A 131,896-nucleotide genomic window follows, 5' to 3' on the forward strand; every position below is an offset into this window, starting at 1 on the left:
AGAGAGCAACGGGAAAAACACCTGCTTTTATGATGTTTGGTCGCGAGTTACGCTGCAAAATAGATCTATTACTACCAGATGTTAATGACAGAGTAGACGAAGAGTTAGTTAGACAAGGGAACAGCAAGCCGAGAGTCAACGCAAAGGTGTTCGGAGAGGGCGATGGCGTATGGGTACTAGACAGATCAGGCAAAGGCTACAAAAAAGGAAAAATCGTTAAAGTAAATGGACCATACTCATACCTAGTGGATGTTGAGGAAACGATGAGAAGATGCCACGCAGATCAACTGCAATATGCAGATTGAACTTAAGAAGAAAGTGGGAAGATGTAGTATACCAGAAACCAGATGTTATGCAAAACAGATGACATAAATCAGTTATAATATTTAATAGTTTGTTGATTGGAATTCACTCGATCCTACATGTTTTGATAGAGATTACACACGTTGAGTATTAATCTTTGAGACTTATTTATTTCTAATATTCCACATAAACCTTAGAAAATGTCAAGTTTAATGCATTGATGACTTTATTTGCAAGTCTAGAAAGTAATAGAGCAGCACATAATTCTAGCTTTGGTACAGATAAAGCCTTAAGAGGGGCTACACGAGATTTTGAACATAACAATTGAGTTTGTATACCGTTTTTAGAAATAGAACGTACATAGATGCAAGCACCATGAGCGCTGAGACTGGCATCTGAAAAGTCATGAAGCTCAATAGTAATATTATCTTTACTGATAACACAACGCGGTATCGTTATTTCTGAGATAGTAGGCAATTGTTGAAGTATTTCTAGCCATCTATTTAAAATTTTACAGGGCAATGAATCATCCAAATTGATTTTAGATAACCACAATTTTTGAAATAGAATTTTACAAGAGATGACTACAGGTGCACTTAAACCAAGTGGATCAAAGATTGAAGATATACAAGACAGGAACTCTCTTTTTGTGAAAGAACTTTTGTGAACAATTTCATTTATATTAGAAGAGATAGACAAATTATCAGATTTAGAATTCCAGATAAGCCCAAGTGCTTTGGTTGCATTATCATTGGCTTCTGAAACTGGCTTAACCACAGAGGTTGCAACAAATTCAGGTGGGAAAAGATCTAATACTTCAGTGGAGCTGCTTAACCATTTTCTTAATTGAAAACCACCTTTTTCAAGAGTAATTAATGAATTTTGAGATAGATTTTTAGCTTCTTCGATTGAATTAGCACCACTAAGTAGATCATCCACGTAAAAATCACATTTTATTGCACGGGATAGTTGAGGGTCATGATTTGCTTCCAAATCAGCAAGTTCAATAAGACATCTGGTAGATAAAAATGCTGCAGGAGCAGTTCCATAAGTGACTGTTTTTAACTGATATTATAACAATGGTTTAGAGGGGCCATCACGCCATAAAATGCGATGAAAATCACGATCAGCTGGATCAAGCAAAATCTGCCTATACATTTTTGAAACGTCGGCAATGAATGCTATAGGATGAGTTCTGAATCTCAAGACTATTTCAATCAATTCAGATTGAACCGTGAGTCCAACATGCAAGACATCGTTCAGAGACAAACCGCTACTTGTTTTAGCTGAAGCATCGAATACAACTTGTAATTTCGTGGAGGAGGATTCGGGTTTAAGAACACAATGATGTGGTAAGTAATATGATTTTTGATCTGTGGCAAGTTCAGGTGCTTTGGCCATGTGATCTAATTGCTCATATTCTTTCATGAATGCTACATACTGCGATTTTAAATCAGCATTGCTAGCTAATCTCTTCTCAATAGAATTAAATCGTTTGATAGCTTGAAATTTTGAATTACCTAGTAAATGAAAATTATCCTTATGTGGAAGTGAGACCATGAAACGTCCATCATCTTGCCGAATTGTATGAGATTGATAATGATCTTCAACAAATTTGTTCTCCTTCGAAATTGGGGCAATGCTAGAAACTTCTAATTTCCAAAATTTTTCTAGTTGATTTGATATGTCATTGTTGGCCATCAAGAAATTTGAAACAAGTTCAGGATCAGATTTGACAATAGTTGAATCTTTGAATGATCCAAATACTAACCATCCAAGCTTACTATTCTGAAAAATTGGTGTGCTGTCAGACATGCTAATTTGTCCAGGTATTAATACTGAAGCATAGACACTAGCTCCTAATAATAAATCAATCTGCTTCGTTTCTGAAAATTTAGGGTCAGCAAGAAGAATATTTTTAGGAATGTTGATTTTATTTAAATCAATGGAGACACTAGGCAAAGGCTGTGAAATTTGCTCTACAACTATACAATGTTGTTGAGTTGCCCAAGAGAAGTCAGTTGACTTTATATTGAGGAGATGAGCAACTGATGATTGAGTTTGACCGTAACCAATGCTACTGATTGTTGTGTCCAATGATATGGGAGGTAGTTTCAGACGGGTAGCTAATTCTTTACCTAATAGTTGACAATTTGAACCAGTGTCAAGAAGCGCGGTACATTTGATAGGCTTATTTTCAGAATCATATACAATAACTCCGGTTGTAGGAAGTATTGAGATACTATTTTGATTCAAATCAGCCAAAGTGGAACTTGAGGAAAGAGAAGTTACACTGGACTGACGTTCAATTGATTGTTCAGAGTTAATTTTTTCTGGTACTGATTTATCAGCAGTTAGATTTTTACATTGACATGAATTTTTGGTAGAGCCAGAAGTGACTTCAGTCGATTTTTCTTTGAAATTTGAGGAAGTATTAGAGTTGATCCTTCCACTAGTGGAACTGATTACATTAGAAGTTGCAGAAATTTTCAATTTATTCTGATGATTAGAAAAATATTCATGTAATATGGTATTGTGCCTTTTCCCACATTGTAGACAAGTTCCAGATGAACAACCATGTGAAACAGTATAATGTTCTAGACAATTAAAGCATAGACGCTTTTCTTTCAATGCCTCATAGCGAGCAGAAGGCTGCAATTTGAGAATTGAATAACACTTAAAAGTGTTATGTGTATTCTCATGGCAAAAGTTGCACATCATCGATTGATTCGAAGTAATTGCTTGAGGATCTGAAAATGAATGCTTATTAGTATGCTGATTATTATTAGGATATTGATTGTATGACTTCTTTTGGGACTGATTGTTATATTGATTAGATACATTGAAATTGGGTTTTTGATTGATTTTCTGAGGTGCTTGTTGTGAATTATTTGAGCCTACTGCATCATAGACTTTACACTGAGCTTCAAGAAATTCAAACAATTCATCTAGAGTGGGAATTTGATCAATGGTACAACGAGATTCCCATGCACGCAAGCATGATTGATCCAATTGTGCGAGAATTTTATGCAAAAATAATAAATCTTTCAATTCAATGCCTAACCTCAACGCCTCCAATGCATTGATGTTAGATTTGGTGTGATCAATGAATGCTCTGAGTGACTGTGAATCATTACAAATAATTTTAGGTGGGTTCTCAAGTGCCAGTATGTGGCTAGAAGCTATAAGACGAGGATTGTGATATCTCTGGGTTAATGAGTCCCATGCAAGTTTGAAATCACCCTTACCTAGAGGGATGTTCTGTATTCTAGCAAGAGCTTGACCATGCAATGCTTGTTTCAGGTAGTAAAATTCCAGATGTTCTGAGACTGATTCATTATCAATGATAATATTGGTAAAGATACTACTGAAATCCAACCATTGACTAAATTCCCCCCCAAAAGTTGGTAAAGGAATTTCTGGTAGACGGAAATTTAGTTGAGGTGCGGTGGCAACAGACGATGCAGCTACAGGTGGTATGTTGGGGGATTGACCCTGCTCTCTCTCTCTCTCTCTGCACTGTTGCTTTTCAAACATTCGTAGTTTACTATTAATATTTCCCTGAAATTTTATAAATAATTGCATTGCCTCAAAATGTGAAGTTTCATCAAGGTGTTCGGCTGACAACTGAGAGTTTAGCTCTTTATAGTTGTTCTTAAGTTCAATAATTTCTGATTTGATTACAGAAAGATATTCATAAGTGCTCTGATCTATAATAATAAATTCAGAGTATTGCTTTTGGTGAAGGGAAAACTCTTTTAGTAAGCTTTCCATGCGTGTTTGCACTTCCATGGTCTGCTTTTCACTTAAAGGCTTTGGAGGCATGATAAGTTTTGACAATTAATTGCATACAACCTTCAGTCTTGATGTTCAGAGGACGCTTACAAGTTCGAGATGAATGCTGCTCTTCTATGACTGCTGAATAGTTTGCCAGTGATTGGTAATGAAGCTTTGGCTGGATCAGATAGCTTGCGATTGAACCAGGTGAATTGTCATAGGTCGGCATTGGCACGAGCAGCACACATCCGAGTGACACAGTTTATCAGTAATTCTCGACATGAAATAAAACAATACATAGTGTGTTATTGTCTGATAATGATTATAGTTATACAATAGAAAAATGGTTTCAACAATATCATCAATAATAATATAATGAATATTTGAAATTTCAATACAATTTAAGACAATATGGCTGAAATTACGATCTAAGTACATTGAGACATATGTTTGGATTGAATGTTGAATGCACATAAGTATCCATAGGTGTCACGAAGAGATGAAGGATCTCAGGTTGAAAAATTGCTAATGGACTGGTGAAAACATTGTGAGATCACAACATCACTTTTCCTGTGATAGCTAAAATAAACCCTACAGGGACCACTTGCATTTAAAGAAATGCGAGAACCTATTAGATATGTGGACAGGATTAAACCTAGATGTAACAAAGCTAAGTAAAAATAAAGAATTGATGAACTCTATCAAGTATATTGAATTCACCTATATTGACCGAATGATGATAATTGGATGAAATAGAAATATTGATAATCGAATGAGTATAATGCATGAAAAATTTAGTTTCAAAGATACAAATTATATGAATTATTTCACATATGCTGAGACATTTAAAATATCTGAAATTACTGAAAATATTGATAACATGTTATAAATTGATACAGGTATTCATTGCAAGAAATGTAATTATGCTTAGTAAAATTGGTGCTTACAATAATAATTAATAGTGAAAATCATATAAACTTAGATTATAAGTAAAATACCTAGATTGATAATATAAATTGAATGGATATAGTATGCTGATGATTTCAGACATATAGGAAACAGCCGCTAATTGAATAAGCCAGGCCTGTTATGTTATGATTACTCTAAAGGGAAATATTGTGCTGCAGTTGGCAAACTGTGGCGCGGACAATTTGAATATGATGCGAGATGCAACAAGTAGTTCTGTGAACAGTAGAGCTCGTACAGTATTTATAAACCGATCTCATTGTCAATATGTCACCCCAATTAGCCCTTAGGACATCAGAAAAAAGAAACCAGTACTGTGACAAGAAATCGGAATTGTTGAGATGGCCAATGACTGATTGGCATGTATTGACAATGACAATATTACCTGTTATAAATAAAACCTAGAGCAGTGCCAAGCTGTAATCATCAAAAGCTAATTTACAAACATGCCAACGTACATATACAGACAAAAGCAAATCCCATCGTTGAAACGTAGAAAAATCAATCATCAAAATATTATCATGAAAAAATAACATTTTCCCGCTATTTTGGGAAATGATAACTGTATATCTTCCAGTATTGAAAATGAAATTCAAAATGAAAAACAATACTGAAAAAATTTAGTATATTCAAAATTCTCAATGTTCAAGTAATTAACCCTCCAGTAGGCCTAGACTACATTCAACATCAACACAGTAGAACCTCTATAATTTGTAGCTTATGGGACCAAGCATTTAATACGAATTTTGGAGGGTGACAAATTATTTATCAAGCTCTGCAATATCGAGGCTGATAAAATAAAATATGAAAAAATATATCATGGATACTGATCCCATAATTACCCATAATTAATTCATAATATCTAATAGCCTCTATGATTGGATACTAGAAAATATTGTTAAATATTAATTTGACATATTTGTAAAAGATTTCAGAGTTCAATACAACTGTTTATGAGCAAGTTCTTCAACCAGGGGTGTCTCTAGTTTTATTATTATATGTGAATCCATAGAACTTTAAAGTTCACTCCATATGGGTAAATAATTCACAATCAGAATTCAAAATCCCTAAACTAATAATACCAAATACTATAATGTTAAAGGTATTGCTATCACAAGTTGTATTATCTAATACATGTAGGCAATGTTGAAAACAAACAATAGACAGGCAGACAGACATTAACGAAAGCGAGTTGATGTGAAATTTGTATATTAATCAGCTTAATTTGGGGCATTAAGGACAGTATATGTGATAATTATTCTTAAATAGCATTTTAGCTGTTATGAATGAATGGGTAAATTGTGGTAATTGCATGCAATTAATATTTCAGCTTACTAATGATAAATCACAACACCCTTTTTTCCAATTCACTTCATCAGTTGATGTGATTTTCTGTCTCCTCATCACTGGAGTTATTATTTACTGTAGCACAATTTTCGATGAACTCATTACTGGAGTTATCAGTTACTATGGCATATCAGTGTATTTATCTTTATGGGAATACTAATTACAGTGTTTTTTGATGGCAAAACTACGAATTATAGAGAAGTTTCAGTGTACTCACTGAACATCTTGACAATTATTGAACTATTAAGTGAAGTTATTTTTGTTTTGTGTCAAGAAATTTACTAATAGTTCTATTATTTAAGCTCCAAATAACTGCAGAAAAGAGAGACAACTGCACAAAATAGGAATGATATATAATAAATTATACAGTTACAAGATAAGTCATCACCTGATATTACTACGAAGAGGGATAGAAAAGAGTGATAGGTTTCAGAAATAAATTGTCAATGGTCTTGTCAAGAATAGCCTAAATGTGGGGATTCATAAGAACAATGACCATTGTTTGACAACCAGACAGCTTTGCGTAGTACAGTCCGTTCAAGAAGTATAACCTGACCATCTTGTTTTGGAAGTGTCAGAGATTTGAAGTGTCTGACTTTGTCATTTCTGTACGGATGTAAAAATGTCCGGTTTTGGCGCCTAACACACACGCCAATTCGAGACTCTTTCAAAACAGTCTTTCCATGTCGCTGGTGTATGGTGTCAATGGATGAGATAATCGGTGTCGATGGATGAGATAGTCGCTGTCCACTCCTGTCAGGTTCTGGGTGTGTTGGAAGACTAAGGTGGCGCGTACCCCAAACTACTACTGCAGTGCTATAAGAGAAGGCCCAATTTGAATCTAGCGCCTATTTTTCCTTTTGCAAGATGGCGTCAAACTGGCTTCAAGCTCTCTGCAAGAGAGAGATGCTGGCTTCCACCCCCTACCAGTGAACTCTATACTAACTGGAACGGGCTGTCTAATGCTAAGCTACAACACAAAGCCTCTTCTCTGTGGCTACAACAGAAAGTGTGTAAGGCAGAGTGAGTGAGACAGGCATACCGTGTGGGATTCCCTTATCTCTCGTACTCATACATTTAAGCAGGTTGTTGCAGCTCTTGAGTACGATTTTTCATTTTTGAAGTTGAAAAACGGATTTGAATGAGTATAGGGCTATCAGTATCAGATCACAACCTTTTCTCTTAAATATTGTGATGTATTTGTCATAGAATGCGTGGAATTGAATAAAAATATGACTGAAAAATGGTGATATATTGTATTGCATTTGAATGCAAGAATGGGCATGTTAAAGGAAATGAAATACCATTTCACAGGTAAGTCAAACATTTTTATTCTATTAATTAATTTGAAGAAACCTTTTTGTTTTACATACATTACCAATACTTCTTTTTATATTGATCAGTTTATTTGACCAAAAATAAAACAACAAATTGGGTTATATTCCTAGTATACTGTGATAGTTTCTATGTTAATTGAAAATTTAGGCCTACTTTATAGCATCTAAAATGAAGAAACATAGTTGAAGAGCAAATAAATCCTTATTCAAAAAAGAATAAATAATATCTGATGCAGAAATTGTGAATGTTTCCCTACAAAAACCAGAAACGTAAATTAATTGTTTTGGGTAAGTTACAGTACATATTGATTTACGGTACTTAAGTGCGGCACATCTGGTATTTTTCAAGATAATATATACTCACCCTATTCCTTTTAGAACCTTAAGGTTGATCATCTGACAATATTTTTTTTAATTAGTAATGTTGAACTGAATTTTAAATACATTAATGGATTTGGTATTTATTTGATAGGGGCACATCAGGTACCATATTAGGTTTGGTTAGGTTAGGGATGTGCATGCTGAAAATACCAAAAAGTCTTCTCAGACGTCTGGTAACTAACTTTTCAAAATACCAAAACATAGGTACCATTCACAAACGTTTACAATATTTTTTATTTTGTTTCAGTTTTCCCTTCAAAAGACCAAAACTACTTAAGCTTTGGATTGAAGCTATTAAAAGAAAGAATTGGAAACCATCAAAAAGTAGTAGAATTTGTGGTGCTCATTTTCTATCTACTGATTATTTACAAAAGCCAGGATCGACTCAGAAACTTCTGAAACCAGATGCTATACCTAGCATGTTCTCATTTCCATCTCATCTATTGAAGAAGGTGTCCCAGCGAAGAAGGAGAATTATGAAAGAAGTAAGATCAATATTCCACTTTCATGCTATTTGCTTTTGTATAGTATATTATTGAGTGGCATTAGTTGAGTGGATTATTTTCTGACTTCTTAATATTCAGAGGAATTTAATCTCGTCCTAAACAAGATATTTTTTCTGGCCAATCTCGTGTGATTCAAACATTTTAAGACATTGGTTCCAACTGTCTAAAATTCAGCAGCCTGGTATTTGTCTTTTTGCTGAAACGTTTTTTTTCTTCAGGGCCACTTTTGGTATAAATAAAATATTAATCTGAGTATTAAATCTAAAAGTATTAATCTTGAAAATGGCATTAATAGCCAAAGCATATAGTGACAAAATAATTTATAAGTGTGCTCAGATTAATATTTTTATTTATAGGCCTACCATATTCAATCATTTATGACTTATAAGAAAATGTAAATATACAGACAACAATAATATGCTGCAGTCCTGCAGAGTTGGCTTAATATTCATATCTTCTATAAATTTTGCTCATTCAGTATTAAATCTTCAATTAACTTTCATTTTATGTCCAATATCCTTGTTTATTCCAGGAAGCGCCACCATCAACTTCTATCAAAGAAGAGATTTCTATAGATCTGCCTTCATGTTCAAGCCAGCAAATAATGAATATTGATCTGCTATCAACATCAAGGCAGGAAATGATGGATACAGATCAAGGAACATCAAGTCAACAAAATAAGAACGATTCTTTGACACAGACACCTTCTTATTTTGATAGAACATATTATTTAATGAATCGAAAAGTTAAAACTTTGAGGCAAAAAATTAGGAGAAGGGACACCAAGATCTCGTCAATGGAAGATGCCATACGAAGAATCAAATCGTTCAATTTACAATTATTATAATAATTATTTAGCATATTTTACTGTTCGCTTATCACATGGTCATAATTATAATACAATCAATATAAATGTTTCTTCATAGATTTCTTTTCATAATTTCTGAAACTCCCACACTAATTTGAAATGTTATCAGAATACCTATAGTGAGGTCCACGTTATAATGGCAGTGGATTAAGATAGAGGAACAGCATTGCCTATTCTCTGTATCAATCAATTATATTTCTACATTGTGTAACATATTAAAATTCGATAAGCAAGCAAAATCGCTAATTGGAAGAATTTTATAGGTCTGGAGCAAAACAGCTATTCTATTATCGCCAAATGCGATAACAACAAGTGAAAGATTAGATAATAACAGGTACCATGGCTAAAATTAGAACAGCCGAATAGAAAATAATTTTATTTGCTATTTATTATATTATATAAAGTATTGGAAATTTTGAGGTTAGGCTTTAATACCTACTGATTGGCAACCTAATAATCGATCAAGCCGTATAATGTGAAATCCAGCCAGACACCTTGGCAAAAATTTGTTGTAAACAAATAGTATTCAACTAGAGGTTTTGAAAAGCACATGGCTAATTGTTGTAGAGGGAAAAACAACTTATAAATTCCAAAATTATTTATTACCTGTAATGAGCATGAACAAATACACCAAAAAAAAATAAATTAGAATATTAAGGAAGTAGGATACTCATAGGCGCATGGATACATTAGTGAATTAGCATGAACCAATCAAATTACAGTAATCGATGGGCAGCAATAGAGAGCCGATTCAAATTAATCTATAAATATTTTTATAAATGATAAGAATTTATAAATTATCACTACTCAGTTTATGTATCGGATATGGTCCGAGTAATTATAAAATGTAATACCTGGGATATAGATAATAATTTAGTAGATTAGCACGGACCATTTGATCCTTTTAAATGGTGTAGTAGTGAAATATTTAAATGTATGCAAATGTGTAAGTCAGAAATAGGATTCTAGAAAAATAAGGCCAGACGCCACCATGGAATGACACTAAATTTTATAGAGCACAAGTCCCTTTGTTAAATTTTATGTTTGAAAGTCTTTAAGTCATTAGATATTTATTTATTCCCTTGGAGAGGACGACTTTGGCCACCAAAAATCCAGGATGACCAGGAAATTCGGATCGCCACCATCGTCTTGTGAAAATTCAGCATGTGAGTGATAAATTATCGAAATATATAAAATTAGGGCGCCCTCAGTGCTTCGAGTGAAACAAATATAAAAAGCTAGCTTGTCGAAAGGTTATAAATATTGAAATTATTGTGAAACTTGCGCAAGTCTTAAAAAGGTACAAAAACATATTTTATTGGATAGGAGTTGTATCAAATTTATATATCTAAAGATGCACAGATTAGAGGAGTATTTAAATTTAATATTATAATGTACATATGCTCACTCAATCATTATTTTATTAGCAAATTATAAGATAAATATGTAGCTCTTGTTCACTGGATAAATTAATCTATCTGATTCCACCAGAGGCCGAACCTCAAGCCCTGAACCTAGCACCGCAGTGCAGGATGGTTTCTTACAGCTTGGCATTGTTGTCATTCGAGATGAGTGTCTGGCTTGGAAGTGTTTCGGCCGCATTGCAGGATGACTGTTAACGGTTGCTGAAAGATCAACAGCTGGATTTTTTTCGTTATTTTTTGTGATACAGAAATTCTGATTGCAGATTCGTTCACAGCGACCCCAAGTTTAGCCTGAAGACTCAGAATGTTAACAATGTTTTTAAATAATTTAAAATCATCATGAAAAGTCATTAATATGGTAGTACATCACGTTTCTGGGGACTTTTTACTGGTGACTGGAGTTATTATTGACACACAGAAATCAAAATAATCGTGAGAAAGAAAACTGCTGATGAACACGAATAAGACCGCCACTCCATTGTTCTATTGTCTCGGCTGCTTGGCTGAGCCTGGCTGGAGGGATCAAATAACCGACTGGTTTGATCTTTTGTCTGTCCGCTAGGCGGAACTACGCCGACCATTGCTGGGTGGAAGATGTTACTGTGGCCGCTCGCATTGCCACCAACACTGCTATTATTTGCTGTCTCAGCGCCTAGTCCAATTCAGCCAAGCAACCAGCCTGCACTGCGGAGCTAGGTTGAGAGATATATATATTGAGAAATATACTGAGGTCTATACATATTATTATATTTGAGATTTATGATTTATCAGTTAATTATTTTATTATTTTTGGAAAGAATTGATTGATTGATTAGCTGCCTTTATTAAAAACCTAGGAGGGCGAAGTTAGGGCGCAGCTGGCCCTCTCTTACACTTAACCCTCCAATACAATTCTAAGTAAAACTAAAACACTGAAAGAAGATATATATTGGGATTTTTAAATCGACAAGCAGCAGCAAGTCGATACCTGAGCTGCATGAAAATAAATGCATACGATTAATGATTCAAAAGCACATGGCAACGTTTCATGCTAAAGAACTGAAAACTAGTGAGCTAATCTGTGATATTTTACTTTTGATATATTTGTTCTTATTTTTATTATTTTCGCTTGTTGCTCTATATACTTCTACATTTACTTGTTTGTTGATATTTCTTGTACAATATATGTATCAAATTTTTTTTGGTGTATCCTTTATTTATTTCTCCACTTCCATGCATGACCAATCTCATATTTATTTATTGAGTTATCAGTATTGAAATATTAAGAAAATTACCATCCGACTTTGTTCTTCACCGAATAAGTTGGTTTAGTCAGCAATATTTAGCATTGATAATCAAATCTTTGGAAATAATACGTTCCAGAGATTTATATAAATTGTACAAGAGCAGTGAACTGCGGGAGCACCTGGGCGAGCCTATAAGAATTTTGTCTAAGTTGTATTCTAAGAACCACAACCAAAGTTGTATAATTTTTTACTCATGCTTTACCGACTGCAGCCAAGCCAGGCAAGCCGTTATTCACAAAAATAACGTCAGCAGAAACATTTGCGCCCAACGTGAGGCTGGTGATGCGCCATTGACATAAACATGTTGCATTCAACGTGGGACTGGTGATGAGAACAGAGCTCATAAAATCATTATTGAGAGTAAATCAAGACTATATATCACTGATAATAATTATAGACAAGTCAATGCATAATGAGATTTGTTGTGAATGGATGATAGATAGTAAGAACTTACTGGGGAATGCAAGCAAGTATGAAAAACTATTTTTTGAGAATCAACAGCTTTAAGCAAAGAGAGAATTATTTTATAAGATTTTATTATTATTGGAAATTGTATTTTAATGTTTTATGGGCCTAAACTGCTGAATTTTGTCTAGTCACTAATAATTTAAATATAAGCCAGTTTGAGAATATCATAGGCTACAATAAGTAAGCAATGGAGAAAATTCAAATTAATAAATACCTGTCATATGAGATTGAGATACTCCTTATTAGGAAAACTTTGTGAACATTTCACTTTTATACAGTCCTATCTTGTGGTCTGCACTTAGAGGCTTTGTTAGCCAAAACTTTCACTTTTTTTAAAATCTTTGACACTTTATCCTTTTTAAAATGAGTCTCTCTTCGTCCGCGCAAAGTGAGGTAGCAGACACACTGCCGATGGCGGAAGTAGCGGTAGTAGCGGTTGTCGACGCTGAGGGGGGTGCGATGGAGTCCACCGCCCAGATATCTCCAATCACCGTCATGAATCCTGGGATCAGTGATAGATCATTAGAAATCTCCCAAGAAACAAGAAAGAAGATTATATTAGAGGGGTTACTCAAGTCATTTTCTAACAGTTTAGAAAAAACAATGGCAATAGTAAAGAAGGATATAAAGGCGGAAATGAAGGAATTGCAGGAATCATTGGAGGATACATCGGTAAGGATGAGTAGAGATATGAAAGGGGTCATACAAGCGGTAGACAGTAAATTGGGCACTATTGACAGCAAGGCAGAAAGTTATAGGGGAGAATTAAAAGTTATGATAGATTTGAAAATGGAAATCAGGAAATAATTACAACCGGCATAGCAGCAAAAATAGATACAGTTACTTGTGAGTTAAATGAAAGAATAGATAACCTAACAGTACAAAACACCTCGCAAATTCAAGAAATAGCAACAAACATTAAAGCCGATTGTCAAAAAGAAATTCAAGAGCAAGTAGTAATTAAAACACAGGACATAGCCTCGACAGTAGATTGGAACAATAGTCAACTTATTTCCATAAATCAACGACAGAATAGTAACTCTACACAAATAACTCATCTAAATACTGGTATCAATCAAAGCAAAGTACTACTTAATTCATTGGAGACAGCCAATTTAATTTACTTAATTTACTTAATTCATTGGTTACAATTGTCAAAAACAAATTTGGCATTGTTGCGGAGCTAGAATAGGATAGTACTACCTGCTTTGTCAAATGATAGACAAGGATAGCAACATCAAAGTTAATCAAATACTGTCATTATAACGTGGGTCTCACTATAGTATATTGCTATCATTACATACCCTATTTAATAATCCTGTATTATTGAATCATCATGGGTCAACATAATTTATTTTAATTACCTACTTTTATTGTGAAAAATATGAGATCAGCTGAATTGTAATTAATTTTTGAAACCTTTCAATTTCAAATTATTCATTTCACTCTGGTAATTATGTAGCATATTTTACTGTTTGCTTATCATAGTCATATAATAAAATATTTCTTCGTTATTTGCTTCATTTCTGAAACTCCCACTCTTACATGATTTGAAATTACACCAATGCACACCTACATAATTCTAAATTCGTAGCCTGCTGCATGTAAGTAGGCCTTTATTATTAAATTGAGATCTTTCCTTAAACAATAAATCATAAATCTTTCCTTTAACATAACAATAAATCATATAATCCAAAAAACAATACTATATCCTATCAAAATAAACATAAGACAGTGTTTAATAGTTTCAATTAAACACAGCCCTCCTTTGGACTGTGTATGAACAAAATTCGGGATTGGAATAATAAGTACTATGAGCCTATTTCTTCATTCCCAATCATTTCATGACAGTTTATATTTGTCCTTCTTGAATACCTAAAAATAAATAAATAATACGCTTCTCTGAAATCTGGCCCACAAGTTATTCCCATGCTTGTAAAAAGTTGACAATACTAAAACTACTGCAGTCACAAATAAAAAAAAAATCTTTTCTTTACTCATATTCATCCTATTTCATTATTTTTTCTCTCAAAAAATTAACAATGAACTGCTCAATAAAGGAAAAATAATGCTTTCATGGAATAAGACATACAATATAGAAATAAAATAGAAATTAAAACTGTGCAATGCATTGTAAAAACTCGGTCTTTGCATTCTGGCGTCAAGCTCCTTTAGTTCGTAAGTTGTCCGCTCTGAGGCTATTTGCTTATTAGTGCTAGTTGTCGGTCACACACTTTGTCTACTTCTTTATTGTAGATTTTAAGATGTGATTTTCTGATGTATTTTATTCATTCCATTGTTCTAGTAATTTATATTGCAGTTTCCGTCATATTCTGCAATTATTCGAGCCATTTTGCATTTGTTCTGTGTCATTTTTATTTTCAATATTTCAATCTTACATCGGTTGGCTACAATCGAAACATCCGGTCCTGTCGACACACAAGAAAGTTGCCTAGGCTAGGTTCAAGGCTTCTCTTTCATTTCTTCAAATATGTAGTAATTTTATCTTTTCACCTGAAATTAATGTTCTAAAGTGTTCTTCAACTTCTCCTATTCATTATGTGCAAATAAGTTTCTCTGTGGGAATTTTTCTCTCCACAATATCTTCGTCGTTCCTAAAGCTAACCTGTCAGTGCTACTTCACCTCATGTTCAACTTTAAAAATGCAGAACTAATTTTCCACAAACTCTATCTTCAAAGTTCAAATGTTTCCTGCCATCATAAATTACTATGAACACTAAAAAATTGTTTTCATGAGTATTTAAATGTAAGTTCAATTTTTGCTCTCTTGGCACTTTGTCTGATTGGTTCGGTTACAAGTCACAGTGACTTGTAGGCCACAATACTTCTCTCTGCATCAGGACACCGTGTCCGCTGCATTCAGCATCAGGATCATATTCTAATTCCGTTTTAAATTGCTACTTATTTGTTACATTGAAATTTCTACTTACCCCTTTTTTATGAGTCTCTTTCTCCTTTTATCACAACATTGGAAGTCTGTTGTGCAACAATTTTGCCACTTCAAGTATTTGAAGTCACATTTAGTAATTCTGTATATGTATAATTCTAGGAACTTTCAATGTTTTCACTTTAAATATCAATCATTTCAATTCAGACATTATAGCTGTCTTTGCTCTGTTCTACACATTAGCCAAGTTGCTTCTGGTGTTCTCTCACATCATACGAAGTACTGTTATGATTTGTTGAGATTTATTCTGAATTTATTGATGATCCATGGTTGATTCTAATCATGAATACTGTGTAATATTTCTAGCATTTTTTTGTCATTCATTTTTTCAGGAACAATAATTTTAAGAACAGTGAAAGTGAATTCACAGACAATTGCTTATCTATTGAATTATTTGATTTCATTAATTTATTAATTCAGGACTATTTAAATTTCTCAACTCAGTTATTGTTAGAAGTCAAACTGTTCAAGATACATTCTTCTGTATTTAAATTATACTAACTTACATTGGAAACTTATCCATAATCATTTGTTTTATTGTATCAGCCCTTTTTATATCTCCATCATCAGTAAACATTTTGTCATTTGTGAACTATTCTAAGCCTATGAAAAAAAGGCAAAATAAAATCAGTCATTGTTTCTGTACAACTTTGTCTTTATTTGGAAAAATCATTATCACAGGTATCAACTTGGAACTATTACATTTTTCAGGTTTACAGTTTAATTTCTTTTTAAACATTCTAGCTTCCAGAGTTAATTACAATTTGTATAACAGTTGTAATTTCAATTTGGCACTTTGTTGGGTCTGTGGTGCAAGAACTAGACAAGTGTTAGTTCTTTTATTAAATTCTGTTTCTCACACCATACAGTCCACTCAAGTTAGGTTGGCTTTACAACCCAACCTGCCACGAGACTCATCAGCATTTTCTCATAAGAGCCAATGTGTTACAAAATGACAAATCCCACAGCAATGTGGGTTGCCTATCTTTACCAGCTGCCTCACTTTCTTTGTGTTGCTAGTCCATTCCAGTTAGTATAGAGTTCACTGCCCCCTCCAGTCAAATGGTTGTTTTCAAGGAAACAGTCCCGAAATAATATTTCTCAACGGTTCTATACATATTTTGAGTTGCCGAATTCGTATCTGGAATTAGCTGATCTGCCAGTGAACACGCCAGAGGGCGGTTTCACCCCCAAAACCTCCCAAAATTTCGAACTTTTTCAATTTTTCCATTAATCTCGAGAACCTTGAGTTTTTTGAGAAAAAGCATTCTCTACAAAATTAAAGATAAGATTTCCAATAAATTGAGTGGTCACGCAGGATTCTACCATTTTTGGTTCCAGAGCTATAAGTTTTCAAAAAAGGGGTATTATTTTAATGTTTTTTTTTTTAAATTATTCAATTCTACAACTTCTACCCTTTACAACTTGGACATTTTCCTGGCAATGATTAAAAAATCACACATCACGTGAAAGAAAAATCACATAAGTGTGGCAATGTAACTCACTCTTCATCTCTAGCACCATCATCATCATCCAGCTCATACTAGACTCTAAATACCTATGTTAAATAAGTTGTCTGGAATAAATCGAAATTTGATAAAAAAGTAGAAAATTCCACCTTAAGTGTAGTTCAACCCATATTCCCATACAAAAGGAAATGCCCAGTTTATATATTGAAAACTGTGTATCTCAGTAACCCTAAATGATAAAAGATGGTAATTGGTCTTGATTTGAAGAACAGAATCTCCTCTTTCATGTGAGGTAAATGACTTTTGTAAAAATATAGACGTGAAGTAAGATACGTTTGTTTGAAAAAATCGAGGAATTTGGGATATTTTTTTCATTCTCAGTCTCAACAGATTTTCGATGATAAACAGTGATGCAAGATGGATTCTAACTCAATTTATAAAGCATGAAATTCTCTTCTATTTGAGACCAATCGCAAGTTTCTATCATGTATTGTACTCGTTTTAGAGACTCTTGAATAACAGTAAAATCGCAAGAAAAATGAGAAAATAAAAATCATCATTTTTTCAATTGGCTGTAACTTTTGAACGGTATTGAAATCAGAAGTATGATTCATGGGAGTGGAAAGAGGAGAAAATTCTCTACAACCTCGACTCCTTTTCGGATTTTTATCTGAAGTGTTGCACAAGATACGCAACTATGAATAAGCAAGTCTGTGAAGATAGGGAAGATATCACAAATTTCTTACAAATTCAAAGTTGAAAAACGACCATTTGATTGGATTACTCTTTAAAGTAGGAAATGGCTCGTTGGTGAAAAGTCGTTTGTGGAATGGATCTTCGCCAGCATAGGCTGGTTTGGAGCTGAAGCTAATTCATTCACCTTACACCTGAAGAAGAGTAAATTCATTGAGGGATAACTTTGTACATTAATTTTCGAAAGGTTCAATTCATTTATATATCCATCCATACCTCACTTACATATATTTAGAATTTCAAAATATAATACAGGCTTATAAGATAATGCATTATCGCCGGTTTTCGGTGCTCTTGCTCTTCCATTTGGAATATTGCGGTACACCCTACTTATTATGTTATAACTTATTCACCTACTGTTATATCTTTCTTATTTTGTAATTTGGATTACTCATATTGTAATTTATAATGAATATCACCATGTGAATATAATACCATGTGACTACTTATTGAATATTACTGCTTGCTGGAACTGTCCTCCAAACTCAGACGCATAATCTTATTGGGGGAATTCCACTTAATCAATTTTCTTATTTTGTACTGTTTTATGTAAAATGTAATTCTTAATTTGTTAAAAATCAAATATATTTACATGTATTGTTATGCAAAGTGAAGATAAACGAAATTGAAATTAAAATAAAAATTCAATTGAAAAGCTCAAATATGAATAGATTAATATAATCTTGTCTTAAACCTTAATTGAAAAAAAGTTATTATCCTACCTATACTACAAAACTTATGAATAAATTATATATATATATATATATGTGTGTGTGTGTGGTGTGTGTGTGTGTAATCCAAATTACAAAATAAGAAAGAGATAACAGTAGGTGAATAAGTTATAACATAATAAGTAGGGTGTACCGCGATATTATATATATATATATGAATATTCAAAATAAATTAATCTAACCTTATATTAATCCTTAATTGGAAAAAAAACGTTATTATCCTACAAAACTTAGCCTACATTGTAAGAGTGGTCATTTTCTGTGTGGATATTTATAACATTACTACCACTCGACTATAGTCAAAAGTTTCGTTAATTCAAGTATGGCAACTTGAATAATAACAATTTCATGAAAAAAGAACGCCAATTAGTAGGTAATGTCATAGAGTAAAGGTATTTAATTAGATTATTTTGTCACTGGTAATGTTTTACAGGGAGTACGAGATAAGAAATTCAAGTGAAAGGTTGTGTTCTGTGAGCTCTGTGTTTAACAGTAAATTTCGGAAGTTTTAAGTGTAGTGAGATACTATCTCTGTGCATGTAACGGAACCTTACTAGACACTGTGTTTCACGAGCCTATATACTGTCTATATATAAGAAAACTCTGTATGTTTTTCTCGATTCGAAAAGAATAGTTAATAAGTGAGGTTAGAATTTACAGATGAATTGCAATTGGGTAGGGGCTGAGCGGAAGATAAAGACTTGGACTTTGGACTTCCTACCTAGCCAGGCGAATTCATTCAACCAGCAAATGTCTTTGTAGCCTGAAAAAATTTTATCTTTTTTTATCTATTGCTGAAAAATTCCTCTCGACTGTGTCTTATCAAAGAATGTTGCAGTTTCGTAGTTGAAATATCTTTCTGTTTAATAGATCTGGAAAATCAAGAATCGAGCAATTAAAGTAATAGGGAAAAGTATATAAGGGCGACAATTTTCAAATACCATCAACATTTATCGTACCGGTAATATTCAAGTAGAATGGATAATAAACTAGACGAGATACTGAAAAAATTGGAAAAGCTAGATAGTCTAGAGACGAAGATTGATGGAATCACCGGTAGCTTCAGTAAGGAACTTGAAACTTTGAGAAAAAAGGTGGAAGGTCTGGAAAATGATATTCAAACGGAAAAAGAGAGGAAACAAGAAGAGTACAGAAAGAGAAATTTAATAATCAAAGAAAATAATCCAGAAAAGGAAGGTACATCAAAACAACAGTAGTAACCGCGGATCGTAACGGCAATTGTAACTAAGGAAAATGAAAGGGAACAAACGGGAAACTATTTTGGGGGAAACAAACAAAATAGAGATGCGAACAAGAAAGATAATATAAGAATAATCACATACAACTGTAGGTCTCTAAGCGCTAATTGGAGGATAGAGCAGCTGCTACAGGAGCTAGAAAACATTGAGTGGAATATAGTAAGACTCCCAGAAGTAAGAAGAGATGGGGAGCAGTGTGTCATCATGGAAGACGATAAAATGCTTTATCTTAATTTTTTTTTGTTACTATTGCACAGAAGAGCATAAAAACCGCCCAGAAATTTTGGATTAAGAAGGAGATCAGTCACTGGTATAAAATAAGGGATAGCTTATCTTTCTACATTTATATTCTCCACATACAACTGGCAAGCAAACTACACAAGGCTGAGTGGGATTTCCTAGAGAACAAATGTAGGGAACAACTTTTTAGGAGATTGAGTGAGAAAACAGTCACTCAAAACAAAAAAACTGCAGAAACTTCTCAAATATCATCATCCGACACTAAATAATAGGCCTATCATTCAACATCAACACAATTTTGCTGATAGGGTAGCTAATTTCTCACAAGTCCAATTTTCATCCTCAGAGACAGAGTTACTAGGACGAGGTAACAAATACAGTAGTCATAGCTATTTGGATAACCAACAACTTGAACGACTAGCAATTAGGAAGCCTCAAAGAACAAAATACTATAACTAACAGATGTGCTGACATAATTCTTCAAGAAAAGACAAGGGAACTTCGACCAGAGATCACAAAAACGGCAGACATCATGAAGAATTTAAAGAAGAAGATGAAAACCAATGACCTGATGATTTTGAAAGCTGACAAAGGATGCACTACAGTAATAATGGATAAGGACGAATATCTAAGTAAGGTAAACCATTTCATTGCAGATAACAATTTTATTGAGATTAACTCCAATCCCACCATCAAAATCAATAGCTTGATTAGAAATAAGTTGACCACCACCACCAAATTATTTAACAAGAAAGAAACTAAGTATCTAACAGTTATGAATCCATATCCACCTAGACTTTTCGGTCAACCTAAATTATACACAAAATCAATGTTCCTATAAGACCAGTGGTATCTTTTGTTAATTCCCCCTGCTCTAAATTAGCTCACAAACTGAATAGCACCTTTCGGTCATTAACAGGTTTTCAACCAAAGTTTGGTATTAAAAATTCATTGGAGTTGGTCAACAATATAAAGCATATTCCTGTTCTATCATCTTATAAACTTGTGTCATTTGATGTTACTAATTTATTCACTAACATTCCGGTGGGAGAAAGTCTTGAAAGAGCTGAGGAAATAATGAAAGCCTCTATAAATGATCATACACTTAGAGAAGAACTGATAGGATTGATGAAGTTATGCACTCAGCATAATTATTTCAAATTTAACAATAGATTTTTTGAACAAAGAGAGGGGTTGGCAATGGGGTCACCCCTCTCACCACTCCTAGCTGAATTATTTGTGGATAAGTTAGAAAGTAGAATCATTGAAAATAGTCATTTCAAAGATAAAATTGTTTACTGGTTTCGATATGTTGATGATATTATTTGCTTATGTAAAGGAAGTAACAGACAACTAGACAATTTTCTTTCCTATCTGAATGGATTACATCAGAGTATAAAATTCACTGTAGAGGTAGAACAGGATTGTGTATTGAATTTTCTAGAATTAAGAATAGATCATAGCACTGGTTTTCACAAGTTTTCTATTTTCAGAAAACCAACCCATACTGATGTTATCATTCCTCTTCATTCGTGTCATCCTATTTCTCACAAACTTGCTGCTTCCAATAGCATGGACTATAGAGCACTAACAATACCTATGAGCCATCATGATTTTGATATTGAGATCACTAAAATTAAACAGATAGCTGTCACAAATGGGTATGAAGAAAGTATGGTGGACAGATTATTGAGTAAAATTAATAGACAAATTTCAATCAATTCTAGCTTTGTAGGCTCAAACTGTGAGGAGAGAAGACTTGGATAACAATCCCATATTTAGGCCTTGTATCTGATAAGATAGGTAGGGAATTGAAGAGAAATGGATTTCATGTTGCTTTCAAGACCAAGCCGATTTTAAATAGTCTATTTAGCTGGAGTAAAGACAAAATTGATATTTGGGATAAAAGCGGGGTGTACAAACTTAAATGTGATGATTGTAATGCTTGTTATGTGGGTCAGACTGGTAGAAGTTTCAAAAGTAGAATTAAAGAACACATCAGAGATTGAAATAAACAAAATGGGGAATCTAACTTTGCAGAACATTTGATAACAAATAATCACAAGTTCATAGTTAAGGAGAATGTTGAGTTTCTGCATGTTAATAACAAAGGCAGATCTTTGAATATTCTAGAGACTTTAGAAATAACAAGAGTAATTAAGGAAAATTCCCAGTATAGTTTAAATGACCAGATTCATTTCAACCAATACAACACTACGAATTTAGTTTTATCATAAAATTGTAAGCATACGTTAGTCAATAGTTTTTCCATTTACATATTTGTTTTATTATCTTTCACACTTGTTTTCTTGGTTCTTATTTTGTACTAAAAGAGAATTTTTTATCATGGCGATTCTGTTGCTTAAGCCGCCATTTTGTCACACCGTTGAGGGGGAGGATTCTGTCTAGCTAGGCCAATGGCAGGCGTTCATGCCCTTAACCAATAGCAGTACTCGCCTACTAGTATAAATTCTGCTGCTCTTGTATTTAGTTTTAGTTTATCAGAGATTGACAATGGTGTAATAACCGAAACCGGTCTTTCTAATTATTAATAAATCAGTGGTTTTTTGACAATTTCTTAGTCTTTTTCATTCTTTATCTTAATGGAAACGGCGCAACAGGAGAAACAGGATTCTTAATAAACAAGACATCAGAGAAGAAAATTGTGAGTTTCAAGCAGTACACACACCGAATCTCTGTCTTAATTTGGGAAGTGCATGGACGTGTAAAGGGGAGAACTAAACAGATACAAGTTTATGCACCAACTTCAGCGTCATCAGACGAGAAAATTGAAGACTTCTATGAAGAACTGGAAGAAGCTCTTGAGAATGATTCATGCAAATTCAACATCATTATGGGAGATATGAATCCAAAAATTAGTAAGAACAGAGGCAAAAGATGTGTGGGGAGGTATGGATACGGTGAAAGGAATGAGCGAGGCGGACGACTATTCAATGGATATGCCATGGATGGATTTCCATGGATATGTATTAATGTGTATTCGAATTTGTGGAAGGTAAAAACATGTATTTGATGAACTCATTCTTCCTGAAACATGAGACAAGAAAATGGACTTGGCTGAGCCCCGATGGAGAGACCAGAAACGAAATCTACTACTTCGCCCTAGTGGAAGTGATCAATAGAGATCAATAAAAAAAATGTATTGATATCAATAGGTATTTGGGCCAATACACATCAATACATTTCCATGGATATGTATTGATGTGTATTGGCCCAAATACCTATTGATATCAATACAAATCAATACATATCCATGGATATCAATACATAACCAGCTGTATTGATGTCAATACAGATCAATAGCCATCTATAAGCACAGTTTTACATTACAACGACATATTCTGGTGGAAAAGTCGAGAAAACACCATTTTTTTCATGTGAAAAAAAAGGTTGAAATGTTCCAACTTTTCATGTGAAAAGTACATGAAACTGAAACTTGAAAATAACGTTTTTTGTTTGTTTTTACATTCTTATGTTATACTGAACATGTAAAAACTCTCAGAAAAGAACATGAATAAAACGTTTTTTCTACATTTCTTGTCTCACATTTGGTCATTTCTTTCACATGAAAATTTCCAAAAATTCACATGAAAATAACGTTTTTTAAAGTACATTTTTACAATATTTTATTGTGAAAAGATAGAGAAGGATTACCTTTATAATTCTAAATAAATAACCTTCTCAATTCTTTATTTTTTACATTAAAAATCTATAAATCTTATAAAACTTTTGAATAACCACAATATAATGAGGAGTAAATTCTCTACCCTAACTTTACAATAATTTTACACAAAACAGAATAAAAATTAAATTGAACCATCAAGTCCTATTCAGACAAATGGATTTTTCCTAGTAGGTGATATATGGAATCTAACAGCTGGACATTATAATTACAAAAAGAAAGCTCATTTTGATTTGTAATCATTCAACAACTGACAAATTTCAAATATTTTTCATGTAAGCTTCTTTTTTCAGCTTTTTGACTTTGTATCAGCCATTTGCTTGTATTATAGTGAGGTCCACGTTATAATGGCAGTGTGTGATTTGCAATGGTGTTGCTATCCTTGTCTATCGTTCAACAAAGCAGATGGCTCTTTCACACATTGCGATGCTGCCACATCGTTTATCAACAATGTAGAAATTCAACTAATTGACAAATATTTAATCTCAATCATGAAAATTTATTATCACATCTTTAAAAAATATATTTTCTGACAAATAAAATATGATTAACTATTTTCAACAATAATGAACAGTTAAATTCATCAGATATACCAGTATCAGCTGTTTGGGTGGCAAGGCTGAGATCTGGCAACCCTTTTTTCCTCTCTTCCTACACTGCCATTATAACATGGACTTCACTATAGCCTTGCATCACCCATTGGGAAAAAAACATAAATGTCTGGATGGCCAATAGGGAGATTTTTGCTTTAATAAAATGAAGAAACAACAATAATTTATATTAAAAATTAATTTAGTTTCGAAACATCACAGTCTTCAACCCTTCAATAAGTTGGAGACTGTTGTAGATATAATACTGTAACTTTTAGGATAAGTTATTGGTCGAATACTCCACCTTTTGACATACAACTGAATTTCAACCTCCCATAAGGGGGTGACTTGGGGGTTGTAACTCAAAAATGTTGAATGTAAATACCCATTATGTGATACATCATATCTTGAAAGCCTTCTCAAAACGAGAAAGATGACATCAATAAAAATCGTCTATGATACTTTTATCCAAAATGGCGGCTGATTGAAGTTTTAGTTTTTAAAGAAATAATTGATGAAATTCAATCAGCCACCATTTTGGATAAAAGTATCATAGAAGATTTTTATTGATGTCATATTTCTAGTTTTAAAAAGGCCTTTATAAGTATGTATCACACAATGGGTGTTTACATTAAAAATATTCGAATTACAACCCTTCATTTCTTTACAAACTATAACTTCAATCAGCCACAGTTTTGGATTCAATTTTCATAGTACATTTTAATTTATGTTATCTTTCTTGTTTTAAAAAGCCCTTTGAAATAATCTACCACAAAATGGGCGTTTACATTAAAAATATTCGAGTTACAACACTCTTAAGTCACCATATTATACATTCTGAACCTAGTCAACCCCTTATGAAGGGGTTGAAATTCAGTTGTATGTCAAAAGTTAGAGTATTTGACCAGTAACATATCCTGAAAGTTACAGTATTATATCTACAACAGTCTCTAATTTATTGAAAGGTTCCCATACATATGACTCATTCTGTTTTAAAATTATCAAAATTGAGACTTACTTAGATTTCTCTTTGCTGGTAAACCGAATTTTTGAAGACTTCAGCCAGTCTTTGATTACTGTTTCCATGTCTTTTTCTTTTGTGTTGGAAAATTTTATCACCACAGCTCCTATCAGAAATGGAACAAAAGTTTAGTTATAATTGAACATATTTCAAACAATATTTCTTGAATGGAAAATTGAAAAAACACACATGTTGCAAACACACAGTCTCTCTCTCTCTTATTATATAAAATATATATTGCTAAAATGAGAGGACTACAACTATAGTTTTTCTAAATTGGAATAAGAAATAGAGCTATAAATATAAATAGATGAATCACTTGCTTGTTGAAAAAGTCTAAATAAATCCTGCCGCACCAGCAAACAACTGAATAAATTCTAATAAGCAATTAAATGATATCTACTAGGTTACATCAATTCAAATGAACTATTCAACATTATTCGAAGTATAAAATAAAGATATTTTATAATAATGCTCACTATTCCATTAAAATTTATCTAGCCATTAGTCATCTAATCTATCTATCCACAGTCATATATTGCTATTGAGTTCATTAGGTATATTAAGATGAGTGTAGATTAGGTTAGTAGCCTACCTATGTGGTGACATGAATTATCTAGGCTAAAAAGATATTTTTGAAATTGATCTTGCTTTCCATGACGAGACACTATATTCTATACAAAAACTTTGTTGTAGTTTAGACACTGTGTTACTTATAATAATTGAAAAAAAAACACTTACTTTTCTTGGAGTATTGAGGAATGCATTTCACTCCTGAGGAGGAGCTTCATCAGGCGGATATTTTGCTCCTCAGGGGTAAAATTCATTCCCCAATACTCTAAGAAAAGTAAGTGTTTTTTTTCAAATATATACAATGATTCAGTGACTGAACTACAACAAAGTTAAGACATTTTTGTTACACATTTCAATTTATATGTGCTAGCATTCCCCTGGAATGTGTCTGCCTGGAATAATAAACATTCATTCCCAGCACTGATAGATTTAAGAGGCTTACTTTTATTATTATTAAAATTATGCCATAAATAATTCATTTAGGCTATGTTATGAGGCTTTGAGGTTATGTGCCTAGTCTTTCAATAAGTTTATCATTTAAATAAATATAGTCTAAGTATCTAGGACTATAATAAATGTATTCTTCCATTATACAGTACATCAATAAAAACCAAATCACTTGACTCACCTTAAACCTGATCTTTCACAAAAATCACAAAACAACAGACACCAAAAAAACCGTTACGATCTAAATGTTACAATGCCGAACCCAAAGCCATTTGGCCCATTCCCTCGGCATTGACCAACAACCGCCTTCCCATTAACAATAAACCCACTATCGATAAACCTACTATGAAAATATCGATATATCATTGATACTCAATTATTTATAATTATATATTTTCAAACTTGTTTGGGAATGCATTATTCAAATTACATATTTTAAATAAGTAAGAGTGGAATACTGTCCTAATTTCTACATTGTTTGATGCAATAAAACCAGTTTGCCCCAGAAAAATGTTGGAATTTGTTTGCTTGATATATCGATTGTTGAAACTTCGATACGTTTATCTCATAGTATAAAAATATATTGATATTTTAATTCGATACCATAGTAGACCTATGGATGGTGGGAATTTCAAAATTAATGATATTGACAATCTTATTAAAAAAAATGATATTTCAGGTGCGGGTTAATGATTTAGAAGTAATGAGATAGTAGAAGTAATTATTATTTGAATTGAAATCATTCAAAGTTCAAGTGTGTATAGTTCAGATACTGCACGATTTTCCCCATAAACTTTGATATAATTTGAAAAAGTGGTATAACATTTCCAATTTTGAATAGAATAATTTGAAATTCTAGGATAAGATTGACAATATGAGCAGAATCGTACATGATTTTTTTTAGAATTTTCCATGATCAAATACAAATTTTCAAGAAATTTAAACGTCAGTAGCACGTTAACGGCACGTCTGACAGGATTTTCGCAAAGGACAAAATGTACTGGAAATTCACTTCTAACTTCGAAATTCACCCGAATCACTCATCAAAAATACATTGTTTCGAGAAAATTGAAAATCTGCCAAAATTATTCAGTTTTAAACTGCATTTAAAATTACCGCAAAATGTCTATATGTTGTTAACGGTGCATTGTAGATGATTTTTGCAAGAGACAAAAAGTGCTGGAAATTAACTTCTACACCCGAATCAGTCATCAAAAATACATTGTTTCGGGAAAATTGAAAATCTGCCTAAATTATTCAGTTTTAAACTGCATTTAAAATTACCGCAATCCATGGACTCTGTGATGTACCAATGATTGTACAGTCCTCAATATACACAATAAATTTGTCCATAGGCTAGTACGAGAACGGAATAATTTCTATCACCGTAGAAACAATACAATCTTATCTGAGGTAGATAGACGACTGTTATCTAACTTACAAAGCAAGAAATAAATAAATCTGTAATTATATACCTTCCAAAAAATTAGTCAATGGAAAAAACCGTATATGTTTATATGCCTATGGATTGGAACAGTAAAGTTATATTTGAAGGTTAGTTTTGAAACAAAAACATAACCCTAAAACAAACCAAGGCTAGCTCATTAACAAGTAGCAAATTGAGAAGGCAGTTCGACTAAAGATCGATCATAAAAATTATATTATTAGATTTTTCATTTTCATACTTTCATTTCTAGGCCAAATAAGCCCAAATATTTATTTATTTGAACTACCAAAAAAAATATACTTGTTAAAAATATATGAACAAATTAGCTTAGCCATATATAACGATTGAGGGTCGATATTCTAGCATATAAAAAAACAATATAAAAAAAAAAAAATAGGAAGAAATATTTATTTATTATGGTGTTCGTTATTGTTATAAGCATATATATTCTTATATTATGTCTACTTTATGTTATACAAGCATGTCTATGTTCTATAATCCTTAGCTGTTCATTGAAGCCAATTTGAATGCATATCATCATAGACAAATTCTATTATTTATTTATGTATTATAAAAAACTAAATGATAATTTGGAACAACTTAAAATCAGGAATTTCGCCCTATTTTAAAAGCTTTAAAGTTGGACACAGTGACACCACCCATTCGGCGTATTGGTTACGTCACAGAATCGGACCAATCCCGAATTAATATGTAAATTTGGCGAGATAAAATTTGAAGGAGAAATTGAAGTGAAAATTAGAAGAGGAAGACTCGAGGCCATTTTGCAAGGATCATCGGTAGGATGCAGACCTAGTCCACGTACCTAATTGTTCAAAAGCTTTAATTTCTGTTCAATGTAACTTAATCTTCGTTTTTCTGTTTTTTAAAAGTTGTTCCAAAGTTCCTATAATAATTGTGATATTAAGATTTTAAATTCCATTTAAATAAATCCCGAAATTATATCAGTGAAGTCTGTTCAACATTTTTTGCCACGTGGAAGGACCCAGCTGGAATGATATATTCTACGGCCGAATATATTTCGAAAAACCAAAAAACGGAAACAAAAGTCTATGTAAGTTATTCGAATATATAAAAGGGGATCCCCATAAATCTGTGAAAATTGTACAGCGTATAAATTCGTCCATTTGGAAAAGTCATGACTATAGTTTTAAGGGTACAAAATTTATCATAATTAAATTTTATAGTATTAAATAAGTTTAACTATCCACGCTGTACTTAGCCAAAAGGTCTATTTTCCTTAGGCGAAACCACACCCTGAGAGTAATTTTGATTATTAATTTGTTCTATTCTCTGAATCACCACTTCATATTAACTTATTTTTCCTTGTTTAACTAGTTCAGTTTATGACCCTTTCCTAAGGGCTATTATCTATTTTATTTTGTTTAATTGAAGAGTACCGAACTTTTTATATAATATTTATAATTTAAAGATTCAAATCTGTTGTCAACCAATCTTCATTCTGTATCTATTTGAAAGCTATTATTTACATAATCTGTTCATCAATTTATTCAATATTTGTTGTAAAAATACATCCTTCACAATATATCCATTTTACCGTTTTGTTAAACTGGGTTTACTTCATTATACCTCCAAATTCGTTCTTTCTCGACTGACACACATTGATCATTCAGGACACATCCCGTTTTGCAATAGTCAGACAGTAGCAAGTATAGTATCTATCATTAGATTATTATTTCTTCTGGTGGTAAATGGTGGTCGATTTTCTTATCAAGTAACAAATTCTGTCATTGAGGGTATCCCGCAGAATCAAATAATAAATCGACTTCTGCTAGCCTACCCCACCGAGGTGAAGTGAATCCTACATTATTAGCCGACCAACATCGCAAAGAGAGGTAGTAGATCGTTTAAACAGCATTAGAATTAAACTCGGTACTCGAAATATTTACTATTTTGGTTCAGCACTTTGCTCTCATACAACCTATAGTACTTATCAGAGACCTTGTTTGCATGGATTTGCCATTCTATCTGTTGTTTCATACGGTCTAACATCTTTCCAAACTATGGCACAGTTATTGGATTCTGGGTATACTAGTCATCACTTGGAGAAAAGGTTCACTCCAAAATTACTGTCTCTGTCTGATCGTAGTGACAGCAGAATTTATTTTCAGCAGGTTCAAGTTGAACTGCATTTTATTATTAAATTGAATTTAATTCCACCTCACCATATTATAACCACCTGCAACATTAAGTTAGAAATTCAGGTCCCTTACTTCGGCTACCTTTGTAGACCGCCAACCTCTTTATTGAGCAAGTTAACTTTTTCAATCTGTCCTATCCACACACCAGCCATTCTGCTTCAATACTCTGATTTAAGTGATATCGACAATCCGATTAAACAAAGGTTGGTCAACATAACCTACAACTACCCACCGTTAAATCATAACCTCAAGTACTATCATTGTTCAATTATTCTATTTAATCTGACTATTTTAACTATCAATTACTTTTTTATTGTACGTCCTCCCTTCTCTACGGAACAAAATAGGCTGCAACACTCGCCAACACAAGGTAAGACCTACTATACAAGGAAATCGTACTCATGGCTGAACAATCATAATCCTAATTATGATATCGTTCAAACTATATATTTCCGTGTCCCCCCCCTTGGAGTAAGATCATGAACCATGACGCTTCAACGGAGGCCGATATCTGACACATGGCGCCCAACGTGAGGCCTCTGATGAGACCCCTAGGCATGTACAGCTTCACTATTAGACTACATAATTATTTCACTAGTACCCAGAAATTTTTTCAAACTTTGGATCAATCCCAACTTGTCAAACATGGCTTGAATATTCATCATAACTATCCTAATCAAATTAGAGTGACACAGAACCCCAATTATTAATAAGCCGTGCCCTGCATGATCAATGTGGGTAAAAGATTTGTCAACTAGTGATGAATTTTTAGGGGAGAGAAAGAGCGAACTTGAGATTGAACAGATCAATTTTGTATGTGGACTGAACCACATGAAAATTATAAAACAAGAAGGTTTTGTATCCTACCTCACAGAAAATTGTTATGTGTTTAGTATTATATATTATATTTTTATTGTTAAATTTTACTGTTTATCTGTCTTACCTCGAACAATTGAAGGTCTACGTGCACTGAATTATCCTCTAGTCATCTCGTGGCACTAATCACTGTGATAAATATTTGTTGTTCACTCATCTCATCACTTACATCATTTTACACGAATCAGCATCGATTCACTTGTCTGCTCACATACTACTGAACTACTGCTTAAATTCCATACTATTATCCGCGGATTTATTGGTTCACGATGGACAACACCAATCCAAATTCGTCCGTTTCTCATCCAGACATACATCATTTGGAGCCAGTCACCAGTGATGCTGCGATCCCTGATGCGTCAGCCCCGCCGACCACCTCGTCTCCACATACCATATCGTCTCTGCCCATACCTAAAACAGAAGAAACATTAGTACGGGAGGACACCCATAGACCTGCAATGATGGCACAAGAATTCGCCATTCACAGGAGAATCGCGGAGAGGCTGTCTCGGATGATAGCACAGATGGAAAAGGACAGAGAAGAAAGGGAACGTAAGCGGCAAGAAGGAAGAAACAGGGACCAAGAAGAGAGGGACAGATATAGAGAAGAGCAGAGGGAGTGGGAGCGTAAGCAGCAGGAAGAGAGGGACAGATATAGAGAAGAGCAGAGGGAGTGGGAGCGTAAGCAGCAGGAAGAGAGGGACAGATTGCCGTGCTACCAATTTTTCCTTAATCGGTTGGAATAGCATTTAACACCTATTAACCTAAGGATAGTTGTCGGCTCCAATGAAATAGATTCTTGATAAATTGTGAATGGATCTATCGCCTATGAATGAGAAATCCAGTTTTCAGAGCAAATTAACTTATAATCTTCAGATGAATTTATACAAATACACAAAGAACTATATCTTAAGCCTAATTATTTAGAGTTACTACGAACTAAAATACTTATCTAGTTTACAGTTGAAAAACAGTGGCTATTGGCTTGAATACACAAATAGCTATATATTAACAAAATAGAACACAATAAACTGTTTAAAACGCAATTTAAAACATTAATAAACGAAAATGATTTAGAGCAAAATTTTACAACAACACACGTAGCCAGCCATTTTTCTAGAGAAGGCAGAACAGGAAAAACCTAAGTTACAAGTCACAAAGCCAATGCCTTGTTCGGTGTCGATTTTTACAGACATGTCACCAAAAAATTATAACTTACAAGTTTAGAATTCACATTCTACATCTGTTCTCAATAAAACTTTATTTTGAAACTGTTATTTTAAACTTTCATATATATTCTCTATTTAAATAAACTATTTATTCTGTTTCTCAGCCTCGGTGACACCATGGAACAATGCAACAATCATTTACGATAAAAAATTCTCCGTCGAAAAGTTTGTCTGTCTATTGATGACTCTGATATTTACTATAAAGTTCCATAGATCTCGAATTGAAGATTTGATTTCAATGTGAGAAGAAAATGTAATATTACAAATACTCCCCTCTTGACATAAAAAAAATTTTACTGTTTGAAAATTTAAGGAAAAAAAAATTACATTGACCCTAATGAAAATTGTTGAAAATTAAATTCGAGAACAGTAACAATTTTTTCTAGAAAAACATTACATGTCATCCAATAATATTGAAAATTATTATAAAAATTCATCAATAGCGTTTGTTATATGTTTCCAAACAATATTTCAAAATATAGAATATCAATATTACTTTTGATTTAGCTTTATAATTTAAAGGAAAATATCTCAACAGAAAGTTTAATATGTAAAGAATAGTTTTTTGAAATTGCACATAAATTTAATAGATAGAAAAATTCAATTTTTTATTGCATAAAAAAAATTAGTATTATTATTTATATTATTTATATATTATTTATATATATATTTTTTTTAAATGAATTGATGAATTGTTACATTTAATTTTCACATAAAATTTCAATAAATCAAAAAATGTTCATTTCTTTCACTATTTACGGGGTTGATTTTATTGATCCACATTTTGGAAAACAGTCCGTTAAGGCACTCAGTATGATTTTCAGTTAAGTGTGACTCCAATGTGATGACGTTAGTGTTGGGCTGATCTGGATGCACGTAGTGTTGGGCTGATACTTGTAGTCGACTGATGCATATCAAACTCGATACAGGTGACATCTCAGTTAGCATTGCCTCATGCTTGTAGTAGACGGCTGCATACCAAACTCGATACAGGTGACATCTCAGTTAGCATTGCTTCATGTTTGTAGTAGACGGCTGCATACCAAACTCGATACAGGTGACATCTCAGTTAGCATTGCCTCATGCTTGTAGTAGATGGCTGCATACCAAACTCGATACAGGTGACATCTCAGTTAGCATTGCTTCATGCTTGTAGTAGACGGCTGCATTCCAAACTCGATACAGAGTCACATAAATTTTGCATCATATAATTATACAATGTACATTTCAGGCTTGAAATGACAATGTAATTCGTTTTTTGGAAAAGAGATAGACGCTGCATACAGGATTAATTTAGGTGAGGATTAATTTAGGTAAGGTTTGGTTTTTTGATATTTTCAGCTTTCAAGGTTTAGAGTTCTGCATACAGGAATAATTTAGGAGAGGATTTTTTTTTGAATCAATTCTTTCATGATACTGTGACTGTTACTCTGAATTCAAAGTTGTGAATGTGAACATGGATGGCAATTACCTCCAGGTAATGTAGTAGTGTTGAAGTTTGAGATACAAAGTCAGCAATAAGCGTTGGCATTGTTATTGGCGTATGCTTTGGTGTCGGCATTGATTTTGGCATTGGCATCAGCATTGGCGCAGGCATTGGCATTGGTATCAGCATTGGCGCAGATATTGGCATTGGCGCAGGCATCGGCGTTGATTTTGGTGTTGGCATCAGCATTGGCGCAGGCATTGGCGTAGCTATTGGCATTGGCATCAGCATTGGCGCAGATTTTGGCATTTTGGCGTAGTTATTAGTGTTGATATTGGCGTAGTTATTAGTGTAGTTATTGGTGTTGACATTAGCATAGTTATTGGCCTTGGCATCAGCATTGGCGCAGGCATTGACATCAGCACAGGCATCGGCGTAGATTTTGGCATTTTAGCGTAGTTATTAGTGTAGGCATCAGCATTGATTTTGGCGTTGATATTGGTGTTGACATTGGCATAGTTATTGGCGTTGGCATCAGCATTGGCGCAGATTTTGGCATTGGCGCAGGCATTGGCGTAGCTATTGGCATTGGCGCAGGCATCAGCATAGATTTTGGCATTTTGGCGTAGTTATTGGTGTTGACATTGGCGTAGTTATTAGTGTAGGCATCAGCGTAGATTTTGGCGTAGTTATTGGTGTAGATATTGGCGTAGATATTGGCGTAGTTATGTCACACTAGTTCGAAAATCACCCAAATGTTCTTAACACTCTTCATGGCGTTCACTTGTTGCTGATTTCGAGATTCACATGATAACTATTTCAATGTTAATGTCTGTGCTGTACCTGTTATCTTAAAATGCTTATAAACTAAGAAGAAAATCTTGATTAGGCTATCAATACAATCTAATACACATGAAAATTATTTTTAAATATATATGAAATTGAAATTTGTTAACATCTTATAATACAGTCAGCAATACATAAATTGTGAAATATGGACATATCAATGATAAATTTAAAAAAAAATCATTTTCATCTATTCACTGTTCAAATATCAAAATTTAATCCATTCTTCAAAATAGAAATAGAATTTCATAACACCCTGTATCATTATCAAAATTGTAAAAAACATCAGATCATCACAACAAGAATTAATTTCAATATATATTTCAATAATTTCAGACAATTGATCTTCTATTCACAATCATTTCATAATATATCTGCATTTCATTATCATTTAATATAACATTTCATTTATAGCATTTATAGCAAGTTCATTTCACATTTATGATTTATCATTCAGGGTTTCAAAATTATTTAGTTTTAATTTTGTTCAAAAATTGTATAAAAAGAAAATTATTTAATATTGTTAATCATCGTTTGTTGGATACTATAGTTTATTTCGACTCTTCAATGTTCTAAACACAAACTACATTTCATGACAAAACTTTACTATCAATCATTAAACAAGAAACCATTCAAAACATCAATAATATTTTGCTTCAAAGGCAATCAATATTTATAAGTAATCTGCATCTATGGCAATCAACATTATTAATCATTATGTTTGCATCTATGGCAATCAACATAAGTAATCAACACAAAAAATATTATCTCATTACTGCCTCTCTAAGTCATAACCTCTGTTATTCCTTCTTTAGGCAATAATGGGTTTCCATCTCAAAAAACAATCACATACCAGCAAAATTCTAATCAACAAACCCCACTAAAAATTCTACATACACTCCAGCATCCATTTCAAACGATAATCAATCATATCAAAATTTATAGAACAAACAGTTTTAAAATTTAAAAAAAAAAATATATTACAAAACACTTTAGAAAAATTTTAGCCTTTAACTCATTTCAATTGATAATATAACACAACGTTTTTATTCAATGAAAACATTATTATTCAAGCTAACTTTCATTAATACATCACATATATATGTGGCTACAGAATTCATTAATACTTTCAAATTTTGAAGTTTATTTATTATAATAACATAATTTATAATTTAAAGACTGTATAATAAGTACAAACATTTCAAGATTATAATACAAAGATGATCAAGATGAATAATGGGTAAATAAGTTCCCTAAAAAATACAAAAAAGAGAAAAAGAAAACTGGGTAAATAAATTCCCTAAAACAATACAAAGAAGAGAAAGATTAATTAGAGCCTATCCTACATGTCAGTACTGAACTTTCATGAGGAAGTATATTTAATAAAATATACTACTATGGAATTTTGTAAATTCCAAGTATGACTCTAATTTGTTATAATTGTGAGCTATCACTCCCACAAAAACAACTGGTGAAGGAAAAAATGTTGACTATTGTGACTGGGTGGATAGTTCCTAGATGTCTGTAAGGCAATGTGATAGCAGACTCTAGTATCGGACCACAAAAACAAAAGTATGCAAAAGGTTTTACAAACATTTGATGTTGCAGTCTTAAGGTTTTTATATCGCAAACAAGTAGGTCAGATAATCGAGTCCAGCCATATGTGGTTCACGCCCACACCTCTAAAAGAATCACACCTACTTGTCTACCAAAAATCCAAAGTATTGGACAGCAAAGAAAAAAAATAAAATGCAAAATGGGTTAAAAGCCCAGAAGAAAACTATAACCTAATTACATATGGCTTATGGCACAATATGCAATGAAAGATGAGAACATGGGACATAATTGCTCTGAAAAACCTAATTACCTAATATAACACCTAAAAAAAAATAGACATGATTAAAATATGTAATACATGATGAAAAAATATACCGCAAGCAAACAATTATTTACACAACAATGGATAGATTTTAGAAAAGTTAAGTTTTATCAACAATTTAAAGATTAGGAAAATAAGCTACTATTTTAACTTCCAAAATTATTTCAGAAAAAAAATACAAATTTAAATGACTATGGACAAGATTGGTTAAGATATGCATCATAGAAGAAATTTACTGACACAAAGACAGGAAAGAATCGAAAATTGAAAAGATTAAGGGCCAAGAAAAATAGGCTACAGGAAAGAAAAAAGACACAATTATGGACTCTTACCATACACTGTGTAGCGATTATGCTATTCTGAATCCCGGCATAACACAGGATTCCTAATCATTGTGTGTTGGGGAATACCCTTTCATCATGTGATTCACTGTCATCATCTTGTAAGTAAGCAACTTGAAACAACCTTTGAATACTAACACATCAATGGTGACTTTGTGTTTTGTTTTCTTCAAGAACATAGTTTTATTCATGTGTTCATTTGTTTTAACAAAGCCGTTTTGCCTACAAAAGTTAGTCATGTTCACTTGAGAATGCATAGCATACACCTTTTCAATTCTCAGTTGAAAGTTGAACTCATCAACTTGACTCAAAGCAACATTCATTTTGTTTACATTATTCCTAACCTCTACAGAAATCTGTCTCATGTAATCATTCACTTTGTTTATAGTTTTCCTAACCTTCAATGTATCAATATTACTTTCATGATAGTTGACTTTCAGTGAAGACAACTCCCTACCTACTTCTTTACTCAATTCTACTGTCTCACTATGGTTGACTTTTTCAACAACAGTAACTAGGCCTACATTGTCAGAAACTTGAATGAGTTGATCTTGTAACTTAACAATACTATCATCCTGCTTCAATTTGTTTTCATCTTCATGATTATCTTTCAATGTTTCATGTGCATTTTTCAATAGAAGGTTTATACTAGCCTGCTCTAGTCTAATGCTAGCAAATTCTTGCTTCATCCCATCAAACCTAGCATTTAACTTAGCATTTTGATTTTTAAACATTTGGTCTAACTTAGCATCTTGCTTATCAAACAGTTGTGTTAAGGCAGCTATTAACTCATCATCATTTTTAATATTTTTCATATTGTATGCCATTTTGCTAGTCTGCACAGATAATACATTCATTAGGACTTGATCTCTCTTGAACCGATTTCCCACTCAGCAACAAACCATTCATAACCTATCAAGATATCTATCCTACCAATAATTTTTTATAACCAGGGATTTCATGGTGTATTATTTGGGACATATTTATTTTGTAATTCGGTCCCACCAGGGGTACCATTTGCCGTGCTACCAATTTTTCCTTAATCGGTTGGAATAGCATTTAACACCTATTAACCTAAGGATAGTTGTCGGCTCCAATGAAATAGATTCTTGATAAATTGTGAATGGATCTATCGCCTATGAATGAGAAATCCAGTTTTCAGAGCAAATTAACTTATAATCTTCAGATGAATTTATACAAATACACAAAGAACTATATCTTAAGCCTAATTATTTAGAGTTACTACGAACTAAAATACTTATCTAGTTTACAGTTGAAAAACAGTGGCTATTGGCTTGAATACACAAATAGCTATATATTAACAAAATAGAACACAATAAACTGTTTAAAACGCAATTTGAAACATTAATAAACGAAAATGATTCAGAGCAAAATTTTACAACAACACACGTAGCCAGCCATTTTTCTAGAGAAGGCAGAACAGGAAAAACCTTAGTTACAAGTCACAAAGCCAACGCCTTGTTCGGTGTCGATTTTTACAGACACGTCACCAAAAAATTATAACTTACAAGTTTAGAATTCACATTCTACATCTGTTCTCAATAAAACTTTATTTTGAAACTGTTATTTTAAACTTTCATATATATTCTCTATTTAAATAAACTCTTTATTCTGTTTCTCAGCCTCGGTGACACCATGGAACAATGCAACAATCATTTACGATAAAAAATTCTCCGTCGAAAAGTTTGTCCGTCTATTGATGACTCTGATATTTACTATAAAGTTCCATAGATCTCGAATTGAAGATTCGATTTCAATGTGAGAAGAAAATGTAATATTACAAGATATAGAGAAGAGCAGAAGGAAGAGAGAAAGCGAAATATAGAGGAGTGTAAACGACGTCTTATCGATGCCGACAACAAACTCTTAAAGGGGTTGGACGACATATTTGATAAAGTATGTGCTAACATAACCATTAAAGACCATAGATTAGAGGAGGGTATGACTACTAAAGTAGCCGAGCAGGTCAATGATGTAGAAGGACGCCTACAACAACACTCACAAGCAATCCTTAATACTCACTCTACCGATTGCAGAGACCCACAATCTGCAAGTGACATCATCCATTCTACCTGGTCTGAAGCCCTACCGGAAATAGCAGGCGCCTCACTTACAGAAGAAGTAAGCTGCCGCATGGACTCCCAGAATGACCTACAGGGGACCACGATAGAAAACACAAATAAATTACCACCTGCTTCAACTCACCTTGTATGCAACAATCCTGGATGGAGTGTATGCGCGACGACCCCTGGCCTCCTTGAAATCCAGGTCGAGCAGCAGCAGTTACCGCACACAATCCCAGATTCACCTGTAAGCAGAACCCCCCAAGTATTGAGAATGATAGTACACATTGCCACAAAACAACAGCAACAAAATCCAAACACATACAACTACCTTCAGAAATTAAATACATGCCTACAAAGTCAAAAGTGCCAACATCCAAACGCCAATCAAGAAGAATGATGTTTGGAAAAAGACAGAGGCACACCGGGCCTAAACAGCGACCAGCCGCCGAGAAGGAGTTTAGGACGTGGGACCACCCGTACGACTTCGGAAGGAATAGGAGGAGGAACCAGCATCGGAAGGCCAGGAGGCCGAAGAAGAGAGGGAAGAAACGCACACGCCGACGCCCCCATGCCCGTTTCAAACCGCACCGCCCGAAGGACGCACGGACACTGGACGAGAACCACTGTGAAGCAGCCCACCAGATGGACCACAATGACCGGCTCCAGGATGAGGGACAGAAAGCAACTGATGGCATGCATAGAAGGCACATTAGATTCAAGCAAGCCGCTTATCTATGTGACCACAAAAATTGGAAGGACAATTGGAATAAACCCGAAAATAAAAGAAAGGAAATCATGGATTATTGTTACTGGGAGGAAAATGATATGGAACTATTGGATATGGAAATGTGTTGTATGAAATCGAAAAGATTAATGAGATTTATGTGGGAAATGAAGGTACCCGATTATTGTTCGTTAACAAATTGTATTATGAAATGGAGAAGAAATGTTTTGATGTGCTGTATTATGTTTATTATCAGTGTGGCTGCGGTATTAATGAAAAGTTGTGATATTGATATGATGTTATTGTTAAAGATTGTGATGCTGTTATCGAGAAAATGTGTTGATAAAGTGAATATTAGTAATTTGATATTTTTTATTATTATTGTAAGCATGATGGGAAGATATAAATGGAAAGCTGGTATATGTTGGTGTAGTAAACATGATTGGAAAGCAGTGAGGGAATGCGATTGGAAAAAATCGATGAATGGTGGTAATAAAACAAACAAATTATATAATTACAGGAATAGAGTAAAAGGAACAAGGCAGATAAATATTTTGAACCGATACCTGAAATACAGGGGCTTCAAATTTATAAAAAGGAATTATCAGATAGGAACAAGCTTACCCAAATAATACCGAATGAGGGACAGCAGAACGGGAATTTAATTCAACTCCATTAAATAACAGAGAAGCTTCATATGTCAACAATATTATACACACTGGATTTCATCTTAGCGGTTGAGATTGTCTCCAATAGCAACAACAACATAGTAAACATAACCTGAACATGTCTCATTTCATCTCATATTGGAATATTTAAGAAGCCAGCACCTATTCAAAATTTATTTATCACCCTAATACTACATAAAAGATCTTCAATCAAGACAACTTTAAAGAATATTCAGCATTACTGAAGAATTTTATACCACACAATCAACAACAAAGATCCAGTCGCAGTATCAGCCTAGCTAACCCTGAGTAGAAAGTATGGCAATTACAGATGTCAACAAGCGCCACGAAAGGATAAACAAACATTAGTAGTTAGCAAGATAAGCAGGCATCGGTCTAACAAATGATGATAAAGAAAGTAAACAATTTTTTATACCTGTAATACTCACCGTGTAAATATTATGATAGTTTATCCACAATAAGGCGAGGTCGCGTTCCCACTCAAACCCAAAAAAACTTCCATGGGCATCTTGTTACAGACCTGGAAAAGGAAATTATTATTAAAAAAAAAAGAGGCCGGATAAATTTGTCCAACTAAAAATCAGTGTACAAATTGTGTACATATTATTAAATGTAATATTGATGATATTAAGTTATATATTTAGCCGGAAAATACAGGAAATTGCTTCGAGATTATAAAAATCGACAATCAGCTGTGAGCGAAAGAACGCATCAAGCAAAAGTGCCAACTTCACCAATATAGAAAAATTGTAAAATTGTTCGAGGTAATATTGTAATTATAAACATCTATTATGTGAAAAGCCAATGAAAAAAGACCAAAAATAATTTTATGTTTATTGTAATATGTCTATTTTATGTTGTTGCACGAAAAAAGAACTAGATATCGACCCATAACCTCAACGACATGAAGTAATAGGTCAAAAATTATGAAAAGAATCGATTCGTCTAGTCTGTACCAAATGTAAGCATATAATACTTACTAATTAATGTGAAGTTAGCCAAAATTTAAATGTTATAAACGTTCTATGTCTATTTTGTGTAAGGGTCATCCAGGACAGGCGGTATCTAATGAAAACATCAACTCAGTACACATGATTGCTCGAAAGAAGAGTAGCCAGAAGTTAGCTACCCGATGTCGACTAACTGTTGAAGTTGCATCTATGTTTTAAACATTGTATTGCATGGCGAAATGCCAAAAATCTATACTTTGAGGTTAATGTATCACTGTATCATTTACACTCACCTTTGTAAAGAGATCAACCTGAAAAAATCAGCTTGACTCTATATGATTTATAGGAGACTAGAGGGACAGACCTCACTCCTAAAGGTTACTACCAATGGCCTGCGTGCCATCAAGGGGTACCTTATCACCTTAAGTTGCACCGGATGAGTCTGCGCACCATCTAGGGCACTTTGAACCCGTTTTGTGTTCGTTGAACCAAAAATTTGCTCAGTTAATTGAGACCAGCTACGTAAGATAGCAGATACCGAGTCAATCATTTGGTACTTGAGTAAATCGAGCCTGCGCGCTCATAGATCCTGTTCCTGTATCATAAACCCACAGACTCGATTTAGAGGGACTTTTTTGTGATGTACCAATGATTGTACAGTCCTCAATATACACAATAAATTTGTCCATAGGCTAGTACGAGAACAGAATAATTTCTATCACCATAGAAACAATACAATCTTATCTGAGGTAGATAGACGACTGTTATCTAACTTACAAAGCAAGAAATAAATAAATCTGTAATTATATGCCTTCCGTAGAATTAGTCAATGGAAAAAACCGTATATGTTTATATGCCTATGGATTGGAACAGTAAAGTTATAATTGAAGGTTAGTTTTGAAACGAAAACATAACCCTAAAACAAACCAAGGCTAGCTCATTAACAAGTAGCAGATTGAGAAGGCAGTTCGACTAAAGATCGATCATAAACATTATATTACTAGATTTTTCATTTTTATACTTTCATTTCTAGGCCAAATAAGCCCGAATATTTATTTATTTGAACTACCAAAAAAAATATACTTGTTAAAAATATATGAACAAATTAGCTTAGCCATATATAACGATTGAGGGTCGATATTCTAGCATATAAAAAACAATATAAAAAAAAAATAGGAAGAAATATTTATTTATTATGGTGCTCGTTATTGTTATAAGCATATATATTCTTATATTATGTCTACTTTATGTTATACAAGCATGTCTATGTTCTATAATCATTAGCTGTTCATTGAAGCCAATTTGAATGCATATCATCATAGACGAATTCTATTATTTATTTATGTATTATAGAAAACTAAATGATAATTTGGAACAACTTAAAATCAGGAATTTCGCCCTATTTTAAAAGCTTTAAAGTTGGACACAGTGACACCACCCATTCGGCGTATTGGTTACGTCACAGAATCGGACCAATCCCGAATTAATATGTAAATTTGGCGAGATAAAATTTGAAGGAGAAATTGAAGTGAAAATTAGAAGAGGAAGACTCGAGGCCATTTTGCAAGGATCATCGGTAGGATGCAGACCTAGTCCACGTACCTAATTGTTCAAAAGCTTTAATTTCTGTTTAATGTAACTTAATCTTCGTTTTTCTGTTTTTTAAAAGTTGTTCCAAAGTTACTATAATAATTGTGATATTAAGATTTTAAATTTCATTTAAATAAATCCTGAAATTATATCAGTGAAGTCTGTTCAACATTTTTCGCCACGTGGAAGGACCCAGCCGAAACAATATATTCTACGGCCGAATATATTTCGAAAAACCAAAAAACGGAAACAAAAGTCTACATAAGTTATTTGAATATATAAAAGGGGATCCCCATAAATCTGCAAAAATTGTACAGTGTATAAATTCGTCCATTTGGAAAAGTCATGACTATAGTTTTAAGGGTACAAAATTTATCATAATTAAATTTTATAGTATTAAATAAGTTTAACTATCCACGCTGTACTCAGCCAAAAGGTCTATTTTCCTTAGGCGAAACCACACCCTGAGAGTAATTTTAATTATTAATTTGTTTTTTTCTCTGAATCACCACTTCATATTAACTTATTTTTCCTTGTTTAACTAGTTCAGTTTATGACCCTTTCCTAAGGGCTATTATCTATTTTATTTTGTTTAATTGAAGAGTACCGAACTTCTTATATAATATTTATAATTTAAAGATTCAAATCTGTTGTCAACCAATCTTCATTCTGTATCTATTTGAAAGCTATTATTTACATAATCTGTTCATCAATTTATTCAATATTTGTTGTAAAAATACATCCTTCAGAATATATCCATTTTACCGTTTTATTAAACTGGGTTTACTCCATTATACCTCCAAATTCGTTCTTTCTCGACTGACACACATTGATCATTCAGGACACATCCCGTTTTGCAATAGTCAGACAGTAGTGAGTATAGTATATATCATTAGATTATTATTTCTTCTGGTGGTAAATGGTGGTCGATTTTCTTATCAAGTAACAAATTCTGTCATTGAGGGTATCCCGCAGAATCAAATAATAAATCGACTTCCACTAGCCTACCCCACCGAGGTGAAGTGAATCCTACATTATTAGCTGACCAACATCGCAAAGAGAGGTAGTAGATCGTTTAAACAGCATTAGAATTAAACTCGGTACTCGAAATATTTACTATTTTGGTTCAGCACTTTGCTCTCATACAACCTATAGTACTTATCAGAGACCTGGTTCGCATGGATTTGCCATTCTATCTGTTGTTTCATACGGTCTAACATCTTTCCAAACTATGGCACAGTTATTGGATTCTGGGTATACTAGTCATCACTTGGAGAAAAGGTTCACTCCAAAATTACTGTCTCTGTCTGATCGTAGTGACAGCAGAATTTATTTTCAGCAGGTTCAAGTTGAACTGCATTTTATTATTAAATTGAATTTAATTCCACCTCACCATATTTTTAACCACCTGCAACATTGAGTTAGAAATTCAGGTCCTTTACTTCGGCTACCTTTGTAGACCGCCAACCTCTTTATTGAGCAAGTTAACTTTTTCAATCTGTCCTATCCACACACCAGCCATTCTGCTTCAATACTCTGATTTAAGTGATATCGACAATCCGATTAAACAAAGGTTGGTCAACGTAACCTACAACTACCCACCGTTAAATCATAACCTCAAGTACTATCATTGTTCAATTATTCTATTTAATCTGACTATTTTAACTATCAATTACTTTTTTATTGTACGTCCTCCCTTCTCTACAGAAGAAAATAGGCTGCAACACTTGCCAACACAAGGTAAGACCTACTATACAAGGAAATCGTACTCATGGCTGAACAATTATAATCCAAATTTATTGTCGTATAGTTCAAACTATATATTTCCGTGTCCCCCCCCTTGGAGTAAGATCATGAACCATGACGCTTCAACGGAGGCCGATATCTGACAACTCCTATTGATATCACTAAACTTGTAGTGATATCAATATAAGTTCATTGACTGTATTTACCGTGATTTCTATTGGTATCCATGGATTTCTATTGATATCTATGAGCTTCTATTGATATCACTAAACTTGCAGTGATATCAATATAAGTTAAATTGACTGTATTTACCAGGCCTGGCCCCAGGGGTGGGTGGACCGGGCGGCCGCTCAGGGCGGCAGGTTTTGGGGGCGGCAAATTTAAAGGAACGGAAAATATTAAAATACAAATAAATAATAAATTCATAATATCAAATGTGACTGGTAAAATTATATAAGAAGTTTTTCAACCTCGAACTAATGAAGACTTTTCTAAGATAAACAATATCCCAGGAACGTCTAGCGAACATAAAAATAGTTCAGTCCCCAGATATTGAAGAATTGGTGAAGGAATTGCAAAGGTCAGACGAGTTCTACTTAATTAAACAGGTGTGTTAAACAAACTTGTAGAAATTGTAGTTCTAATTACTTAGCAAGTTAAGTAGGCCTAATACTATGTTGCAGTCTATGTCTTAAGGCTGTGCAAAAGCTAAAAATAAACTTTCTTGTACTGGTGATATTTTTCAAAGTTTTTCGATTTGTACCGGTACATATCAAAATGAAGAAGTTTTCTTAGGAAAACATTCTCTTCCAATCATTACTTTTTGAGATATGAACGCCTAAAGTTTAAATTTTTGGGACAGGACATTTCAAATTCGGTAAGAGATAAATTCTTCATGGTATTGTTGATTGAATAAAACAAGAAAATTTTGAAACATTTTCTGAAAATATCAATTTTTGAAAAAGTTATTCAATTTACAAAAAAAAAACTCAACTTAACACTATTTTTGGTCATTTTTAGTAAATTGAAAAACTTACTCAAAAATTGATATTTTCAGAAAATTTTTGTTTTATTAAATCAAAAATACCATGAAGAATTTATCCTTTGAATTTTATGGATTCATCTCGTACCGAATTTGAAATGTTCTGTCCCAAAATTTTAAACTTTAGGCGCTCATGTCTCAGAAAGTAATGATTGAAAAAGGAAAACTTTTTCATTTTGATAGCTTGATCCTTAAACGATCCTTGATCGTGTCCTCGCGCGCCTCTCCACTAGGAAATACTGAAATGAAGTGCAACTAACGGTTGATTCTCATAGAACATGATCTCATGAGCTTATATCATTGTGCGAAATATCACTGTGAGGACAATATAGATGGTGATGATGGTTGAAGCTAAAAATGCCCAGAGGGATTTTGAATTTTACATCTAGATTGTAATCGGGATATATTGTTGATCAAATACTAAATATGATCAAAATTGATTTTTTTCCTTAAAATATCACTCATATTTGAAAAATCATAGCTCAGTACTCATTGGAGATAGAGAGTTCCGAATCCTAGAGAGTTCCCATTTCATTCAGAATTTTATGATCTTAAAAAAGGCAAGAGCAAATTTTTCTGTTTGATCACTGATTTTGCCGGAAATAGCTGAAAACTGGAAAATGAACCTAAAATACGAACTTTTTGGGCCACTCTGTATTAGCACAAGGGAATTTTACATGAAGAATTTGGTTCTGAACCTCTTTCATGTATGCAAATAAAATATTAAAAAATCAGAACTACGATATAAATTGCAAGCAAACCCCCATTTTTATGTCTATATTGACTGGACTTTACTGTTCCCTAATATTTATAATTGTCAAATATTTGTTTAAATGTCAATAGCTAGTGTTAAACATATTTTTTTAGAGTTTACTGAGACTCTGTGGTGTCGCATCACAGCGGAGACACAATAGTAATGCTGGTTACACACTGGGCGGTTTCTGCCGCGGCGGCGAAACTGCCGTCGCAGCCTTGATAAAAAGTCAAGCTTACACATTCAGCGGAAAAAATACCGCCAAACATCGAGCGGCAAAATTACCGCCACGTATGATCAGTAGCCAAAATAATTGTTGTAGTTCTTCATCGCAAATGTGTTGTGACTTCACTGTTTCATGAGTGTTCAGTTAATTGTATTTTGCACATTTTTCAAAAGTATTTATTATTGAGTGTTTAACTTAAAATGGAAAGGCAACAACTTTCACCACTTTTGTTGTGCCGTCGAAGGAAAAGAAGACAGCAGAGAAATCACCCTGCTTGGATTCATTGAAATGAACGTTTTTATTAAATCGACAGCGATATACAACATATTATAGTTTTTTTCTTATCATCCAGACTTTCAAAATCCCCCCTAATCACCATACACACTTCCTTCCACGCATTCCTTGTTGCATCTCTATCCTTAAATATGTCAAGGGTTTTGTCCCACAAAACTGGCCTCTGTTCTACAAATGATATTAACAACTCATTGTCTATTAACTTACTCATTTTCTCACACTCATCAACCACAAACACTCAGCCTAAAACAATAAATAAATGTTATAAACAACTTACAAACTTTACAACAAGACACAAATTAATAAAAGACTGATTTTCAAAGACCTCTGACTTGGAGCAACTGGGAAAGACGACTGATCAGCGGCAACGGTAGACATCCGCCAAATGTGTTAACACCCATTTGGTCACGTACGCCACTGCGTAGACAAGAGCAAGATTTAAAGATTTCAAGATTTGTTTTATTAACCATCAGGCTACAATTATAGCATTAGGCAAGTCATAATACATACTTTTAAAAGCAGCAAAACACTGCCAGCCGCAGTGGCAGTGGACGGCTGCACAGCTGCCGCCAACGGCAATATAGCCATGCGGCGTTTCTGCCACCTAGTATGTAAGCTTCCATTCAAATCCATAGACTACTGCTCGAACAGCGGCGACGGCAAAACTACCGCCCCGGCAGAAACCGCCCAATGTGTAACCGGCGTTAGGCGATCGCTCAAGGAGGGGTGGAACCTGGGATTAACAATTAAAGACGGGTTACTTGTGGGGGGGGTGGCAGTTGCCGATCTCGCCCAGGGCGGAAAAGTCCCTGGGGCCATGCCTGGTATTTACTGTGATTTCTATTGGTATCCATGAACTTCTATTGATATCACTGAACTTGTAGTGATATCAATATAAGTTCATTGACTGTATTTACCATGATTTCTATTGGTATCCATGGATTTCCACTGATATCCATGAGCACGTATTGATATCCATGACCATGTATTGATATCAATAGAGTTTATCCACATCTGTTGATGAAGGTATATATATATAGAGTTGAATACTGCATACCATACTAATACAATATTGTTTTGCATTGTTCCAGATGAGCAAAGATGTACGATGTCAGCAAACAGCAAACTTTGTGGATGAGTTTGTTGTCCTGGAGGAGGCATTCAAATCCCGACTCACGACTCTATACTACAATAATGCATACAAGGATGAGCCTGCCAAAGATTTCCACACCTTTCTGAGCAGTCTGAAGGATAAAATTGTTCACATCATCAGTCAGCAACTGCAGACACATGGAGCAATGAAGTTCAATCTAGTATTGGAGGCAACATATTTCCGCAGCACCCTTGATAAGACCTTTTTCGAACAAGAAGAGTTTCAGAATGTTTCCTTCAAACTCCAAACTACACCATCTTCAGTATCATCAATCTTCCAGACATCATCAACCAAGCGTGCATGACCCTGCTGGATGAGGAGTCAAAATTCGAAGGAAATTCCAGTGGATGGAGTTTGCTTATCATCGATGGATTGCTCATCAGGATTAGCAAACATACTCCCCTACTCGGATCATCCTACATCAGTCTTCTACCTCTTCTATCAGCGCGAAAGGCAATCGTCAATCCTATAAACATGGACCAGCAATGTCTCAAATGGGCCATCCTCGCCAAACATGTACAAGGCCATCCTGAACGAGTCAACGACCGATACCATCAATTGGAAGAGAGATACAACTTTTCAGGCATTGGATTTCCCACTACCATCAGTCAAATCGATATATTTGAGAAAGATAATCCAGGGGTATCAGTTAATATTTATGGTGTGGATGAGAAGAATGTTATATTTCCAAGAAGAGTTGGAAATGCAATGAAGGCAGAACACTTTGATCTTCTCCTCCTCTGTGAGAGTAAGGATGATGATGAAAACAGTACCCTTGAGGATGACAATGAACATAAATCAAACAGCCACTACTGCTACATTAAAAATTTTGAAAGACTTGTGAGATCCCAACTCACAAAATGTCAACATAAAATTATCATCTACAGATGATGTTTCACCCATTACACCCTCGACAGAGATGGAGAACGCAGGATGGCTGAGCATGAGGAGTATTGTGCTAGCAAGAATCATCATGCCACAGGTTGGAAAAGATGGTAAACCTCCAACCTTAAAGTTTGAGAAACATGTGCAAAAGTATAGAGTACCTATTGTAGCATACGCCGATTTTGAGTGCATCCTGGAGAAACCTGATGAAGACAATGAACAATGGATTGGTAAAGCTACCAAAGTTATCCAGTACCATCGGGCAATGAGTTACTGCTTATACTTTGTGCGGGACCCATATTTGGAAGATTCCTGGCTGACAATCACTAACCTAATCCCTCATGAGCCGATTGTCTACAGGGGTCCTGATGCCTCCAAACATTTCATGAAGACCCTCACCATGTATGCAAAAGATTTTGATGAGGCACTTGACTGCAGGAATATCGAGTTGCTCCCACTAACCAAAAGAGAGCAAGAACGACATAATGCAGCTGATTTCTGTGAGGCCTGCAATGAACGGTTCAATAAAGATAAGGTGTATGACCATTGTCATATAACTGGTATCTACCGGAATGCATTATGCCGTAAATGCAACCTGCAGCAAGAGCGACAATCATTCATACCAGTGTTTCTCCACAACTCTTCAAACTATGATACACACCTCATTATTCCAGAGCTGGGTAGAGATAAGGATCGGCTGTCTGTCATCCCAAACTCATCGGAAAAGTATATATCATTCACCAAACAAATATCTCCAAAAATGCACCTTCGATCCATCGATACATTCTGGTTTACGCCTGATAGTTTAGACAATCTGGTCACCAACCTAGTCAAATCAGCATTGAATCCGGAAGACTTGTCCAAAGTGCTGCCACATACTGCCAAGGTGTTTGGAAACAAATTGAGCCTTGTCTCAAGGAAAGGAGTGTATCCATACGACTACTGCGATTCATGGCAGAGACTCGAAGAAACATTGCTACCACCCAAAGAGGCATTTTTCAGCAAGCTGGTTGATAGGAGTGTTAGCAGTGATGATTATGAACATGCTCAAACTGTGTGGAACCAATTCAGTTGTAGAACTCTGGGAGAATACAGTGACCTATACTTGAAAACAGATGTTCTCCTGTTGGCTGATGTCTTTGAGAGCTTCCGCGATGTATGCATGAAGACTTATGATTTGGATTGTGCTCACTACTTTACATCTCCAGGCTTTTCCTTTGATGTCATGCTGAAATATACTAAAGTCGAGCTTGAGCTCCTTACTGACTATGACATATACATGTTTATCGAGCGAGGTATCAGAGGAGGAATAACAAATTGTATACACCATCATGCTGTAGCCAACAATGCCTACACAGGAGCGCCTATTGACCCCGAGAAGCCTACATCATATCTCCTGTACACAGATGCGAACAACCTGTACGGCTGGGCAATGTGCCAACCACTTCCATGCCGGAAATTCCAGTGGATGAAGAAAGATGAGTTGGAGGGGGTGAGCAGAGGTATTGAGGGTGTTGGAGATGTTCAAAAGATTGGCTACATCTTGGAGGTGGACATTGAGTACCCTTCCGAATTGCATGAGGAGCACAATGACTTCCCATTACTGGCAGAGAACAAAAAAACTCCTAAATTTAATCATGTACAACTCATGACAGCTCTAAGCAACCGTGAACGATATGTATGTCATCACCGCACCCTAAAACAAGCAGTACAAAATGGATTGAAAATCACTGAAGTTCATCGAGGTGTAAGGTTTGAGCAGGAGGACTTCCCAGCACCCTACATCATGCTAAACACCAGACTTCGACAGCAGTCGAAGAATAAGTTTGAATAGAACTTTTTCAAACTCATGAACAACGCAGTTTTTGGTAAGACGATGGAGAATGTGCAAAAAAGGATGAGTATGGAGCTAGTGAATGATGAGAAGCGATTGAAGAAACTGATTGCTTGACCAGTGTACAAGGACCGCATCATCTTTGGCGAGAATATCTGTGCTGTTACAATGCATAATGAGAAAGTGGAGCTCAATAAGCCCATCTATATAGGGTTATCAGTGCTTGACATCAGCAAAACCCTCATGTACGAATTCCATTATAACATCATGAAGCCCATCTACAAGGACCGTCTTCAACTCTTATATCAAGATACTGATAGCTTATTCTACCTTGTCAAGACAGAGGACATGTACAACGACATCATCAACAACCAGCAGCCTAGAGATACCTTTGACACCTCAGAGTACCCTACAGACCACCCATGCTACTCGGATGCAAACAAAATGGTGCTTGGAAAGTTCAAAGACGAATATGCTGGCCGAGCGCCACTTGAGTATGTAGGCCTGCGATCAAAGCTATATGCCTGTAGGTGTTACAATAGTGATCCAAATCAGCTGACAAGTGGATTGATAAAGAAAGCTAAAGGAGTGAGGAGACCAATACTTGGGCGAGAACTCTCAAAAATGCATCCAGATGCTGAACGTTATATAGGCTTCCATGACTATCTAGATTGTCTATATGGTGATGAGGATATCTATAGAGAACAAGTGATGTTTGGCACTAGGAAACATCAGATCATGACTCAAGTCATGAGAAAGAAGGCACTGAGCAAAGCTGATGAGAAGAGGTATATTCTAGATGATGGAATTACAACTCTTGCACATGGACATTACAAGATCCCCACTCTAGCAGACATTGATGAGGAGGCAGAGGAGGAGGAGGAAGAAGAGATGATTGACTCTCAAAAAATTCCCAAGGTTCAGGCAGCTAGCAGTACTACAACAGCTAAACGGCTACATTCCTCATCACATGATGAGCTCATTGATAAAGTCAATGAGTCAGGAAGCAGTACTATCCCTGCTAAACGGTCACGTCCCTTATCAAATGATGACTATAAAATAGATGGTGATGCATCCCAGTACAGCATTCTGAGAAAATTGCTTGAAAAGTGACGTCATACCTCATGCCAGGAAGTGTCAACAAATCCACTGCACACATGTCTTCGCCCTACATTCACATCACAAGACTTTTTGGAAGCGGTCATCAACAGTTGAGGTCTGTGCACCGTGCTGTAAAGAACTAGCATCAGCTACAACTAGAACTCCAGCTACTACTCCAGCTAGTACTCCTGCTGTTACCACTACCACTGCCAACATCAGCCTGCAGTGGAGCAAGCAGATATGTGTGAGTGCAGAGACTGTCTACTAGTAACCAGCAACCAATGGATTGTACAACCATTTCTGAAGTTTGGAGATAAGGACCTACCAGAACCGTTTGGAACAGCTCAAAACTTTCTAGAGACACTAACATTCATCTTTCATGATGCCGAAGTGTCAAGCTATACCGACCTATGCGAGGGAGCAGCCATCTTGAAATTCTCATTCAGCAGAGGATTCTGCGAAATAAGTGATAGATTGGGTGAATTATATCACTGGATAGTTCTCGATATATTGAACTGAATCTATTGAATTGTAATGTAAATAATCTTATTATTCATATGAATGCTCAGTTTATATATTATGCTATGTATCAATAAAAGAGAGAGTGTGTTATTTCAAGAGAAATATGTTGTACATCTTATTCCATACACCCTTCAACTTCTAGAGTAAGCACTCTCAGACATTTAAGGTATAGTAAATACAATAGGAAGCATCCTTCTATGATAAACTTGTCTTTATCATACCATTTAGGAAGTTCATGATGGTTGAGCTCAACAGCCTGATGCCTATATAAATGCTAATTAGCAAGTTCATATATCCAGTATGGATAAGACAGTATTAGCACAAGAGCTGCACAAGCAAGCTTGTTGGAACTTCCCAACAAGAAAGGTTACAGTCAAAGGTCTTTATGCCTCTATCAAGCTGACCTTGTTGAGATGATACCATATGCTCAACAGAACAAAGGTTATAGATACATAATTACTATTATCAATTGTCTTAGTAAGTTCGCCTTTGCTATACCAATTAAAAGCAAGTCAGCTGATGATGTGGTCAAGGCAATCAGATACAGAAAATAACTCTTTCCTTATTCCTACTGGTGTTATGCTCTAGAACATCTAGCTTGATTCTAATTTCATAATTCAAATCTATGTTGGGGTTCTCAACTTCTTCCTCTATCCAATAGTTTGACACATACAATGCTTCCAGGTTTTCAAACTGTAAAATATATCAACTATTGTTCCTACGGTATACATAGTATAGGAGTTATAAGAAGGGTAGAATTTGTCATTATTGTAATCAAACAGGTATATTGTAGGAACAATAGTTAAGAGTACAAGGCACATCCTGCACTATCAACTCCTATAGTAAATTTCTATTGGAAACATTTATGGATAGACATATAGTGCTAACAAAGTAAAGTATTAGTAAGTTATGATATTATATGATGTTATGAATCGAAATTTATAAATTTATTAGAATAAATGGTTTTCTTTCAATTCAGAACTGGGATGAATCTGAATTTCAGGTTCATGATTTGGGAATTTCTATCAGAATCGATGAATGGGAGAATACAAAAAAGGTACTTGGTAACTTCTATTCCATTTTAATAATTTCAGAAGCCGTACAGAGAACAGTGAGTATATTAAGTTAATATTGGATTATTCAATTTCATTTCAGTATAAGGTCGACGATTTTCATTCATGAATGGAGCTGATATGACAGACAATTCCACTTTAGTCAATATCTTTCAAGTTATATTACAACTTGAATTTCTACTTTTCTCATTCTATCACCCCGGCATCAAATTAATGCAATCGGTAGTTATTATAATGAAATCATATAGAGCTCTAATTTTATACAAAATTGGCATTTCCAATAATGTTTTACTATGTATGGATCTCTCAATTAAGCTTTCCGCATTCAATGCGTGAGTTGTAACAGTAATGCAGCCAAGGTTGCTGGTAATCCTTCCTACAACTTCATGTGACTTTGGAATTTGATACATGGAATGTGAGACTATCAGCAGTAGATTGCTTTTAGCGAAGTGAAGTAATAAGTTTTTATAGAACTAGATAATTTGCACCACATATCCTGTTTCAATATTGATAAGAGTGGAAGGAATAAACACTTCATAATAGAACAAATTCACACCTGGACTAAGAATAGAGTTCGCGGGAAATGATTCACACCGCATATATCCTGCTTTTATTTTTATTAGAGTGGAAGGAATAGAGGAAACATTGTTTTGTGTGAATGAGATAATAGGATGTTTTTCCTAATCATTGAATGGAAAGGATATGCGGTCAAGAAGTGGAGCAATTTTTAGAACAGGAAACCATAAACAGCTTTACTCGCAAACTTATTATTTATAAACTTTTCTCATTGGAAATATACATATTATCTCCTAACGATAAAGTCGGCTTATCCATAAGGAAATATCCCACACAATCCCGTTTTTTTTTTTTTTTTTTTGCATGTTGGGGAGATAAATCTTCTTCAATGTGTTAGAAGCTCTCACACACTCAGTAGTGATGTCACTATACTTAGAGTTGGAAGAACTCCTGAATTGGTTAACATTGATGATGAAGCGGTATGTACTCTATGAGAACTTTTCCTCTATCTATATTCACTTCATTATAAGTATTCAATATTTATGTATAAATATTCATATTTATTTATACATACTTCATTATTAGTAGATGAGAAGTATGGATTTGATACTCTCTCTCTCTCTCTAGTCATGCTCTAGTTAATATAGTCATACCTAATTACATTCAGTCATGCTCAATTACATTTAGTCACGGCCTATTTGATGTTGATTTATAGCAGAAAGAGAGATATGTGAGAGAGAGAGAGAGAGAGAGGCAATCTAGTGACAGATTTAAGTGAAACGAACTTCTGCTAGATTTAAGTGAAACGAACTTCTTACCATCATAAATTCTAGATGTACTTGACAACTAGGATGAGATTTTACCATTCTTTCAATACATATCCAGCAGTAATATTCAAATTCCATCTTTTCCTTTTAAAACTCTTTATGTTGTGTGTGTGTGTATTCAGCACAGTTGAATATTCTTTTAGAAGAATAATAATGAATTCAAAGTTGTCTTCTGAATATATATTTATATAAATTAAATCATTCTCACCAAATCTTACATTCTTAACATAGAACCAATCAAACTGAAAAACATTATGGTAATGCTTTAATAGGATATATCTCCAATGAAAGTTCATTGAAAATTGGTATATCAAAGTTTGTCATTTCTTGTCACAGTTTTCACTCATCTCACAGCACAATGTAGCAATGTTTATAGATAAGGATATACAAGCTTACTGTGAGACAACCTTGAACGTTATCATTACGCACCAATTCTCCTCTTGGTGGATGATTAACATGTTTTAAAATTTCACTTCAGAGACCTTACAAGGAGGAATGCGGTTCCGGTCTATATATTCAAGCCCACCCCACCATTTTGAAACCATATGCTAGTACTGAATATTAATTTGTCTTACCAACTCTACAAGGTTCAATTCATTTTTGCATACTTTGAAATGTAAAATTGGAATGTATTCTATTACTGTTTAATCCATAGTATTTTTCTTTCTTTACAGCTAGCTGAGATTAATAGTATTGGTTTGGAGGAGTGGTTGAGGCGACTGGATGCACCGGTCGCTTCTCCACCACCAGCATCCCCACCAGCAGCATCTCCACCGCCAGCCGTCCAACCACCGGCAGCATCTCCACCACCAGCCATCCAACCACTGGCATCATCCCCACCGGGACTTTATTTGCACTGTATTTTATTCTATATTCCATGTTTCATATCCAATTATTCTGTATGTCTATATCATTCTATATTCGCACTATATATTTTATTCTGTATTTCTATATTCCATGTTTCATATCCAATTATATGATTATTATTATCCAACATTTGTTTTTATTTCACCACCTGTTGATTTAGTATATATAAGAAACAGCTTTAACCAAGCACTAGTCTCAAGATGCATCTCACACCCTGCACTATATGACTATCCATAAATGTTTCTAATAGAAATTTACTATAGGAGTTGATAGTGCAGGATGTGCCTTGTACTCTTAACTATTGTTCCTACAAATACCTGTTTGATTGCAATAATGAGCAATTCTAGCCTTCTTCTAACTCCTATACTATGTATACTTTAACAACTATGTCTAAGCTCATTGCAGCTTGCTGTAAGTGAACAGTGACTGATCAGTGACTGATCAGTGACTGATCAGTGACTGAACAGTGACTGATCAGTTACTGATCAGACTGATCAGTGACTGAACAGTGACTGAACAGTGACTGATCAGACTGATCAGTGACTGTTCAGTGACTGATCAATAACTGAACAGTGACTGAACAGTGACTGATCAGTTACTGATCAGACTGATCAGTAATTGAACTGACTGACTGACCACTGAGTGGACGACCCAATTATGCTATACAGACATGTAACAGGAGGAGTGAGGGTCATTGAGAATATGTCATGTCTGAGCATGGAGTGGGAGTCATTGAAAATATCTATCTTCAATATCATTTTGATCTCTAGAGCAGCATGACCATGTTGATCTAGAGTCTCTCATGGACATCTTGATCCAGTAGGTCTACCATGTACATATTGATCTGGAGTGATAGGCCTCCATGACCATGTAGTGACAGGTCGTGCATGAGCATCTTGAGCTAGAGTCCTTAATGCTGGCGGCCATTGGTCATGTGACAGAGGGAGGTGGAGTGGGGTCGCTCAAAGTAAAGTAAGGTGATTTTTTACCTATATGAATTAATGAAACTCTCAATCAATGGTTAACACATAAAATGAGGTTTATTTCATACATGTTTACATCATTACATGAGAGTTGTTTTAGACAGTGGATCAGCCAATGATGGTTTATTTCTTTATTAAAATATTACAAATGGTAATACATTCGATATTAGCTGATTGGTGTGATGAGGGCTACTACAAAATTGAAGCCGTCTTGGCCTCGGCCGGTGGGATGCCTGGCGGCAGTGGGGCGACCGGTGGTGGTCAGCGGCGGCCGGCAGCGGCTGGCGGCGGCCGGGCGACTGGTGGCGGCCGGACGACAGGTGGGGCGACTGGTGGGGCGACCGGCGGCCGGGCGACTTATGGGGCGACCGGTGGGGCGACCGGTGGCGGCCGGGCGACTGGTGGGGCAACTGGTGGCGGCCGAGCGACAGGTGGGGCAACCAGCGGCAGCCGGACGACTGGCGGTGGGGTGACTGGTAGTGGTGGGCCTGTCTACCCACTACATACAGAAAAAAAAAAGAAAAAAAATATATATATATATCCTCTGGTTCTGTTGATACTGACCTTTAATACTTACCTTTACCGCCTTGGATTTGAGCTTGGAACCTCCAACTTGGGAAGCTGACTTGCTAACCACTACACCATAGAGGATTTATGTTTAAAGACTTCAACTATATAGAATATGATACTTCTTCCGACTTGTGACGATAGTGGGGCGACTGGTGGCGATAGTGGGACGACTGGCGGTGATAGTGGGGCGACTGGCGGCGATAGTGGGGCGACTGGTGGCGATGGTGAAACGACTGGTGGCGATAGTGGGACGACTGGTGGCGATGGTGGGGCGACTGGTGACGGTTGGATGACTGGTTGTGGTTGGATGACTGGTGTTATGGATTGAGGTCCACTTCTGATGAGCAATCCATCAATGATAAGCAAACTCCATCCACTGGAATTTCCTTCGAATTTTGACTCCTCATCCAGTAGGGTCATGCACGCTTGGTTGATGATGTCTGGAAGATTGATGATACTGAAGATGGTGTAGCTTGGAGTTTTGAAGGCAACATTCTGAAACTCTTCTTGTTCGAAGAAGGTCTTATCAAGGGTGCTGTGGAAATATGTTGCCTCCAATACTAGATTGAACTTCATTGCTCCATGTGTCTGCAGTTGCTGACTGATAATGTGGACAATTTTATCCTTCAGACTGCTCAGAAAGGTGTGGAAATCTTTGGCAGGCTCATCCTTGTATGCATTATTGTAGTATAGAGTCGTGAGTCGGGATTTGAATGCCTCCTCCAGGACAACAAACTCATCCACAAAGTTTTCTGTTTGCTGACATCGTACAGCTTTGCTCATCTGGAACAATGCAAAACAATATTGTATTAGTATGGTATGCAGTATTCAACTCTATATATATATATACCTTCATCAACAGATGTGGGGGATGAAGGTGGTGAATCAGTATCAATATCTAGGATCAAGGGTCGAGGATGGAGGGTCATAGATGTTTATGTTCTAGGGGATGATGGTCCAGAGCTGTATGGTGGGGTGGGGTGGGGTGGGGTGGGGATGGGGGAATGTGAATGGGGGTCTAGGATCTACTTTGTGATTATACGGTTTTTAGGTTAGGATGAATTACAACCATGTGAATGGGGTCTAGGATCTACTTTGTGATTATACATTTTTTAGGTTAGGATGAATTACAGCCATCAACTCAAAGAACCTAATTCACAATTAAACTCTTAACTTGTATGTATTGGAACCTAATTCATAATTACACTAGTCATTTTTGACTATGTCATTTACTCTATGTATTGGAACCTAATTCATAATTAAACTTGTCATTTTCGAATTTAATTATCAGTCTCAAACTATCTACTTCAAAATTCTACTCTTTTGAACTTAATTGTTGAATCATGAATATAATATAAATATATATATATATATATATATATATATAACTATAAAATGCATTGGTACTTACTCTTGATGTTGATAAAGATGAAAGTAATCCAAAACCAGTACACTGAAATCACACACACGTACTGGTGGCCCACACACGTACTGACGGCACGACTGCACAAGACACAATTTCCCACTCCTTGCAGAACAACTCCTTTTATACCCCAGTTCAGGATCTGGAGGGAATTTTTTTCCCCTTTTTTCCCTTTTTTCCCATTTATTCCCGATTTTATGTGTTTTTAATTTTTTTTTTTTTTTTTTTTAATTTTTTTTTTTTTTTATTTTTTAATTTTTTTTTTAATTTTTTTTTCAATTTTTTTTTCAATTTTTTTATTTATTTTTTTTTCTTATTTTAGCCTATTTTTTTTTAATTTTTTTTAATTTTTTTTTTTTGGATGACCTTGAGGTTAGGGTGGTTGACCTGGATGACCTTGAGGTTAGGGTGGTTGACCTGGATGACCTTGAGGTTGGGGTGGTTGACCTGGATGACCTTGAGGTTAGGGTGGTTGACCTGGATGACCTTGAGGTTGGGGTTGGTTGACCTGGATGACCTTGAGGTTAGGGTGGTTGACCTGGATGACCTTGAGGTTAGGGTGGTTGACCTGGATGACCTTGAGGTTGAGGTGGTTGACCTGGATGACCTTGAGGTTGGGGGTTGGTTGACCTGGATGACCTTGAGGTTGGGGGTTGGTTGACCTGGATGACCTTGAGGTTGGGGTTGGTTGACCTGGATGACCTTGAGGTTAGGGTGGTTGACCTGGATGACCTTGGGGTGAAGGGCGACTCTGGGACACTTGTGTCCCAGAGTCGTCCTTTTGTATCTACTTAAGTGCAATGGATTTGAGAAACTCCGGATTTGAACAGAAATTACAAGTCAATTTGTATAGAGAGAGAATTGATGAATGTGAAGACACGAATATTTTAACTGATAAGCTGACAAATACTATGAGAAAAACTAGAGAATTTCTAGGAAACGTAAGAGAAAACGAGAAAAGAAAGGTTCCAAGAGAGATTGTTAAGCTATTGGAGAAAAGAAGAAAGCTTAAAAGACTTGGCAGAGACAAAATAGAATTCAGTGAAATTTCGAAACTCATCAGAAAGAAATGGTATGAATGGATAACTGAATTAAAAACAAAGAAGTTAGAAGAGACCTTGGAAATAGCATTAAAGAGTTCAACAGAAAACAACTACTTGGAAAGAACACAATGATTTGTATGAAAGATGAGAGAGGAAATGAAGTGAGATAAATAGAAGGTATACTCGAGATAATTTGCGATTTCTATGAGAATCTGTATAAGAAAGATGAACCAGAAGAATGTAACTCAGAACAAGAAATTGGAGAACATGAATGTAGAAATAAAGAATGTCCACCGATATTGAAGAGTGAGGTAAAGCGCGCAATCGAGCATCTCAAGGAGGGGAAAGCAACAGGCTCTGATAGAATATCAAACGAGGAGTTAAAAGCAGGTGGCGAAAGAGTTATTGAAATAATAACAAAAATATTCAATTTATGCCTTATGAGTGGAAAGATTCCTGAAATATGGCTCAAAGCTAACTTGATATTACTCTTCAAGAAAGGTAATAGAAAGGAAATCAAGAAGTACCGACCAATAAGTCTCCTATCAAATATTTACAAGATATTTTTGGCAGTAATTTCCTACAGGATAGATGGATATTTGACGGCAGCAACTTCAATCAACCAGACCGGATTCAAGAAAAACTTCTCTACGCTGGATAACATCCTAGTCTTACAGGAACTGATAAGGAATACTAATGAATACAAATTTCCACTAGTGCTGCTATTCATTGATTTCGAGAAAGCATTCGATAAAATCAACACTTCTTCCATATTACGAACGCTTGAAGACTTGGGAATTGACAATAAATACCTGGAATTATTCAGATTCATTTACAGAAACATGGAAATTGAATTCAAATTGAGAGGAAAAGGTAGAGTGGTTAAAGTAAATATAGAGGCTTAAGGCAGGGAGATATACCATCAGAAAAAATATTTAATGCAGTTCTAGAAAAATCTCTAGACGAATTACAATGGCAGGAAAAAGGAATCAACATCAATGGGGTGAAATTGAATACATTGAAATTCGCCAATGATATTGTTATTATAGGAAATAGCACCGAAGAAGTATGTAGAATGATGAAGGAAATGATGGACAATGGGGAGAGTTTACTAGAAGAATGGCAATAGGTTGGTCAATGTTCAAGAAATACAGCTATCTCTTCAGATCTAATATTCCCATGGAAAGCAAGAGACGCCTACTTCAAACATGTATTCTACCAGCAATTCTATACGGCTGCGAAACGTGGACTCTCAATGAGAAAATAATCAAGAAACTCAGAACAAGTGTGAGATCGATGGAAAGAATAATGATAGGAGTGAAAAGAATAGATGGGAAAACCAAAATATGGATCAGAAATGAAACAAGAATTGAAGATGTAGGTAGAATGATAATGGAGAGAAAATGGAATTGGGCAGGCCATATCGCAAGGACAACGGATGGAAGATGGGCCAAAACAACACTCGGCTGGCACCCACGCACGCTGAGCAGAAGCAGAGGAAGGCCTCCGTACAGATGGGACGAAGAATTCAGGAGAGTATGCGGCGGAGCGACGTGGCAGAGAGTAGCAAGATAAAGGACGGAATGGGAGAGAATGAAAAACGTATTCAAACAAGTCTGGCTCTAAAAGGATTGAAATGAAGGAGATGAAAGAAATCTTTACTAAACGCACTCGTACAACACTTTATCCTTCTATGGAAAGAGGATAATTATACCCCAGCATCTGCTGATTATTGCCTTTTGAATTGTATATAGCTTTTGATTTTGAAATTTTTTGTAATTGTTTAAGAAAGCAATAAACGGATTATTTATTTATTTATTTATTTTACCACTCGCCAAACCTTTAATAATATTAGCAGTCTCATTAAAGGTTGGCTTCTGTAGACTATTTGAAGTAGTACCTGCCTCTCTCTTTAAAGAGAAAAGCCTGATTTGAGGCTCGATTTTACTTCTGGCATCTATCCTCCTCCCAAATTCGGCATCCTTTTGCTTAGGATGTTGCAGGCTGTTCAGCAAACTAAGCAAACTATCAACTTTACTTTCCACAAGCCTGAATTTTTCATGATTAAATTTATTGTGCTCAGTACATCTTGAGCTCTACCAAGTTTGAGTGAAATCTTTTCATTATTCCCTACATTCCCTCCCATTAAGACCTTTGTCTGTTCAATGAGAGGAAGGAGTGCATTTGTTGTATCTTCTACATTGTGACTACCGGACGAGCTACTTGGATTAAAAATTGTACAGCAGGCATGAATATGTTTACAAATATTCATTTTTATAACGTTATCAGTGCAGCATGTGCACTTATAGCAATGAATGCAAATGCTGGCCACTTCAAGCAGGCCTCTTGGCGAGAATCCTGACATTTACTCACGACATAGGTCCCTCTGCCAGTAGATGATGCAACCATCCACTCTTCTCCCTCTTTGACTACTGTGCAATCAGTAGGAGGTACACCTTCACTAGCTTTGTGGGAGGCGTTCACTTGCAGTGATCTTGTCGTAGGGGAATGTTTGGCGAGCTTGATCAAACGTTTGAACAAATGATCTCGAGCTTTTTTCATCACAGCATCGATCGTTTTGTCCAAACGTTTGACCTTCTTCCCTTCAAGATAAACATGTTTCAGTGTTCTGTGGAATGATTCCAAATACATGTTTGTATTTATACCTATGCCAGCTCGATAACAATAGGCCCACTGATGTGGTCGGCTGGCATAGTATTTTAGGAAGTACTCCCCAAACTCTGTAGTGTCTTTGGTCGGTCATAAGATCTGTCACAGTTTGTTCAAGCAGAGTTTGGAATTGAGTTTCGTCCAAAATCTGCATGATCACTTTCAAAGTTTTGTAAACTATTGATTTCTTATTTGCCCCCCCCCTTTTACCTTTGATACATTCCTCTGCCAACTTCTATCCACGTGCCATAAACATAGCAGTTTATGTTCAGGAGCACCCATCACCTGACACCAGGCATTATAAAATGCTGGAGCGTCATCAGACATGAACGTGTTGCATGATATTGTCCCTACCCTATCTTTTATTTTTTGAAAAACAATGTCATTTGTTCTCATCATCCTTGTTTGAGAAACAAAATGCTACGGGGCATCCAGCTCCATTCTAGAGGAGCATTCCTACAGCGAGCCTCGCGTCCCCTGCTTTAAGGCTCGATGCACATTTGCGACGCTAGCTAGTTACGTTTTTACGAGTGGAGCGACTCTCTGCCGGCAGCCGATTTCAGTTCAGTGCACACTTGTGCGTATCGACAGTGTGTCTCACTGTCGAGCGACGTCAATTTGTACTCAACAATTTTCGCGGCTTGGGCAACTTGGTCATTAATCGTGATATAAAAGTTCTGATTTCGAATTTTCAAAGTTTTTTGTAATACCGGATGTCAGAGCAATTATAAAAATCACAATTATTAAAGGGATCAATTATTATTCATCGGCAGTAATAAATAAATTAATTGGTTGATAACTAATATAGAGATAATACAAATGAAGAGCAAAAAGTACAGCTTTTTCAAAAATACCTTTTACTTCTTTTTAAAATACAATAAACCTCTACATTATAGAACCATTAAAATCATTTGAAAGCACTATAAATTCCAGGACTTACTCCCATCTCCAGGTGAAAATTCAAAATAAATGAATATCAGTGCTGACTTGAAAATTATAATATGAACACTATACCATTAAAAACCTTTTGTTATGTTTTTATAATCAACAAATGAACATTGTTTTAATCTTGAATCAGTCAATATACTGATGTTCATTTATTTCGAATTTGTACCTGTAGACGGGATAGAGAATGTCCCTAAATGTATAGTGCTTTAAATTTTCAATTGTTCTATAATCATCCAAAGAACGTTATTGTTTGTTTCTATATTTATTAATTTACAGCATATATACAGTACATTAAATTTATATACACAGCATTTATAGAAGAAGTATTCTATTTGCCTCCAGAATATAGCATGAGATGAAAGACCACCAATAATTCCGTTTCTGAAGAGACGTCCCAAACCACAGGATGCTTCTGGACTGCACTTATTAAACCTCAGTATCTACATTAAAATACATTTTAGAAATTTTAGATACAATTCTAAGAGCTCTGTTTCCACTAATTGCCAAGCACAAACTGATGCACTATGTTTGTGGATGTGAATTTGTACTGTACATGCTTTTTGTTAAATAATAGAATAGTTGTTGAATAGGTAGCTAATTTGGGAATTTTGTGAATTTCTAAACATTATCCCTCTAACCAGTATTGATATTCTAACCAGTTTTTACTGGTTTGATTGTACTCCACTCAAGTTTGAAGTAGTGAATCTCAAATATTTCATTATCACTACAATATTACCTGAACATAGGTGAGTCCGTTTTTGAGAGCCAAGTCCTTTTTCTCGGATCAATTAGGATAGGGGTTCTTCCTCCTTTAGTATTTTTATACTACACTACTAATACTAGAGAAAGAAGAATACTAGAGAGAGAGAGAGAGAAGAATACTTTAGTATTATGTGTTGTTGAGTAGAAAGTTCACCTAATCATAATATAGTTATGACATTGGAGGAAAAACTAGGCTGAGCCTGTACTATTTCTCTCCAAAAATCTTGAAAGAATGTTTATGTTGCCCAAAGGTTATGTATGATCTGGATGAAAAGAGCCTTCCTCCATAGTCGTTCCTCCTTTAGTTCTTCCTCCTAAACTTAGAAATTTAGATGAACGATTATAGAGCAGTGGACTTTGGTAATAAATTGTTTTAACAACCAAAAAAGTATTATGGTATATGTAGTACAAGAATACTGTACAGTACTCACACAAATTTAGCACATGCTAAATCACAAGCATAACAATGACTCACAATTGTGACAAACTGACTGAGAATAAACTTATTTTGAATGAAGCATGCATTACCAAGAATTGTTGGATTTCAACGCAAACATCAATCTAGCCGACTGCTAGCCGACATTCGTAGGTTGGTATTTACTGTATATTATATTATTTTAAAATATCTATTGTTCCAATTAGATCAAAGATCCTATATTTCATAATAATAATCAGAGGAAACAGAAATACAAAGTATGAATGAAGTCAACTAACAATGAGAACATAAAAAATCATGGGAAACTACTCAGACCTCTACTATTATTATTGAATAATAGTTCTTAGAATTTAATTCAGAGAAAGATGTTAGGTTTTTGAAGTAGAGAATGAAACGCGGCTTGCCCGCCATGACGTAAAGAAAGTGGCGGCTGGCATGCGTCAGCAGAGCATCGGCAAACCGAGAGCGGGCGTGCGACCCTGTAATGTGCACTGCTCCGTCCGGAACCCATATACTTCGGGTAGCCGTCTAGTTGTCACCCCGACTTCTTGACACCTGGTGATTTTGGCCATGGGTGACTACTTGTACCCTCATAAAAATATGCCATTGCCGTCAAGTTGTCCCCCCGACTACTTGACACCTACTGGACCAAAGGTGCCAACTAGTCATGACCATAAACGACAACTTGACACCTCGCACCCTCGCGTCAGGGTGTCCCCTCGACTAGTTGACACCTCCTTAGAAAGGAGACAAGTAGACGGGGATGGCTCACGTTCACATGACACCTTGCACGCTGGCGTCAAGTTGTCACCCCGACTACTTGTCACCTACAGAGCATGGCCTAAGAGTTGATACTAATTATTATCTTAAGGTGAAAACATCTTAGTTTTATTGTAGGCACTTGTCGAACAGATTAAAAATGATGATCACAAATTCCATTCCTGGAAAAAGTTTAGTGAGGAACACTAAGTGAGTATAGAAAGGAACACTAATATACTTTTATCTAGAATAGTCTGCCAAAAATTGAATGTCCATAACAATTGTTATTTGTTGTTCAATATACAGAAATAAATCCATGTAATTGAATGAATATTGTATTGCAAAACTTATCTACTATTATATTTATGCCATTAACAAATATTAAGCTCAGTGTCACAGTATTGATACTATATCATTCATAGTCATATTATTTTTACTAAATTTCCATTCTCTGTTTATCAATCATTTTTGACATAATTTTACCAATAATCTATTCAGAGAATCAGGTTATTCATTGTGCATGAATCTATTCTGATATTACAGAGAGCTTCAGTATCTAGTATGTTATGGCATTATAGAAAACTAATAATAAACATATGGGATGAATAAACAGTAATCGACTGAGAAGTGAAGGCTTTGTTCCAAATGGAGCCTTTGGCATTTGTCTGTCTGTCTTTGCAATAATTATGCCTAAACCAAGGCCGGGCTATAGTCGTATAATTCAAATGTATCAACATTATAGCTCGGCTAAGCCTTGTTTGATTATAATGAATTATCAATTTGTAATGCATTCTGAATAGCCTCTCATTTTTTATAGGAGAGCTGATTCACTAATTCATTCTGTAAAACCTTTTTTAGTTAAGCTTTTAAATCAAATTTGACAACTTATGATGGAAATGACATCTTTTATGAATCAATTCATAGTAGCCAAATACTTTTTATTGTGAATCTGCAATAATTGTGGTGTTTTTTTATTTTATATTACAATGTTTTAAATGTATACTGTACCACGCAGAATCGAAACATGTTCAATTATTTTGAAGTAAGGTAAGTCAAGATTTCAGTACAAACTACACCTATGTTCCTGATTGGATAACACATATGCCCAGTTGCACAGAAGTATGTTGAATCTTAAACATGATATGGAGTGGCCGTAGTCGATTGGACTAGATGCTGGCTCTATGATTCAGAGGTCCGGGTTCAAATCCATTGAGGACATAAACACGGGTTTGTAATCCCATCGACAAAACAAAATCACCTATATTGGTGATTTACTCCAGTCCAGTGTCAGCCAGTGCATGTTTTGAACATTATCAGATTTTATTTGACCGACTTGGTAGATCCTAGCATTAATAATTATTAGTGTTATAATTATATAATTATTATTAACACTCAAAGATTTTCGTCAGAGTTGGAAACATATTTTATGTTTTGGTGAGTCTCCCTTTTTCTTCTACCCTACATCATACTTCAAACATAAATCGTATTAGCATTACAAAGCATTCAACTAGTTTGAAAAAATCATATGGCTTTTGTCAACATTACTGTATTAATTCATCAATGTTCATGGTCTATTCTGAATCCTTTAGAACTATCATAACATAAAGTAAAAATATTCTGAGAATATTATTTCTTAGTGAGCACCTAGGGCCTATAAGGAAGCTATATTCCAATCACTGCAATCCATATGGTAGCCTACAGTAGTTTTCCACAAATAATTATCAGTGAGAAGTCAATGGTATTCGAGTTTTATAAGTATATAAATAATAACATTGGTATTACCAGTTTTGTCCAAATACTTATTTTCAACTAGAGCCATTGATAATAACTTAATCATTTAAATTAATTAAACAGTTGGTGTAGAGTTGATAGCTATGGTACTATTGCTGTCTGTTGAAACCAGGACTGGAAGCAGCTCCAAGCACCCAAAAAAAGACAATTCTTTTGTCTTGACATATACGGAGGGAGCTGTGGGAGGGAGGGTGGCAAGGACTTTGACTTTGAAGCATTGGTCAAAGTTCTTGTTGTGCTCAGAGCCATGGGTAGGGATCGGTAGGGAAGTATTATTTTAAAGTGTCTTATTTAATGTATTATTTTAAAGTTTTCATATATACCTGGTCTATATATATATATAGATGTACCCGGTTGATAATTTACCATATTCATCTATCCACGAATTTTTGAAAGTTAATATATATATACCGTATATATATAGCAAGTATATATATATATATATATTATATATATATATATATATATATATATATATATATATATATATATATATATATATATATACTTGCTGACGTTTCGCCATTATCCCAAATGACATATTTGGAGCGCAGTTAAAGCTACACTGACTCCTGTGCTTCGATATTCTTCCTCAAGGTCGAAGGGAGTACCTCCTCCCCTCTCCTACTCTTCCATGTGCTCAGCCTGGCGAGTAAAAGATAATTATTAAATATTCAGAGTAGAACTTCCTAAAATATATAACATTGATACCAATTGAGTAAACTTATTATACATTGCCCATAACTTATGTAGTAATAGTTCTTGTAATAACAATTGACTACATGATAAAGAGAATTTAATTCCCATTTTCAATAGGTGAAAAGGTCTTATTCATTTTTATTGGAAATTATTCATCTTGGTAGTCAAAAAGATTACATCTAATCTTTGGTTATTTACAATAATAAATTTAAAAATGATTCTATAGGTACTAATAAATTCAATTAGAATTCATGATTAATGCAGTGTTGATAATATACTAATAAGTTTCATTAACTATTATAATTCAATAATAATACTTTGTTTTAATTATAATATAGTAATCAATAATATCGATTGATAATGATTCAACTATATTAATAATGGAAATTCAATCATATTTTACACGAAATATTTATCCTTAATTACAATCTTCCTATCAGATAATTATTGAGTAAACATATTTTATGATAAAAAATGAAAAATATGTGTCAGTGAATGATATTTGATCAATTATGTATAGAATAATATTCAATAATACAACTTTAAATTAAACTTCATTACATATATAATAAAAGTTCCTGAAAAATATTTATTCTTGATTGAAAGGAATCCTCTTTGTAGAGAAATACGTATAAATAAACATGGCAATGTATTGTGTGTACATAAAAAAACAAGAATAGTCTAATATAGATATAAGTATACATTTATAGTACGAATAATTATGTAATAAATCAATCAAATCAGACAAAAATCCTTAACAATTTTTATTAAAAATGAAAAAAGCGATTTTATTTTAATTAATCAATCTTGTGGTGTTGATTGTGAAAACTATACATAATTTCAATCCTTCAACTCCACCATCTGAATGGCAGGCTTCTATTGAGATTTTTGGATAATCAGTAGCATGTGAATCTTCAGTAACAAGTATAATAATGCCAAAGTGATTATTCCTAACCAAGCATAAATAAAATAGAATGCCATGGAAGTGGAATTAAAAATATCATGCCAACTGTTTGGTAGTGTTACTTTTTCGATAAATCTGGAGCTATATTATTATGAATAAACAGAGTTGGTACAGTAACATTCCAGTCATCTTTTAAAATATCTGAGAAATTATCAAAATGCGGATTGTTATGGGGCTGGAAGGAATCTATTTTTAGTGATTTAATATTTAGCCAGTGAAGAGATAAAAAATGTTGGATTTTGGGAATGATTGGTGCACGGGAGTCACAAGGAAAGGTTGTTCTAATTAATGTCTTATTTTTGTACTGTAGCTCACAGCTGCACGGGATAGATATATGTAGAGTTCCTGGAAGATTTGTAGATAATATGTGATCTTCCCTTTCTTCACATTTAATTGTGGTTCCTGGCTGGTTGTTTATTACATAGAACTCCGTCGGCGATACTTCTGTAATCTCAATATTATCTGTGCTGCTTGTACAGGAGAACACACAAAACTGTTGTAGCTGCTGAAGAGTTGATGACGCTACTAAATGTTCTGTACACTTTTTCCCGAATGTTGTTGTCTAGGTAGATAGCAAAGCGTTGTTGTTTGTACTGGACAAAGCTCCAATTGCTTCCCAGTTAGAACTTGAATAGTGTCTTCGCTTTTCGCTATTATCATTTCATCTCTGGGTAGCCAACATGATTGATTTTTCCAGAATAGCGGGGTTGGAATGTATTTAAATAATGTGAAGTTGGATGTTTTTGTAATGAATGGAACTTTCAGTGTGATTGACACATCCTCCTCTGTTATTTTACATGTCGTTATTGGTAGGTCGTTATCGGTAGAAAGACTTTATCTGCTTGAAGTAGAGTCATCTGCGCCGTTGGAAAGTTCATTTTGTAGCTGAGTGGCACAGAAGCTTGATAAACGTGTACATGAGGGATTGGTTGGAGAATAACTCCTGAAAACACCTTGACAGCTGCCGTTTCCATGAACAATATTATCAAAGACATTAGGGAAACAATATTGAAAAATAAATTGAATGTGGAACGATACCGTTATACTGTTGATGTCCATCCTAACTTGCCATGGTGTGAATGGAGAACCAGGGGATGTCCATCCACGGGCCAGCTCGGTCTGTCTCAGGAGGTAGGCGATGAAAAAGTGTGAGAAATTATTCAGAAGAAAAGTGGAAAGCTTTTTCCACTAGCTGGCTGGAGGGGAGACTAAAATGCTATAGCCCCACTTCTACCTCTCCTCAGCGTTTTTACTGTCAGCCAAAACTGTCTGATCAGCTTTTAGTTTTTAAAGTTGGAAAAAATTATTTCTCTTCTTAAAGAAGGAACTGATGTTTGGTGGTTTGTCGAACCTTGTGGTTCATGACAATATACTATCTTACATAAGATGTAAAGAGTTCTACTGTACTTATTGGGAGCTGGTTGGGGCTTCACAATATTTTAAGTATAGAGGGTTCAATTCTCTATCTACTGCTATGCTGTGTGAATTAAGAGTTGGTGTGTGTCTGTGTGACAAAGAGAGAGAGATTGATTGATTGATTTTATTAATGGTGTGCTAGGTCTCGACAGACCCATTGCACAAAAACAGCATTACAAACTATACATCCAGATAATTAAACAAAATAAACGATAGTAACATGAACAAAATTAATGCAATTAAGAAAAAGAGAAAGTAGTAGATAATTGGAACATGACAGATTAATTGTTATAATTATTAAAAGATAGCAGAAAGCTCTATCCAGGAGGAAGAGAGAATAGAGAAAAATAAGGGGACAGGAAGAAGAGATGAAGAATAAGAGTAAAACATATATAAAAAGAAACTACAAATGAAGCACAATTACTTTTAAGTGGCGTTGAAATATCTGTCAATGAAACTGCACTTCAGCGGACCTCAAAAAGCTTACTGAATTTACATCTGTCAGAGAGAAAGAGAGAGTGTGTGTATATGTGTGTGTGTGTGTGTAGAGAGTGTGTATGTGTGTGATAGATAAGATAACAATAAGGAGGAAATGGAAGTGAAAATGGTCAGAGTTGAATTCATATTCAACTCTTTTCATATTCATAGTTGATTTTTGATTTTCTGATTTCATATTTAGATTCATCTTTTCAAAGTTTAAAATTTAAAAATGTTCATGTTTAGACCTAAACTTTTAAGTGTTCAAACACTCCTAAAAACCTTTCCCTTTGTGAGCAAAAAAAATATTATCTTATTAACCTAGTACGTTTTCACTATGATAATTTCAATTTCATTTATTGCCAATTAGAATATTCAAAATCTATACATAATAATAATGGAAAGCTATATAAAAAACAGCCATAACTCCCTTGTTTTCGGGTATTTTCGAAAATGGGACTAAACCTTTTATGAATTGGGGGTAGCTGAATTCAAATCTGAAATCAAAATTCCTCTATCTCCATTTTTGGACGATTTAGATTTTGGTGGAGAGGATAGCCTTGAAAAGGAGGGCAGGCCGAGCTCGCGTTGCTTACTACTACTAGTGTGTAGTGATTTTGCGACAGTATATATACAGTACGGAAACTTGGCTATACACTGACGCCAAAATCCGCCATCTTGTTAGGAAGCGCCGCATTGTACTGTAATAGCAACGTTAGTAGACAAAAGGTTGATCACTCACAGGTGTAAGAATCGATGTGGGGGGGGGAACGCCAGCGTGACGTCACGTGTAGTAAAAATGTAATGGAGTAACCACACTGAGCATACAGTTTATTCACTGTATCTTCAAATAAATCGTCGTTTATTGCCCTCAAGATTGACCTAGAACTTGACAATTCTCCATACTTATAGCGAATTATTCACCAATTCTGATTATGTTGTTAAATATTCCAAGTTCATTAAACTTATATGAATAAAATGAAGTTGAAAGTTTTTCAAGAATCTAAAAACGTGACACGAAAAAGTTAATAAGCTGTTGTAAAATCTGACAAAGCATTTATTGGAACGGTTCCACTTGTTACTCGTTCCGCTACTACGTAGACATCATGTCGTCATTTTGTCTGTCTGCGCTGACCAGTGACGTCACAGTCGGTTCTAAGACACTGCTCTAGTCAAGTTGGTTTTCTATCCTTTTATTCGTATTTTTTCGTCGGATTATTTGCCGTTGCAATTTTAATATTTATACTATTCGATTTTTTGGAATTTTATCTTGTCTTTAGGCATCTTACTTTCTAGATATTTATTACTTTTTCACCATGCGGTTGCAAACGCTTTACCTACGTTTCAAACACATCCGGCATCTTGCTTCTTTCATCGAGCATTGTAGCGTCTTTTTGTCTTTTGCAATGGTTCCTAGTCAATAGTGCATTTTACACTGTCGGTCTAAACCTTTTATCCATTTTCATTGGACCTACGAAACGTTTTTAAAAGTGAATTATTCTTTCGAATTAATTCGTTTATTCTATTCTTCAATTGTGATTCAATTATTCATCGATTGCTTCGTATATTTACTCCGTTAAACCTTTGATAAACTTTGTCAAAAATTGCAACCTCGTGTGAGCGTTCATCACTATTTATTTGATCTACAGAACGTTTTTAAAGTGAATTATTCTTTCAAAATAATTCATTTGTTCTATTCTTCAATTGTGATTCAATTATTCATCGATTTCTTCGCATATTACTCTGATAAACCTTTGATAAACTTTGTCAAAAATTACAACCTCGTTTAGGCTTCAATTGCCATTCTTCTACAATTGGATTCACCTTGTGAAACTCAAACTTTCAAGTTCATCATCTCTACCGTTTGGAAATCAATCTAAAAATTCCACAACTTGAAGATCGGATTATTCGTTTGGAATTCTACTTGCTCCTGCCTACATTTCTACTGGGGGATTCGCCTGCTGTGGTAGACGTTTCCATTCTTGTCATCGCATGGCCAGATCACATCATTGCTTGCAGATGTCCTGTTCCTGTGGGTATTGCGGAGTCATTGCCTGTCTGCCTGGCTGCATCTCCTCTTCAAAATTTTATTCAGGTTATGTAAATCGTTCTATTCAATTTTCATTTACGTATGTATCATAATTGATTTATTAATGTCTATCTTGACATTCAAATCACTGAGGCCACTGACGCCTATATAATTGTATTCAATAGTAGTAACTATTTCATTGGATTTGACAGCTACCCTTGGCTTTACAAGTGATTTTCTGAGGCCACTGATGCCTATTAATTCATTGGATTTGACAGCTACCCTTGGCTTTACAAGTGATTCACTTAGGCCACTGAAGCCTAATTATTGTTTTATTAATGTCTATCTTGACATTCAATTCACTGAGGCCACTGATGCCTACTTATTGTTTTATTAATGTCTATCTTGACATTCAATTCTGAGGCCACTGACGCCTACTTATTGTTTTATTAATGTCTATCTTGACATTCAATTCACTGAGGCCACTGACGCCTACTTATCGTTCTATTGATGTCTTTCTTGACATTCAATTCACTAAGGCCACTGACGCCTATATAATTGTATTCAATAGTAGCAACTATTTCATTGGATTTGACAGCTACCCTTGGCTTTACAAGTGATTTTCTGAGGCCACTGACGCCTAATTATCGTTCGATTGATGTCTATCTTGACATTCAAATCACTGAAGGCCTATGCCGCATATATTTTTATGTATTTTACTTGTTGAGCATTATTTACAGCTTATTGTCATTTATTAATCATTAATATTGAACCTTACAACAATAACTTTCATTATAGCACTCAATTTATATTCATTTCAGGTATCATTAATACTACCTTTTCGATATTGTCAGGCTTCAATGGTCATTAATGTCATTGACCTAATTTCATTTAAATTTTGTATTTCTCTAACGTTTTTTCACATGTTGTAATTTTCCCAAGATATTTGACTTAATCTACTTACAATTGTTTTTGTATGTGGCCATCTGCCTATTATTATTTTATTGATCCCAAGATATTTGACTCAATGTTTTTTGTATGTGGCCATCTGCCTATTATTATTTTATTGTTATTAAATCTTATCTTGTTGATTCATTTAGTCTTTTATCGGCGTACTTACCACACTTCAAGCTATCAGTATTTTTATGCACAGAATTCAAAGATTTATTTGTAGGTATTTATACCAACTATCATTCACAGTCCACTGCCCTGACCTTGGATTCTGTCATAAAAATTGGTTCATCCGGGCCAGATTTCTTGATCCAGTGTTTACCTAGGATATTGTTAATTGGGGACCAATTGGATAAAAATTGGTCCTCCGGCCCGTTCATTTTTTGATCTAGTGTTACCCAGGATAATTGTTAATTTTTATTACCCATTTCTTGGTCCATTGAACCTTAGGGTTTCAGTGACCGTGTGCCTAATAGTCTAGCTTGACGCCAATGATTAGGTCCCACTCTAGAGTATATTTTATTTCATTGTACCTTTGTATGTTTATATTGTTTAATATTAAGCATTCACACACTTGTTTCAAATTTTCAGTACTGGCTGCAACTCAAAGCACGCTGCGATGTGTATGCACCAGCTATCAACTATCTTGTACCCTGAGAGACTGAACCGCACTGAACTGGTCACAGACGGCTATTGCGCATTGAGAAAACAACACACGGCAAACTACACCGCCTTGCGAGCTCGCTACTTAACTCGCCGCACAGCAAGCTTGATACAACTTGCCTCAAACGCACAGGCGTACCTCTCTGTGTACTGGACCAGCGCCCAAAGTTGCTTATTGGCGCAGCAATCGCATTGCTACAGTGCAGCATTGTTCCGTTCACTCAGGTTTTTCTGTTAGTTTTTAAGCATGTCCGATCATGAGGAAGATTCACTTCCTGAGCCTTCTGCTCTTTTCAATGCAAGAGACAATTTACACCAGGAAATAGATTGGTTCATAACCAGCTATAACGATTATGTTGTGGACACTGAAGCCACTTATTATCAATTATTGACTGTCAAAAACGAACTAGGTTCACTTAGAATTAAGTATAATAAGATTCATGAACAGCTATGGAATGCAGAGTTGCAAACACAAGATATTTCAACTCATTTTGAAATACTTAATAAGTTTATCTCCATTACCTCTGAGGCAAACACTGCATTAACTGCTTTTGAAAGCAGACAATGCAACAATGAGGCCGCTGCTGGTGCTTCCCAGCGGCCAACATCTCAAAACTCACATTTGGCAAATTTTCAGTTGCCTCAGATTCCGCTTCCACGCTTCAATGGGGAGCTTTCAAAATGGCAAGCATTCTCAAGTGCTTTTACCAATATTATTGGTAATCAAGATAATATTAATGACTCATTGAAATTTTTCTATCTTCGTCAATCACTCAGTGGTGAAGCTCTTGCTAGAGTGGAACACATTGAAGCTGACGAAAATGGTTTTCAGCTTGCATGGAACCTCTTAAGGGAGAGGTATGACAATAAGAGATTAATTGCTGCCAGGCACGTCACGGCAATTGAATCTCCACCTACCATAAAGCGTAACTGTCCGCAATCATTACGGGCATTCATTGACTTTTGCAAGTCCCACATTACCGCGCTCGAAGCGCTTCAACTTGGAGTCCAAATCAAGGACTTATTGTACATGCACAAAATGTTGTTGCAGTTGGATACTGCTACTGTTTGAGAATGGGAAAAGAGTGTTGGTATACACGACATTCCCACCATTGATAAATTTTGGAATTTTTTGGAATCACAATGCAAAATCATGGAAGCTGTTGCTTCAAGCTCAGCTAACCATCATCAAGGAAATGTACAGCAAAGTACATCCAACTCGGTTGGTGCTCATAGCAAGCCGAAGTTCAATCAAAATCAATCGAATGTTCAAGCTAGGATGCAGGTTACTACCTCTTCTATGTCACCTTGTAGTTTTTGTAATTCTGTTGGTCATTTTCCAAATCATTGTAATGAATTATTGAAGTTGCAGGTTACTGATCGTTGGAATGCTGTCCGTGACAAAAGGTTATGTTATAATTGTCTCAAGCCTTTCGCACCCAATCATGTTTGTTCGGACAAATCGTGTACACTTTGTGGCAAGAGTCACCACACTGTTCTTCATAGGTCGTATCCTCAATCACGAGACACTCAGCCTACTTCTAAGGATAAGGTAACTTCAAATGTTATTCATTCTCAATCTTTTGCTCCCTCCAAGGGTAAGAATGCTGTTTTGAATTCCGTCATGGTTCAGAATGCGGAAGCAACTAAGCAAGCTGTTTCTCATGCAGAACATCCTCAGAAGAACTCTCATGTCACAATGAGCTCCACCTCGTCTCTGTGTTTGCAACAGCAATCAACTGTCGCCTTGTTACCTACTGCCGAAGTTTTGGTTCAATCTTCTAGTGGGGAATTTATTAAAGCAACCGCGCTTTTAGATTCTTGCTCTGATTGTAATTTGATGTCAACTAGGTTGGCTGAAAAATTGTCACTTGCTGCTTTGTGTTCTGACACTTTGATTCATAGTGTAGGTGAGAATAAGACCAAGTCATCTATTTCTCATTCAGTTTGCTTGTCTTCATCTGATCGTTCGTGGTCGGTTGAAGAAAATTGTATTGTAGTTGATAGCATATCATCTAATGTTCCTAGTGTGAACATCGATCTTTCCAAAATTTCAATTCCTGTTGAACTCAAATTAGCGGATCCATTGTTTGATCAGCCTAAGCCTGTAGATTTGTTACTTGGTGCTGGCATATTCGCATCGATACTTCAGCCTGGTAAATTGTATCTAGCTCAAAATGCTCCCATTCTTCAGAAAACCAGTCTAGGTTGGGTCATATTTGGTCCTTGTAAAGCTATTCGTCCTATTGCAGCACCTCGTTCGTGCCTCCCCGCTTCACCTGTGGCCGCTCCATGTAGGGTCACGTCGAATTTTCTAACTTCAAATGATGTCTCTCATCAGTTTCAGAAATCAGTTCAGGAAAACAGTTCTCAATCAGTTCAGGTATTAACTACTACTTCGTCTCGTAATGATGTTATTTCAGGTATAATCAATAGTTGCTCCACCTATCACAAAATCGTTCGTACAACGGCGTATGTTCTACGGTTCATTCATAATTGTAGAAAACAAAATTCAGTCACTCTGCGCTTTGGTCAATTAACTATCTCTGAAATTTCAGAAGCTGAAAATTGTATCTTCAAATCTATTCAAGAAGAAGCTTTCTCTGCTGAACTTAAAGCATTGTGTCAAAATCAGGAGCTATTGCCTAATAGTTCTATTAAAGCCTTATCACCATTCATTCATTCAGATTCTCTACTCAGAGTTGGTGGACGTTTGCAAAATGCAAATGCTTCCTTTGATTACAAACATCAAATATTGTTGCCTAGCAATCACAAATTCACTCGTGCATTGATTGTTGCTCACCATCGTCGTCTAAGTCATGCTGGTGTGCAGGCCACCATGGCCAGTGTAAGACAACGATTTTGGTTTCCTTCCACCCGTCGCACCATCAAAAGTGTATTGCGGCATTGCATATTGTGTTTTCGCTTTTCGGCTCTTCGTTCTGAGCAAATCATGGGTAGTTTACCAGTGGCCCGCGTTCAGGCTAATTTTCCCTTTTATAATTGTGGTTTGGATTACGCCGGTCCTATTTCCATTTGTGTAGGCGGCCCCAAATCTTGTACTTCATATTTAACCACTCTTCAGAAAAAAGGCAAATGGCTAAACAATTATGACAATTTGAAGGTCGGTACGGTTGTCATTTTGAAGGATCATGGTTCTGCGCAGTCCACTTGGAAGCTGGCGCGCATTACTGAAGTTCATCCCGGTAAGGACGACAAGGTTCGAGTTGTCACTGTTCTCACTCCCTCTGGCACTTTTAAGAGAGCTATTTCGAGTTTAGCACCTCTTCCCATTGATGAGGATTCTAGTTAATCCCCTTGCTCTTATGGTTCATGTTGTATTTTTTGGTCTCATTGTTTTTTTCCCCTGGTTCTCACATGGGGCCCAGTTTTCAACTTCCAATTGCCTTGATTCTGGCAATTGCCTTGCCAGATTTTACATATTTCTTACTTTTTCTTATTGTACCATACCCCCGTATGACACAAGGGGCCCAGTTTATGTAAAATCTGACAAAGCATTTATTGGAACGGTTCCACTTGTTACTCGTTCCACTACTACGTAGACATCATGTCGTCATTTTGTCTGTCTGCGCTGACCAGTGACGTCACAGTCGGTTCTAAGACACTGCTCTAGTCAAGTTGGTTTTCTATCCTTTTATTCGTATTTTTTCGTCGGATTATTTGCCGTTGCAATTTTAATATTTATACTATTCGATTTTTTGGAATTTTATCTTGTCTTTAGGCATCTTACTTTCTAGATATTTATTACTTTTTCACCATGCGGTTGCAAACGCTTTACCTACGTTTCAAACACATCCGGCATCTTGCTTCTTTCATCGAGCATTGTAGCGTCTTTTTGTCTTTTGCAATGGTTCCTAGTCGATAGTGCATTTTACACTGTCGGTCTAAACCTTTTATCCATTTTCATCAGACCTACGAAACGTTTTTAAAAGTGAATTATTCTTTCGAATTAATTCGTTTATTCTATTCTTCAATTGTGATTCAATTATTCATCGATTGCTTCGTATATTTACTCTGTTAAACCTTTGATAAACTTTGTCAAAAATTGCAACCTCGTGTGAGCGTTCATCACTATTTATTTGATCTACAGAACGTTTTTAAAGTGAATTATTCTTTCAAAATAATTCATTTGTTCTATTCTTCAATTGTGATTCAATTATTCATCGATTTCTTCGCATATTACTCTGATAAACCTTTGATAAACTTTGTCAAAAATTACAACCTCGTGTAGGCTTCAATTGCCATTCTTCTACAATTGGCTTCACCTTGTGAAACTCAAACTTTCAAGTTCATCATCTCTACCGTTTGGAAATCAATCTAAAAATTCCACAACTTGAAGATCGGATTATTCGTTTGGAATTCTACTTGCTCCTGCCTACATTTCTACTGGGGGATTCGCCTGCTGTGGTAGACGTTTCCATTCTTGTCATCACATGGCCAGATCACATCATTGCTTGCTGATGTCCTGTTCCTGTGGGTATTGCGGAGTCATTGCCTGTCTGCCTGGCTGCATCTCCTCTTCAAAATTTTATTCAGGTTATGTAAATCGTTCTATTCAATTTTCATTTACGTATGTATCTTAATTGATTTATTAATGTCTATCTTGACATTCAAATCACTGAGGCCACTGACGCCTATATAATTGTATTCAATAGTAGTAACTATTTCATTGGATTTGACAGTTACCCTTGGCTTTACAAGTGATTTGCTGAGGCCACTGACGCCTATTAATTCATTGGATTTGACAGCTACCCTTGGCTTTACAAGTGATTCACTGAGGCCACTGACGCCTACTTATTGTTTTATTAATGTCTATCTTGACATTCAATTCACTGAGGCCACTGACGCCTACTTATTGTTTTATTAATGTCTATCTTGACATTTAATTCTGAGGCCACTGACGCCTACTTATTGTTTTATTAATGTCTATCTTGACATTCAATTCACTGAGGCCACTGACACCTACTTATCGTTCTATTGATGTCTTTCTTGACATTCAATTCACTAAGGCCACTGACGCCTATATAATTGTATTCAATAGTAGCAACTATTTCATTGGATTTGACAGCTACCCTTGGCTTTACAAGTGATTTTCAGAGGCCACTGACGCCTAATTATCGTTCGATTGATGTCTATCTTGACATTCAAATCACTGAAGGCCTATGCCGCATATATTTTTATGTAGTTTACTTGTTGAGCATTATTTACAGCTTATTGTCATTTATTAATCATTAATATTGAACCTTACAGCAATAACTTTCATTATAGCACTCAATTTATATTCATTTCAGGTATCATTAATACTACCTTTTCGATATTGTCAGGCTTCAATGGTCATTAATGTCATTGACCTAATTTCATTTAAATTTTGTATTTCTCTAACGTTTTTTCACATGTTGTAATTTTCCCAAGATATTTGACTTAATCTACTTACAATTGTTTTTGTATGTGGCCATCTGCCTATTATTATTTTATTGATCCCAAGATATTTGACTCAATGTTTTTTGTATGTGGCCATCTGCCTATTATTATTTTATTGTTATTAAATCTTATCTTGTTGATTCATTTAGTCTTTTATTGGCGTACTTACCACACTTCAAGCTATCAGTATTTTTATGCACAGAATTCAAAGATTTATTTGTAGGTATTTATAGTCTACCAACTATCATTCACAGTCCACTGCCCTGACCATGGATTCTGTCAGCTGTAAAAGCGTTAGTAGACAACATTATACTATTATAATTTCAGATTAACGCATGAAAAATTAATGCATTGCAATAAACCGATAAAGCAATCCCGATTAATTTCGTTCATATAAATGCACTGAACACATGCTGGTATTGAGCACATGTTCTATGAGAATCAAAATATCTCATCCCCGAAATTCACAAGCTGATGTATAGCCAAACTACAAAATATAAACACGACCTAGAAGATGAAGAAACCTTGAGGGTTTGAAAAGGAAAGTTAGGAGGTGGGGTTTTTGCTTTTATATGGCGAAATGCTTGTATTATTTAAATGTTTTGATAATTATTGTAAGGCAGAAACAGAAAGCTTGCATGTCAGAAAATGTTTGTGTTATATAATTTGACTATACGTCACCCTATGATTTTCAAGAATGCGATATTTTGCCTACTCTGTACTACAGCCTACGTCACGGCTGCAGTTCCCCCACTCCAATTGCATTTCAACTAAAATACTATAGATGAGTGACCAACCTTCTGTCTACTAACTTTGCTGTAATAGTATTGATGGTAGGTTCGGATCACTTTAATGATCCGGATCAATTGATCTCGTTCACTGTCACGAGCCAATCAGAAGACCAGGATTGGAGCTTCCCAAGGTCACGTGACGTGTTTAGTATTGGGGTCATGTAAAAAGCATTGGTTAGATAGGCGTTTGATTACAAGTTTCCATTCTGTATCTATTCTGTGATTTTGCTCCGAGTCGTTCAAGGACACGAGCCAAGACAGGCCAAATCCGCGAGCCACATCTGTAGGTGTGTAGGGCCCTTAAGTGTGAGTTGAGCCTAATAGTTATTTTTCGAACAACTATTGCCCATCTACTTTCTACTCGAGCAATTTCAACTTTCTATAATGTTTTTGGGTGTAGGTTCAACAGGATATTTCAATACCGTCACAGAGAAGAGGAATACCGTCTAGATCGACACACAGCGCGTTTGTGGAATAAACCTTAACTTTTGTGGTAGGGTCAACCTTAGACCAGTTATAGAATAGACACGCTGGGAAGTCTAGCCTCTGAAGCTAACATCTACTGTCATATCTCCAAATCGTGACGTCATCATCGGATAGAAAACTTTCAGATTGTGTCTATTTCAGAAGGATTAAAACTATTATCCATTGAAATGGTAAACTCCAGCTGCGCTCCCGCAGAAAAAGACACAATCTGCTATGGAAAACAATGTAAACAAACTCTACAGAAAAGTTTTCTATCTGATGCTGACGTCACGATTTGGAGATATGGTAGTAGATGTTGGCTCATCCACTTTCAGTATGAATAATGTACAACGAGCTATTATAGTAAACTATAGAGTGGCTGTTGGTGTGCTTACAGCGCTCTCAATGTGTTACACGGCCAACTAAGGGCAGCCATGACAGAGAAAGGCAAGATTTCAAGAAGAGCCGGTCTGCCACTGCAGGAATAGATGTGTTTTTTTATTCAGATTGATTTCTATCAATATTAAATTATCATTACAATTGGTACTTTTACGAAAATTGAATGAGGTATGTGTGAGAATATTTATCTCATTGAAATAACCTCTAGAATGTTCAAAATCGACTGAGGATACAAAATATAAATGTAGGTCTATAGGAGTAGGCTAGACTAGATCATGTCGACTTTCATAATTTTGTTTGTGATATTACTTACAAATTGAATTGCATATGAAACTACAGTCGAGTTGGATAGATTTAGACTTATTAAACATTTCAACTGTACACTGTTAATATATTATTTATTTGTATTGTGTAGAGAATGTCAATGAAGTCATTCATCATACAAAAAGTTCCCACAGTCACAATTTTTTTGGTATGTGTTTGTATATATTGCCATTATTTTATTGACTGCACTATCCCCAATGCAAGGTAACAAGAGGTGTTTTTATGTTGAGAAGATAAAAGGAAATAGTGTGTCAAAATTTCTTAGTAAATGTCTACTATAGTTACGTTCATTCACATCTTTTGTATGGAGCAATATTATGGGCCAATTGTAGTGATTTCCATTCACGTTTTGTGTTACAAATAAGAGTGGGTAATAAGAACCATGTATACGGTAATGTTCCTCCCCTTAAGCACTGCAAACCGCTAATTGTTAGATTGAGAATTATGTGTTTGCCGTGTATTTTTATTTTTCAATGTTTATTATTTATAAAGATTAACTTGCTCTCATTGTCTAGTCATTTTGATGTTTATTCGCACAACACAAGAAATAGGTTGAACCTAGAAACGAATATTGTCGGTATAAATCTAGTCATATCAGTTTTAGGGCTTGTGCAATTAGGTTTTATAATCAGTTACCGTTACATATAAAGAGGCTCACTAGTGAGTGAATATAAACTTAACATTAAGGATTTTCTAATAAGAAACCTGTTTTTATACAAATGATGAATATTTTGCCTTTAATATGGAGAATTTGTAAGACGTTATAATGTGATGATTTCTTGTTTTTATGTGGTATGATTATATGTTTTTTATGTAATAATTTATGTAATTTTCTCCTGAAATTGCCTATACAAATTGTAATTTGTCTTTGAAAATAAATTGACTTTGATTTGATTCATAGCCTAAAGCTGGGTTTACACCAAAGTTATTAACAAAATGTTAATAGCTTAATCCTAATGGATACTATTACATTGAACAGAACTTGACAAACAGATATTATGTTCATCAAGTGTATGTTAAGTTATGTTCAATCTAATAGTATATATATATATATATATTATATATATATATATATATATATATATATTATATGTAAAAGAATTAACCGGGTACATCCGTTTGTTTTGACTTACTTGAGTCTGACGTTTCGTCGCCATCGCAGACGACATCTTCTGAGGGTGGCGTCGAATCCACACTGAGTCCTAAGTATTCTTTCTGGGTCGAAGAGCATACCTCCTACCCCCTCCCTCTACTTGCTTGTGCTGGCGCTGTGGGTGAGTGAAATTCCAGGAATGTTGTCTTGTTTTGGTGACAATGGTGCTGTAGCGGGTTTCATTGTACCAGGTACTGGGCGTTTGGTATTCAAAATTAACTTCCATAAGGGAGACACGTTGAGGCTGTCGTCTCTTTTATTTAGAGAGCCTTGCTTTTCGATTTCCAACGCCTCTCTCACAATCCTGACTTGAAAATCTCGAATGCTGGCTATTTGTTTGGAATTCACGAAATTTATTGTATGACCAGTATTTTTCACATGGTTATATAGGGCTGAGGTTGATTGTTGATTTTTTATGCTTAATTTATGTTCATCTATTCTAGCAGAGATTCTCCTATTTGTTTGGCCTACATATTGCTTGTCACAGTTCAGGCAGGGGATACTGTAGACTCCTTGGTTTTCTAGCTCCAGTCTGTTGATGGGTTTTTTTAAGATTTGGGAAATGAGTAGATGGGGTTTGAATAATGGTTTGATTTTGTGGGTTTTTAATACTCTTCCAATTCTGTCTGTGGTGCCCTTGATGTATGGGAGGAGTACTGTTTTTTCAAAATATTCTTCTTTTTCTTGTTGATTCCCTTTTTTAAGTGGAGACAGATTATTTACTATTGATTTTTGAATTATTGTAGTTGGGTAGCCATTGGATTTGAGAATGTTAGTCACTGTCTTTATTTCTTCTTCTCTCATTTTTTCATTGGTGAGATGAAGAGATCTGAAGATTAAGCTGTTTATAACTGAGGAGGATTGAGCCGGGTGGTGATGTGATTGGAAATGTAAGTACCTGTTAGTGTGGGTGGGCTTTCTGTATACTGAATAGTTCAAACTTCCATCGGTTTGTCTCATCAATAGAATGTCTAAAAAGGGTAAAGATGACTCTTTTTCTATTTCTAGTGTGAATTGGATTTTAGGGTGTATTTCATTTAGCTGCTGTAGAAATTCCAATAGTTTTTCTTCACCATGAGGCCAAATTATGAAAATATCATCAACATATCTTTTCCAGATGCTCGGTTTGAAAAAAGCTTTGTTCAAGGCTTCTTCTTCAAAATGTGTCATGAAAAGGTTTGCTATGGCTGGAGAGAGAGATGATCCCATTGGTGCTCCTTCAATTTGCCTGTAATATTGATTTTTGTGTATGAAATATGTGTTTTTCAAGCAGTGGCTAGTCAACTCTACTGTCGATCTAGAGAAGTGTTTGTTCTGTTTCATGATGGAGAGGGCTTCGTCGACTGGGATGTTGGGGTATAGAGAGATAACGTCCAAGCTGGCTAGTATATCCCCCGAGTTGAGAGTTATATTTTCCACCTGGCTGATAAAATCGTATGAATTCTTCACATAGGACTGGGATTTTTCTATTATGGGCTGGATAAGTCCGGCTAAGTATCTTTCTAATTTTTGAGTGGGAGAGTTAATTGCACTGACGATCGGTCTCAAGGGTGTGTTTTCCTTATGGACTTTAGGAAGACCATAGATTTTTGGGGATCTGCTGGATTTTTCTCTTGGAATTAATTTCAATTGGCTGTCTACATCTATGTCTGAGGCTTTGATTTTTGATTTTGTGATTTTTTCTAGGTAGGTGGTGGGATCTCTTTGAACAGGCTTGTAGGCTGCATGTTTGAGGATATTGTCTAGTTTTTCATCATATTCACTCCTGTTCATAACTACTGTGGCGTTACCTTTGTCGGCTGGTAGAATGACTATTGAGGGATTACTGGACAAGTCTTTCAAAGCAGAGAGCTCTGCTCTATCCAAGTTTGGTTGAGGAGGTTTGGATTTTTTCAAAATATGGAAAACTTCTTGTCTTATTTCCTCTGCTTCAAGAGTTGGTCTAATTTTTCAAGGCTGGGCTCTATACTAGATATTATTTGTTCATGGGGTAGATTTTTTGGGGCAATAGCAAAATTGAAACCTTTTTGTAATACATTTTCCTCAACTTCAGAGAGTTTGTAGTCTGAGAGATTATGAATATTCTTTTCACTGCTGTTTTTGGTTGTTACTATCCTAGTCTTTTTGTTCTTAAATTGTAATTTATCAAATTTCTTTTCAAGTTTTTTAGTTTTAAGGAGGTGGTCTGTTTCTTTTCGAAAGTTTACCAACAGGTCAAGTTGCTGCCAGATAAGGGGGTGAAGTAAGTTGCTAAGGTTTATGTGGATCGTAATTAGCTCTGATTCTATGGTGCTGAGTTGTTTTCTAACACGACAAATATTTTCAATTAGTAATGCTCTACTAGCTTTATGGAGGATACTATTGGTTTTGAAATTTTTTGTATGATATGATAACTTGGTAAACGTGGGGAGCACATCACTGTCACGACACTTGCACAGAAACCTCAAATCACACAACAACGTCGTCCTTTTTGAATGGAGTTTCTCGAACACTTTAGTTTGATGGAACACTTTCTCCCCGTGGAGATTGATAATATTACATTTGAGTGTTTCGCGGATGGATATATTATATGTAAAAGAATTAACCGGGTACATCCGTTTGTTTTGACTTACTTGAGTCTGACGTTTCGTCGCCATCGCAGACGACATCTTCTGACGACTCCTCCCATACATCAAGGGCACCACAGACAGAATTGGAAGAGTATTAAAAACCCACAAAATCAAACCATTATTCAAACCCCATCTACTCATTTCCCAAATCTTAAAAAAACCCATCAACAGACTGGAGCTAGAAAACCAAGGAGTCTACAGTATCCCCTGCCTGAACTGTGACAAGCAATATGTAGGCCAAACAAATAGGAGAATCTCTGCTAGAATAGATGAACATAAATTAAGCATAAAAAATCAACAATCAACCTCAGCCCTATATAACCATGTGAAAAATACTGGTCATACAATAAATTTCGTGAATTCCAAACAAATAGCCAGCATTCGAGATTTTCAAGTCAGGATTGTGAGAGAGGCGTTGGAAATCGAAAAGCAAGGCTCTCTAAATAAAAGAGACGACAGCCTCAACGTGTCTCCCTTATGGAAGTTAATTTTGAATACCAAACGCCCAGTACCTGGTACAATGAAACCCGCTACAGCACCATTGTCACCAAAACAAGACAACATTCCTGGAATTTCACTCACCCAACAGCGCCAGCACAAGCAAGTAGAGGGAGGGGGTAGGAGGTATGCTCTTCGACCCAGAAAGAATACTTAGGACTCAGTGTGGATTTCGACGCCACCTCAGAAGATGTCGTCTGCGATGGCGACGAAACGTCAGACTCAAGTAAGTCAAAACAAACGGATGTACCCGGTTAATTCTTTTACATATAATATATCCATCCGCGAAACACTCAAATGTAATATATATATATATATATATATATATATAGGGATTAAGCTATTAACATTTTGTTAATAACTTTGGTGTAAACCCAGTTTAATAGATTATAAACATGTTTTGTTGAACTGAGTAACCTTCTATTTAACTAAAACTCTTAAAAATGAATAATTTTTAAAGAGTAGCCTACTATAGCCTTTTACTAGCTACTAAATTCATGTACTTACTAATAACTATGGAATTCTATTGTGCAAAATTTATATTGTTTGGTGCTAAAGAATGTTACTTATTTCAATTAACTATAAATATAACAAATCATTATTAGATTGTTCGTCTTTCGTTGGTTCTTTTATACCCATTTGTAGTCCAACTAGATATATATAAAATGTGTATATTAAATTTCACAAAGTAAACAACTATATTAAATAATAGAGAATATATTATTTTGAATATTATTATAATAGTATGTGGAATAAATGCATGCTATTTTGTTGAAAATGAAGACTGGACATACTGCTTACATTCTACCAGAATAGTGTATACGTCTATTTTACATATTATAAAATAATATAATCAAGGTCTATAAAGAGACCATGACTATAATAGTATCTATATAATAAGAGAGAGAGTAGGGTTGTGTTTGTTCATTTGTTTGCATCAAAACAATCATGTCAACTTGTGGATTGCATACCGGAAAAACGGGAATGATTCAGATCTCCTAATTTTGAACATAGATTCTAAAAATATCAATCTCATGCACCTGGAAGCGCAAATTTCAATTTTCCTTCTAGATTTTTCAAAATTAATGTTCAAACTTCATTAATAGTACATACGATTTCATAAAAAAATCACCAAATCATATGGTCAGAATTAAAAAAAATTTTTATATTAAAGAACTGGATTATACACGTATACAGGTGTAAAGTAGTATAGGAAAATTATGTTTGACACATCATCACTCGTCTGAACTACTGGGCTGATTTACTTGAAATGCTGCTTATAAATTCTTAATCAACCGAGGATTCTTATAGGCCTATTTTCAATTCTTCTGGATTTCATTATGTCAAGTTTTAAAATAAACCCTTGCGAAGCACGGGTTACCTGCTAGTGATATATATAACGATGATGATGATGGTATACAAACTTGACTGGAATGAACATAGACATTAGCTTATATGTATGATCATGTTATGCCTGTTGTTTTTAAATGTGTGATTTTATGCCGGTATTAGGCGGTAATAGTTCTATGACATGAAAAAATGATTTCGTACAACTTATTTCCAAAGACCTTAAAGAGATAATCTTTAAGGTCTTTGCTTATTTCATATGATCTGAATATGACAGAAATATTACCGTCCAATAGCGTCCTCAAGTTAGTTTGTTATTTTTTTGACTACCGTACCTATCATGCTTTGCCTTCTTGTTTTGAACTTGGAGATATTGTAGATAATAAGTAAATAAGTACCGTAAGCTGGTATCAAAGAAACTTCAACAAAAACTGGTTTTTCGAATTATTTGTTCGAAATAACATAAAAATCCAATCTCTAAAATCATAATTTTGCAGTAACGGTATGGCTTTTTAACTTGTAGAGCACTTGTACGGCTAAGCAGTATCAACAATGTAACTAAGGCTTCAAGTAAAGCAATTCAAACAGTTAATTTTATGGATGCATAACAACTGTAATACATTCTTTTAAAATGTTCAATAAAAATTCAATGTAGTTATTATTAAATATAACTGATTTGCGCCTTGTATTTTATGCAAATTCCCATTATAACAATAGGGTCATTCAAATTTCCCGCCTCTTCTTGCCTCTCTCTGTCATGGCTGCCAATGTTCAATCATTATTGCTTAATTTATGTTATAGAAACTTCATTTGTTTGCTGCTTGTTGAACAGAACGTTAGTGCTATGGAGCTTCCCATGCGTTGAAACTACCATTGCAGGGGTATTGCCAATAATTTTTTTTCAGTTTTGCCGGTCAAATTGTAATTCGAGTTGAAAGTTTGTTGGATGTTGATTTTGAATTAATATTGACCTCAATAAAAGCATTCAAGCAGACAATATAAGTAAGCCTAGTTGTAAATTTCCAATGGGCTAGATTATTATTATTATTGAGTCGTTAAACCGACTTCAATGATACATCATAGGCCTATCATATGTTCAACTAAAATATTTAATTGATTTTCAGTGGTGATTCTAACTGATCGATCTAAGGAATCTTGCTCGATCGCTCCATAAAGGCTAATAGAATGTCATTTATTGTTAAGGTTACTAAACCGCCTGAGCATTGTATTCATGTTGCTATTTCATGTGGGTTAATTTGAACATTGTGAGGCGATAATAGTGATAACTTACTGTTTTAATCATACCTAATCCAGCATGAATCATGTTTATTGTAGTGGATCCAACATTTTTCATTTTCGACATTTCAAGTGAAACAAGTCTCAATCGATCTAGGTTAGGTTGAGGTCCTGCTTCTTATGTAATTAAATATTATACCCATTTAATGTTTTTTTTTATATAAATATAATCTGCAAGTTTCATTAATATAATTAAACTCTGAAATGTGCTTAATCCAATTATTTTGTCTATCTTCTGAATTTATATGTTGAATTTTATGAACATTTTAAATATGTAAGCTCAATCGAATTATTTATATTTAATTCATGTATTATAGTCGGTTCACCATGAGAAGGTTTTAATTGTTGTTGATGGTTTTCAATAACTTGCGCTCCTAGACACCCCGTACTTTCCTCCTCAGTAATACTCCATTAGCTTGGAAATATAAATGTGGCCAAACCTTAGATTAAAAATATTGGGCACTCCTCAATTATTCTGTAACCCGTGGTGCTAAGTTCTATTAAACTGCATCATTACACAATGAAAATACAGTTTCAATAGTGTTTTCCCCTTTCTGATATCAATTCAAACTGTATTTATGTGAAGTGAATGTTGACCACAAACATATCGGTTGAATAATTATAAAGTACGAAGAGGACGCACATTCTACCTGGCTGAAGGTTGATCATAAATCATTTTCGTGAGAGTACGAAGAAGACGCGCTCCATTTCAGTGCGTTCCTTCTTCGCACCTTGGTAGTTGCCGCGCCTTTTTCTACCTGTTCTCTAACTGATTTCGTAAAATTATGATAATATATATAAATATACATACTACTACTTATTTTCTAGTTTTCTTCAATAAACCCCTTCAAGCCCCCTGTGGGTTGGGGGAGCTTTAAGTCGTACTCAAGAATGTGTTGAAAACCAGAATTCACCCACAGTATCCCTGCTTGTCGTAGGAGGCGACTAAAAGGGACCCCAAGGCAACTCCAGAAGTTACCTTGCCTTCAACCCCACGGGATCTGCCCCATCAGGGCAGTTTTGGAGGGGCAAAAAGAAAAACCAAAAAGACCAGAGATGGGTGAAACTCAAGGCACGAATGTAGGTCAAGAGGCTGAATCGAGGGTGACCAGCTGCCCTAGAGGCAATTTGGCGACCCTTCCTTCAGCGGAAGGACTTACAAAAAAGCCAGGAGTGGAACTCACGTAGGTCACGAGTTTGTGGGTGGAGAGACCAAACCTCGCCACTGCTCAAAGAAGGGTGGCCATTTAGGCAAAATTTCTTGGGAGAGGTGAGGCTTTTGACCCTGCGGAGTTTCGGAGGGGCAAAAAGGAAAAACCCAAGAGACCAGAGATGGATGAAACACCAGGCACAAATTTGGGTCAAGAGGCTGAGTCAAGGCCTCTAGGGCGCCTGGCCACCCCTTCCTCAGCGGAAGGACCTTCAAAGAAGGCCAGGAGTGGAAATCACATAGGTCACGAGGACTAATCAGTCTGAAGAGACTGTCAAGCATATCACCCTGGATTGTGAAAAGCCACCAGGTGATGAATGGGATGTTAGTATAGGGAAAGACTCCTGGTTCTTGTAAAGAACACAGGTATTGGTTTGCCTAACTAACATTCTACTTGGGAACACAATAAGCTTCGGTTGACGTGTGGGGTTCTTTGAACCTTTGGATCCTTGAATCCGTCCCTTCAAAACCAATAAACACCTTCAACAAAAATCGACGTGTTGAGGACCGCATGGTGAATATTGAAAAATATTAATATTGTAGATTTCTGTATGTGTTCTCCAGTTGTGTTGAATTTATTTGATTTTAGCCGAATTTATTGATATGGTTTCCAGTGAACTTCGATTTATTTTAACTGTTAATTATATTTTTGTGTTTAATTTTAAGTGTCAATTTTATTTTTGACTGGAGTACGATTCTGCTAAATTACTTCTAAGCTGCTTGAAAGCTGCAATAATTTCAACAACATAGAAGTCATTTCGGCGCATAAAGTCTGACAGTCTGTGTGATAAAAAATCAAAAAAATATTTTCTTATGCACTTTCAATGCTATTTCTATAGCCTTCAGTAAGTCAAAAGTGAGAACTTCGCTAACGCTCTTTCTAATGTGGAGACTTACGTTCCAAGCTATATATACTCAGCCTGAATTTTGAACCCTTGTCATACTCGAATCGTAGAGGTACGAATAGTCATTCAGTACGCGCTCTCTTCGTACTTCACTGATTTACCCTTCTGACAGATTAACAGAACTTCCGCATGCGCGCCGTCTTCGTTCTCCCGAATAATTAATTATTGACACTATCTATTAAGGGGTATTGTAGTCTATGATCAAGATACTGGATGTACTAAAAAACGTTTTTAATTTAGGGTTGAAGCAAGAAGAATGATTCAGAAAGAGTTTAATCTTCATCCAGTCAAAGGCTGCGTATAATTTTATCTAAGTTCTGTCCAAAAAATCTTCAATATTGACTTATAAATAAATCATTTATATGGTTGTTGAATAGTTGAAACAAGATTGGAGATTTGAAAGGTAAATTTCTGGTTTTAATGAGATCATTCAAATAAAAGTCGCACACGTTTCCAACATATTTTTGTTCCGTGCGTTGGAGATGGTGTGATTTCAAATATTCAATAATTCTTATTCCATTTTTTCAAAATTGCACTATTCAATATTAAATTGTTTGTGATATTGAAATACATATTAGTTTATTATGATTATTATTATTATTATTATTATTCTAAATAGTAGTATTAGTGAGAAGTATTGAAAAATTTAATGTGCAACAAGGTGGAGTGGAAGGCTAGAATTCACATTTTATGCTTGTCATTTATGGGGGTTACATTTCAGAGTGACAGTGAATATCTAGGTAACGTACTGGCAGACCGTTTCAGACCACCGTTCGTGTAGCTTAAGCGACGTCTTTTGAAAGACGTATCTCCTGATATTAATCAATTTGTCCATTTAAAACAGGCATAGCATCGCTGACTCTAAATAATACGCGTTGCCAATGCAACGTGTCGCCCCGTTTCTTGGATAGCGCATGTGCTTCAAGCTAAACAATGACACACTCGACCACCGCTGAAAATGGGATCAAACACAAAAATAATGGTGTGAACTGTTCATAGCTCGCGTATTAATACGTTAAATTGGATACCTGCTGCATCACCCGAAGACGCTACGGCGGTCTGAAACGGCTTTAAAGTTTACTTCAGTCTGAAAAGACCTTACAGTTCGCATGCGGGCTACTCATGCCGCACTACTTTTTGACAAAACATTGAACTACAATACAGAGTAAGATTCATAGTTGTACGTTGTTTTCTTCTCAATAATTAGTGTATACATTTTTTGGACCCCTTTGCATATAGAAATGCTTTCATGATGTAATAAGTAATCTATATTTTTTGAAAACTAGTTTATTACTCTTGACGGATAATTGAGTTAATATTTATGAATTTATGGACTAATGGTATAAAATAAAAACACTGTTAAATTGAGTTCATCGCTACTTTACTCACTACATATATTTGATAAAATTATTAAATGTTTTTCTCTCGTTTAAAAAGTTGCATTTTTCGTGATGTTTTCAGCAATTATGGAGGAGGGAGGAGGAAGACAGTTCCCAATGAACCACCTTACACAGCTTACGTAGGCAACTTGCCATCCAACGTTGTTCAGGGTGATTTGGATAGGATATTCGAGAATCAAAAGGTAATACTGCTAAAAAAATTCTTGTGTGTTGAAGCATTCCATCTCCATTTTTTAAAGCATTTGATAGTTAGTTTTTCCTACTGGAAAAATATTTGACAGATGGCTCATCGACCGAAAAAATACCTTATTGAATAAGAAATTCACACAACCACTCGTCCATTGGAAGTTCAAAAACTCTTTTCTGTTGAACTGAACCGTTATCAATCAACTGTAAACTGAGAGCTTAAACATCGACCAGCAACCAGATGTCAAGGATTTTAGTTAATAATGGTGTGACAACCGAAGCTAGTTACTCTATCCCTCATTAAATAGCTGGATGTGACTATTTGAAATATTCAATTCAATATAGATATCTAGCACAACAGAAAGTGAAACACCTAAAATCTTTCATGCCTATAAAGCTTTATTCAAAATTTCGTAGCTCTAAGCGATTTGCTAAATTGAATATATGAAGATGTCCAAGTATTGATTTTTGTTCATATATCTTTTCTGGAGAAATATTGTTTAAACTATGCTTATATTGGTACATAAAAGTCTATTGACTGTGCCTTTATTATTTAAAAAAAATCAGAATGATTTATAGTGTTTGCCTTGATAATCTCTCATCTTGGATTTGGAGATCTGTATAGCTTAATTGATATTTTCCAATGTGTGCGTTGAAGTTGTAACTCAATATTGTAATTGAATCATCAATAATAAAACAGTATTAAATAATCATTTGATTAGGCACGAACGTTCTCAATGATAAACCATGATGATACGGATGGCGTGATACTAAAAAATAACGTAAATTACACTTCTTAAATGAATACGATTGTTCAGTGGTATGCTAGAAGTATGCTAGTGGTAAGCATGATTTCAGTTGAATGCTAATTGATCATTAAATCTTTGATCATAACATGTTTCCTTAGTCCTAATATTACATAGCCTATAATCAACGAGAATTTACTGTGGTAGAAAAAGGAACTGATAATGTTTAATAACATTGCTTAATTAATTCACAGACTGCTCAGTCTAGCTTGTGTTGTGATTTGTGGAATGCTATTCTATTTGTGTATATTGTGCATTTTATCACTGTTTTCAGCAATTGAAAGCTGTGCTCCTCCCGTGTGTCGCTTTTGTAAATCCTATCATTGATTTCTGTGAGCCTATCATCATTATACTGATAGCACAATGTTCCCAATCATAAAACATACAATCATCAACATCCCAATCAAATTCAAATTATTCTATTCAACAAGACAAGCAAAGTTTATAGATCAATGATAGATAATCCAATTGTATATTGGACTTAGTTTCAATTTATTCCTACCATTATTTTTACAATCTACTTTCATTTTGTCGTTCTTTTCATAGATTAAAACTGTCAGACTGGTGAAAGATAAAGACAGCGACAAATTCAAAGGCTTCTGCTACGTGGAATTTGAAAATAGGGAAAGCTTGGAAGAGGCTCTCAATCTGGGAGACATCTATGTGGACAGTCATCTGGTTCGTGTTGATATTGCTGATAATAGGAGACAAAATCGAGGAGGCGGAGGAGGCGGATTCGATCACAGAGGAGGTCACAGAGGAGGAGGAGGAGGTATCATTATCCTTTTATATTACAAAATCATTTAATAATTGATTATTATTTTAGTTGAAAATACGCAGGAAACCCTGGGGTTTTCAAACAAGACTGTGCTACTTAGGTCAGTTACTGGTCAGTCTAGTTTGTGATGTGATTTGTAGAATGCAATTCTGTTTGTATATTTGAGTATTGCATAAGGATAATTCAGTTTTATCGTTTTATGTGAAGTGAGTAATTGTTCAATTTTGATCTTCTGAAGAGTATGCTATCATTATCAAGTAAGGTCTCTCCTGCTGATCTAGTCGGTGTCATCATTTGCATCATTTTTTCAATAATATTTAGAAATATTTCAAAACCTTCAAGTGGCCTTGAAATTAGTAATTTTGAGTGAAACAAGTATCTTGTGTGTGGCTACTATAGCGTAATAATGAACTTGTTACTTAAGGAACATCATAATAGTGACTAACTTGTTACTTTTAAAGAATATCATGTGTTTTTTATAGTGACATAATATTCCTCAACCCTCAATCATCTCTTACTAGATCATTTATTATCATTTTATGGTTCACTTTCAAAAGTCCAGTTTCACTTGAAAAAGTCAGCATATGAGAAAGCATTAGCTCTCTACCTATTGAATTAATGAGAATTTTTTCTAATACTTATTTATTTTACTGTTATTTCCAATTTAGATATATCAATCCTTTTTATCACATTTTTGATAGTCAAAGAATTGATCTCCAATTCCCTTTTTGTTTGAATGAGATCGTTTGAACCAGCAACTTATAGTTCATGAAATAGAATCAGTCAATTTGGCTCTGTTTCTTATGGAAAACTGAAATTTCATCTCATAAATCAAGAAGTAAACCATTGGTTAAAATATTTGAATGTCTGATATACTATGTTTTATTGATATACTATCTATATTCTATTCGTCTGTTCAATATAACCGTAACAATTTTTTCATAGAAGTCTTTTTAAGCAGATGAACAAAAATCCTAGTAATCCGCATGTATAAGAAGCACCGAGCAGTTGACTTGAAGAGTTAATAACTGTATATTATTCAACTTCCACATTGTCAATTGAACTGAAAAATTGATAGAATCTGTGTTTTGCAAAATAACTGAATATTTTTTCAATAATTTAGTATTTTGTGGATGACGTTGCAGGTGGGTTCCGAAGGAACGATGGTCCCCCGGGCAGTCGGTTTGCGGGACCGGGCAGAAGATACAGTGAGGAGGATGATTACGGCAGACAATTCAACCGAGGAGGAGGTCCTGGAAGTGGGAGGATGATGAGTGGTGGGGGGGACCAGCGAGGCAATCGGGGGAGTTACGGACAATTTCATGAAAATAATGCCGGAGGGGGAGACGGCGGTTACAGTTTCGGTGGGGGGCGAGGAAGCCGAGACTTCCAGAGACAGGGGCGAGGGGGTCCGGGGTTGAGCCGGCCCGGTGGTAACTATAGTCGACATCGACCTGACTCCGGGTTCACTAGCTCTTCCTCATTGGATAGCGGTGGCAAGGATGATTCAGGAGGTAAGTTGAAATCAATGATCGTCAATTCATTCATCTCAAAAATAATAAAAAGTGTAGGTGTAGTCATGTTAAGGTTCGGGATGGATCAAATTGCCACAAGGATTGCGTAGAAAGTCGACCGCTCAACTTTCTGTCAGAAAATGTTTTTGTCATTTTGAAATTTCTATCCTTTTTAAATTTTCCCAAAATATCTCGTGAACTATCAATCTGATGAAAAAATTTGTTCAGTACTTGATTAATAGAGAATAAAATTATCTACAATTTGACATCATGATTGAGTTCCCTACAATTGATAGTTCTCAAGTTATCTTGAATTGAAAAATTCCAACTCTTTCCTATTTTCATGATTCACTCGATGCATTATGTCAGATGACAAGTTTCCGGGGCATCTGAAACTAAATTTAAGTAATGTAATTGAACATGAATTCTAGAGCTTTGCGAAATTGCAAAATTAAAACCAAATTACAAACTAGCTCTTGTGAATCGCGTGAAAGTTCAGTTCGTGTATCAAGTTTTGCACCTATTTTTCAATGAATAGCCGATAGAGTATTCTAGAATTTACCGACTATAATAGACAAAATACTATTCTAGAATGACATTAATGGATCCCACCGACAAATTTACCAACCCCTACAAATCACACTGACTGGAACAAGTGGTTTTGAACCAGCTTAGGTGGGTTCAGTTGACAGTTGGATATTTCCTTAAACGGACGCTTCAATTAGCTGCTCTGTCGTATCGCTTGTTGACAGTTGGATCTTGCCTTAGAAGGACGCTTCGATTAGCTGCTCCGTCTTATTGCTGTCAATGCATTAGTCTTCATTTCTCTTTGATGTGCCTCTATACTTTCTAAAATTTCAAACTTGAAGTTTATAAATTATTTCTTCTCTTCCCGTTTGAGTCAATTTAACAGTTCGATCATGAGTTGATGTGAGGGTTGTAAACTTTTAGTGGTACGTTAAAATTATCAAATCAAATTCTATTCACTCGAAATTCATACAAAATATTAACAAAAGTATAACACGACAAGTTACAAGTGAACAAGATACTACTCACAAAAAGTACAGTATGTTACTGGACTTTGTCCGCGAATAGGAGTCAGATCCAAAGTGTTATAAGTAAGATTATTTATTTTATAACTTGATATAGTTGAAGATTTAGTAGGTCTAGGAAAAGGAGTTGGGAAAAAGAAAGTTTTAGAAATGTAAGTATGATGTAATGAAGATGATTGAGTGCAAGCTCGCACATACATACAAAACAAGGATTTTTAGTATCATTTACCATTATAAATTACACCCATTTGTAGAAAAAGATCGATAATACCTATCAATCTACAGAGAAATAATATAATTAAAATATCAATCAATTCCATAGTGTAGTATAATTCAACAGAAAGACAGTTATTAGTGACATCATCGAGACAAAAACGTATCACACAGAATAAACTGACGGACTATGTAGTAGTCAATACAAGGTTGACTTGATTTGTGGATATATATTGAAACTTATTAACTTAGAACCTTAAAGAAGCTTTCCATCTCGACTGGCGAATGAAGCCATAGCCAAAGCTTAGTTTTATTCATGAAAAGTTTATGAGTATTTATTCTCAAATCAGGTGGTAGTAAGTTATAAAATTTTGGAGCAAGAAAAAGAAAACACCTCTGGAACGTGGTACAGTTCTATTTCGGAAGCCTAACAATCATTTGAGTAGTTTGCCGTGTTACAACATAAATTTCATCATCATTGTTATATACTGAAACAGATCTGTTAATTGATAAAATAAAGACAGAACCTTCAGCACATAAGTGTGTCTCAGAGGTAGAATATTCAGTGCTTTGAAAATTGGAAATATACGTGACCTCCTATTAACTCCCTGTATAATCCTTATTACAGACTTCTGTAGCACTACAAGCCTTTATAATGAGAAACAAAAGTGGATGCCCAACAGTAAATTCTGTATACAAGCTTAGAATGAAAAAATGCGTAGTACATAATCCGTAGAAAATGTTTAGGGAAAAACTGCTTCAAGTGATAAAATCGTCTTATCAAGAACATGAATGAAATACATCTTTATTTTCTTTATGTGGGAGTCCCAAGTTAATTTATAATCAAGAATCAAACCTAAGTATTTTATTGTATCAGATTGATTTATCTCATCACAGCTACATGACACACTATTACAACCAACTTTATGATATTTTAGAGAAACTGGAAAACTGAAAGGAGCTGATAAGGAGAAATTTATATATTTAGTTTTAGAATGGTGGAGAGAATTGAGAAGAACTTCCTGGAGAATGAGACACACCAAGCATACAAAGAGATCAACGTTTTTAAGAAGGGATATAAACCTCATACAGTGTTATGCAAAAACAAGGATGGAGAGGTGATTGGAGATGAAGAGGGGATAAAGGAGATATGGAAGACACATTTCAGTGAACTGTTGAACCAGGCTGACCCACGAATGGTACAGAACGAAGATGCTAGACTGAATGAACGCCAGGAAAATATGGCTGGTACTGAAGCTCCAACCCTAGAAGAAATCTTGGAAGCCACTAAAATATTAAGAAATAATAAAGCGCCAGGAACTGATGGAATACCAGGTGAGCTTTGGAAATATGGAGGAATACAAATGGGGAGACGGCTGCACAGACTCATTGCGCAAATATGGTATGAAGAACAACTCCCAGAGGAGTGGAAAAAGAGCATAATATGTCCTATTCATAAAAAAGGAGACAAACTCAACTGCCAAAACTATAGAGGTATTTATCTCCTAAACACGCCATATAAAATATTCACCACAGTGCTGAAGATGAAGCTTGGAGTTCATGTGGAAAATATAATTGGAGAGTACCAGGCAGGATTCCGACCGGGCAGATCAACCACAGATCAGTTATTCACTCTCAGGCAGATAACGGAAAAATTCTGGGAAAACAACATAGATCTGTACGCAATGTTTGTTGATTTTAGACAGGCCTATGACAGCATTGTTAGAGAGAAGCTGTACTCAATTATGCTGGACTTCAATATACCATCAAAACTGGTGAGACTAGTCAGAGCCACTATGGAAAATACTGTATGTCAAGTTAGAGTGGCAGGAGAGCTCACAGACTGTTTCGGGGTGGCGCGTGGCTTGAAGCAGGGAGATGGATTGGCACCAATTCTCTTCAATTTGGCCCTAGAGCACGCTATTAGGAGGACTTCAGTGGATAGGAGTGGCACATTGATGATCAAGTCAACACAAATACTTGGATATGCTGATGATATAGGCATACTTGGAAGGACTCTTGCAGCCGTGAAAAACGTAGCATTGGAGTTGGAGCAAAGCGCATCAGAAGTTGGTCTGGAGATCAATGTCAACAAAACTAAAGTATTCAACCAATCAAGACATAACAGGAATCGGCTTGGGCCATTTCTGGAGTGTGGTGGGAAGAATTACCAAGTAGTTGACAATTTCACGTACTTAGGAAGTTGTGTGACCAATTGTAATGAGGAGCAAAAAGAAATTCAAAAACGTATCCTTGCCGCAAATCGCACATTTTTCTCATTACTGAGCATACTCAAGAATAAAAATGTACACCGTATATGTAAAATAAAGCTCTATAAGAGTATAATAAGAACGGTGGTTTGCTACGGTAGTGTAGCTTGGACCATCACAGCCAGAACAGCGGGTATCTTGGATGTGTTTGAGAGAAAAATTCTGAGAAGAATCTATGGACCGGTTTGCGAGGATGGACAATGGCGCATACGTACAAATGCTGAATTGAAAGAGCTTTATGCAGAGCCCCAATTATCGGCCCACATAAAATTGATGCGCCTCCGATGGGCAGGGCATGTGCAAAGAATGCCTGAAACACGAGTGCCAAGGAAAGTGTTAGTTGGTCAGCCTGGAGGAAGACGACCTGTGGGGAGACCAAGGGAGCGATGGGAGGATAGAGTGCAAAAGGATTCTAATGAAATGTTACAATTGAGGGGATGGAAGAGAGCGGCGTTAGATAGAGATGGATGGAGGCGTATTTTGGTTGAGGCCAGAGCCCGATTTGGGCTGTAGCGCCATTGGAGAGAGAGAGAGTTTTAGATGCATTTAGTGCTAATTTATTATATTGGAACCAACAACACAAGTCATTAAGATCCAGCTGCATTATATTTGAACACTGCAAGTCAATTTATCACGGTCATTGCAAATGGTAATGTCAGCGTTGTGTCACTAAAATACGATCCCAACCTGACGATATTGTAGACTGTAGACCGAACACCTGTGAAGGATTGTCGTATCAGCGAGCCTTCGCAAAATACTACTTAGCTGGACTGCTTGAAGGCGTTATCTTTACTGAAAAGTGAGTTGCGGGAAGGACAATCCCTTCAATCGTGCTTGGATAAACTCTCGTCGAATTCTAAATTATTGATTGGACAGGAAATAAATAAACATTGGACAAATTAATTGAGTTTTTAATTTAAATTAATGATTGAAAACACAACCAAACCAATTAATTTGCATATCTCAAAAATAATATGTCAAATCTACAGAGAAGACAGACCGTGTTAAAAAAAGTTTTTAAATTGAAAAAAATCTATTCTCTCAAAGTAGTAGTTCAGTTCAACACATTTATATTGTTTTGGTTACGACAATAATAGGGAGGACCAGGATCATGAATTATTAGCCCACTATATATTATTAGCCCACTATAACAAATGAAATAAGTCATACAAAGGTATGCTCAAATGTATTACAATCTATTTTGTCAAATAGGTGGTTAATAATGTAGTCGAAAACCAATTGAGATTGATCAACTATAATGAATTGAATTCTTAAAGAATAACATATACAATAACAGATTTGAATAACGAGTGAAATATAATTGCAATTTCAATATAAGTAATTAGAACAATATTAGAGTGGATGAAAATATTTTAATAGAATCAATTGAAAATGAGATAAGTATGTTGATTTACAATTCGTGGAAATTTGCAATTTGATTTAATTGAATAATGCAAAAATATATTTTGAACTTCATCAAAATAAGAATTAATTGAAATTTCAATAATAGTGGATTGTATAAAAATGATTGATACAGCAATAAGACACAAAAACAATAGTAAAGACTCCATAATGATTTAAAATGCTAGAGTTGAAGTAAAAAAATGATAATAGACTAGGTTATGTATCACTAAACTTGATAAGGCACACCCAGATGCAAACGAAAAATAATGCTGAATGCAGGCAGTGCCTTGCTTGCATTTAAATATGCATTGAACTTTGAATGATGTTTAGGCACACATATGTGCAGAGGAACGATTAATGAAAATGAATGCAGTGATTCACTTACATTAACTAAAGTGAAAGCTTAATATTAAGTTAGGTTTATTAAGGTGATAACAGGTATAACAGGTGATAACAGGTGATAAGGTATAACAGGAAGACAATCAAAGTTGCAAACTGAATATAGGCGTCAACTTGCTCAATGATGAAGTTCACTCTCTTCAGCAGTATGTGAGGAAGAACACTCGAAATACATGGACTCTTTTGTGTGACCAATGAAAACATTAGAGACATGGGTCCTTGGGTGTTGTCAACGACCGCCGTGTATCATAGTCGAATTCGTTTGGCGGCTGCTCACAGGGTGCTTGACATGATACACGAACCGTCGGCTTCCAATGTGGAGTGATCTGTATTTATTAACCTGTTTGAAAAACAGGCTCAAGCTATAAAACGTCAAAAAGTGCACGGTTTTCCAGTTAGTATCTCATCCCATAACACACACGCCACACGCACAATCTAAAAGTTCATATGGGCATCATCCGCAATGAAAAAGTAGGCCTATATACTATACTGGTTTGTAGTACAGGCTCCTCCTAGTTTCCTTTTAGTTTTAGTACATGTTTATAGGTTGAGCATTGAGAAGATTAGACTTTAACAGTGTGATAACAACGGTCATCTCAGAGAGAAAACATGTTTTTGTTATAACATGGTCAATTTACTACTGCTGTTATCTGATTAAATTTTTTTACTTTTCAGTAGACCCTTTTGGTATTTGATGTTTTACCTCTTATGAGAACAAGTTTTTCCCCCCTCCTGTAGCTATTTTGCTTATTCATTTTCTTCTCTCCTTTCACCTCCGGGTTGTATTCAACTGTGGTGGATCTTCAAGGGACAATTGATCATTTTTTTTCAATTTGTTAAAACTATTTTGTTCAATTTCAATCAATAATAAGCTTGTTTCTCTTGATTTATTTTCAACGTTTAAGTGAATTTATTGAATTTTGAATCGGCTGGTACATTCAGTTTTAATTTTCAATTTAACATGGATGATAATTTTCTGTATGGTATATTTTCTACATGATATCTACTCTTTTGTTGTTGGGTACAGCTGGAGATGTGTTGAAACAACAGTCCTGTTAGTTAATAAAGTGTAATATCTATACAATAAGTATTTTCAACTATTATTGTTTTTGAAGGGACGGATTCAAGGATCCAAAGGTTCAAAGAACCCCACACGTCAACCGAAGCTTATTGTGTTCCCAAGTAGTATGTTAGTTAGGCAAACAAATACCTGTGTTCTTTACAAGAACCAGGAGTTTTTCCCTATGGTAACATCCCATTCATCACCTGGTTTTTGCAATCCAGTGTGATATGCTTGGCAGTCTCTTCACCTCTTTAGACTGTTTAGTCCTCGTGACCTATGTGGGTTCCACCCTTGACCCCTTGACTCAGCTTCTTGACCCACATTTGTGCCTGAAGTTTCACCCATCTCTGGTCTCTTGGGTTCTTTCTTTTTGCCCCTCCGAAACTTCGCAGGGTCAAAAGCCTCACCTCTCCCAAGAAGTTTTGCCTGAATGGCAACCCTTCTTTGAGTAGTGAGTTTTGGCCACTCCACCCACAAACTCATGACCTACGTGAGTTCCCACAAACTCATGACCTACGTGAGTTCCACTACTGGCTTTTTTGTAGGTATTTCCGCTGAAGGAGGGGTCGCCAAATTGCCTCTAAGGCACCTGGTCACCCTCGACTTAGCCTCTTGACCTACATTTTTGCCTGGAGTTACACCCATCTCTGATCTGTTGGGTTTTCATTTTTGGCCTTCTGAAACTGCCCTGATGGGGCAGATCTCGTGGGTTTGAAGGCAAGGCAACTTCTGGAGTTGCCTTGGGGTCCCTTTTAGTCGCCTCCTACGACAAGCAGGGATACTGTGGGTGAATTCTGATTTTCAACACATTCTTCAGTACGATGTTCGACGCAAAGCTCCCCCAACCCAAAGGGGGCATTTTTAACTATGGAAAAAATCAAAAATGTCAATATGTATTCAAACAATAAATAAAACTAGTCATGAAATCTCCACCCAAATTATGATGAGCAATCGGGCATATTATGCTAATCAGAAGATTTTCACAAGCAGACTGATTTCAAACCAAGGTAAAGATGTACAGGACATTGATAAGGCCGGTTGTGACTTACGGAGCTGCAATGTGGACCATTTTTAATAAAGATGAAAGAGCGTTGAGGTCTTCTGAGAGAAAGATGTACAGGAGAATATGGGGACCGGTCAACGTTGAAGCAAACTGGAGAGCCAGATTCAACAATGAGATTTATGAAGCAATTGACGAAAGAAATATTATAAGGTGTATCAAAGCAAAAAGAATAGAATGGCTGGGTCACGTGGTAAGAATGAGTGATGAAAGAGTACCACAAAAGCTGCTTGATGAAAGGATGATGGGCACCCGAAAAAGAGGAAGGCCAAGAAGAAGTTGGACCAGCGATGTGGTAGAAGATCTCCGTGTGCTAGGTGTGGCAAACTGGCGGCAGGGAGCACAAGAGCGGAATGTATGGAGGCGTCATGTAGAGGAGGCCAAGGTCCACCCAGGACTGTAGAGCCAGATAAAGTAAAGTAAGTAAAGTATTCAAACAATATATTATTTTGTTCATCTTATATCAATAATTGCTACTCTTTTTTCTTCTAAATTGAAAGAAGTATTTCTATTGTAATGGACGTTAAAATCATTTTTCTGTTTTGGTGAATTAAAGTCAAGTTTAAGAAATACTCATATTTTATTGTCAATACTATAGCCATCTAGTCTAGAGACTAATGAGCTAATTTCTTCTATCCCAACATACTACTTGAAAAATTAAACAGCGAATATCTCATTAGAAATTCTTACTGATATTAATTTTAAATACTCAATTTAACACGCTTTTGGGAGTTTGTCTGTTTTAGACTCACCAAACTGTAAGTTTCATTAGAACGCAACTTTTCAATTTGCCATGTATAATATTCAATATCTGTGTACCAAGCTTCGCTCAAGAGTACAAAAGCATAGAAGCATAGTTTATATTTATTTATTGATACACAGAACACAATTCTTTCAATTGATTGGGGAAGGACCAACAAGCACAGCCCAAAACACATCCCCGAATTTTGATGTATACACTATATATACGGTAGTCCAAAAAGTAGGTTTTGTCCCATACACTTTTGAATTTCAATTTTCAGTCCAAACATTTGAAAACAGAAAAGTTCTAATTTAGATTTTTCACAAACCAAATTCAATAACACTCACTATTCACTTGAAACTGTAAAATAATGATTAACTTTGATATAGGTACTTTAACTCAATTAAAAAAATAATGGATCTTGAATAAAATTATATCGTTGGTCATTTCAAAAAATCAGATAAGGTTGATCAAGTCGGTTTATCTAATAATAAATATAATAATAAAAGCCTTTATTGATGTTCAAATACATTACAAGCAAGTGCACTTCTAAAATGTTATTCTGCCGGCAAAATACCCCATGGATTAAATCCGTCCGGGGGAGAGGAGTAAGTAACATGATATTTAATTTGAAAACAAATAAACTTGACTTTTTTAAAATAAAGAGATAGAGGAAAAAAACTTGAAACTTAATAATACAATATTGTGAAGTGTCTTTCACGAAGATTACTTCAGAATACAACTCCTGAACCATTGGAAATCAATATAGCCAAGTCGCCCAACGAAAGCAAATGATGTCTGTCCTTGTTAGCAAGCCTCTGTTCTGGTTTACGCACAAAGTGAACCACATTCTCTTCTTCTCTCAGTTGCATAGGGAACAGAGCTTCACTGGATCATTGAATGTCCAATAATTCTTCGATGTAGTTATTGTGCAGGAGCCTGTATAGAATCGCGAGTGAGCAGCCTATTTTTTACTTCACTCTTAAATGCTTATTTAAGATGTTGCTTCACACAGTGGAAACGTTCCATGTAAGAACACCTTTTTCCCAAAAATTAAAAGGTCTATGTTTTTTTTTTTTTTTAATTTTTATTTATGTTGTCAACTCTACTAATGTAAGACTTTTTCAGCGCATCTTCTGTTAAATTATCCCAAGTTGTATAATTTCCATTGATTAGAAGTCTGATTCCTTTGATTTTAACGTCATCCCGCAGTTGCCTTTGAATTGAATACAACTTCTTCTTCTTTTCTCTCGTTTCCTTGTCATAGTCTGGAGACACAGATAGCTTACAGGTTTTTAATCTTGCACTATTATTTCTAATACTTTGCCTCTTCATGTTCGATACCAATGACAACATTATTAGACGTTTGACACCGGGGCCAGCAGTTCCAAATCGTTTGACCAAATCTATATCTGCCTCTTTCAGCTCGACTTTCATTACACCATTACTCAAATACCTTCTTCATAATCTGCTCACGTCTCTCACCCTCTTTCTCTTCCATTCCATGGAATATAAGATTTTTCTCTCTACGCATGGAATCATTTACTGCTCGTTGCCGCGATACCTCGAGCTTCAATCTATCATTCTCCTCAGCCAGCTTATCCATTCTTTTATTTTGCTCTACAAGCAACGATGGAATATTTAATTCACTAATCACTCGCTTAATAATTGTGAGCGTGCTATCGTTGATCTCATTTTTTATTTTCTCCAGCATTGCAAACATAGCCTTCTCGCTTAATGCCATCCTGAATTTAGTTCAATACGATATAGCTAACTAGAATATTTGTATCCGTTAATTATTTGCAAATCAAGCACTTTGTAAACTCCTTAACTCATAATCACAACTCAGTGCAAAAAAATAGTACTAGGTGACAAAGGAAGCTGGGGGGAGCGCTAAGAGAGCTTTCAAGGCTTTTTGGAAGAAATAGGAAGCTCCTGAGATGACAGGCAAAGGTGAAAGGTGTGAGAGAGGCTAGGAATAAGTTTCGAATTCCAAAGTGAAATAACTTATCTAAGACGACAGTGCACATCTAGAAAACAGTACTCAAATAAAAATTCAAAACTTCCGCCCAGAGTCTGCAGATTATTTTTGAGGCGAGATAGCGTTGCAATCGCAAACAACAGCTGGACGCTGTAATCTACCGTTAGTAGAATTCGGCAGTTTGGGAAGAGGGTGAGAAAAAGAAGCTCCTCTACTCACCCACTCGTCACTCTGTAAAACGAAGATAAGATAATATTCTCCAACGAAAATGATGGCTTCTTCAATCCTTGTGTTTCTGAACAGTGATCGTATTGAGAAAATCGCTATATCTCAGTTAATACTTGAGGAATCGCAAATATATTCAACACAATTATTCACAGCCCTTATTCAAACCGGTATGCAGACTTTTAGATCCCTCACTTAGCAATAAACCACTTAAATACCTGATAATTTGGGCAGCGAAAACACCAACGACTATACGTACTTATCAGTCACCCCCACTCACAAGTCGGTTTATCTATAATTGCCAGATAATTCTTCTCAGTATCAAACCTACTATGTTCCAAATTTCGTGAAAATCGTTAGAGCCGTTTTCGAGATCCGTTGGACGTTCATAAATACCCAAATAAATACATACAGGAATTGCTTGCTTAATATAATAGGATTTACGTCCAAATTCAGATGTATTGTCATAGAAGGAGACCACAAATCGTTTTTGTATTGGTAAATTATTGAATAAAAGTTCTTGGGAGTTTATTGGCCCCTTATTCAAAACTAGCCTTTCACGTTGTGTTACACAAATTAGATTAACAGGGATTTATCTCCAGTAAAATTGTACTGGCAAGAGCTGACAGTCAACCAGAAGGACCCTATTAGCCGTGAGCGACTGAGTCGTCCGGGGCCCAAAAAGCATTGATTTAGATGGAACCTTATTAATTAGCAGTTCCATTGTCTCGTATCTTTTTCACCCACCTGAATATCCTTGTAAATCCATTTTTTATTTTCCATTTAGGAATCTTTTTAAACTATCAGACTGAAATTATAGTTGAAATCCAGTTGCTTTACCATTCGAATGGTAAACATGTTTATTTTAAAACAGAGATGACATGAAAGTGGTAAATATTACTCCATTCAAAAATATTGTAGACTTTGAATTAAGGAAATGATTCAATATTTACGATTTGTGTGATTTAACAACATTAATTTCAATAATCTCCTCAATAACGTGTTTTAATAAACATTTAAATTATCTATCTCCATTATATAGTGTTCAGTCTTGTGTTGTAAATATTCAAAATTATTTGTCATAGCTTCATTGTTCCGTCTTTTTAATTTGTAATTAACTTTTTAATTTCTTCGTCTTATCGTTTGTAAAGATTGGGATAAGACCTAGATTTCCGTAATTTTATTTATTTTAGTTTTTATAATAAGCTCTATTTCTATTTTTCTTTTGACATGTTTATCATACCCAGTTGTTCGAACTCACTGTCGGCGTACAAGTTGTTCTTTGCCGGTAGTGTCATTTTGTAATTGACAATATTTATTTTATTAATTTGAATATAATTTTTGGAAAATTAATTTGAAATCAGTAGTGTTCTAAACTCATTAGGCCTATTAACGTGTCACGAAACATAATAGTTCAGGGAAACATAATAGTTTATATTATGCGATACATTTTTCAGTGTCAAGAAAAACTGAATTGCGTATAAAAACCGTTATTTGTATTTTTTTGCCAATGAGTTGCACGAGAAAGAACAAGAAAGGGCGCGAGATCAATCAATGACAGCAACTGAGTGCCCGTCCTTATTGACTTGGACCTTGCCTCAGAGACTCGGTGGCTCTTAGCTAATAAGGCCCGAAGAGTGAACGATTGTTGAATTTGAGAATAGGAGCCGTCAGGCACTGCCTTCTAGAACAACATAACCTTATTGTTTTGTTAACAGTGGATACAAGTACTGTCAATTCAATCAAACCCAAAATAACGCTTCTAAATTATTAATTTTGAATCTGTTTGCTTTGCAGTTACCCGTCAGAAACTAGTATTGACTCCGCGAAAAGTGAGTGAACCATTGAATCAGATGGCTGAAACGAGTCAGGCGTCTGCTATCTTCGGAGGTGCAAAGCCTCGTCAAGAAAGGCTTCCAAGCCAACAATAATAACTTCAACTTTTCAGTGAGTACAAAAAATATCTTGACTTGAGTATGCATGGCAATTGTGGTGAGGGATGATGCTATGAATGCCATGTGGAATGGGAATCGAACCCATGACCACAATGCTAGGCCGGCTCGACAAACTGTTTTCAATAATGAGAAACTAATGACTGTCCAATGGCTATTTTATTATGATGAACTCTTTTAAAGTATAACGCGAACTCTCTAGAACATAGTTGAACTATTATCGATGCAATTCAATGCGGAAATGTATTCAATTTAAGCGGAATGTTTGTGAGATCATCGGTAAATGCAATGAAATTATTTTTAATTAATAATAGTGGGGTTTTATTCAATTAATGTACTAGGTAATATAATGATGTTATTGCTTTTTCTCGATAATGTGTCAAGTAAATAATGTTTTTTGGATATTGAAATTAAAAAATTAAAACTTGTAAAGTCAACCTTAAAATTGTTGTTATCGTCCTGAAAAAAGTATTTTTTCAAATGAAATTATTTATTAATAGATATTTGACACTTTTCGCTCATCTTTGACAAATACCTGACTACTTGTACCCACAAATTAGATTGTTAAATTAATATTCATTATAAATTTATTTTGCAGGTGGTTCGTTGATATGTTCTATTGAAAAGAATGAAGGAATGGCATTTTTATATGAATCCAGTTGGCAGCGAATTAGTTGACATTAGGCTTGTTTCAAACCAAGGGAAGTCTTTTTTATATAACCAGGACTATATTGTTAGGTTTAACTGATAGAACATTTTGAATTTGCTTGGCAATATTCTTTCAGATGATAATCGAATCAATTGTCTATTATTCGTTTTCTACAAATAATGCTTTTCATTTTTATTATGATTTAGTTGAGTTTGCTTCAAATTAGAGTTAGCATTCAAAAACTCATTGTTTACATGGCATTGTCAGACTTGTGGCCAAAAGAGTAAAGTGAGGATCACACTACTGTATATATTGTAAATTGACAATTGATTACTCGTAAATAATAAACGTAGTAGAGTGGGAGAGTGTATTTTGAATCGCTCAGACTTTCTAACAAATATAATAGTTTCACAATCAGTTTATTAAAATGAAACGCATCGTGTTGAAATTCTAAAATTGTAATATCAGTCATCTCTAATTCAAATCTTCTTTAACCCCATCAAATCTATATTAATACTAATCTGGAATATTTGAAAACTAAAATTACTCATATTTTAAAAAAATTGTAAATCTCGGTAAATGTTTTTACCAAACAGAATATTGGTCATTCAGAAATGTTTAGTTTGTCCATACGATACAGTACCTCAATGATTTACTCAGATTATGAGTATGATTTAATTTATTTCTTCAATAAAATGTGTATTGAAATACTTGTAATTTGCAGGTCACCTTATATTTCTCATTTATTATCTTATATCAATTCAAAAATCTTTATTACTCATACAAATATATAACGATATTAATAAAATACTCTATAAAATTATTACTGCAATACGAATTGGATTCATGAACAATCTACTAAATATTATTTAATATATTTGTTATGTATATAACACGATATCCGATGCAGTACAAGGGTAGTAAAGAAGATAATTAAGTTCAAATGTAAGTACGTGAGCAAAACCAGGAAAATTATTTTAATGTAAATAAAAATCTATTCTTGGTCGAAATTTAATCCTAATGTAAATTATTTAATATTATGAATATTGTCAATTATCTAGAGCTTATCATCTATTTCAATATTCTTTTTCTTTATAATAATGACTGTCACTCCATATTATTTATTATTTTATATTTATTCAATGTTGCTCGATATTATTTTGATATATTTTTGATTATTTTGATTTATAAAGTGATGATTTATTGTTATTTTGGCTGAAATATGATATTAATTGATATTGATTTAGAACTTATTTTGTCCCAGTATACTGCAAATACTGTTGAAATATGATATTGATTTAGAACTTATTTTGTCACAGTATACTGCAAATACTGCTGAAATATGATATTGATTTAGAACTTATTTTGTCCCAGTATACTGCAAATACTGTTGAAATATGATATTGATTTAGAACTTATTTTGTCCCAGTATACTGCAAATACTGCTGAAATATGATATTGATTTAGAACTTATTTTGTCCCAGTATACTTCAAATACTGCTGAAATATGATATTGATTTAGAACTTATATTGTCCCAGAATACTGCAAAACTGTTATCGTTGTATATACATTCCCACTCAAGCCAGTTACTTTATAATAAGCATTTTAGTGTGTTTATTCTGTATTGTGCGTATATGTTGTGAATTTAAGTGTCAGTAATACATCACCTGACGCTCATATAGATTATATTTGTTAATTATTGTAAGGGTGCGTTAAGCCTTACAGTACGAAGACATGAAGATATAATGCTCAATCATCTTTTAAAGAACTATGTTTGAACTATCAATCATAACAGAATTAGATAGTTTCAATGTTATGATATCATTCTCCACGTTTAGTGAATTAAGCAGTCAAAATTTGCGAGCTAGATCTTGTACAGATTCTTTCATTGTAAGAATTAATTGTCAAAAAAATATATGAATGTATTAGTACTGTACCTTTCTATTAGTATTGCTTTTGTTTTCGATTGGCTGTTATTAATTAATATAGTTAGAATCACGCTTATCCAAGCGTTCATAGTTCAAATTTGTTTTCATTCGCATCTTTTTATCTTCATCAAAGCAAATTAAAGAACAAAATCTTGAAATAAATCAATGAGCCTTATACTGAGCCACTGTGATGCAGGCCAATGTTTCTTATGAGAGGTATAAAAGCTGGGCCACTGCCCCGTCTGCACTATACTTGAGGCCCGCCGCAAACTGCATAATATCCACGCCAACCCACGCCGTGGCAAGTTTAGTAAAAGCATTGTTAGGAATGTTGCGCCGCAATCTGCATCCAGCCCAGCACAATCCACTAAGTAAACATCCACCAAGGTCAACTACTCTGCCGGCTTTGCCGAGCTCAGCGTGTGGCTAAGCTTGACATTGAACGTGGATTAACATAGGCCATAGATTGCGGCCTTGCGTGTCCCAGCCTGCTTGAACGTTTTGTATCATCGTACGATGAATACATTTTGTCATCTATATCAAATTATAATGCCACTGAATCATATCACGATATAATACCTGTATAATATATATATATATATATATATAATATATATATATATAAAACAGGAGACACGATATAAATAGATTGAAAACACTTAAAACTTTTTGGAAAACTGCAGTCTTCTCAGTTGAGGAAGGAAACTCAGTTTCCAAAAATTTCCCAATTTCTAATGTAAGTTTTTAAGTGTTTTCAATCTATTTGTGTATTATGTCCCCTGTTTCAATTCATATATATATATATATTAACTTTTAAAAATTCGCGGATGGATGAACATGCTAATATATCAACCGGGTACATCCGATAAGCAGTTTCACTACTTGCTGACGTTTCGCCATTATAACAAATGACATCCTCGGAGCGCAGTTTTAGCTATACTGCCAGGCCGAACACGTGGAAGAAGGAGAGGGGAGGAGGTACTCCCTTCGACCACGTGGAAGAACTTTCAAACACACGCAGGAGTCAGTTTAGCTAAAACTGCGCTCCGAGGATGTCATTTGTTATAATGGCGAAACGTCAGCAAGTAGTGAAACTGCTTATCGGATGTACCCGGTTGATATATATTCAATTCAATTCAAATATTTTTATTCAACAAATGTACAGATACATTGAATAACGTCATACATAATAAAATAACAAAACACACAAAACAGTCAATAACAAATTCATCACAATCAAATATGTAAAAATTCTTCAAATGAATATAAGGACAATCCTATCAGATATTTCTTCAGCTTGGCTCTAAAGATCATCTTCATTTTATAGTTAATTGAAGAGGTTACATCAATCTTCTCCAATTCCACATATTGTTATCTTCCCTTCAAGTAGGATGAGAAGCAGGACAGCTCTTTCCCCAGCACTCCCATGCCCTTGAGTGACTCTAATAAAGCATCATGATCGACACTGTCAAATGCAAGTGTCAAATCCAGAAAAGTACCTATTACCTTATCACCCCCACCGCATCTATAATCGACCCAACAAAATCTACTCCTGCTGAGATAGTTGATCTGTTACATCGAAACCCATGCTGCTCTCTGTCCAGTATGTTGTTGGACTCTAGATACTTTACCAACTGGTCATACGCCACCCTTTCCAATATTTTTGAAAATACTGATAAGACAGAAACTGGTCTAAAGCACTCAGGACTTTTGGCATTCCCCTTCTTAAATATCGGTATGACTCTGGCTATTTTTAAAGACTTTGGGAAATAGCCCGATATCAGTGAAGAGTTAATTACATGAGTCAACGGCTCAATAATTGTGGGTAGAACTTTTTTAATTATCGCCATTGGAATGTCATCAGGTCCAGAAGAGAATTTACTTTCAAAAGTCATTATAATTTTTGCTAATTCATGTGATGAAATCTGTATGAATCTTAATCTTGAGGAGAAATGATTATTATTTTTTATATTAAGTGTACTTAACAGACTAGAGCTGTTTGGAATATTTGGTACTACAAGGGTTTCAACTGCCCTTGTAAAAAAAGTTATTAAAAACATTACATATGTTGTAAAACATTACATCAGTGCATGACACTCCTTTATGACATTTCTCATCTCTGAAGCGTTTTGGGAAATTAATATCAAAAAAGTATTTAAAAATAGAAATAAAAGTATCATATTTCTCATTCACTACCGATTGGTAAACCTCTATCCAATTACGTTCCTGTAAATCTGTTATAAGTATTTTCAAATTGCAATTATCAAACTTACGGCTAAGTTTTCTTAATTTTTTATTTTTTGGTCTGTTGATATTCCTAATTTCAAATAGCTGAGCGTCATGATCAGAAATGTGAGTAATAATACCAGACACCTTTACATTATTATCATCGATATTGGTTTATTATATAATTATATATAATATTGGTTTAGTATATATATATAATTGAGACAGGATACACACGAATTTATAATTTTACACAGGAATTGTCAAATAGCTGAAATAGTCGGTTACAAGATCTCCTTCATTCAGAATACTACTAATATTAGAAAAATTAGTTGTGTTTTTGCCAACCTCAGCATTAATCATACTCCAATCTACTTTACTTTTATTCCTGTAAATCTCTTATAAGAATTTTCAAATTTCAATCATCAAACTTACGGCTAAGTTTTTTATTTTTTGTCTGTTGATATTCCTAATTTCAAATAGCTGAAATAGTCGGTTACAAGATCTCCTTCATTCAGAATACTACTAATATTAGAAAAATTAGTTGTGTTTTTGCCAACCTCAGCATTAATCATACTCCAAGTTACTTTACTTTTATTACTGGCTTCTGTGATTTTTTATCGAAAAATCTCTGTTTATTTACGTTAATAAGGTGTCTCAGAGCATTTTTCTTATTAATAATTTGAAGTTTTACATCCTCGCTCTTAGTAATTCTATATTCTCTCTCAAGTTTCACCAGTTCATCTCTTCTGTCTACAACATCAGTGCATGACACTCCTTTATGACATTTCTCATCTCTGAAGCGTTTTGGGAAATTAATATCAAAAAAGTATTTAAAAATAGAAATAAAAGTATCATATTTCTCATTCACTACCGATTGGTAAACCTCTATCCAATTACGTTACTGTAAATCTCTTATAAGAATTTTCAAATTGCAATCATCAAACTTACGGCTAAGTTTTCTTAATTTTTTATTTTTTGGTCTGTTGATATTCCTAATTTCAAATAGCTGAGCGTCATGATCAGAAATGTGAGTAATAATACCAGACACCTTTACATTATTATCATCGATATTGGTTTATTATATAATTATATATAATATTGGTTTAGTATATATATATAATTGAGACAGGATACACACGACACAGATAGATTAAAAAACACTTGAAAACTTACATTTTTAACGAAAATTTTCGGGAGTTTGGCTCCCTTTGTCAATCAAACAGGAAGTGTTGCAGATTTGAATATTCCAACGGTCATGACCATATATATATATATATATATATATTATATATATATATATATTATATATATATATATATATAAACAGGATACACACGACACGGATAGATTAAAAACACTTAAAAACTTACATTTGAACGAGAATTTTCGAGGAGCTGGGCCCCCTTTGTCAATCAGACCACTTCACTTCCTGGTTGATATATATATATATATTGCACACAACAGAAGACACTTTAAAGTTTTATAATATAAATATAAACAGGATACACACAAGGATAGATTAAAAACTTACATTTAAACGAAAACGAAAATTTTCGGGGGCTGGGCCCCCTTTGTCAATCAAACAGGAAGTCTTCCTGTTTGGTTGACAAATTGTTTTGATTGATTGTTTGTCTTCCTGTGACTTCCTGTTTGATTGACAAAGGGGGCCCAGCCCCCGAAAATTTTCGTTTAAATGTAAGTTTTTAAGTGTTTTTAATCTATCCGTGTCGTGTGTATCCTGTTTATATATATATATGGAGATATCAAGTTTCAAATTGAACCATCCAAGATCATCATACTTGAATCCTGCTTGTGTTATGATATGACAAATCCACATCCGACTTTCCTTTTAATTACTAATTTATAGTACCGTATTATAAGAAGAACCATAGGCATTGATACTCGAATCCATCTGAATGCACCAATTTAATTATTCTAGTTTTTATGAGTGATAGTTGGTCAGTGGAGCACTCGCTCCTGCGGACGCATAACTGTGCTTCCGGAAATCAGTCATAAGCGTGTCAGGTATAATAAAGCTCTAATTCGGTTATAACGTTGAATGTTAAATTTTGTAAATGCACAATTGTAATTTTATTGGTACGTGATGATATTTTAGTTTACATTCCGTTCTAAATGAATAAATAATAGTATAACATGTAAAAGTCACTCCAAGTTCCTATAAATGTGAATTTACACAGTAATTTTTTTTAGAAATTATAGAACCCACTGAATTTGCTAGGTTTTAACTTACTCGGAATTTTGTTGATCTTTCTCCCTATAGCTATGAATTTGTATCACTGTAGATGTGATCCGCCGTTATGCTCTCTCGTAAGTCATTTAATTCATCCTGATGAATTTATTATTCATGTAGTTAGAATATTGTTCCTTGCAATCTACTCTTCCAGGCGTATTTCCCTCTTAATGCTAGTTAAAACTAACTTGAAAAAAATCATGGTACAAGATCCGGCAGCAAATTTGTTTTCCAAGATTCAATTAAATGCATTGTATGTATCAGAACATGTTCAATTTTTACTTTGTTAATGCAAATTTGATGTAGTAATACAAGTTTTATGTAATTTTAAATATCAAATCATGCAGGCTTCCATGTTGATACATTGGAAACTGGCAATTAGATGCATAATTTTCATGGCTCTTTCAAGCAATAGGTCACGGACTGATTGGGCTACATCTACTGGAAAAGTAGGCTCCCATGACAACATCAACTGACTAGACAAACGCATTTCAAAAAATATGCTGCCAATATCTGTACAAGCTGTTGTATTACATCTCATACAGGTTTGCTAGTATTCAATTTTTAAGCATTGTTGAGTGTTAAGATCTAAGATACAAATAATATAAAATCAATTGTTGCATATGAAGATGATTATGAAGATACTAAAGATGTGACTGATTATATTATTTATAAAATTGCAATATGGATGAATTATTTTACTTTGCTGTAAAATTATAATGCGATTATATTGAGAATTGATGTTGCATTAGACATTAATGCATAGTGTTAAGGATCTATTACTGACACTATACTAAGATAAGTACCTAGTAAAGTGAATTATGATTAATTTTTCATTTTGTAGTTGTAAGATTATTGAGTCCAACTTACAAATCAGCATACTGGCTATGCTTGCTCAGCTGGCTTCAATTATATTGAAAAACTGCTAGGATTTTAATGTAGCCTACTTGTATTCAAGTTTTTTTTAAATTTCAATTGATAAGTAGGCTTTGATTTAATAACGTATTTAAATGCTTTCACCGAGAATACATGGATTATGTCAATTAACTAATGGTTATTACTATTACTTATTTCAGCATCAAACTCAATTCGGTTGCACATAATTTTTTGAATAAATAATAACAATCCAGCAAATGAAATAGAAACATTGGAACATTATTACCATAATAATAGATCATATAAGTGAGATATAACAACATTTTTCATGATTGATCCTTTCAATTGATAATAACTAATTGGCTGTGACAATAATCATTATTGTCGAATTATCAGATCAGTAAAAAATATAGAACGTTAGCAAGATGATAGAACTATAACATTTTGAAATTGTCATTCAAATTCAATATTGTCTGGTCTATGTCAAATAAGCTGTTTTTATTATGTTTGTTCTTTAATACTTCAGTAATGATGAAGAATAGTTTCTGTTTATTGGCAATTATAATACTACAGTATGTAGTACATTCTAATTATTGTTAATAACATCAATTTTGATATGATTGTTTTATTATCACAAATGTACACTTGGAATCTAGTTCAAATGTAGCTGACTCATTCTATCTTGTTCCGAGGCTCTTTTTGTTCTTCCATTTTGTTGAGCCAGAAATTCTTCAAGGCCACGTATCCTGTCAATCTCTCTGCGTCCGTTGGCTCCTTGGACTTGTTCATAATAAAGGTTATGACTAACCGGACTCCTAGTAATCTATAATCAACTGTAGAGTTGAAATTTGATCAGTACAGTAGTACAGTTTATTCATTGTCTTAATCCTTGGTCCCCATCAATTTATTGCACTCTTCTTTATCGTATATCCTTTTAAGATGATTCTGTCCAAAATTGCTATCTAATTGATCACCTCAGTTGTTAACTACCTACCATTGCCATTTGTAAACAAGTTGTTTGTGCCCCTACAATATCTCTGCCCATACAAATCGACGAATTGACCGAGCGTAGCAAACTCGCTCAATCGATTTTGTGAGCAATGTTTCTTTTTGAATTGAGTGACATTATAATATAATATATTATGTATAAGATTTTTTAAGGTAATATGAAACAAGTAAATTTCCTTTGTTGTAATATTACTATAATAATAATAACTTGAGTTATCTCTAAAACTGTGAAAGAAGCGCACATTTGTTAGTTTGATGAATTAGTAAATGTAAACTAAACTATTATTTGATTGATCATTCTATGATTTTTCACCAAAAAAATAGTTATGGATTGTCTCATAATGAGGATATCCACTTGTGCCTCGGTTGGAAAGAACTGATTCAGAGTTGAAAGTCAATAATTGGCAATAATCATCACACACATACTAGTGAGGTCCACGTTATAATGTCAGTACCGGTATTTGATCAACTTTGGTTTTGCTATCCTTGTATATCATTCGACAAAGCCGGTGGTACTATCCATTTCTAGGTCCACAACGATGACAATTATGTGTTTGACAGTGTAGAAATGTACTTAATTAATTCAGAGAATCGGCATCGCTATTTTTCTATCTTTATCCACTGCCATTATAACGTGGACCTCACTATTATACCAAAGTTCTTTTACTCTTGAGACAATTACGGTAACTCACCTTTATTGGAAGTGTACATCTACTTTTTGTAAGTCAAGAGACTAGACAATATATATAGTAATTTAACTCAGTCAATGCTGAAAACTTGGTTGGCATGAACCTTTTCGGGCATAATTCTGTACATCTTTCTGATATTAGTTGATACAATTAGTTAAATATGAAATATTATTAATTAAAATATCATTCATAGTTGATAACAGAATTTTCGACTGCAGTATGAAGCTTGTACCAAATGCAGGCACATTTTTCATCTCCCTCAACCCAGGGCTTTCATGGTAGATTCTGTATTCCATTGTTTCGTTTGGTTCCTGGGTGAAATCTACATTATTTGTTGTAGATCTATATTGATTTTTCGTCTTTCAAGAATATCTGTTCCTGTTAGTGAATTATAGTTTGTCGCTTGAATGTTTCATTGCTACTTACCTCTCTCTTCTCCCCTGGACCAGACTAGGAAATATGTCCAAACAATTATCTATACTTATAAAATTTTTCGACAATTCAGCTTTCCTAGTTAAGGCCAAGCAAATGAGATATTACAACTATAGGCCTAGTTGTAAGATTAGTGAGTCATACCCTGCCCGCCCTCAAGCCAACCGATTCTCAGTTCACATATTCTTATTATATTTCACTGAAAACTTCTGTTCACTAATTATAACTTGAGTTTTTAATAAGTAGAAATTTAGTTATGTTACTAAAATTTAGTGTTTAGCCTATATCCTATTGTAATTATTATTCAAATTATGTTGATTATGTTTTGGAATAAAATTTGATTATTGAACAACTTTCCTTTGTTATTTATTATTTTTTAGCTCATTTATCCAATCTATTTGAAAAAGAAAACACTGTAAAATATTTTCACTTACACATTGTTCAGAGAACTGGGCTGCAGTTTCAAAGGTTGGCAATGATACGGGTAAGGCTTGAATAGAAAGTGAAATTGACAATATTCAACATTGTTTTCATTCAGTATGAAGTTTTTTACCATTTACATAGATTCTATTATTTCATTTCATCATTATTGAATCTTCTAGGTTCATAATTGATTTTTATTTTCATTATTTTATGTTGTTGCTGGAGATATGGATTCTGAAGTCATGTAGCCTACATAATATGTAGGCTTATATATTATTAAAAGAGGGAATGACTTTGACAAAAATATAAGAGCAAATCAATAAAGAAACATTGATAAAAATGAATCCCTTCTAGAGAAATATTAGATACGATTTTATGGAATTTTCCCTACTTCTATCTAGCTGAATCCCTAGTAAAAAAATCATAATTTTATCTAAACAACAACTATTTTTATTTATTATTTTTCTCAAAAAATTATCTACGTCTCGTCAATCTACATTTTGTATTTACAATGTGTATTTGTGATTTCCAGTTCTGTATAAATCAAGCATGTTGATACAATTAGTGGAATTGATGGTGATGTTGTGAAATCTCTCCATAGAAAACAAAGATATTGTCAATACCTATAATATTTTATTATATTTATAAATATTATAGTGAAATTGACAATATCTTTGTTTTCTATGGAGAGATTTCACAACATCACCATCAATTCTACTAATTGTATCAACATGCTTGATTTATACATAACTGGAAATATTATTTAAGCAAGGAATATGAGCCACTATTTAAATCACTGCATGTTTATGCAGGCACATTATAACTGTATCAACATGATAAGAAAACAAAGATATTGTCAATTTCACTATAATATTTATTAATATAATAAAATATTATAGGTAGTGAAATTGACAATATCTTTGTTTTCTTATCATGCTGATACAGTTATAATGTGCCTGCATAAACATGCAGTGATTTAAATAGTGGCTCATATTCCTTGCTTAAATAATATTTTCTTGACTTGAAAAATCCAATCTACTGACAGCTCAATCTAGTTCGGATCTTTTAAGACGTACTAATCGAAATTTTTCCAAGAACTTTGACTTCGGATTATTGTTAGGGGGTCTTTAGTGTATATGAAACTCGATGTCGTCACAGATCGTGGTCGACAGATTAGGGGGAGGGGGGTAAGTTGTAAAAAACGCGCGCTTATAAAATCGCCTGTCCTGCAGTTACTATTCATAGTACAGCTTTGACTTTTTTCTCAATATTATGTACTTATAACTGGCTTTCAATGTGGTCCTCTACATGTTTGCGATAAACCGCATAGTTTTTCCGCAAAAAAATAAAATATCTCGAAAAATGTATTTTTTTATTATAGACTTTTTGTTATTTCTTGAATATTTAAGTCGTTAGCCGACTTAGAGGAAAAGGTTCCCAATAAACGCTGTAGGCCGTTTCTTTCTGAATTCAATGATATATATAGTTTGGGGGTTACGATCATAGATGCGACGGTGGGCGGGGGATAAGTAGCACTGTTACGCTGCGGCGCGGTCCTCCCCCATGATTAATGCGCGTAGTGGCCTGTCTATCGCATCGCTCCTACTATTCTATGCATTCAAATTATGTATTTCAGGAAAGCTATCTTATGTATTTTCGGTCGCTGAACACGATTTTTCAACTCTCAAGCCTCAATAATTGATAATTCTCATCATAATATACAAATTATGGTCAAATTACAATCTTCATCTCATTATCATTATTTATGATTACATTGTAATGATAAACCATCTTGTTCCTTGTTAGGAATCCTATTTGTGTTTCTCAGTCGATAAAAAACTAATATCTCATAAAGAGAGAATAATTATTCGATTTATTTCAATGATCACTTTGGAATTGCGAAAGTCAAGTAATGGAGTAAGTTTAACTAATAATATAGGCTACCCCATATAGAGCACCGTGTAACAGGAGTAAAATATTTTCTCAATATAAATTTACAATTGAAGCACGAATATCTTATTTATTTATTTATTCCAAGAAAACATAGGCTCACAGACAAACTCCAGTACGAGCCTTAATGACATAGATGATAGTGTGAAATTTGTCTAAGCAAAAGAGTGGACTGTATAAAGGGTGAATTTTTAGGTTATGAAATTTAGTAAAGTAATCAGAGACTAACAAAATCCATATATGAATTTGAAAGGAGGAAAAATCCAATGTGCTTACATAATATGTATTGAATGAAAGCAAATTGGCATGTACAGCAAATGGTAACTCAGGATTGAGGTTGAAATAAAAAATACCAAATGAAAGGTTGAATATAATCACAACTTTAATTAAAATGTTTTTAGTGCAAATAATAACTGAGAGAGCTATGAGAAATGTAGAACAGTGAATGATTAAACCAAAATTAACAGGCTTGATAAATAATGAAAGTTACTGAGTATTGAAAAATCACAAATTAAATGCTCAAATTGAAAAGGTGCTCAAGTAACAAATACAAGAGTAGGCCTAATTAAAAACTGAATCAGCAAAATTTGTAATGAAAAGTTTTATAAGAATAAGAAAGTTCAAAATCAAACTAATGATGATCGATTACAAAAGTTCTACAATAAATTTAGAATGGATAAGCTGAACAACAGTAGTCACAAAGTTAAGGTAATAATTGATACATAAGACAAGATCTGCAAAGGTGCAAGAATCAAGAGACTGAACTGACACAAAGGAAACTAATAAAAATACAATATTAGTGGAATACAAGTAAAAGAATGGTTCTAATTGCTTGCTTGAATTTAAGTAATGACAAAATACAGGAGTGATGTTTAAACACTTTCAATTCTTTGAAATATTTAAAGATTGATTTACAATAAGACAATATGAATTTGAAATCATGAGATTAAAACTTCATAGATAACCAGAATAATCGAAAGAGTTTGAGACTATTTAAACTTTTAGAAATCGAAATGAAAATACATTAATATGTGAATTAATAATTGAAAAACAAATAACAATTATTATATGAAGGTTACTAATTATTGTCAATTTTAAAACCAAAAGGATACAATCACCAATGAAAGATGAAAGCTTTAAAATTAGTGGAAAACACTCAATTAAAAAGATTCACTGAATATTGAGATAATATTGAATATAAGATTCACTGATAGATTGAGACAAGTCTGGGAAGGTAGAGCAAATATACTTTAAACTCAAAATATTCAATTTAGAAGAGATAGCACAAGATCTATAACCAAAGTGAATATTTTGCTACAGTTGACGTGATGTGAAAATATCAATATCATGATATTAGAAAATCGAAAGATTGAAATTGGAAACAAGAAAAAATAATGTTAGTAAAATAATATAGGATAATGTTAATAATAATGTTAATAGTAATATTAATAATAATAATGTTAATAAAAATAATATAGGACTTAGCTCAGAAGGTTTGAAGCAACAGCAGGTGGAGACGAGCACCAGCGTGACCGCGCAGGTGGTGCAGATCAGGATGAGAACCTCAAACCAAGAATCAAACCAGCAGGAATCCAGGGGACCGTGTCAAACTGGGCTGGTGACAAAGTGAGCTGACGACAAACTGGGCTAGTTTTCCAGCGCAGTTTGTCGTTGCATGCACCGACAAGCTGGCACTCTAAGGAATGCAGCCCAGTTTGACGGCGTGCAACTTTGTCGTTTAGTGACAAAATCTCAGGAGTGCCAGTTTGTCGTTGCATGCACCGCCAAACTGGCACTCTCAAGATTTTGTGTCTACTATCGATCAGAGAGATACTATTCTCCAAACTCTAGTTTGTGTCTACTAGTTAGAGAGATACCACTCTCCAAACTCTAGTTTGTGTCTACTATCTATTATCAGATTAGATTTATTTATTCATGTATGTTACAATAATTACTGGCTTATACACTAATTTACATTAAATGACGGTGATGCTAATTATTCAACGAATTTGACAAAGTAAAAAAATTTATCAATAAAAATAAATATTAAATGCAATTAGAATAACAATAATATAAAATTGTAATGTAACTTCATAAATCGGCGGTGTTTCAACAAATAATTGTCGATTCTCTAAGAAGGGTATAGAATAATATCCTTCCCATGAATACACGACCGGGTTGTGATGGAATAGAGCTGTTGGGAGTATTGAAACATGTGAATATATGATTTGAATCTAGAATTATGGGATTAATGAATAAGGTGGATGATATTAGAATGAGTAATAGTGAATACAATATTGCTTCAATGACTCAAAATATATAAATGAAACAAACGTAATAGGGTGGGATTTGATTAAGATTTTAGGAATTAATTAAGTAATAATGATGATGTACAATACTGAAGAACAGAAAATGTTGAAAACAGAAACTTTCCACTCTGTATATGTATTTGCAGTAGGCAAACTCTAGTATTATTGGCACATTGTTGTAGAATATTTTCAAAGCTTAAAAATGCCATCTGGTTGGAGGCTGTAAGTCCATATTTTACGGCTGGGGCGTCATCGGAAAAAGAGTAAAAGAGTACTTTTTGCAGCGGAAAACACGCTTTTCCACCAAATGCCAATCCCAACAATCGGAAAACCTTGTAACTCATGACCCCTTGAAGGTACAGACCTGAAAATGGTATCAATCTCTTCGTAACGATGTGTGGGAATAGATTATCCATGATGGCAATCTCAAAAATGTTTGTCATCTTAGAAAAATCCAAGATGGCAGCCAAAAATCTGATTTCAAGAGTTTGTAGTTAAATTCACCATAGTAAGAGTTGGTGGAATTGGATAAATCTTTTGGATATTGTAGTATGATTGTATTGAAGCTTACAGATGACTTAATTGATCCAATATCCTCGACATTACTAGAATTAAAGATGATTTCTTGAAAATCGACATATTTTTGCCGCCATCTTGTTTTTTTCATGATGACAAACATTTTTAAGATTGCCATCATGGATAATCTATTTCTACACATCATTATATAGAGATTGATTCCATTCTCAAGTATGTACCTCCAAAGAGTCATGAGTTACACGGTTTTCTAATTGTTGAGATTGTCATTTGGTGGAAAAAGCGTGTTTTCCGCTGCAAACAGTACTTTGTACTCTTTTTCCGATGACGCTCCAGCCGTAAAATATGGACTTACAGCCTCCAACCAGATGTCATTTTTAAGCTTTGAAAATATTCTACAACAATGTGCCAATAATACTAGAGTTTGCCTACTGCAAATACATATACAGAGTTGAAAGTGAAATATTGTCCCCGAAAAATGTATGTTTCAAGTTTTTAAAGTTAAATAAATAATTGAAAGAGTGGTTGAAATGAGATGATTCTCCCGAACATCATTGTTTGGTTAATTCTAAACACTTTGGTGGCAAAACCAATCCGATATCTCTCACAATAACTGAATAACAAGAGATGTAAAGATTTCTGTCAATAATGACCGCCATCTTGCATTTTTCAATGATGTAAAATATTTTCGTTGTTACCATCATCAATATTCTTATTCGTCTTGTTGTAACGAGGAGATTGAGACCATTTGCAAGTCTCTATCTTTAAGTAGTCATGAAAAATCGATTTTATAGTTCTAGCTTGTTACTTCATGTATATGGGAAAATGCACAAGAAATCATGCAGGATTTTCTTTGGAGGGGGCTGGAGAACTCATTTTTCGATGTACAGCGCATGAAGATATATTGTTCCAAAGTTGAAAAAACGCTATAAATTTTAAAGATTGAAAATTTCTTTGTATCTCTTGTACAAAAAAAGTTATAATGGAATGAAATTTGAACAAATTTAGAAAAAAAACGTTTTTTCGGGCTTTTGAAGGTTATAACTAAAAAAATATTCATTTTAGAGGAAAATTTTATATAATCAAAATCTGTAGAGGAAGATTTTAAAAATATTTTCGTCTAGAAAAAACGGTTGAATATCTTGAACGGTAGTAGATAATAATTGGGAGATTAGACGGGCTTTTTTGTGCAATTTCCCCCCCTCCCCCCTCCCCCACCCCCCTGAGTTTGCGCAAATACCCCCTCCCCCTCTCCCTCCCCCTCTCCCTCTCCTTCTCCCTCTCCCTCTCCTTCTCCTTCTCCCTCTCCCTCTCCCTCTCCTTATATTATCTCCCCTCTCCCAGTGAGGACGAGGGGGATGAAGAGAGAGAGAGTGATCTTTCTCTCTCTCTCAGTGAGGGAAAAAAAAAATTTCCCTGAGGGAAAAAATAATTTCCCTTGTGAGGGAAAAAATAATTTCCCTGAGGAAAAAATAATTTCCCTTTCTACTGTCAGATTAAAGTGAATCCATCTAATAACTTATACTGTCAGATTAAAGTGAATCCATCTAATAACTTATACTGTAAAATTGCAAATAATTGGTTTGCTTTCCGCCCGACAGTTAAGAAAAATGTTCAATCAATAATATTTATATTGAAATTTTCTATGTGCTGTACAAACCTGCGGGCATTACTTTTTTTGGTAAGTGTGTTCTCCGAGAATATCTATAGTAAATTTAGTATGAACAAGCATTCCAAAAATGGCTATAGATATCCTCAGACCTATATCACTTGGAGGGTACATACTCAAGCTCTATTGATGTCTGACATATTTTAACAGTGAGAGGTCAATGATCTAAGTTGATCTTTTACATTTTTTATCTGCAATGTCATACAAGCATTTCCAAAGTTCATCGGAATTTGTAACAATAGTTTAGAAATCATTTGCACTACAATAATGTAGATGGCCTGTATCTAGTATATCGAGCAGTTCGAAAATCTCAGATAAAATTGGAAAATGTACATTTTCTGTTTTTGTTAACACTAGATCAACATCATCGCCTTGGAATCCTGTTGGAAATTTAATATTTCTTGCAATAGAATCAAATTCATTGAATGAAATTGACATCAAGAGGCGAGTTAATTTTTTGAATTTTGCAAAGCTAAAACACTGCATGACCTCGATTAAGTTATGAACAATAAAATTGATAAGGTAGGAATGTGCACTTAGCTGTAACACAGTTGTCTCTGAGGGGGGCGTATCTCCTCGTGACCTTACTCAATCAAGTCTACACTGATACTAAAACAAAATGTTCGAGGAAATATCTGAATTAAAAAATTTGTTTACAACATTTCACTACAACAATACATCATAACTTCATCTTCAATTTTAATTAATTTATCTATAGACAAATTGTGTGGACGGTAATAGCATAAATAGTCTCTTATATCATTCAAATTAACTGTGCTTAGAAAAATAGCCTTTAATTGTTTCGCCAAACTATAATTTTCACGAGATGATTTCTTAATTGCAATTTCGCATTCGTCATACCAGTCTATGCAGTTTTTTAACCTCACTTCCAACTGGTGGTCAGCAGCTAACCACTTTGTCGGATCCATAGTTGTCGAGCGAATGGAGTAAACTATGTGTAGGCGGGCACTATTATAGAGTAATTAAACGGTCTTTCTTCATTAATAATTGTAGACAGACAACACGTGCGAGCTTTATGCAATCTCAGTGCATGCAAGCAATAAACACACTGTAATTCCTTTCCGTTGTAGAAGAATCCATAACGTGCAAAGTTTCTTTTCTGTGCATTCGTATACATAGGCGCCAATTTCATACTTTGCATTCGATTGTTTTCGCACAAGAAATTATTTGTTTGATACATATTTTTAAACAGCAAAGAATTATAATGTTGTGCACTGTACAAAGCACACCTTCCATCGGGTCTATACTTATGTATCTTACATGCATTATAACACCACGAAGTGGTGAAAAAGCTGAAATCGGGCTTGAGAAAGTCCTCCGGTATGCATTGTACGTTAGAATGCAATCTTCTCAAAAACTTTGCTTTCTCAGTTCCTTTTGTAAAAATTTTTTCATAACCTGCGAGGTAATCACGAATCATTGTCTCATTCCATTCCAAATCTCCATCACTCCATTTTATTTTATGATAGTTACGTTCCAGCCATGTTACATCGTTATACAATTTTGCGCTCAATTCCATCTTTGCAAATGGTGATTTGAAATGGAATACAGCATAATTATTGCACTCGTCAACGATAGCAAGTTCTTTCACAATAATTTGATTACAAGTTTGTTTAAACCAGTGAAGATCAACCATAGCAATTTTCGTAGGCGTCTGCTTGTCGTCCACTCCTTTCTGTTCCTCTTCACATTTCTGTTCCTCCACCTCTGGTGCCCCCTCCTCCTCCTCCTCCTCTCCCGACTTCTGGATTGGTGTACTGCTTCTCCTTGGTTCATAATAGAAACTTGTTGATTCAATATCGTAAAGTACCGACGACTGAGTTTGAGCTTTGTCCAAAATATCAGAATCAAGATCACAAAGTACAGTCCGAGTTTGAGCTTTGTTCTCACTCTCCACCAAAATATCAGAACACAAAGAATAGGACATGATTCCTGTTCAAAGGTAAAACTGATAATGGTTTACATTTGGCACAGTACACACCTTATATATAATATTGCATGCAGTGATGCACTCTATCAGCAAAATTACTGAACTTCTTTCACCATGCTCGTGAGAGGCGTGTACTCCATCACACGATCGCTAATTAAAACGCAATACGCGGAAGTATTTGCAGGTACTGCACTATTAAATTCCATTTCAATACGAACATCTGTCGATGATTTCAAATGACTTGGTTGGTGTGAACAATCTACAACAATCAGCGGTGTTGATTCACAAAATGTTTTAAAATCGATTTCTGTTCCGAGTTCACTATTGATTGAATGATTATAATACGAGGGTGCGAAATCCAGGAACATCCGGTATAAAACTTCCTTCTTACCTAGCAGATTTTCGTACGGATAATACTCACTATTCAAATATACTTTAACATTGTAAATATCACAGCTGTCAAAATTAGATATTGATTTTTTAATTTTATTCTTTCGATCAGTTTGAAATGCAATTATAATATATTTTGGAGTATCAAAATTCGATGTCGTGCGTACTGACCAAGAATGAACAAGTGAATTTTGCAAATTTGGTAATTCACAAATTTCCCAATGGTGGAAACTTAATTTCAGTGGAGTGTCGGCATCGAGCAGTCTCAAAAATTTCAATCGCACATGATCTTCTAAAGTAATGTAGGGCATCCGCCATTGGAGCTTAGTAATTTTTACACTAACCTCTGTACCGGTTGCAGACTCGACGCAATTGAGGTCTGAGGGCGACCTCAATAATACAAGCTCTTGTTTCAAGTTTAAAATTATTCTTTGAAAATCTTCAAAAAATGGAAGGATTAATTTCAACGGCACACAGAAAGTGAATTTATTATCTGTTAGCTCATATCCTGCTCTGTCAAAACCAGCTAAATGATATGTGTTTTTATCAGATGCGTTCTTCACAAGAATAGCTTTAATTGTAGAAGTTAAACCAATTAATCTTGATTTGGAAATTTGTTGACCTGCTAATTCGTATCGTATTTCATCAAAAAGGTTGCCCACTACGTTACTGCTTAATTTATAGTCTGCCGCAACGGGCGCACCAGCCGGTTGAGTTGCCTCCCCTGCTACTGTAATCGCAGGCGCTGCCGGTTTTGTGCAGCTAACCATTCCCTCAATCAATATAAATGATTTACAAGGTAAAGTGTACACATCCAATGAATTAATCCCTTTCCGAGCTTCATCAGAGTTTTTTATTTCTTGTCCCGAATAAACTGTATGAGTATGAAATTGGAATTTGGTTATGTCATTATAAAACTGAAGCTCTGTCTCCACATCCAGAATATCACTAATTGCTGCGCCTGACATTTCGCCAATCAATTATAAAACCTAATTTTTCCAATATTCTTGCGCTTTTAGCCGATAACGCCCTATTGCTTTTAGTAGATGTTGACGCTATCACGTTCCTTTCTCTAATGACTTGATTGGTCTTATTCGAACGCGGATTAAAAACAAGATATCCCATTACTTTTGTTTTTCACGTATGTGCAGTCTAATTGTAATTGTATCTCCGCGGAAATCAATAAACGATCCGTTCTGGTCTGTTACCTTTACATTAATAGTTTGAATTCGACGTGTATTCAAAGGTACATAAATAATTGGAGAGGGTACTTCATTTATTAAATAACCGCTAGGAACCTTTGGCAAAAATTCGTAGATTATATGTTTTTCTTTTCCGTTAAAGTAACTGCCACATGCTAAATTACACTCAACAAGAATACTGTCAATGCTTGCTATGTTAACCAAATGTTTGGAATAATACCATTTATTTGCTTGCAAAACAACATTATCAAAACCGAATCGAATCAGAATGTGTTAAATCAATAGGCTTATCAGAATAAATTTCAATCTTCATAGTATTTGCATTTGCACATATAATAAGTTTATTCTTCTTCCCATCAATATTCAATTTATTCTTTAAAGATTTTATAATATCTTCAAGTTCATATGCGCCGGTATCCAACATGATTAACTTATCGCCATATTTGAAGCTAGAATTTGTTCCTTTGTTTACGTTTGCAATACTATTGTAACTAGAAAAATTAATCAGTCCAATTTCCAATTCACAATTTTTGTCCAATTCTATAATTTCTTGTAAATGTTCATAGAGGTTACTTGACTTTGATCTTAAGGTAATAACGACCATCTTGTGTGTTCACCACAAACACTTAATTACAACTGATTTGCAAGAAACAATAATGTAAGATGGCCACAAAAATCGCTATTTAATGGCTGCATATGCTCCACATTATAAAATATATTTACTCCATTTTCTTTTTTCCAATATTTGTCCAATTCGTATGGCGGTAGTAAATTTCCAATTGGATCAAAATACCATACATTAGAGCCAACTTTCTTATATGCTACCCAATGTGTGCCATCCTCGCTTTCCCTTGCTAAATTCACAATGGCATTTTCGTTTTTTAGAATTTTTTTGGGTAATGCATCTAGCATATATATTCCTCTTAGCTGAATCTGTAATAATTTTGACCAATCAATCAAATCATAATTACTCAATTCTCCTTCAATATTCATGCCTTCTTCTTCTTCGTCTTCTTCCTACTCTTCTTTGTTGTTCTACGTTTCTTAACTTGTTTTTGGGGGAATAAACTCACTCCATATGATGGTGGTGGGGCTGGGGGTAGAAGTCTGCCACCACTAAGCGGTGGGTAAGGCTTCAAATAATATCCTTTTCCTGCAATATGTTGTTTCAACTGAGCTATAGCTTTGCGTCTAATATCATTACTATAACTTCTCCTCTCATTCTTCTTCTTCTTCTTCTTTCTCAAAGACCCACCAAACGCCGCTTTAGCTTTCATAACGTTTGTAACAAGATAGCTAAGTGCTTTCTCGGCAAGGGGTGTTTGAGGATTTTTGAAAATGTCCCATGCAGCGTTTGCTAGAGCTCTGTCAGCTACCGCTCGAGTTTTATTATCGCTATTTTGAGTATAGGCTATATCATGTATCTTGCAAGCTCTATCTAATGAATTTATACCTTGATCACCTCTCTTTAACCTTTCATTAACCTTGGTGCCCGGCCCGCAATACTCGTATCCCGGAATATGATATTCTTCTCCCAGGTTATCAATTACCTTATTTAAAATAGTTGATGTCACATTACCTGCCAAACCTGACACACCTTTAAAAACTCTTGCCGCTGAACTCAAGATTCCTCTACCCTGTTTCCTCGAACTCTGCTTTTTTCTCCTACATACCATTTTTCATTACCTTTCAACTCAATGGTTGAACATTAACTGAGGTTAATTAATCAATACATCAACTTAAATTGAATTGGTTTAATGTTCAATTGAGTTGGAAATGAATTCACACCACAATCAATCATAGTCAAAAATGTCTAGACTGAAATTTGAAACAACATATCGTTCACTCTCTCTCACACAACTGTTTACAAGATTTTATGTTTTCGGCCCCAATATAAAGTCTTTATATTTGGCTAAATCCATTTTTTCTGTAATAATTTGCACTACCTGATTTTCTGTAAGGTTATGTTGTTTGGCCTCAATCCAGTTCATGTGAAAAGAAACCTGGGTGTATTTGGATACGTTGTCCAGGGCCACTCTGTGTATGAATAGATTTAGATAGTCAATGAATGGAGCTGAACATTGCAGTCTCATGACAGCACCCTCTTCCGAATTTTTAATTGCCTCAGCTATTTCATCACGAACGCTTTTCACAGCTACTCCCATCTCGTTTTTCTTAATAAAATCTCCTATATCATTTTTAGTTGCGTACTTTTCAGCAATTTGCTTAATTAGAATAGCAATAGCATCTTTTGTAATGAATTGTTCAATACCCTCCATAATATTAGCTTTTATTGCACTCGCCATTTCAGATAATCGTTTTTCAAACTCTTCCTTTGTTAATGAAGAACTAGTCAATTTCTGCAAAGCAGATTCTAAATATTGCTTATCAATTAACGATGGATGTGTTTCATTTACTTTAGTAAAAATTTCTGTACTAAGTTGTTTTAATTTAGTATTGAGATAGTTTCTGTCCAGCACCTCCAAATTCTTAATTTCATCCGATATGGCTTTTAATTTCTCATCTAAATAAGCTTTATCAACTTTATCGTTGTTAATACTGAGCAACTGAGATGAAAAGCTGTCTGTTAAAGTTTTCACTTCTCCTGGAGCGGATTCTAAATTTAGAGTTCTCTCTGCAATAGCTTTATCGATATTAGCACTGAAATTTTGTAATGTACTTAGAATATGTTCTCTTTCAATTATGCTCACTCCAATATTCTTTGTATTTTCCGAAACGAGTTTGGTTATTTGCAAATCTAAATAAAATTTCACAGCTTCGCTGATTCCTTGTTGATTTATCGATTCGATTATCTTCAGTGTTATCGAGTCAATATCACACGTAAGATTAGCAACAGGTCCGCTAGCACTAGGCGTATCAATTCGTCCGAATCGATGTAGAGTCATCGTAACACTAAACAATTAATTTTGCTTCTTTTAGCTCTTCAATTATAGACGCAATCTCCACATCATGCCCGGTGTTGCCACTAGCTTTTGAGAAATAGAGTAAATTTAATCTTTCCACTAATTCGTCAAAATTATCAAAGTATTGATAAATTCTATCATGAGAATTATTTTTTGCAAATTTCAATAAACCCCAACCCTTCTTTTTACTAAGTTTTTTACTGGGAAATAACTTTTGAATCATTTGCGATTTAATTCCCTGATTTCGTTTAACATAGCCTCTTCGATCTAAATGTATGCCTGTAAGTGTTAAGATTTTTTATACTTATCCAGATCTCTCTGATTATAAAGATTGAGTTTGGTCTCGCACTGAATAATAACTCAAGTAGACCATGTGTTAAACGGAATCTTTCATTATTAATATCTATATAACCGTTATCGAATATTACTTGCTGATTTCCAATATAATACACGTCATCTTTAGAATTATATGAAATTCCATAACTGATTGAATTATTCAATTTTTCCGCATGAAACGTTTTTAGATATTGTGACAGCACATCATCGTTTCTGCTAGAACCAAGTAAACTGTTTTCAAATTTAGTCGAGCTTAAAAAATTGTCTGTTGAACTCTCATAACTCTCTTCATCCCCCTCCTCATTATCATCAATATCCATACTCTCTTGTTCCTCTTTTACTTCTTCCTTTTTAGGTGTAAAATCATGATTAGAGTGCAAACTAGATTTGGTTTTTCCCAATTCAATTATAGGTTCTATAATGGCGAAAGAGTTTTCCTATTGAATTCCTCCGTTCGTTTTTCAAAATTGACTAAGCTTTTATGCTTGTCACTGATCACCTTTCTCAATTTCTTAATCTTTTCTATTAAACTCTCCTTCTTGTTATTTACTATGCT

General features: G+C 34.7%; 3 protein-coding genes and 2 long non-coding RNA genes across 5 annotated transcripts; 3 read left to right on the forward strand and 2 right to left on the reverse strand.

Moving 5' to 3' along the window:
• The first annotated feature begins 7,601 nt into the window (after positions 1 to 7,601).
• LOC111052523 (THAP domain-containing protein 1-like) lies at positions 7,602 to 9,543 on the forward strand. The gene is made up of 3 exons (XM_022339235.2): positions 7,602 to 7,707; positions 8,359 to 8,596; positions 9,150 to 9,543. The coding sequence occupies exons 1-3, from the start codon at positions 7,637 to 7,639 to the stop codon at positions 9,462 to 9,464; spliced, it is 624 nt and encodes a 207-aa protein (XP_022194927.2). The 5' UTR covers positions 7,602 to 7,636; the 3' UTR covers positions 9,465 to 9,543.
• Positions 9,544 to 9,823: 280 nt separating this feature from the next.
• Positions 9,824 to 26,865, reverse strand: LOC120354951. Its single transcript, XR_005573330.1, has 3 exons — positions 26,599 to 26,865; positions 25,395 to 25,503; positions 9,824 to 13,165 (listed from the first exon to the last, which is right to left on the reverse strand). It is a non-coding gene; the product is annotated as an uncharacterized LOC120354951 (long non-coding RNA).
• A 26,858-nt stretch (positions 26,866 to 53,723) lies between these two features.
• Positions 53,724 to 55,648, forward strand: LOC120354952. The gene is made up of 2 exons (XR_005573331.1): positions 53,724 to 54,306; positions 55,329 to 55,648. It is a non-coding gene; the product is annotated as an uncharacterized LOC120354952 (long non-coding RNA).
• Positions 55,649 to 56,217: 569 nt separating this feature from the next.
• Positions 56,218 to 70,439, reverse strand: LOC120354953. The gene is made up of 2 exons (XM_039443142.1): positions 70,410 to 70,439; positions 56,218 to 57,003 (listed from the first exon to the last, which is right to left on the reverse strand). Coding segments are annotated over exons 1-2 (366 nt in total). The 5' UTR covers positions 70,411 to 70,439; the 3' UTR covers positions 56,218 to 56,638.
• Positions 70,440 to 88,440: 18,001 nt separating this feature from the next.
• On the forward strand, positions 88,441 to 110,264 carry LOC111063014 (eukaryotic translation initiation factor 4H-like). Its single transcript, XM_039443143.1, has 6 exons — positions 88,441 to 88,526; positions 92,006 to 92,126; positions 93,483 to 93,708; positions 94,860 to 95,228; positions 107,435 to 107,584; positions 108,188 to 110,264. Exons 1-5 carry the CDS (start codon positions 88,456 to 88,458, stop codon positions 107,566 to 107,568), a joined length of 921 nt encoding a protein of 306 aa, XP_039299077.1. The 5' UTR covers positions 88,441 to 88,455; the 3' UTR covers positions 107,569 to 107,584; positions 108,188 to 110,264.
• The last annotated feature ends 21,632 nt before the right edge of the window (positions 110,265 to 131,896 follow it).

The sequence above is a fragment of the Nilaparvata lugens genome, chromosome X, assembly GCF_014356525.2.
Source record: "Nilaparvata lugens isolate BPH chromosome X, ASM1435652v1, whole genome shotgun sequence".
Lineage (NCBI taxonomy): Eukaryota > Metazoa > Arthropoda > Insecta > Hemiptera > Delphacidae > Nilaparvata > Nilaparvata lugens.

Excerpts from the sequence above, each read along its gene's own strand:
- LOC111052523 (XM_022339235.2), top strand. The coding sequence starts at position 7,637 with ATGGTGATATATTGTATTGCATTTGAATGCAAGAATGGGCATGTTAAA. Across the intron at positions 7,708-8,358 it reads AATGAAATACCATTTCACAG|TTTTCCCTTCAAAAGACCAA; the intron begins GTAAGTCAAACA and ends ATTTTGTTTCAG. Across the intron at positions 8,597-9,149 it reads GAAGGAGAATTATGAAAGAA|GAAGCGCCACCATCAACTTC; the intron begins GTAAGATCAATA and ends TGTTTATTCCAG.
- LOC111063014 (XM_039443143.1), top strand. The coding sequence starts at position 88,456 with ATGTTTATTGTAGTGGATCCAACATTTTTCATTTTCGACATTTCAAGT. Across the intron at positions 92,127-93,482 it reads GGATATTCGAGAATCAAAAG|ATTAAAACTGTCAGACTGGT; the intron begins GTAATACTGCTA and ends TTCTTTTCATAG. Across the intron at positions 93,709-94,859 it reads TCACAGAGGAGGAGGAGGAG|GTGGGTTCCGAAGGAACGAT; the intron begins GTATCATTATCC and ends ATGACGTTGCAG.